This window comes from Hydra vulgaris, chromosome 12 (assembly GCF_038396675.1).
Source record: "Hydra vulgaris chromosome 12, alternate assembly HydraT2T_AEP".
NCBI lineage: Eukaryota > Metazoa > Cnidaria > Hydrozoa > Anthoathecata > Hydridae > Hydra > Hydra vulgaris.
This window is the reverse complement of record NC_088931.1, coordinates 83,576,628-83,720,806: the sequence shown is the minus strand read 5'-3', so window position 1 is coordinate 83,720,806 and position 144,179 is coordinate 83,576,628. Positions and strand designations below refer to the sequence as shown.

General features: G+C 28.5%; 3 protein-coding genes and 1 non-coding gene across 4 annotated transcripts in view; 1 reads left to right on the top strand and 3 right to left on the bottom strand.

The window, feature by feature from the left end:
- Positions 1-298, bottom strand: part of LOC100209731 (DNA primase large subunit) — a 90,354-nt gene extending 90,056 nt beyond the window's left edge. Inside the window, exon 1 of the mRNA XM_065814719.1 lies at positions 1-298. This exon is cut by the window's left edge and continues 148 nt beyond it. The gene's annotated coding sequence lies outside the window, so the exon portion shown is untranslated.
- Positions 299-13,388: 13,090 nt separating this feature from the next.
- On the bottom strand, positions 13,389-15,097 carry LOC124816256 (uncharacterized). Its single transcript, XR_010642772.1, has 2 exons — positions 14,867-15,097; positions 13,389-14,796 (listed from the first exon to the last, which is right to left on the bottom strand). It is a non-coding gene; the product is annotated as an uncharacterized LOC124816256 (transcript).
- Positions 15,098-49,922: 34,825 nt separating this feature from the next.
- Positions 49,923-137,235, bottom strand: LOC100213557 (importin-9). The gene is made up of 30 exons (XM_065814716.1): positions 136,950-137,235; positions 130,810-130,871; positions 126,160-126,249; positions 125,947-126,018; positions 124,042-124,171; positions 114,971-115,059; positions 114,649-114,735; positions 114,437-114,556; positions 111,716-111,875; positions 110,932-111,083; positions 105,399-105,497; positions 105,167-105,270; positions 97,597-97,736; positions 95,065-95,143; positions 94,549-94,629; positions 94,326-94,473; positions 94,061-94,145; positions 87,456-87,523; positions 85,672-85,752; positions 82,223-82,351; positions 81,426-81,484; positions 74,639-74,765; positions 53,068-53,157; positions 52,556-52,722; positions 52,289-52,389; positions 52,165-52,194; positions 51,869-51,987; positions 51,516-51,609; positions 51,291-51,361; positions 49,923-50,175 (listed from the first exon to the last, which is right to left on the bottom strand). Exons 1-30 carry the CDS (start codon positions 137,080-137,082, stop codon positions 50,059-50,061), a joined length of 3,084 nt encoding a protein of 1,027 aa, XP_065670788.1. The 5' UTR covers positions 137,083-137,235; the 3' UTR covers positions 49,923-50,058.
- On the top strand, positions 56,164-58,994 carry LOC100199896 (uncharacterized). The gene is made up of 8 exons (XM_065814717.1): positions 56,164-56,400; positions 56,564-56,623; positions 57,102-57,194; positions 57,410-57,481; positions 57,689-57,781; positions 57,870-58,006; positions 58,273-58,618; positions 58,709-58,994. Exons 1-8 carry the CDS (start codon positions 56,238-56,240, stop codon positions 58,891-58,893), a joined length of 1,149 nt encoding a protein of 382 aa, XP_065670789.1. The 5' UTR covers positions 56,164-56,237; the 3' UTR covers positions 58,894-58,994.
- Positions 137,236-144,179: the final 6,944 nt, after the last annotated feature.

Below are 144,179 nucleotides of genomic sequence, written 5' to 3'. Positions count from 1 at the left end.
GTCGAAGTTTCCAGGTGAAATGCATTTACCTGGAATGAACTTTGCAGGTCCTGGCACTAATTTAGATGAACAATTAAAAACATGCAGTTATAATATTATCTAAATTAGACCGTTTTACACACTCCAAAGACTCCAAAGAACTGTTTTTAAAGGTAAATATAGTCAATGTCTACCAGCTAAACATTTACCATCTTTTAAATTTTATGTTCAAAGTTATTACAAAAATAACACTTTACATTTTTAATTCGTTATTCACAATAATTAAGCACAAATACTTAAACAGATACTCAAACAACACTTATATTCAGCACAAAATTTTTTTTGCCGCAACTGAGTTTTCAATATCTATTAGAGGACCAAAAGTGTGGAATAAAATTCTAATAAACTTAAAACTCAGCAAATGCTCCTGGTTAGTGACGGAGTGCGTGACTCTTCAGAAGTTATCTGAGTGGCACAGATAAGATTCTTGATTTTGTTTTAATGCTTATCTTTGTCAACCTAGTGTCGCTTTGATCAAATCACGCATATATATATTTTTTCACATATATATTTTTTTATATGGAGAGATTTAAGTCCTTATCGATTTTGCTTTTGACTAATAATTTTATTTTTTAATTTAATTTTAATTAATTATCATCATCAAAAGAGTTTAACCGACATTTTATTTTTAATTTTTTTCTATTTTGTAACTTTTTTATTTATTTTTTCAAAAGAAAAGTTATAACGTATTTTATTGCAAGTTATATGTTGTACAAATTTATTTTTATATATTTATTTCCGACAAATTTGTTATTTCACTATTTTAAATCAAATTTAATAAATATTGTTGCTATATTTAAAAATGGGTCAATTAAATAAAAGTGTTTAAAATTATTATATGTATATCGGTAACAATTATAACTAATAATAATAATAATAATAATAGTTAAGTGCTGTACGTTATTATTTATCTTTTACGAAATCCAATGGCGTTAGGACAAATTGTGTCTTCTTCTTGGTCCTGCCATCTGTATTTATAATGAAATATTAATTGGATTTATATATTTATACGGCAAAACATAAAAGCAATATAAAAAAAACACTTCCCACCCACTAGTATATAAAAGTAAAAATTTCATAATTTCACTAACGCAGAAGATTTGTTTTCTAGCCCCCCTAGCAAACAATTTTGTAGTAGATTTGCAGTGAAGCTATATAGGCATTTGTAACGGTTCATTGGAGTTTTGCTAATAGGTTACTTAGTGGAACATAAGCGGCATCTGTTATAAGTGGCCTCCCTATAACTTTCCAACATGTGATATAGTGACTCGTTATCGCCTAGCCACTGTTGACGGCTGCCACTAATGGTCCACTATGTAAACGATGAGCATAACTACAGTGGACCGTTCAAAATGTCTATAAAGGTCCACTGAAATTCCGCTATAAAATATTTACTGGGCCTGCATTAAGTATTTAAAAATTTTAAGTAAAGCAGTTTATTAACTAAAAATTCAAATTTTTTTGTAGCATGTTTCATTCCAGTTTCTGGGCCTCAACTACATTGCTCAACAACAACATTGCTCAACAACAACATTGCTCAACAACAATACCACTCAAATTTTCATTGACTCATCTGAATATTTTCAATCTGCCACACCCAATGCAACTTTATTGACAATATTGCATCGTGATGTGATGTTGTCAAAAGAGTTGCAAAAGACTTAATAATGTATTGCAAAGTGCAGCCAAGTAGTTTAGAAGAAAATATTTTGTAATACATGCAATTGTTCTAAAAACTTATCAGTTCATACATTTAAGATTACATTTTTTTAAATTTCGTAAAAACTCAAGTCCTAAACAATAATTTATTAAATTTTTTCCAAAAAGTTTTTTTTTTTTTAAGTAACACAAAAACATTTGCAAAATAATTTTCCATATTTCGTTTATCAAACTTTGTTTTTTAAACTGTTTTAAACAGCTTAAAATTTTTATTGCTATTATTAATAATTTATTTGTCGTTTGTTAAAATTACAATAAAAAAATTAAAATAATACAAAACCTGGTTGGAGCAAGAAAAAAACAAATTGTTATCACCAAGTCCTGTTACAATCGTGGTTTTTCAAACGTTTCAAAAACTTAAATGTATATGAATAATAAATAAAACAACAAATACACACAAAAACATCAACGAACTATTTCAGCAAATAATACTTCCATGGAATAATTTAAGAGATAAAATAAAAGATTGATAACTCTAAAAATTAAAAATCTTCAAAAAAACTTTTAATAAATAATGTACGAAAAGTTAGTATTAAAAACTTATTTTTCAATTTAAACAATTAATTTTTAGGAATAAGAGTTAATGACAATAATGATTTTAACTGTTATTTACCTTAAAACTTTTTAAATTATTCTCAAAAAAGATAATTACTGCCAATTATAACAAAGTCCATGTTAAGCAAATGCCGTTTTGATTCAGCCTTGAAGTTTTTTCATGTGCAAGAATAAGTCTTATTTTTTGATTAAAGTATGAACAAAATTTTACTAAAATAAAGTCCACGATAGGGAATTCGGTATGAACTTAATTTAAGATGAGTTATGGGAACGACAAAATTGTTTTCTGAAAATCTGTTAGGAAATTTATCAGAAATTTCATTAAAGTAAATTTAAAATACTAATGCTACTAAGTTTACTAATAGAAATAAGATATTAGAGATCTCACAATTTGCTTTAAAACATAATAAAACATAAATAGTATCACTTGGTGGATATTAATTTTTTGATTTAATTTTTTATGTAATTATTACTTAAAAAAAAATATTATAATAAGTGTTTAATAAATTTTAATATATTGTCCCGATCGTTTCACAGTTATATGTTTTAAAAAAACTGAAAAAAAAAATTTGCTATTCTTTCTCTTACAACACAATGAAACAAATGAAAAAGACAAATTTCTAATTTGTTTAAGATACAAGAAAATCTCTCTAATTTGAATTTTATGGGGAAAAAAGTTCGAGCTAGAGAGATTTTTGAATTTTTTGACTTTTTTTCAAATATTCTTGTCAAAGTAACGATTAGAAAATAAACAAACAAACAAATAGTGATTCTTAGGCCAAAATGAAATATACATTATGTGTTTTAAACTTTTACATTAAAAAAAAAAAAGTCAAAAATTGTTCATTGTCTTGTATGAGCTTGTAAATCCTTGTCAATAACACAATTTATGTCTTTAAGAGCCTTTGTCAAATTATCTCATAAATTAGAATAAATACTATAATTTTTGAGTACAGTGATAAGATGCATTGCTTTGTTCAAACTTAGTTTTGTAGCATCGTCAGAAACATCAACGCGCTCATTATTGGATTCCTCTTCAGTTTCAATAGCATCATGTCCAGAAATTTCTGCAGTGATATCCTCAGCTGATGATTTGTTGGCAATGCAAACATTGAAATCTTTATCTACTAACTTGTTGGGCGTGAGTATAAAATCTGCATTAAATTTTGCTTTTAACAATTCAAAATCAAACTTTATGTTTTCCATTACAGCCTCCTCTACATCTAAGCCACAGAAAAGATCGTTATTAACATTTACATGCTTTTCACTACTTCTAATATTATTCCTGATTTCTCAAAATAATATATAAAGGTCTAGTCTGGAATTCCATGCTATTTTTGCATAAACAAAGCAATTAAGGTAGAAAACTTAAATGTCTTGTTCTCTTTTTTAAAGGCAGTAATCTATTTTTTCACTGTAAGTGAGAAATATTTTGCGTTACGATGGGCACAATAATCATCTATAATTAAAGCATTTTTCTTTTCTGAAAACTGAGGTTTTGGTCAACTTTTTTAACCGACTCTTTGAATAATTTTGCCGACATCCAACTTTTTGGCTTGACCCGATAGCGACAAGGTATATTTTTTACAAGTTTGAAACATCTACGAGACCCGCAGTCAACTTGTCTGGCGAACTTTACTATGTTTGCCTCATGTGCCCTTTTCATTTTTTAAATGTCAAATTTTGTTAAGCAAACATTGATAGAAAAGGCCAAATTCATCAGCATTAAAAATATTTTCAACTGGGTATCGAGAGAGAGAGAAAGAGAGAGAGAGAGAGAGAGAGAGAGAGAGAGAGAGAGAGAGAGAGATAGAGAGAGAGAGAGAGAGAGAGAGAGAGAGAGAGAGAGAGAGAGAGAGAGAGAGTTGTAAGCAGTGTGGTTTCGAGCTATGGAGTGATCATTTTTCATTAACCGATTTTGTCTCTCCAAAAATGGTTTTGAAAAATATAACATGTCTACAAAAAAAATTTATAATTGCTTTGACGTAACTTGTACATATGCTTGGATGTAACTTTAACGTCTTTGCAAATTTATAGAATGTCCAATTCTGGAAAATATTTATTTTATTTCCCTATAACAATAAAAGAAAAAAACTGTAAAATAATCATATACTGTAAAGTTGTTTTTACATTTGAGACATTACTTGCTCTCATTTGTTTAAACCATTTAAGTACAGCTCTGTTAACTTAATAATACGTATCAACTTTCACTCGTTTAAAGATTTTATCTTTATTCTTTTTTCAGGTTGAAAGAGTGTTTGGTGAAATATTAAAGACTTTCGAAACCTCTTTGTTTGTTTTTCCTTTCTCCAATTCCAGTAGAACTTTGTATTTCTGCTTAAAATTGTTTTCTTTATGCAGTCTCTTTGACGCCGTGATTTTTTTTAAACAGAAGGAAATAATTTACGCTAATTGTTTTTCAAAAGCTCAAAACATTTAAAATTTGAAAAAAGAGATTGATGGTGTAACGAGCTTTTTACACGTCAGAAATTCAAATTGTTTGATTTACCGAGAGAATCTTACTGACGGGTCTAAAAAATCAATTCGAATTGTGGAGGTTTTTGAGTTATAGAGATTCAATTTATAGAAAGTTAAACGTAGTTATTCGATTTATAATAAGTTAAACGAGTTCCTTAAGCGCATTTCACGGTGACTTTGCATTTAATCGAATTATGGAGGCTTTTGAATTTAGGAGATTTGAATTAGAGAGATTTTACTGTATAGCTGAAGTGTCATGTAAACGAAAACTGTGTAAGTTATACATTTTAACCATTTATTCAAACCACCGATTCAATATAGTAAAATTAAGTTAAAACATATGTTTATAGAATACAGACTTATCCTTATAAAATTCTTTTTAATATAATACAATATTTTTAGGGGTTATATACAGGCCCGTCTTACAGGGTGTGCAGCCCAGTTCTTCGAACAGGACCCCATTTTGAGAGGGTTCCCTAAAGAATATGGAACCCGTTGAGGCTTTGAAAGTTTTGAAGCAATTTGATTATTTACTCAATGCGATGATTGCTTATAGAATATCGTTGACTATTCATGTTACAGTTACATCTGCAGAACGAAGCTTTTCAAAACTGAAGTTGTTGAAGTCGTATTTGCGTTCTTCAATGTCTCAGGAAAGACTTAATGGGTTGACGATGATCGTGATTGAGCATAAGTATTTGGAGAAAATTAGATTCGAAGAGTTGGTTGATGATTTTGTTTCTAGAAGCGCTAGAAGAATTGCACTTTTCAAATGAATATTTTATTTTATGCATTGAATGAAGCTTATAGATATATTTGTGTTGTTATTTATAAAAGAAAAAGTTAATTAAGGAGGCATCATTTTATATTTTGGCACAGAGCCTCTGATATCTATGAGACGACCCTGGTTATATACCCTCGTTATTCAAGTAGTATAAAAAACCATTAAAAACAAACATATAATAATAATTATTTGTTTGTTTTTTAAAGGTTTATTATATTATTGAATAACGAGGGTATATAACCCCTAAAAATAATGTATTATATTAAAAAAAGTTGAAGTTTTAAAATTTCAATGTAATGTGTTCTTGCGTCTTAAATAAGAATTTATATTTCAATCAATTATATTTCCATTCAACTTTTATATTTCCATTCAATCTCATTCAATTTATATTTACATTCAATATATGCTCACAATCCTCATTTCTGTTTGCCCTAAATACTATTTTGATAGCTTTTTTTTGTATATTATAAAATTTTTTTAATGTGATTGTAACTTCCCAGGCAATGTACAGTAAGAAAGTTAGCAGCTGTATAAACGAAGAATAGAGTTTTTTAAATGAGCCACTACTAAGAAAAAGTTTTGCTTAAGACAACATGAAAATAAACTTGCTTTCAATATTTTTAGTATGAAAAATCTCCTTTAAATATTAGTTTATGAACATTAGATCTTTATGAACATTATTATTGGCGATTTTGTCATGTATTATTATTGGCGATTTTTTTTATTATTATTAGTTCTTAAGGTGCTTCAAGAAAACCTGACAACCTTATCACAATGCACCGTGGAACAACATTTAACGAGACAGTTCATGCCTCCTACCCTACCAATGCGTATTTTATTGTTCCATTGTCGTATTTATAGCCTTAAATGGGTAAAATAGAGACTTAATACATAAAAATTTTTCTTCGTGTCTTTACACTATCTATGGATGCATTGAGGGGGAATGCAGATGCAGAGGCACCCTGAAAGCACCAATTGGAGTTTTTTTTAGTTTCAGATATAACAGGCATATTTAGATATTTTGGGCATTGTGTAATCTTCAAAGTATGTTCATTCTTAAGTTAAATAAGAAATTTTTTCAAAAAAAGTTGCTTTGATTAGAGTTTGGAAACAAAGCTACGCTAAATATTTTGCGCCCTTGAAAAATGTGATAAGGAGCCAATATAACTTTTTTCTTTTTATTAACTATTTTATTTTATTTATTATTATTAAATTATTATTTTATTAAATTATTATTTTATTTTATTTATTATTAAATTATTATTTTATTAAATTATTATTTTATTTTATTTATTATTAAATTATTATTTTATTACTATTTTGTATACAAAATAGTAAAAAAATAATAATTTAATGATTCATTCCCATCACATTTGGGGTAGGTGTAGTTTTTTGGAGTATTCTTGTTTCTAATTTTGGTCTCATATATTTTCAAATCAATTGGAATAAGGTTTATATTATACAGGGAAATAACCAAGGCATTAGAGTTGAAAACTGTAAGTCATTTAATGTCAAGTATGCTCTAACAGCTGTAGTATTCTTTACTTGTTTTACAAATTAGACACATATTTTCACTTAAAACATAAAATGCACATTAAAAACAAAGAAAGTTAGAAAGACTATATATGGCAACGATCATTAGTAGAAATAAAAAGAAAGTTAAAACTTATATTTAAGGTTTACATCCTATGGCTGTTCTAGTTAAGGTTAAAAACACTAGATTTTAAGGTGCATATGTTTTAAAACTAAAATACTATCTTTATCGTCAAATTTAATTTTACGAATCATTCAACAAATAACAAGTTAATTTTAAATTAACAAATAAAACGCAATTTTTAACAGAAAAAGAAAAATTTATAAAAATGTTAAGAGTTGATATTGATAAACTATTCAAAGGCTTCTATTATTTATGGTAATATACCGTCAATTTTACAGAGGCTTCTATCATTTATGGTAATATACCGTCAATTTTACAGGATTGATTGCTACAACTGACTTTAAGACATAATTGCAAATAAGGCACTGTTTGTTCCCAAATACACAAAACCTTCCTTTTAATTGACATTGATCTTTGCATTTGAAAAATTATTCCTTTACAATTGCGTGATTTTATTACTCACCTGCTTCTTTTTGTCTTTTTGGTTCTTCTTATTTTCAATTATTGTTTCTAAGACTTTTTCCCCCCTCCATTGATTATGTTGTTGAGTTACTTATATGATTTTTTTGCTTCTTCTCATTTTCAGTTACTGCTTCTATGACCTTTTCCCCTCCATGTTTTTTGGGGCCACCTTTGAATAAGGTAGCAAATTCGGAACATCTTTAATAAGTAATAAATATTTAGTAAGATCACGGATATGCATTTATATGCATTTATGATCTATGTTTTTTTGTAACAATCACGAGAACATGTGAATGAGTGAATGGAATAATTGGGAACGAGTGAATGGAATGAGAATGAACGAGTGAATGAGAACGAGTGAATGGAATAATTGGGACTTTTTTTAAAGAACATCGTCTTAATGAACATTTAATGCATCATTTTGCATCTAGTTAACATTTAGATCTGACTCTGCAAAACCAACCACTTTTTCTGCTTTAATTAAAGACTCTTTATTGTCCATGATGACTATATTTCTTTTAATATTTCCATAAACCCAAAACAATCAATTATCATCATACTAGAGAACATTTTTAATTTATATTGGCAATAATGATGGTGTAAAATATGATTTACTTGATTCAACATTTGTGTTACACCTATTGTGTCTGGCAAACCATTTTTTTGCAATAATAATGAAGGAAATTTACGGCAAACCTTGAAGAGTGACCATCTGTTAGTACCACCACAGGTCTCTCAACATTTTTTCTGTTAACTTGCAATCGAAGAATTTATAGAAATCGAGTAATTTTAGAAAGAATTGTGATCTTTTACTCCATGTTCTGTAATTAATATAAGCAAATTTGGAATCTTTTTAACTGTGGATTTTAGTGCCATTTTTCTGGTTATTCTTTTTTCTGATAATATCATATAACAAATAACTACATCCTCAGCATAAGGCACAAGTGGGTAAATAGTAATACAATCTCTGTTTTTTTTTGTTGTTGTTGTTGTTTTTTTATAGATGCCCCAAGAAGTCCTTACGGTCTTATCATAGAGCACCGCGGAAAAGCATTTATTAGAAAGTTCACGCCTCATTACCAGCCGATATTGTAAAACTTGCCCAGAGGTGGGATTTGAACCACAGATCTTACGTTTCTGAGGCAAGTGCGCTCCCACTGCGCACATTGCCTAAGAAACGTAAATACATTACCAGCAGGACTTCTAGAAGATCAAAGGGTTTTATCATGAAGCCCTTCACAAACTAAATAACAAAAACAAAACAAAAAATACAATTATCTAATATTCTTCACAATCTACATAATAAACAAAATATTAATCAAAAAAACTAAAGTACTACAAATAAATATATTGTGTTGAAAAAATAATTTCTTTTTCTTTCCGTTTAAAAGAAGAATAAGAACAATTAAAAGAAAAATCAAAATTTTAGATAAAATTATTTTATTCCAAAGAGACCACGATAAGAAATACAAAACTGGTCACGTTTAGTTTGTCAAAATGGCTCATTGATACTTTTACTGGCACGAAAATTATGTTTGTTTTTAGGTTTCAAATTGTAAAGATTTATAAATACACTAGGTGATAGGGTAAGGTTGCCGATATTGTACCCTCTAAGAATAAAGTCAAAAATAGAGAAAAAATACAAAGTAGAAACAATGAGACTTTATTGTATTTTATAATTTGGGCATAAACTGTTCTAAAAAAGTTAAAATATGTCAAAATTTAAACGTTGGTATTTGATAGAGAACTAAATATTAAAAAACATGCTATCGGAACAATTAAGGAAACAAGATTCTAAATCGAACTATTATAATCCAATATTGTATCTATTACTTGATTTTACAAATACTATATTAATTTACAGTACATTTTGAATGATTTTTGTAAAGATCTTTTTCTGTGCCAAGCAATGTAAAAAAGTTTTGAATTTAATAAACTATGAAACTGTAAATTTTTCCTGGAATAGTCTGAAAACAAGAATCATCAATAAGGTATAACTTTTATATTAAATGTGTAACTTACTAATGTGGTAGCTAGAATTATGGTAGGAAAATGACGGATATTACTAAAAATTATATTAATAATAGAAAACATAAAATCTTTGTTCTTCGAAAAAGTTACAAATGTTCAAAATGGCAGCCTTGGTACAATTTAAGGCCTTAAGTGAGGTACAAATTACGCGACTAGACTTACTTTGAGTTTATAACGAAATTAGACAACAAATGCTACAGTATTTTAATTTCTTGAAAGTTACTTTGAATTCACATAAATAGCGCTTTCACATAAATAAGACAAAAAAGACATATGTTTAACTTGTTTAAAGTAATACTCTAAACATTTAACCCCAAAGATAAGAAAACTTTGGCATCATATCAACTCGAGGTAACTGTTGCCAGAATCTAGTTTCATTTTTCAACAAAAATTGATTCATTAATTCAACATAACAAAGATAAAATTTTAGTCAAAAGATATTTTTTGGGTTGTAAAAATAACTAGGTACAGCAAAAGTACAATTTAGGCGCCTGTACAATATCGGCAACCTTACCCTATATTTTCTTTATATTCAGACATTAAACATAAAATATTCAAAACATTTAGTTCCTAAATATTCAAAACTTTTATTTCTTTAAGAAGTGGTGTTGAGCTTGAAAAACGATTCGCAAAATTAATTGTGCGAGCTGCGTGATTCTGATGTCGATTTGATGAAAGATTTAAGTTTGGTTTTGTGAGCGCTTCCCCATGTTATATTTGCATAATTTAAATGGCAATGAATAAATGAATAATATAGCTGTGTTAATTGATGTTTATAAAATATATATCTCACTTTATATAGATGTATCCATTTTGTTTTATCGGTATTTAAAGCTAATCTTTTTTTTTTTGAACCAATATGAAATTTTTTTAAGTTTGTCAGTCATATTATTAAAAAGTATTTTAATGCCTTCGTGTGATTGAAATAAACTCGTATTATCAGCAAAAGTTATAGTCGTTAAATTAGAAGCTTTGTAAAGATCATTAATATATATTAAAAATAAGAGTGGCCCAAGTATGGATCCTTGGGGAACCCCACATGTTTATATTCGTTAGTAATTGCGACGAAGATTCCTTGTTATAAACAAATTATTTACAGTTACTGAGATAACTTTTGAACCAATTTAGGGTTTAATCTTTTATATCATAGCTTTCCAGCTTTTTCAATGAAATATGGTGATTAACAGTGTCAAAAGCTTTTAACAAATCAATAAACATGCCTAGCGTAAATTGAGAATTTTTAAGAAGGTCGGCAATGCTACGCGTTACTTTGAGAATAGCGTGTTCAGTAGAACCGTTTCTCTGAAATCAATCAATCAATCAATTTTATTTCTGAATTAAGATTTACATTCAAAGATGTTTATAACATAAAAATAACTTTATAACATAAAAATAACTATGTTAATAATAATAATAATAATAATAATAATAATAATAATAATAATAATAATAATAATAATAATAATAATAATAACAATAATAATGATAATAATAATAATAATAATAATAATAATAATAATAATAATAATAATAACAATAATAACAATAATGATAATAATAACAACATTATTAATATTAGTAATAATATTTAAAAGTAGAAAACCAAACTGATTTTTATAAAGAAGTTTATTTTCAATTATTGTTTATTGTCATCATTGTTTCGCGGATCATTTGATAGCAACTGTCACCCTTTCCAGCAAACACTAACCCACATGCACTCCCTTCAAGTCCAAAGTTTACAAACTTTAAAGTTTCATCATGATTAAACACGCGTTTAGTATCTATTATACCGTACCACACATCTTCTGAAGTTTTTTCACTGCTCTTCATTATACTTCTACTTTTAAGTTTTTAAGCTACTTTATTTAAATGACTTTCGCCATTGCTCTAGCGCAGTTTAAAGTTCATAGAAACTTTTCAGTGTTTTGAGGGTTTTTGCCATAAACCTTGATTAGAAAAAAGTGGTTTTATTTGTGAGTATTGCTTTTACTGTATTAGGTGACAGCTTTCAGTATAAACGATGGTTTTTAAGTTTTTACTATCATGCATGCGATACTTTAGTATATTTAAAGTTTCTAAGACTTAAAAATATTAAAGTAAAAAAAATGGAAAAAGTACAAGCTGAAACAAATTTTTTAATTCATCATCAGAGTTGAAATTTATACTTATGTAATAAATGTTTTACTTTTACATAAAAATTGTTGAACCAACTTTATCTGGAAGTTTTTCATTTTTATTTAGATTGTTAGATGATGTATATATTGCTTACTTTTCAACGATCTATATGTTAAAAAAATAATTATTTATGAATAAAAAAATTCTTTGTGAGGGAAATATTATGTTTAAAGTAAGTCATTTTCTTGATTTGCGAACTTGTGATTTCCCACTGAGCAATGTCTTAGCTGGCATCAAACCTCGAACCTCATGGTTCTGAGTCAAAACTCTTCCCACAGCGCCTCGACTGCACTAGATTTATAGAATAAGATAAGTTTAATTTCCTCTACATTAAATCAAAGTCGGTTGTTTATAAACTTAACTCGTTATTGTCTGTTATTTATAAGACCTAAAAGTCGGTTGTTTATTTTATCTAATTCTTTTTCAAATATTTTAAAAAGAACAATAATATTTTTGTGAAAATAAATGAGGTTAAGCTATTTGCAAATAAGATAAACATTTATATAAAATATTTAAAAAACGATCTTTTTTTTGTATCTCGTTGAAAATTAATAAAACAAAATTTTAAAAAGTACTGGAGTGTTATACAAATCTAAAAGCTATTTTAATATACGGACCTAAACTCAATTTTTCATCGTCAACAGAAACATACGGCGTGTTTTTTTTTTTTGTGATTTATTATTTATTTTTTATTATTATTTTATTATTATTTATTATTTTTTTTGTGATTTATTATTTTTTTTGTGATTATATATTTATTGGAACTTATGTGATTGACTAACTCTTGCAAAGCCACTCTTAAGATAGACAATGATCCGTCTGAATTCTATGCAATAAAATCGGGAAGTCGAAACGTAGGACGAGAAAACTTGGTATTTCTCGCTTATATATTTTCAATTTACCGGAACAAATACATTAATGCGGCTTTTCTATGATCTCAGAAAAGAACAATAAAATATTGCGCAGCATTAGGGGGTTTACATTTATTGCTTAGTTGTTGGAAAAAACTAAACACAGTATAAGTTAAGATTTTAACAGTAACAGGCCCCCCCCTCCCGCCGTTAATTAGAAATTGCACTTCCGATATTTTTCGGCATAAATATTTAATTCAAGTTTTCTCGTCTGACTTCCGAAACTTCGCGCGAAAAAGTCAGACGAAATATTGTCTACTCTTACGGAAAAAGAATATATTAAATATATATCAACATGAAATATTAAAATAATCGTTAAAATAAGCAGGATCGTATTGAAAAATTAATTTTTAGTTTTTTGGTCAATGTTTGCTCTGTTATTATGCGTGAATTTTACGTTTAGAAAAACATTAAATTCGAGCACTTTTTCAATTTTCAATTTAACACTACCTTAATCTAGTTTGTTCAAAAGAAATTTTTCGCCGAACAAAAAATTTGCACCTAATTTGATACAATCATATTCATATTTCTAGCATTGCTAAAATGTACTGGTATTAACATAATTTAAATAAACAGATTTCATTTTATATGTATTTTATTCAATACAACTTTGGATAATCAGAAAACAAATAATGCACAACAAATGAAGATCTAATATATATAAAAACGTATGTATGTATGTATGTATGTATGTATGTATGTATGTATGTATGTATGTATGTATGTATGTATGTATGTATGTATGTATGTATGTATGTATGTATGTATGTATGTATGTATGTATGTATGTATGTATGTATGTATGTATGTATGTATGTATGTATGTATGTATGTATGTATGTATGTATGTATGTATGTATGTATGTATGTATGTATGTATGTATGTATGTATGTATGTATGTATGTATGTATGTATGTATGTATGTATGTATGTATGTATGTATGTATGTATGTATGTATGTATGTATGTATGTATGCATGTATGTATGAACTGGACAAAAGTAAGAGAGAGTAAGCAAATGAGAGAAGAAAAATAAATTATTTAAAAAAAGATAAATATATGATATATATCTCCAGTGTGTTACATTTGAAATGTTAAACCACTGAAAATAAAAGATCATAAAACAAGTTTTATAATACAACAAATTTAAATTAAAAAAGTAAAATTTTTACTATATTTAAATTTTATTTTTTATAAATAAGAATTTCGGTAGTGTGCCGAACTTCTACTTGAGAATCTATTTATACGGGTATGATTTCTTGGATAATCAGTATTGTTGATTATGCCCTGCGTACTTCCTGAAAACGAAAATCTTTTATCAAGCGAATACGAGTTAAATTTTATCCGATTAAAATCCCAGCTAAAACTGCAAATAAATACGTGCAGGAAAAATAACAGAACCCATTGTGTGAGTTTTTTAATTTTATTTCCATAATCATCGACCTTGGATAAAAAAAATGTTGTTCCAAAAATAATAGGAGATATACATCCTATAATTGTGCAGATTAACCTAAAAAAAACAATAGATTTGATGTGATGCATTGGAAGTACTTGTGACATATACGTTTGAGTAATCATGTAAATGCACCCAAAAACAAAATATATGGACCCTGCTGAGTAATGAGAAATTTGCTCGTAATCTTGAGAAAACGCTGCAGCTGTCACTTGTGCACATATCATAACAACACCGCACATAAATGATGTAAAATTGACTCTTTTAGTTTTTCGCGGATAAAGACTATTTATTTGAATGTAGCGAAGTAGTTGAACTGTAAATGTCATAACACTCCCTAATGTCAAAGCAATCGTATATATACCTCGCTCCGGTTGGTTAATTCCTAAATCACTTGGAGATAAAATGTAGTTGTTAGGACGCTTGACAATTACGATAAGAGCATAGCTAACTGCAAGGAAAGTTGTAGGGAAAATAAACGCAAAGAATGGAATATATGAAAAGTAACTTTCTAACCGACCTTCATTCATACTAAAAAAATATAGAACTTATTTAAAGGTATTAAGTTTTTTTATCAAAAAGTGACTAAAACGTTGTTTACCTTTAAACTTTCTAGTTAACAACCAAATTCAGCATTCAGTTATACAGACATTTACGAAACCATTCCGGTGCAAACTTGTCGCTTTGCATTTTAAAGTTTTCTTTTCGACTTTTTATCGATTAAAAATTTAATAAACTAACGTCTATTTATATAAAATTAATATGCGATTTTTAAAAAACTATTATATTCAAAGATTATTATCTCATTTTTCACTTTAAAATGAAATCAAACAAAAAGTATTTACATTTGCGTATAAATATTAATATTTAATATTTGTCGTCGGTTTCTTAATTACGATGAAACAAGTTTTTATAACATAAAAAGTTAAACAACATCGTGTTTTAAAATTAATTATACTTAAAAAAACTAATGGGTGTTTATATCGTATTACTAAACAGAGTGTTTTATTAAACTGAATTTGAACAGAGTGTTTTATTGAAATTGAATTTTGCTTACTTTTCTTTCATTTAAATACTAAGCGTAAATTTTTAACGTGTAAAATTAAGTAAAAATTAAAATCGTTTATTTGTTTGCAATTATATGAACTTTATTTTACTTTTTTTATTTTTATAATAAAAATAACAATAATTAGTATAAATAATAAATAAATTGAAAAAATAATAATAGTAATAATAATGTTAATAAATAAGAAAATAAGTCTTTTACATAGTTACAGTTTTTACATAGTAACAGTTTTTTTATATAGCCACATTATAATGCGACTATATAAAAGTATAAAATACAATGTGACATATATAATATAAAACGTAATGTGACTATTTTAAAATATATTTTTAACTATTTTTTAGAAAGATATTGCAAAAACCTCTGATAAATAACTTATGATTTGTTGTTATTACTCTTCTAGTTCAACCAATAATTATTGGTAATAATAACAGTAGTAATAATAATAACAAATCAAAAGTTATATATTAGAGGTTTTAGCAATAATATCTTTCTAAAATATAGTTAAAAAGACAGTGGCATTTTCTTCAGAAATATTCTTGTGTAAATTGACTACTATACAGAGTTGGACTATTATACTGACTAATGAAATTGACTATTATATGTAATTATACGTATATGAACTTGATTATTGCACTAAAGTACAAAACTTATTAATGAAAATATGCGGACCTATTTTTTTTTTTTTAGACCTATTTAGACCTTTTGAGCTCCCTCCTTGGGGAGAGACAAAACCCGTTCTTGTAAAAAGACAGTGTTTAAAATTAGTAATTGACTCATTTGATTTTAATGGCGAAGAAAGACTATTTTAAGATTTAAGTCCATATTTTGCAAAAGAATGATTTGGTACACGAAGATTTATCCCCCAACCTAGTATGCAAATTTAAGATCTGATCCAAAAATATCATGGTGTATATTGATAAGAGTTTAACATAGTGGAGAAATTTCTATCAAAATAGTTTTATTGCAAAGTCCTTAAGATGGTGTAAAAAAAAACGTTTGAATATATTTTGATTCCAAGATACTTTATGGAGATTACCGAATTGATACTTTAACCACTTAGTCTGAAATTTAGATGTGTATTGATTTTAGTCTTAATTAAAATATAATAATTTTAGTTTTACTAGCCATGGCCGACGACATGGGTTTCAAAGTAGAAGAGCACAATCGCCAATTTCTATTGTTTTATTCAAATTCCTGAATAATAATAAAAAAAGGACCTTTACAAAAAAAGTAGGGGGGACGCCCCTTACCCCCTCCCCCGGTGCCGTCGGCTCTCCTAGTATTTAGTGACAGTTTGTTAGATCAAAGTCATTGAACTAGGTTTGATAAATCAGGATTAATGTTTGTTTATTTTTTTAACGATCTGTTGATTACAAGCAAGGTGTTAATAGCAAAATGGAAGGAATCTGTAAATTTTGACAATAAATTAAAATCATTAATAAAAACAAATAAAGAGCCTTGAGGTACATCTGAAGTTAAAGAAGATATGTTACCATTTATAGAGGCAAACTGAAATCATAAAGATATGAAGTTGACCCTTTTTAGAGAAACTCCTCTTGTACCGTAGTGTTCCAGTTTACTTGAAGGATAGAACGATTAAAAGTGTCAAATACTGTATGTAAGTCAATAAACACACCACAAGCAAAAAGTTCTTGTCGTGACCTTCATGATACTTTCAATATTTTTAAGTTCATCTAGCCCCGTTATATCATTTACATATTATACTAATAATAATCTATGATATAAAACAATTACAATAAAATAATATTTCCCTTTTTTTTCCTTTTGAATACGAAACCACTTGAAATAAAAAATTATTTTAATTATAAAAAATAAGCTTTGATGTAAAAAGTAATATAGTTTTTTAACAAACGGAGGAAGTGTTAAAAAAGAAAATATTTAAAAAATAAAAGAGAATCTGAAATACGTCATTATGAAGTAAATGTTCTTTTTTAAATACTTTTAAATGTTTGAATTAAAGTTATTGTTTTACTATTATTTTACAAAAATGAGTTTCATAAACATGGCCTTTCTTATGGTAATGAAAATTCAGATTGTTTTAACAAAGTTTTTGGAACCTGATAATTATGCGAGGGATGATTTGCATGATGTATATGATCGATAATATAGAAAAGGTCTTGAGAATAATATTAACAGAAATATTTGCAAGTTTAATAATAAATATTTGTAATTATCTAAGACCGTCACTGGGTGTATTTAGTAGCATTTAATATAAGGCGCCTTGTTTTTTTTATTTTTTAAAGTGTGCGTTAGTTTTGACGGAAAAGTGTTTGTCCAGGCAATGGTCAAATTAATAATATAGTGATGAGTAAATGAAAAGTAGATAGAATTTAAAAGCTTTCATATTCTTTAAAATAGAAAGGCTTCAAAATTAAGCATATCACTGCTAATAAAGAAAGTCCAATATGTGCAATAAAAAGTAAATGCAGACAATTTTTTTTTTTTCAAATCTTCCCTTCCATCAAGGCTGCAAGCAACCACTATTAGAATTGGAAGTTACTGAAGGAGATAAGATGAAGTTTGTAGAGCAAGATAACGATTGACAAACGACTTAAAAGATTGCAAACTATATGAATCAGGAAAGCAAAATGACGAAAGCGAATTCGAAAGAGCTGATGTTCGGGAAAAAAAACTAGACGAATAAGAGATTTCGAGGCACTTAAGAACAGTCACAGAAAAAGAATAAGACTTAATTGAATGACGAGACACACGAGAATGAATTTCAGTAGATAGCACAAGAGACACTAGCTCTTTAGAGCAATGCCCATTATAGTATTTGCAAAAAAGAGAAAGAGATGCAACGTTACAACAATGTGATAATAGATGGAGATTGGCTGCATAAGCAGGTCCAACTATGATTACAATGCGTTTTTGTACCTTGTCTAAAAAAGAAAGGGTATCATTAGAAGATCCACCCCAGATATGGCAAAAGTATTCCATACAAGGTCATATTTGAGATTTGTAGAGATAAAGAATAGAATCCGGAGTAAGAAAGTGTCGAGCTCAATAAAGAGATGCAACCTTAGCAGATGCTAATTTTGCAATGGGTTGATATACGGTTTCCAAGAAAGATCAGAAGTCAGATTTAATCCTAGAAGATAAAGAGTAGATGATGTAATATTCTAAGGATGATGCTAGATTAAGAATCAAATACAACATAAAGTTTAAAGCCATATTTATTTTAAGTAATAATAATAACACGAGGCATATGTGTATTATGCCGAACACGGATATTACATCTTCCTTCTAAAAATTTTTTTTTTAAAAGATGCATTATATTATATAGTTAAATAAGTTATTTATAATATACACAGTTAAATGAAGTCCCTCAAGTAGGCAGGTCTGTTTTTAGTCCTTGACGACCTTCGAACGTCAGGCTGCGGTTCAATCGATGGAGTTTCATGAATACTTGTAGCTTCTTCGATTTCATTGTTTGCTCTTTTCTCATTTGATGTTGGAGGTGTGATAGTTGCCGGTAATTCGTATGGTAAATCAAGTGGTTCATGCTGATATGCTAGTGGTTGTTCATTGGTTTTAATCAGATGTTTACGATTGCGCCGATATACTCTTCCGTACTTATCTACCACGTTGTATGATCTGGGTAACGTTAGTTTTTCTTTAACTGTCACTTTCTTCCATGTTCCATATTTTCTCATCCGGGCGGTGTCATTTGCTACGAAATTTGGGAGTTCAGATGCGTTCCGATCATAGTATTGTTTTTGATGATTTTCTGCTGGTATAAGTAAACCATGGTGGACAGGTAGGGTTGTTCGCGTTCGTCTGTTCATAAGAAGTATTTTCTTCATAATTTTTATGCCCATTTCACTGAGACCATTTGATTGGGGGTAATTAGGATGGAGTGAAGTTGAACCCATATTCTTTTGAAAAGTTAAGGAACTCTGCACTGTTGTAGGGGTTGTTATCGGCAATGAGAGTTGAAGGTATTCCGGTACGAGTAAAAATGGTTTTCATGAATTTAATTACAGAGAATGCCGTTTTGTCAGGAATGACACTGTTCTCAATAAATTTAGAAAAGTAGTCTATAACAATTACATATATTTTTCCATGCAACTCATATATTTCTGATCCTACTTTACTCCACGGTAAGTCAGGAATGTCGTGTTGAATGATTTTTTCTTTTTTGTTGTTATTACGGTATTTAAGGCATTTTTGGCAATTAAGTATTAGTTTATCGATGTCGCTTGTAAGTCTTGGCCAGTAGACAGTGTTTCGAGCTCTAGCTTTCGTCTTTTCGGTGCCAAAGTGTGATAAATGAAGCTGTTTTAATATGAGGGATCTCATAGCGTTGGTATGACTATTTTATTTTCTTTGAGAATTATTCCCTCTGCTAGGTGTAAGTTGTTTCTGATGGGCCAATATTTCTTTTCTTCTCTACAAAGTATTTGTCGGTTTCGGGGCCAACCATAAGTTATATAGTTTATTATTTGAGAGAGCACAGGGTCAAGTTTAGTGTCGTGCTGTAATTGCTTTAGTCTATCTGTTGATATTGGCAGATTTTGAACTAAAGTGTGGACCATAATGTTGCAGTCCTCATTTAGTCTATCATCCTCGTCAAAATTGTTGAGGTGGGCACGTGATAAAGAGTCAGCAATGTGTAGATCTTTTCCTGGAACATATTTTACTACTATTTGATATTTTTGGAGTCTTATCAGAAGTCTTTGTATGCGAGGTGGTGCTTCTGACAGCGGCTTGTGTAAAATGTATTCAAGAGGCTTGTGATCACTTTCTATAGAGACCTGTCGCCCATAGGTATATTGGTTGAAATGTTCACAAGCAAAAACGATTGCTAAAAGTTCTTTCTCTATCTGGGCTTATCTCTGTTCTGCTATAGTTAAACTAAGAGATGTATAGCTGATCGGGTGACCTTCTTGCATAATACAGGCTCCTAACCCGTGTGAAGATGCGTCTACCTGAATCTGGACATCTTTTGATGTGTCGAAAAATGAGAGTACAGGAGAAGATGAAAGAACCTGTTTAATTTTTTCCATAGCACTGGTATGTTCATGGTTCCATGACCAGAGTATGTCTTTTTTAAGCAGCTGGCGGAGGGGAGCTGTTAACTCCGACATATTTGGGATGAATTGTCGCAGATAGGTGACCATTCCTAAGAGCCGTTGCAAATCTGCTTGACATGCAGGCAATGGGTATGCAGATATGGCTTTGGTTTTATCAGGATCAATTCTTATTCCTTCATGACTGATTATATTCCCGAGATACTTGACTTCAGGTACTCGAAGTTGTATTTTTTTTAGGTTGAATCTAATGTTTCTCTCACGAGCTCGTTGTAGAATTTGTTTAGAAATTGTATCATGCTCTGCATCTGTTTTAGCTGCAATGATCAAGTCATCGTGGATAGCCAGAACATTAAGAACATCACCAAAGTTAATTTCAATCATCTCTTGTGCAGCATCTGATGCGCATGATATGCCGAATGGCATGCGGTTGAATTTGTATCGACCATAAGGAGTGTTAAATGTGCATTGCTCTGAAGAAGGTTTATCTAGTTTTATATGCCAATAGCAATCAGCCATGTCTATTAAAGTAAAAACTTTGTTGCCACAAAGTTTTCTAGAGATTTCTTCTGTAGATGGAGTGGTTTTGTATTGTCTTAAAACAGACTTGTTTAGTTCTTTCGGATCAATACATAATCTTAAGGATCCATCTTTTTTTTCTACGATGACCATTGAGTGTACCCAAGGTGTAGGTTAAGAAATCTTTGAGATAACTGAGATTTTTACAAGGCGATCAAGTGTGCTTTTAAGTTTAGGTAGGACAGTCATTGGTACTTTCCTTGGTGCATGAATGACTGAGATTGCATTTTTAGCAACTGCGATATGATTGTTTCCTTTAACTACACCAAGGCCGGTAAAAACGTCACCATAATGTTTAAAAATGTTAGCTTTATCAATTTCAACATCGTTAATGTTTAGTATTTCAAGAGATTTGCAGGAACTTAGACCAAGAAGTGGTTTTACATCAGAAAGAGATACAACAAAAAATTGGCACACTAGTGAAATGTTATTCTTTTTAACAGTCAGATTGCAAGTTCCTAGTACAGGAATATTGTTTTCACCATATGATTTTAATATAGTTATTGTTTTTTTGAGAGGAGGCCTTCCAGGAATAGAGTTGTAGACGTTGTATGGAATGACGTTGCATCGGGCTCCAGTATCTAATTTAAATGTTATATTTTTGTTGTTGACTGTAATATTTGTGGTTAAATCGTCAGTGCATTCCATCGATGCTGCAACATGATGAATATATAACTCTGCAACGTTTAGGTTGACTTCCTTTTGATAAACTTGGTCAATACGATTAGAATTAAAGCGATTAGTTTTGGATCGCCACACTCTAGCAAAATGGTTTAGTTTTCCACATGCTGTGCACTTTAGGCCATATGCTAGGCAAGACGAGGTAGTATGTTGTGATCCACAGTAGTAGCAAGATTTTTGTAAAAGTCTATCAATCTTTAAGGAGTTGAATTTAGTTTTGTTTCCATGTTTGTTTATAGAATCTGCCTGGATTGTATTTTCGAGTGCTTTTAGTTGCGTTTTCAATGTTTCATATGCTCTCATAAAATTTATTGTTTTTTCTAGAGTGAGCTCAGTGTCTCGAAGTAGTCGTTCTCTGGCAGCTTTAGAGTCGATACCACAGACTATTCTGTCACGTATTAGACTTTCTTCGAGGGTTCCAAACTCGCATGTTTTAGCTTTCTTTCGTAAATCAATCAAGAAGTCAGTAAATAGTCTGCTGTCTTGCACACAAGTATTGAATAAATAACGTTCATAAGTTATGTTTTTTTTTGGGCTGAAATAACATTCAAACTTTTGAACTAAAGGTGTTAATTTATCATTTTCTTCGATTGTGAAAATGAATGTATCGTATACTCTTAAAGCGTCTTCGCCAATCATATGAAGGAAAATGGCACATTGAATGTCTTCATTTTTATCATTGACTACTGAAGCTATTTTGTAAAGATTCCATCTCTGCTTTCATTTTCACCAGTTTTCTGAAACATTGCCATTTAAATTCATGGCCTCTTATGGTCTAAGTTGTTCCATTTTAAATTAAATACAGGTTTACTTTTAGTACCATGTAATATTCTAAGGATGATGCTAGATTAAGAATCAAATACAACATAAAGTTTAAAGCGTGCATACCGCCATATTTATATTAAGTAATAATAATAACACGAGGCATATGTGTATTATGCCGAACACGGATATTACAGATGACCCATCAAGTACATTACCATTCAAAAATATAGGAAAATCTAAATTATTGCGATAACAATTGGCTAAAAAAATTGAGCTTTATCTGAATTAAAGTTCACCAGCCACTGTGAGCCCCATGCTGTAGCAGAAGTGAGATCCTTTTCAAGCTCAAATGCCCCTTCCAAGCTATCAGACAGGGCTGGCTTCTTATCATGACAAGAATAAATGGTAGTATCATCAGCAAACAATGCCACTTTAGCTGTCAGAATATCTGAAAGATTGTTAATGTAAATTAAAAAGAGTACAGAGCCAAGGATTAAACCATGAGGAACTCCTAAAGTTACAGGATATGAAGAAGAGTGCTGTTCATCGAGGACAAATTTTATACTACGATTGGAAAGGAAGGACTCAATAATCATAAAGATGTTACCAGATACACCGTAGAAGAAAGCTTATGGAGAAGACCAGCATGCCAAACCTTATCAAAAGCTTTATAAATGTCAAGAGCGATAACCTTAACCTCTCCACCTCTATCTAATGCACGATAAAAGCTATAGGTTATTACTGTTAGCATATTAGCTGTAGAATGAGAAGATCAAAATCCATATTGATGATCAGAAAGTAAGTTATTAGATTCAAGATGAGAGATTAAGTGTTTTTTAATAAAAGGTTCAAAAACTTTGCTTATGATAATAAGATAGGATATATATATATATATATATATATATATATATATATATATATATATATATATATATATATATATATATATATATATATATATATATATATATATATATATATGATAGGACGAAGACTAATGGGGAGGTAGTTAGACTAGTCAGATCGCTCTCCAGAATTTTTGAAAATAGGGATAACAAATGCCGCTTTTCAGCGTGCAAGAAAACAAGACTCTGATAAACACTTGTTAAATAATTTTAAAAGTATAGATAACAGCTCTGGACACTTCTGCAAGACTACAACAGGTTGTTGTCTGGACCACAAGCTGTAGAAGAGTCTAAGCAGGAAATCACTTTAGACACTTTAGAAGCTGGAGTGATACGAATGTCAAGCGATGGATCCACCTGTTTGTTGGCTTTATCAGAAAGAACGCAATTAGTGGAATCAAGAGATGATATTGAAGAAAAGTTTTTTGCAAACTATTCAAAACAACAAAGTCTGAACCATACAAGAGAGGTGGAATTACAGATTTGCCCTTATTATAGAGACTATTAAAGATTTTCCAGAAGTCTCTGCAGCCCAACTTTTGAGATGAAATATGAGATTTTGTGACCTGAGAATAGCACGCTTTGGCATTAGATAAAACCTTTTTACAATTGTTTTGGCAATAGATATGGAAACAATAGTTACAATTGGAAATGACAGCAGCACAAGGAGAGGTAATAATAGGAAAAGTGAGGCTTGACTTGGAATTGTCGAGAGGGAATAAAACATTTGATGCCAGACTGAATCCACGAAGTTATTTAAGAAGCAAATTTGTCAGCAGGAAGACGAAAGATTTCTACCCAAGGATCATTACGATGAAAATCATAGAAAGAGTCCCAGTCAGTACCAGTAAGGTAGTTGTAAAAGGTACAATGATAGGGGGATTTTGATGATGAAGAAGAATGAGATAATAGTTTAAGAGAGATCAAACCGTGATTAGAAGCACCAAAGGATGAATGTGAAGAAACTGAGTACTGACTAGGATCAGAAACAAGGCATAGGTTGAGCAAAGAAGGTGAATGATTCGGGTAGTCTGGAAAACGAGTTGGAAAGTTGACTATTTGAGTTAGAGATTGAGAAAGGCAATAGTTGAGGGCCTAAACGCCAGCAGAGTCACTGACACTAGAGCCAAGCCATTCAGTGTGATGAGCATTAAAATCACCAACAACAATGATATTGGCTGATTGATAAAGAGAGAGGGCTTAGTCAATTTGATCAGAAATAATATCAAAAAAAGTGCAGCCTAGAGATGAAGAAGAGCAAATCGAATGTAAATGCCCAGGCCAAGCATGTGACTATTGGAGTCTTTACTAATTAAAGGAAGGTAACCATCAATACCAAGATTACAACATGGGACAACTGAACTCAAATTATTCTCACAAAGAGCAAGTAGGTCTCGTGAACTTTGCTAGAGATAAGACTCAACAGAAAAAAAATTACTTCGAAGACCACAAAATATTAGTGAATGATAGGTTTAGTGAACTTGGTGATGACGATGGGTTTTTGTGTTTTATAGTTTCTAGTACTTTAGTCATTTTTAAATTCATTAAAGAACTTGACTCAAAGCACAGATAGTTCTTAGTACACAATTTAATAGTATAAGCTATTGCCTCAATAATATTAATAAACCCAAAGCCGTAACAAAGGGCTCCAAATGTGGCCTCGACAATGCACACCAAATGTACGAACAGGGACACCATCCACACCCAATATGGCACTGTTAGTAATCTGATATTTTTCAGCTTTTGATGAAATCAGCCTCTCTGAGAGGTACCACAGAGTTTGGGAAACCTGATTACCAGCCTGTCTCAGAACTATAAAACTAAGAGTTAGAGCTGTACCCTCATTAAGATATAATAGTATGAGTTGCCTAGTCATAGAAACAGAGACACAAACAAAACCCATGCATTGAGTCAAGAAGATCCAGCGTTCAACATCCTAAACTCGAAACAATGTATTAAAAATACATCTGCGCCAGTCTAATAGATAGAGAAGGGGTGCGAGGCTGGTCAACAGGTAGAATCTGTTTACCCTTTAAGTCTTTGCCTAGGAGGCCTTCGTCAAGACAGTAGCCGGATGCGTTTAACATCTGCCCAAGATGAGTATTTTTATCGAGGTACAATCTCTAGTTTTTATTTAACCAAGAGCCCCAAGGCAGGGGGTGTTTTAAGTTAGAGTTGGTATCTCCTAGCCTTTGCCTAAAAAAGCGTATCCTACAAGGCAGCAGGACATGAACGCAAAAATTATGAAGAAAATTGTATATACTATTAAAAAAAGATTATAAGAAAAAAAAATGCAAAAGTGGCTATACTTGTATGACACGAATAAGCCACACATATAACCATGTTGCTGCTGCAAAGTTTAGAATTATAGCTTCTATGAACTTATGGGTCTAACAAATACGGCGCATTTGGTTCAAACCAATGGCTTCAAAAACTGACGGCTTCAAAAACTAATGAAAAGAAATCTTTTAACTATGTTGAGAAAAAATCAGTAATGCGAATTAATATTTCATCTGAAAGTTTTTTTTTTCAACGTTTTTTGATGAAACATTTTAAATTATTGTGTTTTATTATTGTAAAAAAAATAATATTTTTAAAAGTAACAAAGTGCATTAAAAGTACCAAATGCATCAGAAAGATTGCGAAAAGCAAAAGATCTTGATATTGCTAATTCGCTTTATTTAAAAGTTTTTATAAATATTCTCAATATTTTTATGCAGTTTTAGCTATAAGTAAAAAGGAATTTACTATCAAAAAAACTAGTGATAAATAAGCCATTTTCAATCTGCTTTACACCGGCATATTGTCAGCAAGCCAGATCAAGGTATAAACATATTTTTGTCATAGGGTTGTATTTTTTAGGCAAATTTTGTGAAGATAAGCTAAACTGGATCTTCCATCAAGTCAATAAAATTTTTTGAACATTCTCTTGTTGTTGTTTTTTTAAGAGTATTTTTTGAGCATTTTCTTGTTGTTGTTTTTTTAAGAGCATTTTTTGAACATTTTCTTGTTGTTGTTTTTTTAAGAGCATTTTTATAATGAAACGCAAATAGTTTTTTAATTTCAGTTGTTATGACACATTTTGTTCTTTTTGTTATTTTTGTTACACTTTATTTATTTTGAGAAGCAAATTGAAGTTGGGGAAGAAAAGAAGTATATATTTATTAAGCATACTTCATAAATATTAAATTTAGGGGCGTCCGTTGCACCCGTTTTTAGTAACCGTTTACATATACAAATTTTAATTATTTTTAGAAGTAAAGTAAAGTTGGAATGATAAAAAATAATCGAACAATTGCATAACACACTGAAAGGGTCCGCTGAATTGATGTATCTAAGAATCTTGAAATCAATGAGCGTTCAAAACATATTAGTTGAATGCAAAAAGCTCATATTGCCTTCTAGAAACCAATCAATACAAAATAATATCACTTATAATATAAAGCTCATCTCAAAACTATTCTAACAAACAATTAAATACTATTCTGGTTCAAAAAAAAATAGCATCAATAGCATCCAGGGCCGTCCCGAAGAGATCTCCCATGAGGGGGGAGGGCATTATGTGCTTTTTGCCAACTAGAGACACCAAAAAAACAAATATAAACAAAACAAAAAAATAAAAAAAGAAGGTCCTCGATATTTGGTATTTGCCAACTATACTTCAAAACTGAAATGCTAAATATACAAATTCGCCAACTCAAATGCTGATATAACAGCTTTAGGGGAGGGGGGACACCCCTCGTTCGGAACAACCCCGATAGCATCTACTGATACTTTCCCATGAGAAGCAGCAAAAAAGTTACAAAATACTTTTAAATTATGCTGTTCTCCCAAACACAGCATTGCCGATGCAATATAACGATTTTTAGATCGGTTACTCAGCCCGTCTGTCCAAACCTGTAGTATTTTAACACTTAACTCAACATGGTTAGATAATAAATTAGGAAAAATACAAGAATAAATTCTTTTGAATGGCTTAAGTCATCTGAAACTGTGACAGCTAATGAGCATTAATTTTGGTATTTTGTCTGGATTACTTTGAAGTTAAATTTTATGGTCACAATATCTCTCTTATTTTTTATGTTTAATAAAATAATGTCAAAGAAATGAATGTAAAGATTTAGAAAAGGTGCAGTAAAGATTATCACCTCTTCCTTTTTTTTTCAACATTTTAAATATATTCTTTTCCATTACCTTTCACAACTTTCTCCTATAGGTACCATGTAACGCATTTATTCTTGTCAATTTTATTCAAAACGTGAAGATTATGGATTTGCAGCATCTTTGAATGTTGTACACATATTATTATAACAAATGTTTTCACTATCACATACAATGTTTAAAAGAAATTCATATGAATACAATGAAAAATTTTAATCAAACTTGTGCAGGGCTTCAAGGATAAGGATTATATTTTGATGTTTTTAACAACAACAAAAGTTTCTTGGGATTGAACTAGACAAAAGCACGTGTGGTGGGCGTAAACTTGCAAGCTTTAATTTTTCAACTGATTCTTCAGGATAATCACCTTTAAAAATAGCATAAGCTTTATTAACATTTATAAACAAATGACGTTTTTGCACAGTTTCTTTCTTGTCCTTTAATCTCACCACAATAATGTCATTTTTACCTGTTGCTTGACAGGATATATCATTACCATGGTAAAAATCAAAAACCAATTGGGCAGTTGAAGCATCTTTTTGTAAATAGACACGCATTAATTCAACTTTATTACTCACTTATTCAATGCCATCTAAATTATTCAAATATCGCATGGGGTAGTGCTAAAAAAAGTCAATTAGATCCTCTTTATCGGCAACAGAAGCATCTAGCACGACTAATAACTTTTAAAGATCGTTTTACTCATGCAAAACCACTTTTATTCAAAATGAGTATTCTTAATATATACCAACTAAATGTTTTTAACACTCTTTGCTTTATATTTAAACGTAAGATAAACTTGGCTCCAATACCTTTTCAAAATTTATATGCAATAAAGCCCAAAAACAAATATGATCTAAGAAATGACAAATTTATTTATCAACATTATTCGCATACAAATTTTGGAAGGTCTCTTATATCTTATCGCGGAGCTTATTTGTGGAACCAAAGAGTTTTAAAAAATTTTGATTTTTCCCAAAGTTGGAATTTTTCTACTTTCTTCAAAAACAAACTGAAAAAAGTTATTTTCTCAATAGAAAATATTTTCGAGTTCTTCTGATCTCGTTTCTCTTTTATAAGAGTTATCTAAATGTAATTTAAAATATTTGTTTTTATTTTTTATTGTTTTGTTAATCGGTATTTTATTTGTATGAAGATTTTCATGAAAACGGTATTTACTAATTTAAAATATTTTATTTTATTTTTTATTGTTTTATACAACATACAAGTAAAATAAGGTACCTCAATTATAAAACGGTGTTTTATAATTGAGGTACCTTATTTTACTTGTATGAAGGTTTTCTTAAACGGTATTTACTTTTCATTTTATATTTTTTTGAAATAATTGGTTTATAATTTTTGTATTGTTAAACGGTTCTCGGTGATAGGATCTTACGATCCTCTTCGAGTTTCCGTGTTCTTTATATATTATGAACCAACGACACTTTTACCAGAAAATATTGTTAAATGAACAAAAAAAAAAAAAATCTAAAGTTGTGGCCAAAAGTCTGTTGTATTCGTGTTTTTTCAATAAATTCAAAGTTTAAATGGACACTTAGTGTCTCTAACACATCTCAGTTTATCAAAACATTGTTTTAAAATTTTAACAGTAATATAGTTCAGTTTTACATACCACTAATATCTTCTGCACTGTCCCTTATTCTTATTTACTTCAGCAATTCTCGCAGGCATAGAATTTACGAGATTTTTACAAACATCAACAGTTATGTTTTTGTACCACACACGTGTAATGATGGCACGAAGATCATTTAAATTTGATGGTTTGTCTTTATCAATCTTTAGTTTCCTTACATGCCACAGGTTTTCGATAGAGTTTAGGTCCGGGCTCTACCCCGGCAAAGGACCTAGAATCTCAACCCCATGATCCTAAAGCCATTTTTCACTGAAGCTGCTTGATGGCAAGGAACACCGTCAAGCATAAACAGTTTGCAGTTGTGAATCTGCATAACAGTCAAAAGCTTTTCATCTAGTATGTCAATATATTTCTGTGCATTCATAGTGGTATTTTGTGGGAGAAAATAGAGGAAGCCTTGACTAGACGCTGAGAAGCAGCCCCATATCATCAAGTATGCTACATGTTTAACAGGTCGTATGCAAAACTTTGAACCAAATTTTTTATTGGCAGGACGGCGAACATATTTTGGTGCTGCAGAAAACAACTTTATGTTACTTTCGTCACTAAACATTACTTCGTTCCACATTTCACTAGTGTAATGTTTGAATTTCCTGCAAAAAAGTAATCTATCCCGAACGTTCTTCGATTTCAGTGGTTTTTATGCAGGTTGGTACGCTTTTAGATTAAAAGTGTCACTTAAACGTCGTTGAACGGTTCTTGCACTAACTCTGGGCGGCAGTTGACTTGCTACGGAAGAGGAAGATATTATTGGATTCTTCAACACGTATTGTTTTATCGCTCAATCTGTAGCAGGAGTTGTAACCTTATGGCGTCCAATTCGACGTTTCGGTTTCACATCACCTGTCTCTCGCCAACGTTTCATTGTTAATGACACAACTAGCTAGGAATCAGATGTTGTGCCGCAGATGTTTGCGATAAACCCGAGTAAACTAATGCAATAATCTGACAACGTTTTTTAGGTGAAAATTCCATTTTTGGTATGAAATTATTGATCTAAAGCAAACAAAAAACACAACATATACAAAAAAAATGAAACTATTTCATTTTTAAAATAAAAGATTATCTCAATTAGTTTAAGCATTAAAAATGACAGCTTTTTGATTAATTTCTAGGCTTTCAACAAGCTTAAAACAGCAAAATGACGCAAAATGCAATTATATTTGAGCATACAACAGACTTTTGAGCACAACTGTAATTTTTCAGCGATATGGATTTCATTTATTTTTGTTAAAAGTTTTTGTACAACTTTAGCCCTGTTTCTCAGTGATTTTGGTATTGTCAACTCGGCTCTCCTAAAAGTTTTTCGAAGAGTGCTTGCAGATTTGTAAGGGGGTGATGTAACAGCTACAGATTTCAATTCTGCTATTTTTTGTCCACTCTTTCTCTTTCGTTGTCTTTCTTTTTCTTGTTCAGCATCCAATCTAATTTAAGTCTTTTTTCTTTTCTCCTTTTTGTGATTCTTTTTCTTTTACTGCCAAATTTATACCAAATTTTTATAGTTGCTTTTTATGATATTTCTTTTGACATTTAGTATAAGTAAGAGGCATGTTAAACCCTTGAAAGTTAAACAAAAACAACACTGTAGTTATGGAGATGCATGTGTTACATCTAGGGCTCAATGGAGTTACAACTATCCCTTAGAGAGATTTTATATACTCCAAAAGAGAGCATTCATTACCTTTATTTTGGGTATTGTGGTTTATCCTCCTTTGGCTAATTGCTATATAGAGGCCACATACCCTGGCCAGCGAAGACAAGTTCAGCTCACTAAAGAGCATCATCGCCCGCTTCGCTGACCAAGAGTAAGTGAGTTTAAGAAGAACAAAGTAAGTTAGAGTGAAAGTTGAGTTAGAAATATAGTATAGAGAAAGCGGACAGATATTAATCTGGATTTTAAAATGTGCAATTCATACTATTAATTAGATTACCTAATTAATGTATTAGTATAAACATAGTCATCATTGCTGATGACGTTTGTTTCTTATTTTATACATCACCTCTACTTTATAGTCTTAGTAGAAAATGTCAAAGAAAGTAAAAGAAAGTTTCAGTTTAGCAGTTTAAATTTTTTTTTAAATTTGTTAAAAAATTCTCACGGCGTGATAAAAAGGTCCTAAAAATAAGTTAAGCTAATGGTAATAAATAATGTTAGTGTTTTTTTAGATCTAATAGATAGAGTTCTTATTACTGTAAAATTTTGGATTTCTAAACTTTGGTGGTTGTCTTAGAAACAAAATTATTGGTATCCTAATTATCACAGTGTGACATTAGTGGTAATAAAACTTGATTAAAATAAAAGGTTTTATGAGTTCAAGCAAAAAGCTGATTGCAATGAGCAAGGCATATTTTGAAATTTTTAAAGGTTCAATTGAACTTTGGCACTTAAAAATGAATTGAAACATCAGAAAAACGCGTACTTTTTCAACGAGGAAAAATAGAGCTTTCTATTGATATATAGTATTATGTATGTTGGCTGATTTAATTTTTTCATTTTTGTGAGACGCTTTTGGAATTGCTGATATGGCGCTGCATCATTATATTAGATTTATATGAGAATAACATTACTGATGTGGGTATATTTCAGAAATGTAGAATTACATTATCTAACAAACTTTCACTTTTGTTCTGTTCCTGGGTTGAAAGTGTGTTTTCCTAACCCGTTAGGTCTAGAACAGTAAGGAAATCGATGTTAAAACTCTGCCTCAGTGACCGGGATAATGAAATTTGGAAAATTGAGTGTTTTCAAGAGAATTCTTGATGTGCTTTCGATGACAAGCTTCCTCCTATAATATTCCTGAACTGTTAGAGTTGTCCAGATGTTTCTACAATTCTCCTTAACACTCTATAACGTTCAAGAAACTACCAGAACTTTCGAGAAACTGTCAGAACTTTCTAGAACGTTCTTGAACGTTCCAAAAGTAGCCAAAAGTAATTCTTGTTATTGCAGACTGAAAGGATAACAATCCGCCGTTAGAGAGAAGTTATTCATTTAATATGGCATCAAGAGGTTGTTTGCATCCAGCTGATTCATTCTGCTTTGTTTGCGGACAATTTATAAAAACAAGACCAAAAAAGTATTTAGTGGAAGCAAGTCGTTTAAAGTGCTAGGCCTATAAGGCATACTTCGGCGTGCTTCGGGGACCAAGACAAATCTTGGGCACTGCATTTCACATGCAAATATTGTAAAAAAACACTTGAAGGTAAACTGAACAGTTACTCTTGCTTAGATGTGTTATAATTTGTTTTCATCATATTTCAATGCTGTAGATCTTGTTCATTTCAAGGTGTTTTATTTTACAAAGTTTTATCATAAGTCGTGTACTGTAGGCAAATACATTCCATCTTGAAATTGCTCCATATTTTAAAATTTCCTGTCCTCAAATTATTATAATTCTTATGTACTATTATGTCCTATGTTACAGATTGGTACAGACGAAAGAAGCAAGCCATGAGGTTTGTTATCCAGCAAATTTGGCGAGAGCCGACGGAACACTCAAGCAACTGCTACTTCTGCATGGTAAACCCAAAAAAAATTGTCGCACCGGCAAAAATGCCCCTCAGATTGTTTACCCAGACATACCTTCTTTCAATTCCATTGTACCTCACAGCCCTAATCTGCCTGTTCCGAATCCTCCTAGGTGGCATCGGTCATCTTCAGGAGACAGCAGCAAGTCAGATAGCGAGGTAGATACTGGAGATATGGACTAAGATTCCACAGATGAAGTTGGGGATAGAAAGCCGTACTTTCCTAACCAGAAAGACGTGAACAATTCAATTAAGGACCTTGGGCTTACGAAATTGAATGCTAAGCTTCTGATATCCTGGCTCACACAGTGGAACTTGGTTGATGATAGCGTACAAGTCAAGGATCAGAAGAAGCGGCATCAAAAAATTCCCAACTTCTTTAGCCAACGTGATGAGCTATGCTTCTGCAACAATGTTTCCGGTCTATTCTAGGGTGTTGGTATTGCATTTAATCCTATTGAATGGCGCCTATTCATAGACAGTTCATTCCGGAACGTCAAAGCCGTGTTGCTTCACAATGAAAACAACTGCCTGACGACTACAGATGGGAGGTCATCGATGACTTCAAAATGGTATTTTCTCATAGGTCTTCAAGGGGGTTTCACAAAATTTCCTTATTTCCTCTGTCTCTAGGACAGCCGTGACACTAAGGTGCATTATCGTACAAAGGACTGGCCCCAACGGACCGAGTTTTCCGATGGAAAAAGCAATGTGAAGTGGGAGCTGCAGATTGAACCTCATAAAGTGCTTATGTCACCGCTGCACATCAAGTTAGGCCTCATTAAGCAATTTGTCACTGCTTTTGACAAGGAGTCAACAGCATTTCAATTCCTCTACAATCTTTTTCCAAAGTTGTCCGAAGCTAAGGTATGATATATTTGTCGGACCACAGATTAAGAAGATCATAGAGTATGAGGACTTTGCAAAGCTGTTGAACCGGACAAAGAGAGCAGCTTGGAGCGGTTTTGTTGCAGTTGTTCAGGGCTTCCTTGGTAATCATAAAGCTGAAAACTATGTGGAGTTGGTGTAGACTCTAAAGAGTTAGGCCAAAATGGGATGCAGAATGTCTCTGAAAGTCCATATCTTTAATTCGCATCTGGACAAGTTCAAGGAGAACATCGGCGCTTACTCGAAGGAGCAAGACAAGCGCTTTCAAAGACATATTGGACTTAAAACGTAGCACAGTGAGTCAGAAAGGTAAAAAAAACAGCAAAAATTATATAACTATCATATATAATTATGTGATACATCAATATTATCGTATTTTGGGTCAAAAAATTTAAATTTTCCATTAAAAATAATTTTTATGCGTACCTATGACGCGTAAGGCGCGCGCATACGCGTGTAACTGTCTTTTACGCGCGTAAAATATAGCCTAAATTAAAAAAAATCGAATTCCTTGATCCAAAATACCATATAAAAGAATACCACATACTTTTTAATCTAAATATTTATTGTGCCTAAGGCTCGTACTACTTACGCGTATACGTGTTAGAGACTTTTACGCGCACAATGACTGACTTAATTAAAAAAAATTAAATTCCTCAAACCAAAACATTTATTAATTAAAAAGAAAAACTGGTTCGAAAAATATTTTAATATTATATAATATTAAAATATATTAAAAACAAAATAAATATTTATCTTATCTAATTTTTCTTTCAAGAAAACAAAAAAAGAAAACCTAATACTAATAAAAAGGCTTTATTTCATTATTACAACATTAACAAAGATAAAACTTCAGGGGTAAGTGTTTTCAATTTTCTTTGTATTTTTCAAAACAAGTGTTTGATATTACAGGATCACTTCTAATCAACAAGTATTGGTACTGGTTTTTCATAACATTCTTTCTAGATATCTTGGCTGTATGGTTTAATCTAGCTTTGCGAATTTCTTTATTTAGAGCCTCTTGTGACTCTTCAGAGAAGTAACCAATTGGCAGTTCTAATGCCTCAGATATCTGCACACCATGTTCCAATAGTTTATGAACAGTTGGGGGAATCACATATCAGCAATAGTTTTTGAGTATAAGAGCTGTAGTTTCATAGCAATACTGGCCAAAACTTTCAGAGTTCAACTCATAACAGGAGCATACTGCTATTAGGATTGTCCTCAATCTAATAATTACATCTACTGCCACTCCTGTTATATCAGCGAAAGTTTCAGCATTTTCAAATGCTCTTCTGGCAGTGCTTCCATCATTAGTGTTGCCAAAACTCTGTTTGGGCATATCAACTATAAGACTTAGCTCTTCTCTAAACCTCAGTTGAATGTTCGTTTTTTTACTTTTTACTAATGCTTTTTCAGCAGGGGATTTGGCAAAGTATTTTTTAATGTCTAATTTATATCCTAAATGTAAAATATATTCAAAACATCTGATCCAGCAATGCAGAGTAGAAAGACCCAAAGATAAAGCTTTTTCGTTGATTGGTTTAGATCTGATCAATGCTGGGTTATTAAGTTCACTGGGCTTAGCTCCGCAAACATTACATGATTGCGAGAGTGTTAGTGAGGGCATTAATCACTTTACCATCAAACATGGCTAAATCTAGTTTGAACTTAAATGTGATAGTCGTATCCGGTTTGCCTTCCTCTACTTCTAACTTTACTTCAAACTTGACTAGTCTATTTATTTCTGTATTTAAAAGTTCATATTCATTTCTTATCAATTCTTCCGTTTCTTTTTGATATTGGAGATGGAGGGGTCTACAGTAATGTGTACTAGAGGGCTTTTTATTTAACCACACATTTTTTTTATGATGGTTAATTTAAGTGGAACAACAGCTGTCTGGAAAAGACTTTGTTCATTAACTTGGGCTTCACCAATATTTGTATCAGTGTATTTTTGTTTATAGACACTTTGACTGGAGACACCGTCAAAACCACCTAAAATAAAGTAGACCTTTAAACCTCCCCCCAATTTCAGCAAACATTCTCATAGAGTCTTGGCATTCCGTAAAAGTTAATATCCTTGTCAGAGTATGATTAAACATATCCTGTGGAGGAGTTGAAGCAGATGTTTCTTTCAAAAATTAACCCTCAGGATAATGTTTGTGTCTCTCATTCTTAATTTCATGAAGTGAAGGATAAATACCTGCATTATGTATTATTGATGAATTTCTAATAATTTGATACTGTTCATCAGAAAGGTCACACTGAATTTTTAAGCTCAATGCATCTTCGGTTTTCATTTTTATCGGAAAATTTATCTTTTTGATTTTATCTTTTTCAGAGTTTGTAGCACTTTTCACAAGATCAAAAAAAAATATCATCTCAGCGCAAGATTTAAATGCATGTACTCCAGGTAAACTAAGATATGGGCACCATAAAAAATGTATATTATGGGATATTCTGTAAAATTAACGATTTTGTCCCCATGTAAATTCCAGCTATAATTGAAGCGTTGTCAAAACCTTGTTGTAACGGCATTTTCTCGTTTTTTTAAATAAAACAGCTGATGCAATCGACTCAAGTGTTCTTCGTCCAGTTTAAACCAGAAACTGATTTGTATCTTTGAAAGTTGTTCAACCTTGCATAAGCATTATTATTCTCTAACTTATTAAAAAAATATTGTATAGCAACACTTTTATGAGATTATGTGCCAAAATGTAATTCGTCGTAATTTATTCAAAAAAATTATAATAATGAAACACCATGTAAAAATCACGAAGTAATAAAGTTTTTTATTTGTGATTCGCAAGTAAAAAATATGATTTTAAAGCAATATTTGTGCAGCACAAATATTGTTTTAACAATCAACAAAAATCGATTTTGGGATTTGCTGCTGTAGTTGTAACCCCTACATATATATAAGATTGTGATTTTATTATTAAATGTGCAGAAATTAAATTTTCATCCATTTTATACCAAAGTTTTAAACTTACTTAATTTTATCTTGTGAACAAGATAGACACAGCTTGTTTTTATGAAAATGATGACTTCTTCCTATAATAGCATACTGATGAGTTGGGTGTGTTGCATTATTAACGAGTTGGGTAAACCTTTTTTTCATAAGAATAACTTATTTGTAAGTAACGTAAAAAGAAAGTGATACTTCAAAAGTCTTATTTTAGTCCAAAAAATACATAAAACGTAATATCTCTCATGTACATGCGCGAAACTTTACAATGCTACTGTGTGTCATGATATGGTAAATTAGGACGATTCCGCGTAATTTCTAGCATTTCTGAGGAAAGACTCTAAATTTAAATAAAATCGTAAAGTTACCCTTGATCCTAGCCAGCCACATCTTCTCCTATGTAATCATAGGAGTAGCGGTTGTCAATGATGACATAGGGAGAGTGTGTATGAAAGAGCCAGGTTTTGAAGGAGCCAATACCATTATTTCTAACTTACTGGCATCTGATCCTTATGTATTTAACTCTTTGTGTGGCAACACTGGATACCTGTAACCCACAAAAAATGTACACTTCTGCTAAAATAAATAGCGTCGTAAAGGAGCACTAAAGATTTTGAAAATGAAAAGTAATTTTTTGGTGGTTTACTTATTTATTTTTAAGATTAAGTGTAATATTTTATTTGATAAAAGAAACATGCTGCATTCTTATATATATATTTGCCATTCATTTACACAAAAAATATTAGATTAAAGCTTTTGTCAAAATTGTTTAATTTAAGGTTATGTATTTAACCAAACAATTTTTTGAAAGAGCCGACTGTTTATGCTGTGAATAAGCCGACTTATTTATTTACCTTTTTTTATACTAAATAATCGTTTTGCGCTTTAACGACTTCATATTTTTCGTAATGCTTCATAGAGCTTATTCTATCGAAATTAGTTGTTTTAATAACTTTTCCTGAAGTTATAAAACATAGCTTTGAAATAATTTGAATTTAAAATAATATTTGATAAAATTTTTTAAAGTCAAAGTTCTGAAAAAGTCATTTTTTTTTTTTTAATGTTTAAATAATTTTTTAAAACTTTTTTTGTATTGTTTGATTTATTTTATTATATTCTATTATGTATTTATTATATTATTATGTATTTTTATTATTATGTTATTTCATTATTCTCATTCTCATTTAATTTTTTGATTTTGAATAACTTGTAAAACTATTATTAAAGCTGTTTTATCATTTGTTATCATAAAGTTCTAAAACTTTAAGTACAATCTGATTTTAGAAGTCTATTTAACAGCTTAACATTTTAAAAAGACTTTTTTTTTTTTTTTTTTTTTTTTAAACATCTTCGTTTCCAACAAGGCTGCAAGCAGCCACTAATTAAAGTTGGAAGTTACTGTAAGAGAAAAGATGAAGGTTGTAGAGCAAGATAACGATTGACGGACGATTTAAAAGATTGCAAATTATATGAATCAGGAAAGCAAGATGAAGGAAGCGAATTCCAAAGAGCTTTTTGGAGCACTTAGGAACAGTCACAGAAAAAGGATGACACTTAATTGAATGACGAGTAACACGAGAATGAATTTTAGTAGATGCCACAAGAGACGCTAGCTCTTTAGAGCAGTGCCCATTATAGTATTTGTAGAAAAGAGAAAGAGAAGCAACATTACGACGATGTGATAATGGTTGGAGGTTGGCTGCAAGAGCAGGTCCAACTATGTTTACAATTCGTTTTTGCACCTTGTCTAAAAGAGAAAGGACATCATTAGAAGATCCGCCCCAGATATGGCAACAGTATTCCATACAAGGCCGGATTTGAGATTTATAGAGATAGAGAATAGAATCCAGAGTAAGAGAGTGGCGAGCTCGTTAAAGAGATGCAACCTTAGCAGATGCTAATTTTGCAACCGATTTGATATATGGTTTCCAAGAAAGATTGGAAGCAAGAGTTAATCCTAGAAGATGAAGAGTAGGTGACTCATCGAGTACATCACCGTTCATAAATATAGGTTTATTCATAAATATAGGATATGTGGCCACTGTGAGCCACATGCTATAGCAGAAGTGAGATCCTTTTCAAGCTCAAATGCCCCCTCCAGGCAATCAGAGGGTGTTGGTTTCTTATCACGACAAGAATAAATGGTAGTATCATCAGCAAACAATGCCACCTTAGATGTGAGAATATTTGGAAGATCGTTAATGTAAATTAAAAAGAGTATAGGGCCAAGGATAGAACCTTGAGGAACCCCTGAAGTTACAGAATAAGAAGAAGAGTGTTGTCCATCGAGGACAACTTTTATGCTACGATTGGAAAGAAAGGATTCAATGATCTTAAAGATGTTGCCGGATACACCATAAGAAGAAAGCTTATGGAGAAGACCAGCATGCCAAACTTTATCAAACGATTTTGAAATGTCAAGAGCGATGGTCTTAAACTCTCCACCTTCATCTAATGCACGATAAAACCTGTCAGTTGTTACTGTTAGCAAATCAGCTGTAGAACGAGAAGATCGAAATCCATATTGATGGTCAGAAAGTAAGTTATTAGATTCAAGATGAGAAATTAAGTGTTTGTTAATTAAAGATTCAAAAACCTTGCTTATGATAGGAAGAAGACTTATGGGACGGTAGTTAGACGAATCAGATCGCTCCCCAGAATTTTTGAAGATAGGGATAATAGATGCGGCTTTCCAGCAGGCTGGAAAACAAGACTCTGATAAGCACTTGTTGAATAGTTTTGAGAGTATAGACGACAGCTCCGGAGAACACTTCTGCAAGACAATAACAGGTATGTTGTCTGGGCCACAAGCTGTAGAAGAGTCTAGGCAGGAGATCACTTTAGATACAGATGCTGGAGTGATATGAATGTCAAGCAATGGATCAACCTGTTTGTTGGCAATATCAGGTAGAACGCAATTAGTGGAATCAAGAGATGATATTGATGAAAAGTTTTTAGCAAACAGTTCGGCTTTATCTTTAGGTGAGGTAACAAAGTCTGAACCATACAAGAGAGGTGGAATTATAGATTTGCCCTTATTATTGATATTATTAAAGATTCTCCAGAAGTCACGAGAGCCTAATTTTTGAGATAAGATACGAGATTTCATGACCTGAGAATAGCGCGTTTTGGTGTTAGACAAAACCTTTTTACAGTTGTTTCTAGCAGTAATAAACAGACGTCTGTTTTCTGGAGAATTGTTTTGCTGATAAATATGGAAGTAACGGTTTCGATTGGCAATCGCAGCAGCACAGTGTGAGGAAAACCATGGAGGAGAGTGAGGCTTGACCTGGAATCGTCGAGAGGGAATAAAAGATTCCATGCCAGCCTGAATCCACGAGGTTATGTAAGAAGCACATTTGTCGACAGGAAGTTGAAAGATTTCTACCCAAGGGCCATCACGAAGAAAATCACGGAAAGAATCCCAGTCAGCTTTACTGTAGTTTTAAGAGGTTCGATAATAGGGGGATTCAGGTGATGAAGAAGAATGAGATATTAGTTTTAAAGAGATCAAACTGTGATCAGAAGCACCTAAGGGTGAATGTGGAGAAACTGAGCACTGACTAGGATCAGAAACAAGACATAAGTCAAGTAGAGAAGGTAAATGATTAGGGTTTTCAGGAAAGCGAGTTGGAAAGTTGACTATTTGAGTTAGGGATTGAGAAAGGCAAAAGTTGTGGGCTTTAATGCCTGCAGAGTCACTGACACTAGAGCCAAGCCATTCGGAGTGGTGAGCATTAAAGTCACCGACAACAACTATATTAGCTGATGGATAAAGAGAGAGGGCTTGGTCAATATGATCAGAAATAACATCAAAAAGAGTGCAGTCTTGAGATGAAGGAGAGCGATATAGAACAAAGAGAAAGGCAATAGAGTGAAGTGGTGCTAAACGAAAGCACATGAAAGAATAGTCTGTGGATTCAAACCTAGTTTCACGACAAACAGGTGAATTCTTACGAATGTAAATGCCCAGGCCAAGCATGTGACTATTGGAGTCTTTACGAATCAGAGGAAGATACCATCAACACTAAGATCACAAGATGAGACAGCTGAACTCAAACTAGCCTCACAAAGAGCAAGTAGGTCTGGTGAACTTTGCAAGAGATAAGACTCAACAGAAGAAAAGTTACTTCGAAGACCACGAATATTAGTGAATGATAGGTTTAGAGAACTTGGTGATGATGATGGTTTTTTGTGTTTTATAGTTTTTGGTACTTTATTCATTTTTAAATTAGTTTGAAGAACTTGACTCAAAGCATAGATAGTACTCAGAACACCGTTTAATAGCCCAAGCAATTGCCTCATTACTACTAATAAACCCTAAGCCGTAACAAAGGGCTCCAAATGTGGCCTCCGCAATGCACACCAAAAGTACAAACAGGGACACCATGCATGCGCAACATGGCACTGTTAATACTTTGATATTTTTCAGCTGTTGATGGAATCAGCCTCTCTGAGAGCTACCACAGAGTTCGGGAAACCTGACTACCAGCCGGCCTCAGAACCATAAAACTGAGTTTTAGAGCTGTACCCTCATAAGGAGATAATAGAATGAGTTGCCTAGTCGTAAAAACAGTGACACAAGCAAACCCATGCATTGAGTCAAGAAGATCCAGCATTCAACATCCTAAACTGGAAACAATGTATTAAAAATACATCTGCGCCAGTCTAATAGATGAAGAAGGGGTGCAAGGCTGGTCAACAGATAGAATCTGTTTACCCCTTAAGTCTTTGCCTAGGAGGCCTTCTACAAGACAGTAGTTGGGTGCATTTAACATCTGCCCAAGATGAGTATTTTTATCGAGACACCATCTCTAGCCTTTACTCAACCAAGAGCCCCAAGGCAGGGGGTGTTTTATATCGGAGTTGGCATTTCCTAGCCTTTGCCTAAAAAGGCGTATCCTACAAGGCAGCAGGACATGAAGCAGATTGTACTGGGTTACATGTTACCAGTAGCAGGATTTGATAGTGTTGATAGAGACTTGATAGTGTTCAAAAAAATGTTACGTTGATAGACTTGATAGTGTTCAAAAAAAAGTTACGGCTTATTCATGGCACAGAGGTGGCTCTTTCATTGAAACAACGTTATGAAAGAGCTGTTTTTTTTTTAAAAAAAAAACAGGTGTATGATAGATTATTAGCATTGTTATCCGATTTATTTTAGTTTTAAAATATTACCCAATAATGTAATTATTGAATTAAAAAAAATTAAAAAATCAAAGTTATTACAATTGAGTTTTTTTGACGCCATATTAAAACTGGCTCTTTCATACACACTCTTCCCTACTTGTGCTTTTTTTAAAAATAGGATTAACTTATAAAAAAAGCAAAACTGTTGAATACTCCGAGTGTTACTATTGTTTCACATGAAACAAGGAATGTATACATATCGAAAATTTTATTATTCAGGAAACTGAATAATGAAGCTTCAAAGTTAAGTATGCCATCGTGGGCACCTTTTCCCTACTTTGTTGTCGTCTGGCAACAAGTTTTAGTAAAGAGTTAAACATTGTATAGAAACTTAAAAAAATTGTCGTCTTTTGGCGTCCCTATTATCTTTGCGCCCGGGGCATGTATGTCCTTTTGCCCCCTCTCTTGGCGGGCCTATATATATATGTATGTATATATATATATATATATATATATATATATATATATATATATATATATATATATATATATATATATATATATATATATATATATATATATATATATATAGTAAAAAAGTATATACCAAGGGTATACTGCCAGAACGCAGTAATTTCATTGTTTTGATAAAAAAAAATTTATTTTTTTATTTACACTTTGCCGATAAAAAAAAATTTACAGTCGTAACTTATAAAAAAATAATTACATGACCGGGGCTAGAAGAAGACAAATTTAGTCTTATCATTAAGCCCCAAAAAATGCGTCATTACTAGACAAAATATAGTTTGACAATAAAATATAATTTCAATGTATATATCTCTGATATATATTATAAAAGAAAATTTAAATATATCGCATATCGTTTAAAATTTATAGTTTTAAAAAAAATAAGATATAACAATTGCTTTGTAAAATAAAAGAAACAAAATTTATTAAAATATTAAATGACAAAAATAACATTTAAGAATTGGTTTGAAAAATAAGAAGATATGATTTTATATAAAAACATTTTATTGGTAGAGTATTTTATAGTTTAACTTATTTAATTATATTTATAATACTTTTCATTGCCAATTAAGAAAAAGCAAATAAACAGTATAAAATAAAAGTAAAAGATTAATAAATAACGCAAAAATAAAAAATAAATTTCTCAAAAAGAAGATTATCATTTAAAATGATAAAAATATATGTACAATTACTGATTAATTATGTATTAATAATCTAAAGTAATTAATTAATTAACTATTAATTATTGATTTCTAATATAAAGAAGTTTTATTAGAAAAAATTTAATTCATTTTCAGTTAACAAAAGTAATTGCTTAAGTTTTGTTTTGAATTGATTTAGAGAATAATTAGTTTTCATTTCATTATTTAATATTATGTTCCACAACTTTGGTCCTCGGTTTACAATAGAGAATTTAGTAGCGGAATAATAAGTTTTGGATTGAATGTAGTTGTATTTTGAAAATCTAGTAGGGTATATGTGATTTATTTTTTCAAAAATTGAATAAAATAAGAATGGTAATATATTTTTATCAAGTTTGAACATGAAAATAAGAACTTGATAGAGGTTTAGTTTATATACATTTAGGATATTGAGCTCATTAAATAGTGTTTGTGTGTGTGAGAAGCGATCTACGTTTGAAATTATCCTTATAGCCTGTTTTTGTTTGCTAAGCAATTTTTTTATTTTCGTCGCGTTAGTGCTACACCAAGCAATGTTCGCATAACTTAAGTAGCAATGAATAAAAGAAAAGTAAATGTTTTTTAAACAAGATCGATGTAATAACTGCTTTGCTTTGTGCATTATACCTAAATTTTTTGATATTTTATCTTCAACTACACCTATATGTTCCCTCCAGGTTACATTTTTGTCTAGAAACACGCCTAAAAACTTTATTGATTGGTCTCTCTTTATTAATTGATTGTCAATGAAAAGGTCCGGAAGTTCTAAGGAAATATCTGATTTTTTATGTAGGCGATGGAATAAAGTTTATTTTGTTTTAGTAATATTTAAAGATAACTTGTTTGATTTAAACCATTGGGTTAGTTTGTCTAGTTCTTTGTTTAATGTTTGGAATAATATAATGATATCTTTATTGGAATAAAACAAGCTGGTATCATCTGCAAATAAAATTGTATTTAAAATGTTAGAAAATTTATTTAAATCGTTTATATAAACAAGAAATAGAAGTGGCCCTAAAATAGATCCGTGAGGAACACCACATGTAATTGTTTCATAATTAGTTTTTCCTTCATCATAAACTATATACTGCTTCCTATTAGTCAAATAACTCTCGAACCAGGACAAGTTCGTATTTTATATACCATAACTTTCGATAGAAGGATTTGATGATTGACTGTATCGAAAGCTTTACTTAAATCGATAAAAAGACCAAGGGTATACTCATCAAACGATTTAAATATGTCCTGAACAAGGTGAATGATTGCATGATCGGTGGAATGGCCAGATTTGAATCCAAATTGTTTATGGTAAAGAATATTATTTACATTTAAAAAAGAATAAAGCCTATTATACATAACTCGTTCTAATATTTTAGAAAAACAATTAAGAATTGAGATTGGACGATAATTTGCAACATCAGAAGGATCGCCTGATTTTAAAATTGGAATGATTTTTGCAATTTTTAGGTTTTCTGGAAAAACACCATGTTTTAAAGATAAATTAAAAATATGTAATAATGGAATTGTGATGTATTTTATCAATTTAATAACGACATTACTACTTATAGAATCGAAACCTACACTTTTTTTGGGCTTTAACAAAGAGGCTGCGTCAAATAATTCATTTTCCGTAAGTTTAGGATTAGACATAACACTAATATTGTTTGAGGTTACATAAGACTTAAAGTGTATGTTAGAAGTTGCTATATTTGATGATAAAATAGGACCTATATTTACAAAAAACTGATTAAGTGTTTCGGCCACTAAGGATTTATTTACAATACAATTGTTATTAACTTTAAGATTTTTCGGAAGTAAATTACCGTATAAACGTTTTTTACCGATTACCTCCTTTATAATTTGCCATGTTTTTTTCGAATCATTTTTGTGTTTAAATAATTGTTCCGAATAGTAATGTTTCTTTGAGCGTTTTAAAACTGATTCATATAGCCGTTTATAGGTTTTGTAATTAGTTTCATTTTTAAGAGTTTTTTTTTTAAGAAACTTGTTATATAAATGTTTTTTTTTTTTGAGGATTTAAGAATGCCCCTCGTGATCCAGGGGTTTAAAAGTGTTTTTGTTTTGATAACTTTAGTAACTTCCGGGAATGCTTTATTATAAAGATTAAGAAATTCAGTTAAAAAGATATCATATGCTTTATCGGCATTTAGATTTAGTTGTAGGGTGTCCCAGTTGACACCAGTAAGAAGTTTATGAAAATTTTTGATGGAAGCGTCGTTTACTAACCGTGTTGTAATTAATTTTTTTCTATCACTAAGAACATCATAGTCGATGCATTTTTGCGATAGAATAAAAATAGGGAAGTGATCAGAAATGTCAGATTTAAATATACCTGTCTTTATTTTAATATTTACGAAATCATTTGTAATAATTTGATCTAAAGATGTTGCACTTTCTCTAGTTACTCGCGTTGGTTTATTGATTAGGAGAATATAACTATTTTGAAAAATTGTGTTAAAGAAGTTCTTAATGTTTTTATTTTTGTCGTATTCTAATATATTAAGATTAATGTCACCAACAATATAAACCGATTTATTTAAAGATGATTTTTTTTTAGTTATACTTTTAATGTGATTTTCAAATGCCTTAATACTTCCTGAGGGCGGTCTATATAAAGCATGGATGACGATATTTCTTGAAGTTTTATTAATAATTTCAACACATAAAGATTCATAATCATTAGTGGTTGAACTTAACTGTGGTTTCCTTTTGAATAAAATTGAATTTTTTATGTATATACACAAACCTCCACCTTCCTTATTAGATGCTCTAACTTGATGAATTACTTTATAATTAGGTAATTGAAAATTGGAATTGTTTTCAATGCTTACATCGTTACACCATGTCTCGCTGAGACAAATTACCTGAAATCTAATGTCAATTTTATGTAAAAATTGTTTCAATGACTCAAAAAACGAATTATCTTCCATTCCTTTATCAATAATTTTTGAATGTGGGTTATAGTATATCGGGCTTGTATTTTTAATTACTTGACTATCGTTAAAAAAATTATAATCGGGATCCGAATAGTTGTTTAAAATTATTGGCTTTTTCTGTGAATTAAAATTTATGTTTGATAAAACAATATTATCAGCCATTTTAAATAAAAAAATAAATCAATATAAATTTAACTAAAAAAAAAATAATCATTTAACATGATTTTTTTTTTCTAAATTCTTTAACAATGAGCTTATCATATATAACAACAGAATATTTACCGTTTATCCTATGCGTTTTGCTTTCTTCAAGAAGTTTCTAGCGAAAAATCCTCGTTAATATAAATTCCAGAACCTTTTAGTTTGTTGGCGTTTTTTAAAATCTTTACTTTGTCTTTATAATTTAGTAACTTAATTACAATTTTTCTAGGCTTTTTAACATCGATAATACCAGTTCTGTGCGCTCTTTTACATTGAGGTTATTTTCAAGAAGGTTTATTATTTTTACTTCCGTATCATCCCAGTTTTCGTTATTATTTTCTTTGACTCCTTCGATTCGAAGATTGTTTCTCCTTTGACGATCTTCTAGTTGTCTAAATCTATTTTTTTCATTCTCCCCTATGGTTGCATTCGACCATATTTTTTTTTCCACATCACTGACTTTTTTATCATTTATCAATTTTTTTTCCAAATTGCTGACTTTTTTATCATGGCAATCCTGATAGAACGTTAGACTTTCTTCAATGTCTTTTTGTATTTTTTCATACTTTATCATCTGCTTGTTTGTTTTTTTAAGATCGGTATTTCGGTTTTCGTTTTCCTTTTTTAAAACTTCACAAGAATTCTTTAATGTATTAATTTGTTTTAGCAATCCATCAATTCGATCGTTAGCCAGTTTTAAATTTGCACTTATTAACGCTAAAATATCTTTTTGTTGTTTTTGGAACATTTCTTGAAATATTTCACGAACTAATTTTATTGAGACTTCAGTGTTAAGTTTTGAACTCATTATTGACAAGATTTGAAAAATAAATAAATAATGGCAATTTAGTGCAAAAATTTTTTATGCAATGGCGTATATTCCCATTGTATATTTGAGAATGATCAATAACTTGGTATTATATAGAATATAAGGTCTGGTACGTTTTAAAAGTGATAAAGCATATGATAATGAGTGTTTATGTTGACTTAACTCAAAACCAACAAAAAATAATTTAGTGCATTCTGGCAGTATACCCCTGATACAGTATATACAATAAAAAAAAGTACCGGACCGTTCCGGCTCTATGACATCGCTGATATATTAGATATAAGAAATTGAAATGTAACACTTAGAAGCCAGGAAAAAATATTGTGTTACATAGTGTTATGGAACATATTAATTTTTAAGATTTAATTTTAAGATAAAAACTTGCTTTTATAGAAACAAGCAACTAATTTGATTCCGCAATTTTCGGGTATGGGTGAAAAATGTACTATATAAGAAGTTATCGAATTATAAAGAAGTGCAAAATCACAAGTTCATAGTTAATGACTTAATGAAAGTTTCTTAAAGTTTAGATTTCTTGATAAAGTAATGTCTCTTTTTTTAGCACAAATATTATCTTAGTTAAATTACAAGAAACGTGCTAAATAGAGGTTTACACGAGGTCGCCGTATAAACGTCAATTTAGTTGAGAGCTGAGGCCGAATTTGATGCATCTTGTTTTGTAATCAAAGCGCTTTATTTCTTGCGGTACTTTGGTTGCCCGATGCTGGATGCGTTCTATGACATTTATATCTTTTTCAAGATGCGGGCACCAGGCAGCGACTGCAAACTCAAGATGTGGGCGTATAGAGGTGGTGAAAGTTTTTTTTCCATATTTTGGTGTCTCTGCTGAAAAAATAAGTTTTTCAAGATTCCAAGGACTTTGTTGGACTTAGCCTTTGAATCCCTAGGTCTTTTTCGGATGTTGACGACTCGAGTAATGTTCTAGTGACGCTCTTCATTAGTCTTTGTTGTCTTATGGTTAATAAAATTTCAACTATGTGTGCTTGAGTATTTTTGTAAAAATGTACTTTTTTTATTTTTAAAATAATTAATAAATAGGTTTTTTTTCTCCAAATTTCTTGTAAATCTTAGAGTAAAGCTTAAAGTTTTACTAAATGTTAAAAAACTCAACCGTAAAGAAGTTTGTTCAAAATAGTTATCAATTTTTTTTTACTTTTATTTAAAGATTCATTTGTTTAATCTTTATAGAAATACTAATACGATAAAAGTTAATAAAACTATTTTGAACAAACTTTTTATTACACAAACTGTTGTACTCAATGAGAAAAGTTTTGTTACATCGTGTCGTGTTTTCAGAAGTAAACAAAACGTTCTAGTCAACTTTTTTTTATATCAAAATTCAGGTTTTTGAAATCTGCTAATCTGTTGTTTAAACTCGCACAAAAAAAGGTATTGGTTGGTGGTATTGCAAAGTAGAGGAAAAAGTTCAATACTGTATATCCGGTTAGGTGATTCAGTCAGTATTAAGTATAAAAAACGTTTGGAAACGATGGAAAGTTAACCGCTTAAAAAATAAAATGATCTTCAAGAGTGTGCACAAATTGACGATCTGCTAAAGTGGTGTCTACCTATGTGTATGCTGCTCCTTCATTCCATGTTAACTTTTTAAAATTGAAATCTCCGGTTAAACACATTTTACTGTTTAACATATTGTTCTGGACTACATCCGAAACAAAAACTAATGATGGAAACATTGCCTTTTCAAAATGTGAGCGTTTAGTAGAGTCATTGCGTTTAGCAGGAGGTCTGCGAATACACCCAAACAAAATGTTTTCTTCTTTCTTTGTTAGAGTACACCCTAAGTATTTAGTAACATTTTTACGTATCGTTACGTATCAAATGTTTGTTAATGTTACGTAACAAAAAGTAACACTTTTAACGTTACGAGACACAACATTGTAAACGTTCCTTAATATTTTATAACTTTTTGTTTTTTATATATATTAATATCTTCATATATAAGTATATGAAAATATATATAAGCATATGTAAATATAAATATATATTTGAAGTAGATTGTTATATTTACAATCGAGATTAGTACTCTTCGTTAAATTGCGGTTACGAAGTTTAACGAATATTCGCTATTCGACTTCGCTTAACTTTGAAAGACATTTTTAAATAAATATTCGTTGGTGCTTATTCGGATCATAACATTTTTTTGAATTGAAAGCAAAATAACCTAATTTTTTGGGGAAATTTTACCACAATTACTGTCGCAATTTGCATTTAGAACTCGTGTTGATTTTAAGTATTAAAATCAAACTTAAAATTTTTGACAATAACTTAGCCAAAACTTTACAGAATATTTGGAAATAAAATAAGTTTGTCTCTAATTTTTGATTTTACCAGCACAATGAAAAAATCTATTAAAAGAACAGCATAACTAAGAGGCTACTTTTTATTTTTTTGTAGTTACTTAACTTTATATCTTAACTCTATACCTATAAAAGATAATACATGACCAACAAGGCCGCCGCACGCAAAAAAAGGTTGAGGAGACACTACGTCTCCTCAACTTTTTTTGTGCGCGAAGAAAGCGCTTTATAACTATCTTATTACATAAATCAGCTTCAAAGCCTATGCACTAACATTTCAGTTATATAAAGTTAAATAAACTTATGATAAAAATTCTTAAGAAGGACTACTGTCAATCACTGATATCACATAAACACTATCGTCAATTACTGATATTACCATATCATTATTTAAAATGACACGCACCAAAGTTTTTGAAAAAAAATTCTGGCATTATAAAAAACATTCTCCTCCCCCATAAAATTAACAAATTAAATAAAAAACGTTTTAAATGGTAATTCACCTCCTTAATGCCATGAAGGCAACTACATTCGAGGAGGCTACTTAAATTGTGGTTACAATTTACATAGCCTCACCTTGCGAGGGACGTGGTGGGGATCTTAGATCGAACTCAGAATTTCTCGCTTATGAGGCGAACGCTCTGCCACTACACCACTACCACATTTGTCCATTATATGTCTTTAATTTGTTTATAAAACATTAATAAATTTTATACTGCAATAATAGAAAAATACTAATTCTGCCTTATTAAAGTCTTTTTACTTGAATTAAAAACAATAGTGAAAGTTTTATTAAAATCTAATTACAAATTATGGTTCGTTCTTTTATTGAAAATGAAAAAATGAATAAACACGCCTAAATTATAAAAATCTTCTAATTAAAATAACCCAACTTTTTAAGACATAGCTTTTCTGTGTCATTAAGCGTTTGAGCGAAGTTTGAAAAATACGGCAACTGACAAAACTCTTCGAGAAAATGTGTAAGGATAGTCTAAAGAAAGTTTTTAAATTAAAAACTACGCGATGTTCTCTCTCTATCTCTTTTTATATGTATGTATGTATGTATGTATGTATGTATGTATGTATGTATGTATGTATGTATGTATATATATATATTATGAATGATAACAGTTGTTGCTTAGTTATTTGTAAGTATAATATTATTACAATAGTCTAATAAAATAAAATATACTATCATTAGCTGATGAGTTATCTTTAATTAATATATTCATTTTAATTTTGTATGAGTGTCGAAATTTTACTCTTTCTCATAATCTTGAAATTTGTTCGAAACTTAAAAAGAAAATTCTAAATAATTTTGGCAACTATATAACGCACAAAGAGATTTATTTAAAAAAAAACAAAAAAAAAACGTTTTTTTTAAAAATAAATCTCTTTTTTAAAAAAACGATTTAAAAAAAAAAGTTGAAACAAAATTAACGACTAAACACTCAATATATTCAAATTTACATCTAAAAATCCAATAAATACTTTTTAAATGTACCGATCCAGTATTTAATTTTTCAAAGATAAACAACGCTCCTTGTTTTAGATTATATATATATTTTTTCAATGCACCAATCCATTATAAAATTTTTAAATAAGCTTTTTTAAACAACGCTCCTTTACTATATTACATATAATTTATCAATTAAATAGAAGAATTGTATATGTGAAAGCTTTTTATTTGATTAAAGTTTGAGTTAAAAAACTAAACTGCTTTTAAACTTGCTTTTAAATCTAAAACTTATTTTTCTCAGACATGCAATTTTTTGATTTTTTTTTCACTGTATTGTATCTGAAACATCTCAATTCTTAAAAACAAATTCTAGATTCAAATACAGAACTTTAAATTTATCTGATTAAGTATAAGCAGTTGCTTATAAGTTACCTAATGTAAATGTTTCTAAACAAGAGTGACCAAATATTTCTATACCAAAGTATGTATGATATCCTGAAATGAGTAGAGCGCTCATACTGAGATGACAACCTTTATTTATTTAAAGATTGTGGAATCTATTTCTTTCACAAATATAAAACTTATGTTATATAGTTATATTATATTGATAAAAAGAAATATATTTTTGACAAAAACGAAAAAATAACCTTTAGATCTGTGTTGTTTAAAGGATCTTCCTTTGTGTCAGGATCATCTTCAAAATCTTCCTCTTCATAATCTAAAACATGAAACGTATATATATATATAATGAAACAATTTCAAAAAAATATATATTATAAAAAATGAATGCAAAAATACATAAAAGTATAAAAATATTTTATTAGATTTAATAGCCATTTAAAGAAGAAAAATATTCATTGAGTTTATCTGACCTTCAAACTTATTTCCTTGGCTAAGTATTGCCTCAATCGCCTGCTGAACAGTTATTTCATTTGAGTTATCTCTAATGTCTTCCCAATCATCTTCCTAAAGTTAAATTAATGTTTTTTTTTAAAAAAAAAACCAGTAAGAAATTAAAAAAAGTAAAGAAATTAAAAAAAGTAAAGGAAAAGCAAGTAATAAAATCAATTACTTGCTCAAAAACTCCTAAACTGTGTGAGAACTAAAAAATTTTTTTTTGTCAGGTTGGGTTAAAAGTATTTTTTTTTTAAATTTGCTTAGCAGATCTAAAAAAATATATTTATAAGCAAATTGCTTGGCTAAAATATTTATCTAGCTACTATACCTCTTCACTGTCTTCTTCCTCATCACCTTCTGCATTTTCAGAAAGCTCTACTTGCACCAATTCAGCAACAACCAATTTAAACAATTTAAAAGCCACTGGTATCTTAGAGAACTCTGCCTCTAGAAAAAAATATTGTAAGCTAATACATGTAAAAAAAGATGACATTCTTAGAAAAAAAAAGAATTAGAAATGATGATTCTTTGAAAAGATGATTCTTTGAAAACTCAACCTCTACAAAGCTTGTATAATTCATAAAAAAAAAAAAAAAGTAAAAAGTTAACCAAAAAAACAAATACCTTTTTTTGAATGAGATCGTAGCACTCTTCCTTAAAAGAAAAATTTTTTTTATTAAACTTATAAAAAATAGAATATAAAAAATTATAAAATATAAATTTTTTTTTTATTTTTCAACTCTACTACCTTCTCCATTAATTATTTCATCACCATTAACATGAATAGTCTCAAATCGAACATCATTAGTTGCCATGATATACATAAGTAACTTACAAATTGCATCAATACTAGAACCATAAAACATATTTTACAAAAAAAAAGTGTATGAATTAATTTAATAATGTAACAATAAATTATTGTTACATTATTAAATTATAATTATATTATAAAATACAATATGATAGTTATATTACAATATTACAATTATAATACAATAAAAATGCAAACAATAACCTCGATATAATCTCATATCCTCCGATAAAGCTAGAATGTTTTGCGCACCACTCACTTAAAATATAATCTAATGCAGAATTTCCAGTAGGTCCAGGAACCATGCTTAAAAAATCCAAGGTTGCCTCTAATTGATTTCGTAACAATTGAATAAATACCATAAGTAGCGACTAAGTAAAAAAAAAGTCAAGATTGGATATTTTAAGTTGTAGTAGTTGTAAAGTTTTAGTAGTTGTAAAATTGAATTAGTTCTAGTAATTGTAGAAGGGTTAAAGTTGTAATAGTTGTAAAGTTGTAGATGTTGTAAAATTGTAAAAGTTGTAAAGTTGTAGATGCTGTAAAATTGTAAAAGTTGTAAAGTTGTAGATGTTGTAAAATTGTAAAAGTTGTAAAGTTGTAGATGTTGTAAAATTGTAGTAGTTGTAAAGTTGTAGATGTTGTAAATTTGTAATAGTTGTAAAGTTAAAGTAGTTTTAGTAATTACAGTAGTTGTGAAATTGTAGTAAAAGAATTACCTGAGTAATAGTAAAATATTGACATTGCTGCAATTTGCTGAGAACTGATCTTAATATAATTGACAAATTGTCTCCTAACATTGATCCTGCCTGTAAAAATAATAATAAAAAAAATTGATGTTAAGCAAAGAGCTGATTTTTATTTTCAAAAGCCCTTTTTCATAAAAAACAAATTTAATTAGAATGGGGAACAAATGATTAACCATGATTTGTAAATTTTAAGGTTAATACTTACGAAAATTCTACAAAAAAATATTTAAATCATTTTTATATTCAACTGATAAAATAAATAAGCAGGTAATTTAATTTTAAACCTATTATAGGGGATTTTTATTTTAACAGACTAGTCTGTATTTTAAACATTTAAACAAAAATATTTTGTTTAATAGGCAAAATGGAATATGCATACATTAATGAATAGAACAATAGACACAATAGATTCTAAATACATCCACTGATAATTTAAAATTCAAAATGATTCAATTTATAACTAATCATATCAGTCAAAAGGATCATCTTAGGCAAATATTAATTAACCAAAACAATGGATAATGTTTAATATTAGCTTTTCTAACACCAAAATGAAAAAAATTGGGATCTACCTCAAACAAGACAAAAGAGTTCATGCTGTTTGAGCAGGATTTAGAATAGAAACTCTGAATTCTTCACAAAATTTACCGTTTTGAAAGATCATGACACAGCAACAAAAAACGCATTAAAAAAAAAATTAAAAATTAACCAATAATATTTTGCTTGAATTGATCATTCTTAACAATGAGTTTTGGTCATTAGCACATCAAAGAAAACTGAGGAAACATTTAGTCCATGACAAAAGTTCCTAAATTACTAACGAATTCAACAGCACAAGGCATTAAAGTGAAGCAATTAATTAATCAACGTTATATCAGAAAAAGTTCTAGAAACCTACAAAAACATTAAAGCATTGCTGGATTTTACACAAACAATCTTTAAAATATCATGCAATCTAAAACACCCTTGCAGTTAGTGTGACATTAACTCAAAAATTCTTTTTAATAGAGGAGCCTAAAGATACATTTGCAACTTGAAGATTACAGGGCTGACGACACGGATTTCAAAGTGAGGGGAGAGGGGCACAAACGTCAATTTAAAAAAAAAGTCTTTTATATCTAGAATTTTCTTTAAAAAACTAAAAAAAAAAGAAGGTCCTTTAGAAAAAAGTGTGTGCCAACTCCCCCCCCCCCTGCCGTTGGCTCTAAATTACTGCAAAAGATTCCCCTGTAAAGCTAAGCATTCAAATACGATTTCAGAAAGATTTATTTAATTTATTCGTGAATGAGTGCAGTGACTTGTTAAAGAGTGTTGACATCAAAAAAATATTATTTTTTTTGAATTTATTTCATGTTTTAATAAAAATTATTTAATTTAAAAAAAAAATGCTGATCCCAACTTCTAAAATGTTTACTTATAAAAAAAAATTGCCGATTTTCTACAATTAAAAAAATGACCACATTTAAATAAAAAATTCTGTAATTTTTTTGCTAATAAAAAAGATAACAAGTAATATTAAAAACGAATTTTTAAAACCCAATGCTTTTATATGTTATTAAAACACAAATTTGCAATCAATATTTTCTGATACTATTATTTTATTTTATTAACATTCGGCTGTATGCGTATGTAAAAAAACTATGTAATATATAAATGTAATGTAAAAAATAATTCAGGGAGAGGCGGGTCTCCAACCTCAGACATTCCATTTACGAAGTCAACGCTTTATCCAATTAAGCTAAACACGCGTATGAGTAGAAAACAAATAAGGTACTTATTTTAAAAAAATCTTCTTCTTTTTATATCAAAAATAAACTTAACTAAAATTAACTAAATTAACTGACTTATTACAAAACTAATTATTGAATATTTTATTGTCATCAAGCAAGAGTATGTATGCAAAATTTGAAGAAAATCTATCATCAGAAAGTGACTCAAAAATTGATTGCAACATTTGATGATCACAGACAAACAGAGACGAGGAGTTAATAAAAGCATTGGGAAAAAAAAGGGGGAGAAGAGGGTTGTTTAAAAGTTTTTATACATAAAAGAAATTCAAAAAAGTTTTTAAAGAAAACAAACTCAAATATCATATTTTACACACATAAAACAAACAAACCAAATACCCTGCTCACGCGTTTAAACAAAATGCGTAATTAAAATATTCTTTAGTTGTTTTATTTAAAAATATTCTCAAGTTGTTATATTTAGACGATTTTTTAAATTCTGCGGTTCAATTAAAACTTTTATATGTTGAAAAAAAGCTTTTTAAGATATTATTAAAATTTTTTTTAAATATACAGATATGAAATTTACACCCAAAATTGCATTAGCAAAATCACATTACGTCCAAAATTACATTTTCGGGTTTATTAAAATCTCATAATTTAATTTTTTTGATAGCATTTTTTAGCTTAAGAAAAGGCGTGTAATTATAAAAAATCGTCTTTTGTTTAAATAGAAAAAAAAAAGTAAACATTTTGCAATTTTTGTCGCGTCCTTATCGCGTCAGAGAAAAAGCTTTCTTTTAGATTTAACTTGTGGTAACTAAGTTGTTGTAATTCAACTTTTTTTGGACCTTTACCATATATTAATTTGTTGTAATTTATCTATTCAACAAATTGTTAAAAATAAAAAGCGGTAATTGGTAAATGTAAGCGATAACCACTTTTTATATTTTAATTTAATGTAGTAAAATATATTAAATAAATTTCTTAGTTTAAAAATTATCGCAACATCAAAAATTAATATTAAAATTTTAATTAATATCTATACTAAAGTAGCATGTCTTCATTAAAGAAGACATCAAACGATTTACATTTATTAGCAATAATTATTCAAACTAATGTACTTTATTTAATAAAAATTCAAACCTCTTTTTTTTTTTAATATAAATTTTCTACTTTTTCTATTAAAGAAAAAAATTTTTTTTTTCCCCCCCATAAATTGATTTAATTGTATTCATAAAATCAAACAATTTTTAATTTCGTAAAATAATTAAATAAAATGTATAAAGATTCCAATACAAAGCTAAAAGTAACTGACGTTCGAATATCTAACCGTTGATGTTTAAACTGTTAACTAATCAAAAGAAATCAACAGACAAGAGCATCAGCCAATATATCCGGTATTTTTAAAAAATGTCGTCTTTGTATATTTTTCTTTTAACTATGGTAATTTCGATCCAATGCCAAACGACAAGCATAGAACCTTCTTTATCAACAGAATCATCTGTAACAGATTCTTCAATCTTAATACTTTCTGACACTCCGCAAATTTCTGTTAATCCGTCAAGTACAACTGGTATGAATAACAATTTAGTTTCAGAATTATATTTTATTTTGTATCGCTTAGATCAGTAAAAATAATTACATGTCCAAAACTTTATTTAATAAATTAAATTCAAATAATAAATAACTTTTCATTAATGATAGATTTATGATACTTGAATCTTTCTTTAATTTAGCAGACCAAATTTCAAGTATTATGGTGTCAACTTCATATGGCTCAATTTACCAGGCTACAGGTTCAAACAATAATTAAGTTGAATGCGTTAATACTGTGTTATATTAACTTCCTGGGGTGGATATAGATTTTTTTATAAGAAAAAAATAAATAAATAGAGTTTGTTGTCACAATACTGAGAGATTACAAATTAAAAAAAATAATTTGCTTTACTTATTCATGGTGTCAAGGTAGGATAAAATCTTTTGTTAAAAGCCTGATTAACACGCCTCTGAATTTTTATTAATTGGGAATTAGGCGGGACCTTTAGTAATTTTAGGCGCCTGTTGCAAATTGAAGGTTTTATTTTTTTCAATTTAAACTTAGTGGAAAATCTTTTTAAGATTTATTCTGGGGGGAGGGCCACTTGCCACGACAGTTTATAACATTAATTTGAAATTTATATAATTTTACATTTTACAAATTTATACATTTTTAACTTAAATGTGTATTATCTTTTTTGTATTTGCATCAATATATATATATTTTTTTAATTTTAGAAACTTTAGATGCAACGTTAACACCATCCACTTCGTTGCTTGATGCAACTATGTTAAGCTCGGATGCAACTATGTTAAGCTCGCAAAACACAGGTGTTATTTTACTGCTATTAAAATTAAAGGCTTAACTAAATGTCGAGGCTTAGCAGTCGAACAATAACCATGATAACTAAAACATTTATTTATTTCAGAAACTGTTAATCATTTTTTGTATTTATTACATTAACTTAAAAAATAAAACAAAATTTTTAATTTGCATCTGTGTTATCTTCTTTAGTATTGATATCATTATTTTATTTTTATTTTAGAGAATTTAGATGCAACGTTAACACCGTCAACTTCATTGCTTGATGCAACTATGTTAAGCTCGCAAAACACAGGTGCCATTTTACCGCTATTAAAGTTAAAGGCTTAACTAAATGTCAAGGCTTAGCAGTCGAACAATAATCATGATTACTTAAACATTTATATTTCAGAAAATTTTTTTATATTTATTACATTAACTTAAAAATGAGACAAAATTTTCAATTTGTATCTGTGTTATCTTCTTTAGTATTTATATCGATAATTATTTTTTTAAATTCTAGATAATTCAGATGCAACGTCAACACCGTCCACTTCATTGCTTGATGCAACTATGTTAAGCTCGGATGCAACTATGTTAAGCTCGGAAAGCACAAGTGCTATTTTATTGCTATTAAAATCAAAGATGTCAAGGGTTAGCAGTCAAAAAATAATTATGATTATTTAAACATTTATTTATTTCAGAAATCGACTCAAATAGTATTATGGCAACACCAACCGTATCTGATACCGCATCTGTGGATATTGAAGCATTACTAATAGCAACAACAGCTAACTCATTAACATACGAGAATCTTATTCAACAACCAGTGATGATAAAGGTCTGATTTATTAGGTTTTTTATTGATTCGGTGAATCTAGACCATCTAGTAAAATAAGGGGGAAGGGGAAAGGAGTTGATTTTCAGGTTTAATGATTTGTGAGCAGACAAGCCCAGAAAATCATAAAACTTTATTACTTAATTTATTTAGAATACAAAAGTCTTACACTGTCTTACTATGAATTAAGACAATAAAATTACATTACATATTCCGACCTTTTTTTATCTCTCAAATTTATCGGCATTCGGTATTTTTCTCATTTATAGACATCTTTTGCGCTAACAAACACATGGAATGCATCATTAAATAACACTTCTAGTCAAGAATACATTGCATTAAAAACAAAAGTGATTAACGGGTTTAACGATCTTTATGCAAGTGATCCAGACTACATAAATACCACGCTAACAAATTTTGCTCCAGGAAGTATCATTGTCAATGTTATTATAAACTTCGCTCCACAAACAACTACCGCATCTGCAGAAACAAAAAAAACCGCGTTGATCCAAGCATTCAGTCAAAACACTTTTGCAAGTTTTGCAATAGTTGCTAACTCTATGAATATTACTCTTGTAACAAACGGAGAGTGGTCAGCTTGGGAGGATGTAACAGGTAAATTTTATTTGAAATATGTTTTTATTGCCGGGAAAATATACTACTTTATTAAAACAAGATCATGAGTATATGCATTTTATTTTAAAGGAAATTGCGTAAACTCGCTAAAAAGCCAAATTCGCGTATGCATATCAACAGGAGAAGGTTCACCGTGTGTTGGTTCTAACAGCCAAACAATTCCATGCACGTCTTCATCGAGTGTATCAACGACTTTAACACCATATTCTTTGTTGTCTTTGTTAATTGTAACAACCACTATTATTTTGTCATAATTTTTTATACTTTTTTAAAATTTATAATTTAAATAATTTATTTAATTTATATGCGTAAATAGCTGGATAAATGAATGTATAAATAAAAACAATAATAAAAATGATGTCTTGCTATTATAATATATACGTGTGTGTAAATATACATACATATATACATACATGTAATATTCATACATATATTTATACATACATATGTATGCACATTTACACACACATATATACGCACACACATCTACACTAATTTATTTCCAACAAAGCTGCAAGCAACCACTACACGTTTTTTTTTAGAAGAAATTTATAAAAAACTAATACTAGAAACCCCAAAATCTTAAGAAACTTTTAACACTTAGTTACTGTTCAATAAGAGTTCGAGGAATCTTTAAAAGTCATTTCTTGTTATACGATATGTTTATACATATATAATATATATATATATATATTTATATATATAAATATATATATATATATATATATATATATATATATAAATATTTCTAAATTATTTACCTGATGACGCTGACCACAATAGGTCAGCGAAATATCGTTAATATATTATTATATCAAAATATATTTAAAAAATAGTTATTCGTTGCCTTTTTGTATATATATATATATATATATATATATATATATATATATATATATATATATATATATATATATATATATATGTATATATATATATGAATATATATATATATATATATATATGTATATGTATATATATATATATATATATATATATATATATATATATATATATATATATATATATATATATATACATATACAAAAGATAGATAATGTATTATGAAAAGATAGATAATGTATTATGGTATAATAATAATAATAATACAAATACTCTTGTGCGTTTAAGAGTGCTCAATATTATTAAATAATATTAGAGCAATTTCGCCGAACAACATGTTATTATAAATGACGACGATAAAAAATTAATATATGCAAGAAAATATTTAATTTTAAAAAACGATGAAGCTTGGATAAAGAAAAGAGACGGATTATTTGATGTCACAATGGGAGCATTTGATGAAGCTGAAGTGTGCGAACTAGTTGGTATTTTTATAGTTTTAGCTCTCTCAACATTACGATAAAAATAATTTTGGCTTGTATCGTGACGACGGACTTGCTACTTTTGAAAACAGAAACGGACAACAAATGGAAAAAATCAAAAAGCATTTTACACATATTCTTAAAAGTAACAACCTACTTATCTCCATCCAATGTAACATTAAAATTGTCAATTACCTTGATGTAACATTGAACCTGATTGAAAGTTCTTATCAACCATATTGTAAACCTAATAACCAACTTTTGTATGTTCATTCTGACTCAAACCATCCACCTAATATAATAAAAGAGATCCCTCGCACTATTAAGTTAAGATTATCAACTATGGCAGTAAATGAAACTGTTTTCAATAGTTCCATTCTTCCGTATGAAGAGGCTTTACGTAAATCAGGATACAATTCAGAACTCACTTACCAACCGCATCTAAAGTTTGCAACCTTTGTCTCCGCGAGAAATTTCATATATTGTCATATAAAGGAGAAAACTTACTAAATAAAAGATATGAAATAGTATCAAAGTGCCGGCATTCAAAGAAATTTTTACTATCCTTATTCGACACAGGGACTAAAAACCTTTGACGTCTTGTTGTTTTTGTAACGTCAGAACTCGTTCCACTGTAATTTTAATTTGTAATTTTTAAACGGTTTTTAAGTGACGAAATACACAATGGCTGATGATTGCCGAAAGGCATGAAACTCAGAGTTCCATCAAAAGTTGTTTTTATTCATTTTATACAAATATATATATATATATATATATATATATATATATATATATATATATATATATATATATATATATATGAACAAACTTAAAAAATTCTAATGAAATTTTGGGACAAAAATAGGAAAATAAAACCTTTTAAATAAGAATCTTTCTAGTACTAACCCAGTCAAGAGTTACTTGAAAGTAGAGAGTTAAAGAATAAGAAAATGGTTGAGTCAGAAAAACTTAACGTCAAGGGAACTCTCAAGCATTCCGGTTCGAGGAAAAAACTTAATAAACGTTTTTTGAACACGAATAAGTTGACTAAACGTACGCGTTTGGCGCGTACAGTAAGCGTTTTAGGGTAGTTTTGCGCGTTTGGGATTTGCACGCGTTTGTGTACGCGTATCTAGAAAGTTGAAGCGAATAAATTTTTTTTAAAGAATTTTTTTTTAAAAAAGAAATTTAAATAAAGTTATTTTATGAATAAGTTTACTTAACTGCAATTAGTAAACTAAATGATCTAAATTTCTATAAAAATAACTAACCTTTTTACAAACATAACTATAACATACAAAACTATATGAATTAAGTTATTTTATTTCCATTAGAGAAGAAAAAAAAGTAGGCGAGTGTGGGGCATCACGACACACTTTTGGTTTTCGCTTCGTAACAATTTTTTTAATAAGCCTTTTTTTAAGCGATTGGTTTAATTTGTAGAATAAATTAATACCTACAGAATAAATTCTATAAATTATCAAAATATAACAGGGTAAACTTTTGACATTATACACCACAATATAGCAGGATAAACTTTTTTTAAACATGTAATATTTATGGACGTGTTGAAACAAAAGGATACTTAATCGATAAACGTTGCAGGTCCAAAGCGGGTAATAAGGCCCACTAAAACAGCGGTAATAATAAAAGAAATACGCTGAAATTTAATTTAGCGCATATAAAAGAAATCGTTAAGAAAAGTAATTAAAACAAACAAACAATAAACATTAGTTTAGTGTAAATAAATAAAATCGTATATATATAAAATAACAAAAAAGTTGTTGACCTGAAATTGATAGATTTTATACTTTAAAAAAGTAATGATTAAATACTTTACTTATAAATAGTAATTAAAAAAAAAGTAAAAGCAAATGTAAAGAAAAGTCTGTAAGTGTAATGTAAAGAAAAGTAAGTCTGCAAGTGTGGGTGTGAATGATTAGTTTTGTTCGTTGTGCCAGCTAAAGTCTGTGGAAAGTGTGCGACAATGTTGTAAATGTAAAGTATGGTACCATGAGGCGCGCATGGGGTATGATTCTGAAGACGAGGAAGAGTTAGTATGTCCATTCTGTGAAGATTAATGATTTTCTTTGTAACATTTTTTTATTGAACTTTTTTAATTTTTTGTTGTTATTAACTGTTGTATAAAAATCGGTTCTTTTGAAGTATATAATTTTGAAGTATATATGCAAAATTACTTACTATTTTATAAATGTAAATGAGATAAATGCATTAAAAAAATGTTTCCTAACTTTTTTTCTGTTTTTTCTTTCTTTATATTTTGTATTTTTTACATGGGCCTTATCACCCCCCTAGGGAGGTAATAAGACCCATGTAAAGGCATTTTACCCACTTAAGGCATGTTAAAAAAACATGAATAACTTTTGTTATAATTAATTTCTTATTATACAGATATCATTTCTACATCAAGGAATGATTAATCTTGAGCAATCAAAAATATATTTTTAAACTTAATTTTTAAGGCCTCGATGACCAAAAGTCTGTTAGGTGGGCCTTTATACCCACACCTACCTTATAAAACATAAAGAAAAGGCAGATTTTTATTTGAAATATAAACAAATTAATATTTATAACCCAAATAATGCATCCAATGGTTCAAATCACATTTCAGAAGACCAGATAATATCGTTTTAAGTCATTCTTAAGCGTTAATAAATAATTTCTTTGTATCGGAATGAGATCTCCTAGTATTATGCTTACATAAATCTTTTTAAAATTGACTGTAAATATTAAAAGAAATGATTTTTAGAATTGTTTATGACTCAATGGAGTACTATTCTACAGTTTTAGGGCCCCACATATGCTGTATCAAGTTAACCCATACTTGGTATTAGTAAAAAATCGCTTTATTTTTAGTATCAACTTGTTTCTTCAATGATTTTGTCCATTGAAGTAAAAAGCTTATGGATTGTAGTTTACAAAATAATGTCACTTACCGAAAGACACATTGAATAAGATACCTTAAAACTTATGAGCTTTAAAAACTAATAAATTACTTTGTTATTAAAAAAACACAAATTTCGACCCCTCGCAGGCCTATGATGTCACTTGTGCATTTTTATTGTTGAAATTTTCAACTTCAACAATAAAAATGCACAAGCTTTACGCAAATTTTGTTAGCTTTGTAATATCTTTTTTAACCTGGTTAAATTATAAATGGACGCTTCGCAGTTTATTTTAATAAAATATTGTTAAGAGAAGGTTAAACAAATTCAACGATAATTTAAAGAAAATGTTTCTTTTTATAACGCAGCTCAAATGCACTATTTGTAAATTCCAATTTGACATCAGTTGTCGTGAACGATCTGCAATTGAAGATTATTTTAAGTATATCAAATACAAAATGGCTTTGGATGCTTCTATATTGTCAAACAAAATCACAAAATTGATGAGTCAGAACTTTGGTAAAAAAAAGAGAATATTTCAAAAAATTAAAGTTATTTTTTGACAGATTAAATTTTTTATTTATAAATTTGTATAATTTTTAATGTATAAATATAATTTATTTTAAATAAATAATTTTTTAATTATTTTATTGGTTTATGATCTATATTTTATGTCCCTTAATATTTCTCTGTAAAGTCTTTTGTTTTTTAATATTTATTCCAGAGTATCTTATTGTAAAAATGATTTTTTGAAAATGTAATGCGAAATTACTAAACATGTTCTAGATTTTAAAATATCGTGTTATTTTTAACCCTTTAACAGTCCGCGCGTTTTCTTAAAAACGGTCGCTATAAGTTTTGCGTTTTTTCTTGAAGTGGTCTCTAAATGTCCCGGCTTTTTAAAAACTTCGTTTTTTTACTTTTAAATTAAAAAAAAAGTTTTTACTATTTTAACACTATTAAACACTAAAAAACACTAATATTCATGTATAAGAATTTATAACCATACTATAATAATAGAAAATTTTTACAAAAAATAAGTTCTAATATTCAGTCTTTGTAAAAAGTCATAAAACATGGAGCAGCACTAAGTCCTACATCACATTCTACGCATTCATATCTAGAATCTTTTCTTATTTTTTGTTTGTGACATATTACACACCTTCTCTGAGCATTAAAATTTTTTTCAGATACTGGGACATATGATGGAAAATGTCGGTCAATCAAGCGTAAGGGGTTGTTTGCTACCAATCTAGAGTGAGATTTTTTTGGCTGTTGGCTGTATTGTTGAATCATTGATGTGATTAACATTGTTCTAAAGTTTAAAGGTGTCATAATACGACCCATTTTTTTACAAATTATTTGTGCATTAAATGCTGCTAGATTAATTAAATGAGTAAACACTTTCTTGTACCACTTTTTTACCCATTTTCTTTCAACTTCGTGTGATGTCATCATTTGGTCACTTCTATCTACGCCTCCCATATTTTGATTATAATCATCAATAACTAAAGGAACTAACTTTTCTTTCCCAGCTCTTAAAACATTTTTAGTTCCATCAAGTTGAAATGGTATAAACATCCATCTTTCCAATGTGTTATCATGATATTTGTTTTTTCTTCGTAAAGAACTTTGCGTTCATTTTTTTTTAACTTTTCATGGATAGAAATAGGTAAACATTTTCTGTTTTTTCGAAGTGTTCATATGGTATCTGTAGATCTTAGCAATAATACTGATGAAAGCTCGTAGGAAGAATACCAGTTGTCAATGAAAAGTTTGTAACCCTGATCAAGTAAGCCATCCATAAGAAACATAACGATTTTTGTTGCAACGTAGCGATAATCTGAACTTAGAGTATTAGTCGCTCAGATCCTATATATAAAATGGATTTCCATACATATCCTGAATCTGACTAACATAATAAAAAAGTTTTTATACCAAATCTGGCACTTTTGCTGCGAATACACTGTTTCCAAGAAAGTCTACCTTTCCACAACAAAAGTGACTCATCAATTGATATATTTTGTGTAGGTGTATACACCTCTTGGAATTTTTTTATCAAATAATCCCATACTGTGTTTATTTTGGATAAAACAGGATATTTATTTGGTAATGTGCTAGAATCAACAAAATGAATAAACTTATTGATTAACTTGAACTTGCTATAGGATAACAACCACTTAATACCAGCACTTGCAAACAATGGATTTGTGGTGTAATACATTTCATACGTGGGCTTCCAAAGTACTCCTTGATATAAAAAAATTGCAATACCTCTGAAACTGTCACAGACAACCAACGCCTCATTCTGGATTTAACTGATAATTCTTTTTTATTTATAGTTTGGAAAGCATATCGATTAGTTTCATTAACAATAAACTCACAAATATCATCTGTAAAGTAAAGCTCAAACAAATAAAGAGGATCATTTTTGACTATATCTTGATTGCACCCAGAAATACCGGTAAATTCAAAGGGGTGAACTCTATTATTTGAAGGTTCAGATTTCCAAATCGGTGTGTATGAGCCAGGAAATACATTTTCTAAGGAATTGTCACTAGAACTAAGAGCATCGACAAATGCAGGCATTTCTTCTTCTAAACTTAACTCTAATATCTCTGGTTCGGAATTTTCTTCATCAGAAACATCAGATAAACTATGCTCTTCCTCTGAAACCTCACTCAACTCCTCGTTTTTATCGAATATATAATTTTTTATTTCCTCGTGAGTAAATATTCACTTTTTCGTTAATGATTTTTGCACTGAAAAAAATTGCTTGTCTGCCATATTTAAAATAAAAGTAAACACGTGCTAAAGTAAAAAATTGAATAAAAAGCTTATTAATTATGCAGTAATAAATTTTTTGACGATTAGAAGTATAATTACTCATAAAAAGAAAGAAATTATGAGGAGATAAAACACTAAAACGTAATATTACGGCATGGACATTCAGGAACCACTTTTAGTTTGCGTAATATTACGGCATGGACATTTAGAAACCACTTTGGATTTGCGTATTATTACGGCATGGACTGTTAAAGGGTTAAAAAGACTTACATATTTTTTAATATAACAAATTTTCACTACTGACACAATGTGTATTGAGTTAGGGATCGTCCATAAATTACACAACGCGAAATTTATTTTTAAAAAAGTATGAGATCATTTACCCTTTTGCGCAGCGATTTTCATTGAACTTAAATAATTATTTTGAGTTAAAGTTTAATTAAATACTTTGCGAGGGAAAATTTTCGATTTCAATTGTTTTGTTGATTAGTAAAATTTAGCGCTCGTAATTTATGGACGATCCCTTATCTAAATATAATTAGGCCAGTTAACATTGAGACCAAATTACTATTTTTCTGAAAAAATAAAACTTTTCTGAACAGAGGCGCGTTATGAACTTTCTTCAATGAACAAGTTGTTTATTATGAAAATTTATATTATTATAGTAGTATATTTATATAAGTAAAGTATTCACACTAATCTATTAAATTTAAGTAGATTAATATTAGTAAAATATTAACACTAATCTATTAAATTTAAGTAGATTAATATAAGTAAAGTATTAACACTAATCTATTCAATTTAAGTAGATAATTAGATAAGTAAATCCAATTACTTTAAGGAGATAAATAAAGATTTTGATTTTTCTGTTTAGATGATGACAAAATAATGAAGAACTGCCAAGTGAAATATTTACACACGTATTATATAATCAAGATATAATTAATTTTTACCTTCAGTATTATTAACACATTTTTCAATTTTTATTCACTTACCTTAACACAATTCTTCAATTTGTAAAGTCATTTTAACAAAACTTTTTTGGAAATTCAAGAAAAAAGTTAATTTAAAATATCATATTAAAGTTTTTTAAAAAAGGAAGTTTTTTAAGAAAGGTTTAATTCATTTTACTTAAATTTAAACACGCGCTTTTCTTATTGTATTATTTGTTTTTATAGCTTTACCCTCAGCATCAGAAATTGATAGTGGTATTCCTAAATATGTTATTCATGTGACGCAAATCTGATTGTCTTCTTTTAGAAACGAATATGAACATTTTGTTATTCCAGTTACATTCTGCATTCATTTAGTATTTTATTATTTAGTATATTATTAGATTAAGTATTTACTGAATGTTTATTTGCTTGTTATGTTTTTAATTTACTTAAAATTATTTTTCTGTTTAGATTTAAAAAAGTTCCATTAAATATTAACTGGTTAAATAGTTTAATCAGTACAAAAGTATCAGTTCAGTACTTCAGTACTGCATTAAAAAATGTCTTACCAGTGGTCATTTAGTTCCTATTATGGGATATTGTAAAAAGGCATAGTATTTTGCTTGTTTAACTCTGTGTATAATTTCATCAATAACTGTTTCAGACATCAATGTAATTAATTCATTTTAAGTGTTGTGGTTCAGATCATTTTGAGCAATTTGCTTTTCATTGATTCGTTGCAAGTGCTCCTTTAGCATCAGATCATATCTGGATAACAACTTAAATAAGTCTATAAAGTTACCACTGTTTCTGCCATTGTCCAGGTTTAGTGATTCGCGATGACCTCCAAATGCCAGATTATGTGAGGATAAAAAGTTTATTATATCAATCAATCTTTCAAACAAATTATACCAATATTTTTGAGATTTTCTAATCAATCCCTCATTTTCCTCATCTACTGTTTTTCCATTTTTAATTCTTTTATAAAATTCCATCATTTAAACTGCAACATCTGCAACATGCAACATCCGACTCAGATCTTTCCGGTCACAACATTTTTCTTTCACCATCCAAGTCTGTGTATGCAAAAAAAGTCTACAAGGAAAGTAATAAACTTTATCTTTTGACAAGGAGTAAACTAACCATCTGCGGTGTTGAGCTTTGCCAATAGTCAGTTTTCGCGTAAAATGAAACTTAGACAAATGTCTGTTATTTGCATCTTTGGGGTAACTTTTATCAGATTTCTCTATATTTTGATGGGGACCGTTTTTGAATTAAGACATAACGCTGAGAGTCGGTTATTGGAATTGTCCATTTTCCTGCATTTAAGTTTATAAATGAATCGCTCAAATGAATTGCTTGCTCTTGATTTACTGAGTCACAAATTTTATCACTTGCCAAATCTTTATTGTGTTCAAACTCTTGGGTCACAGCTGATACATTCGACTCTGAAGCTGGTTTAGTTTCAGAAACCAAAGAAACTTGGCAAAGAGATTCATCAGAGGACTCAAGAGTAGTAAAAGTTGAAAGGGGTTTTCTGGATGCACCAGATTCCCATGTTCTTCCTATATCTCTGTGTCTCGTTGGTTTTGAAAAAAATTATAGTTAGGTACTTGCATGAATTTTAAATTTTATTTTTAATTATTTTTTTATGGTATTAACTTTAGGTCAAGATAGTCATAAAAGAAGCAGAACATTTTAAATTAACTTTTTAAATTTATGTGTAATTAATTAAATAAAGAGTTGATTTTTATTTATAACAGTTTGCAATATTCACTTTGTTATTGTTTTTATAACAGATAGTAGTTCTAAGCAATAGCTGCACTAAATGATTAAATAATTGCACTATATTTAATATTTAAATTATAACTTAAAAAACTAAGTTAGATTGGTGATAATTAAAAAAACTTAAATTTGAAATTGAATTCATTTTCATTTCTCAGACTTTATAACTTTACTAATAATTTGATGTGTGTCACGTGCTGTAATCGAATAAAAATGAAAAAAAATGAGACAATTGAATTTTTTATAGATCTAGAATCAAACATTAACATTACTTGTTAATTATATAGTTAACGATACGTTATGCCTCAGAGATGGTAAACAATAAACAATATTTTAAAATGTTTTTATGTTATCAGAAACAGTTAGAATAAGATTAATACTTAAAAAATAATTTTTATTTAAAGTTGAAGTAATATAATACCGACAAATAAACATATTTTCGTTCAGCAAAATAAGATATATATAAATATCATCAATTATAATTAAGATACAATATTAAACTTTTAAAGTATATTATTATTATTATAAGGCTGCTTCAAGCGCGTGGCTGTCAGCAGTCGCCGACGCCTTAAGTTGCCACTGTTCGTTAGTGTCTCTGTGAAATTTTATAAAATAATAGTTCCCCAAATTTGATTTATTGAATATTTTGAAACAAGACTGGCGAAAAATCAAAATTGTTGTGATTATGAAGCTGGTGGACTCAATTCCTTGTCACTGTCAAGCAGTAATTAATGCTGAGGGCTTCCCAACAAAGTACTAAAGCAATTTAATTTAAAATAGAATATTTTCAATTTAAAAAATGTTTAAAAAAAAATCTAATTCAAGTTTTTTTTTTCTGTACGGATACTTTTGCATGCAGAAATTTTAATTAAATGAACTTTTAAGATTAGATTGCTTAGATTTAGTAAAAATTCATATAATATATATATATATATATATATATATATATATATATATATATATATATATATATATATAATAATAATAATATATTATTATATATATAATACAGCATTATTATATATATAACAATACTGTAATTGAAGTATTATATATACAGTATTATATATATATATATATATATATATATATATATATATATATATATATATATTTGAATATAAAGCATAAAAAACAACTGCGTACAAACTAAATTTATTCTTCGTAATATTTCAATCTGCTTTTGCATAGATCGTCATCAGACGTAAAATATAATACAAAAAAACCGTTACAAATATTACATAAAAACGTCAAAGAAACATTAAAAAGAAGCCATAAATGATTACATAATAACGTAAATATGAAACAAATATTATTTCACTCCTTTTTTTGGATAATTTTTTTAAACAGAGGTCTCCAACTGTTTGTAGAAATTTTAATGCCATTGTCACAGTTGAGAAGTATTGGAGCATGTTTTATTTCTTGGTATGTTGAGGCGTAATTAATTTCAAGTGATTCTCTAACTTTACGTTCATCGTACTCTGATTTTATTGCTAGAGTTTTCGGATTTGACCAATCAAACATACCATTACATTCTCGACCATGTTCCGTTGCACCAGATGCATCCCATTTACCTTTTAAATAGTTTTTTTGATGTTCAATGCATCTCGTTAAAATCTTCTTTTTTGTTTCACCAATGTATATACTGCCACAAGAGCATGTGAGTTTATAGACACCGGGATTGCTATTTGGAATTAACTTAAACTTGTTGTTGCATAAGATGTTTTTTAACGTAGGTGGTGTAGTAAATATTATTCTGATGTTGTAAGGTTCAAGTTCTTTTCTTATTTTGGACCTATTCTTGGGAGCCATGGAAGTTTAACTATATATTTAAATGTTTCTGTTTTGTTATAATTTATTTTAGAAAGGTTGATTCTTTTCTGAAAATAGTTCTTAGCAGTTGTTTCAAGCTTTAATCTATTGTTTCCATTTTCTGCAAACATATTTACTAAAAACTGTATTTCATCATTAAGATATTTTTTGGAACAAATTTTAACGGCACGAGATACAAAACCTTTAAAAACACCCATAACTATTTTTGGATTAATGATGTAGGTTTTATTTGTATATTAGTGATAGCCGATTTTCAATGGATTTTGAAGTTATAGTATGAGTTATTAGTATTGGTTACAGTTATATCCAAGAAGTTTAATTCTTTTTTATTGTTTTCTTTTTCCAAAGTATATTTTATTGCTGGATCTTGTTTATTTAACAACTCCAGAAACTTATCATGATTTTGTATTGAGTTGAATTTTGCATGACTGTCATCTACATACCTTCTGTAAGTCTTTGGCGAAAAATGACCAACCTCAGCAATAAAAAGAGCTTTTGTTTCCAAATGCTTTAAAAACGCTTCGGCAACTATGACCATTAAGGACAGACCTATAGGTCCTGAATTCGGTAATGATCTTATCTCATTTTTGTATAAAAATAACATTGGTTAAGGCAGAGTTTGATCAACTGTAGGATTGTTTATGTTGTTTGTTGATTTGGACTTGCATTATTTACAGACGAACCTTTAACGAAATTTGTTACTAAATGAGCTTAAAACTAACAGGTTACAATAATTATTTTGAGTTTTAAACCATTCGAGCTCGAGCAACATGTAAAACGAGCTGAGCTCAAACAATACTAGTCCTTAACGAGCTGAGCTCGAACAAAGAATCTCATGTTCGAAACGAGCTCGAGCTGAGCTTGAACACTCTTAATATGTAAACGAGCCAAGCGGAGCCCTGGCAAGCTTTGCATGTTTGGCTCGATTTACAGGCCTATATATATATATATATTCGCGTACAACAAGATATGACATTGAAACATTTTATATATATATATATATATATATATATATATATATATATATATATATATATATATATATATACATATATACACATATATATATATACACACACACACACATATATATATATATATATATATATATATATCAGGCCTTGTTACGAGATTTCGCTGCGTAGCGAAAACGCGTAACGCATTTTTAAGTAACTCAACTCAGCAAATATATTTTGCATCGTTAGAAGTTATATTGCATCACTAGCGTCTTTACAAGTACCGCATTGTAATTAAAGTTATTTTATCAACGCGTTAAAAATCATACAAACAGTTTTTTTTTCTCACTATAACAAAAGTTACAAATAAAATCTAAGTTCTTATTAAAAAAATCATTTTTATTATTTTTTTCAAATATAAACTAAATTTTATTTTGAGAAAAATATTTTTTTCATGAAACGTAAAATATTTGTTTATTTTCTTGTGATTTTACATTTGGTTTTTGGTTATTTTATTAACTGTTAATAAATTTTTTCTTATTTAATTTGTGAACTCTTTTTAATAATGTTTTTAAACAATAGAGTTTTTTTTTGTTATTTATCAGTTACCGATAACATATTCGTAATTTATTTTCATAAATTAAACGAACGTCATTAAAACTTTACATTATTGAATTAACAATAAACAATATATCTTATTAATAAAATATTTACATCAAAATAAATCGTGCATTTTTTAAACTATTATGACTAAAAATAATTTTTATATTAAAAGGGAATTTATATATTTAATTCCTTAAGATAAAACTTAAAACACTTTATTTTTTTAATAACAAAAAAAAAATTATGAAAAAACTGCTTCTTTAACAAAAAAATTTATTAGTTTACAATTGCGGTTAAATGCTTACGACTTTATTTCTTCTGAATAAACGTCACGTTAACGATAATCAAAAGATAATTTAAATATTCTAAAAGATATAAGTTTTTGCGTAGCGCAAAACTGCTGAACGCGTAGGCAAATCGCCTTTTCGCAAGCAAAATGCGAGCTGCGTAACGCTTCTTAACAAGGCCTGATATATATAATAATAATAATACTGTAACTGAATTGGAGGTTAGTGAATTATTTGGAATAGCCTATGGGAAAGCTGCAACTGTTCAAAAATGTAATTTAGGGTTTAAAAAATGTGGAATATATCCATTTGATAGAAATGTTTTTATTGAAGAAGACTTTGCCGCAGCTAAGGCTACTGATCACTTGCATGTTATATCAAAAATTTCGAAACCAAATATTACCTCTCAAATGCACCTTACTCTAAACAATGGGTTAGACTCTGCTAAACAATTAGATCGTATTGATTTTGTCACAAATTGTGTTTTTGCTACTCAAAAAGGTAAATCATTTTAAAAGATGTATTATTTTTACCATCTTCCACAATTTATTTAAAACACAAATATGATTTTTTTTAAATCAAGCAAAATAATAACTTATCTGTTGTTTTAATAACCTAAAAAAAGGTTTCTTAACAAAATAAATCAAATTTTCTTAAAACATTTAAACTATTTTTTTATAATTTATGTTGTCTAATTTTATTCACCCTCTTAAGTTAAATAATTTTTATTTAGAATCCGCTTCACCTAATTCATCATTTACACTTAAGAAATCATTAGAATTAGCCACCTCTGATGAAACCTCACAACCTCATGGTGTTACATTTAGATCAGCTGGACTTGACATTAAAAATACAAAACGAACAGGTATAAAAAGGAGGGTAAATCATGCTGAAAAAATAACTGGATCACCATATAAATCTCAGCTAAAGGAATCTTTAACTTTGAAATGTAAGAACATGCAGCCACGTAAAAAGTGCGTTAAAAAAAAAATATATCTACACATCAAACCACCTGTTTGAATAACTTTGGTGCTAAAGATGTGATTAAAAAACAACCTTAAGCAATGTGTCAATACATATATGGTAATCCTGATGATACTTATTTAAAGGATAATTAGGATAAATGCTGTAGATAGTGGCATGAAACATGTGTTGCTATATGTGGAATTTATGTTAAAAAAGTATTTACTTGTGATTTCTGTATGAAACACCGATGCTTTAAAAAAAATTATATTTCATATATTGATAAACTGTTTTTGAACTTTCTCAAATAAATCTTTTGTTTTAAAGTTTTCTTTGATTTTTGTATTTTATTTTTTTATTTTTAACTTTTGATGTTACATAAAATAATATTTTATGAATTACTTATGAGTTTATAAACATGAATTCTTATTTAAAGGAATTTGTTAATAATAATTATCGAAATTAGTCATCATTTCATTTACAATTTTACTTTAGAAGCACATTTTTCTAATAAGGTTTCTGCTTTGGGTAATATACTCATACTTTACTAAAATAGGTGGTTTATAAATCATTAATCTAGGTGATTACAAAGCTCTTAATTAAATCACAACTAGGTGTAACAAGTTCCATTTAAGAGACAATTACTTTATATGATGTAGATTTATAGTTGTTTATGATATTTTAACTATAATAATGCGTTTTCAATGAACTTCTTAACTTCCTAAAGTTTGCCGAATTTACAGCATCATTGTGTCGAAAATACTGTCCTAGGTCACTAATTTTGTAAAACAAATTTTATATAAACCTTATATAAACAATTTTTTAACTGCTATTTTATAGATATATCTGCAAGACATTGATATGGATGATTTTTTAATGTTATCAAAGCAACCATTGTCAATAAACAACAAAATAGCTTAATACGCCAAAATTACCCTACCTTACCCTATAAACATAAAAATAAAATTGTTATCCATAATGATTAGTAGTAATTATTTTTAGGTTATACAACTTTAACACTGTTATCTAATATTTATTGTTTTCAATTTAGTAGCAATATCCTAAATTTTAGTAATCTAAGATCCAAATTGTTAAACTAATCCAAGACACAAAATCTTTAAAAATGATCTAGAATCTAGAATCAAAAAATATGATCTAAAATCTAGATTCAAGATCTACACAATATATTACTATATTAATATACCCACACAAATATGTTAGATCTAAAATCACTAAATAGATCAAAAAATTAGTTCTAAAAAGATCTAAAAATGAGCTTTAAAATCTTTAAGGTCAGTAAGAAACTATCTATAATAAAAATTTAACATTTTATCCAATTTTTTACAATAAATCTACTCAATAATAAAAAGATTTAATGCAATTAATCAAAATATGAATAGTGTGGCATTTGCTTTCCTTTTTGCAACACTTTCCTCAAATTAATATTTGCGTTTTGTAGTTAGACAAAAATTATCATTATAGCATCATACAGTATAACCATTTATTTAAAGAACAATAAAATTATAAATATAAACACAAAGCCCATAACCTTTATTATTATATAAGCTGCAAATTTTAATAAAGTTAGATCATTAAAATTTAGCTTAATATTTATATACCTTCAAAACGAGTGTATTAACAAGTTTGCCAACCAACATGGCACTACTTTCATTACAACGAGGATCAAGAAGTTTACAAGTTGCAGTCACAATATATGACAAACCATTTTGGCCAGAACAATCTTGCCTCAAATATAAATAAATAATAATTAATCAGAATCAAAAATGATTATTTTTGAAATAATTAACTAAATGCTAATAATTTCTTTAAATTCAATTCTTTTAAATACTAAAAAAAAAAATTTTTCATTCTAAAAGTTTTTTATTTCAAATAAATTTACTTTTTTCTAAATGCTTTGTCATAATGCCTGAGCTTAAAAAATTACCTAACATAAATTTTTCTAAAATCTATATTTTGTAAACACAAGTGTACAATGATATAAAAAACATCATGTAATATCTATATATATATATATATATATATATATACAGTCGTCCCCCGGTTAACGAACCCCCCTGTTAGCGAACTTTTCGGATAACGAACTAGTTCGTACTCCGAATTAAGTTCGTTAACCGGGGGACGACTGTATATATATATATATATATATATATATATATATATATATATATATATATATATATATATATATATATATATATATATATATATATACTTTCCTTAAATAATAATAAAAATTATAAATGTAATAATAACAACAATAATAACAATAATTCAATAAAAAAAGTTTATATTAGTTATAAGAATAATATTTTACGTTAATGATAAGGATCAAAAACCTTGTTGATTTAGTGATGGATGTACCAAAACTCTTTACAAAAATTTAAAAGTATTTTAAAAATAACTTTGGTTAATATTTTAATACACCTGCACTATTAAAAAATAAAATAAACTTCGGAAAAAACAAAAGAGAATGGAAAAAAAAGAAAAAAAGATTGATGTTAAATGTTAAAAAGCAACTCATGTAAGGTTCGGATTACGAAGTTTACTGAAAGGTGAAGTTGATTTTCACTTGAGTGCTGAATTTGAAATAAAAATTCGGCTTTCAATTAAATTCAGTAACAATTGCAAAATTTCATTTAACTTTCAGTTAAATTCTAAATTCATTTTTTAATTGTTATTAAAAAATAAGTTTTTCGAATTTTAATAATAGTCCCCCCCCCCCCCCCCAGAATAATAATACTTATAGTGTAATAATTATAAATCATAAATTATAGAATTATAAATGTATAGTGATAATTGTTTTTAGAAAAACAATTATCACTATACATCACTTAATAAACCTTACTTATCACTTTCAAAAAATCCTAAAAGGAAATATTTAACATAATATTCTTCACGATCTTTTTCGTTAACAAAATTGACTTTTGAAAATTGTTAATGAACGTCATTAATGTTCTATTGTTAATTTTTGTTTAGAAACATTAAGAGTTGTAAAGATTGCATAACTTAAGTTCTCATCATTGCAGTATGTTTAGATAATAGATTATTTTTTTCGACGCAAATTGTTGTTTTTTGTAAACATTTGTTTTAACAAATAAAAAATTACTTTGTTTCACTCGTGTTTCGTCATGTTTTGAAAAATGGTTAATACGAGCTAATAATAATTTTGGTTTACAAAAAATGATTATTCGAAAACTTTAATTGTTTTTATAAAAATAATTTGTTTTAATTTGCAATAAAGCTCGTAGCCCATGTTGTTTTTTGTGTCTTTTTTTAATTTTTGTTAATTTATGAAAATTTTAATTGATATTATTGCAAACTTAACTAATGCTTATATTATGTGTCCAGGCCTGCTGTATACATAACTGTTGTTTATATTATGTGCATATTATCAATCAAAATTTTAATAATTTAACAAAAATTACCTTTGATTAGATTTCATTTTAAATAATATTTTCTAAAACTGTTTTTTATTAAATTATGTGTTAAATACCCAATGAAAATAAGTGATCAAAAGGAACAATAATTAAATTTTTATTTAGTTGATTGTTTACTGCTGTTTCATTTTCCATCTCGAAAAAGTAACATTTGTGATTAACTTTATATTTCAGTTAACTTTGATAAAAAAACTAAATTTAAAAAATGGAAATCATATCTCCAGTATGTTTAATCTGGGAGCATTTCCTCAAGAATACACCAGTAAACTTTAAATCAATTTGTAAGATTTGCAGAGACTTGTCACACCTCAACACTCAATATTTACTCTCCACATTCACATCAAAAGTAAGCACAAAGACATTAACAAACAGATTGAGAAAAAAAAAAGAGTTGCTGCAGAAGAGCTTGCTAGTACAACAAAAAGATCCAAAAGTGGTGTTGGTCTTTCCATTCAACCAACAATTACAAAATTCGTAATACAAAATAAAGCTCATGCGGACAATGATACACAACAAATCAAATTTGACTACAGTCTGACAGGTTTGCTTTGCAGAACCAACATTCCATTTGATATTGTCTCCCCTACAAGTTTTGTGGATTTTATCAAGTCGATTGCCTCTAGGTTTACCAATAAAGACGCTTAAACTTTATGAAAAAGTTAAGAAATGTGTCCTTGCTGACTTTGCTAAAGATATTCCAACACTAACTGGTAGAGCATTCACACCTAATATGTGGACAAACAATGATGCTTTCAGTGCATTAACTTGCCATAACATTTCACAAGAATTTGAACTTAAATCATTCTTTGCTAGAATGGCCTGATTGACACTCTCAATCTGTTTCCAAAGGAACAAACACACAGGTAATTGCTTCAAATTCAACTATCGCATTCTGTTTAACTTCGTATTTACTTTTTCATGAACCTAATGCTTTTGTGTAAGTTCGCATTTTACATTTTGCTACCAAACAATTAAAAAAAAAAGAAAATTTAATTTATGTTTAATTTTTTTATGAACCGACATATTTTGGTTATGGTAATTTAATTTAAAACTAAACATTTTTATTATCATTTTGGTTAGTTTTATAATAATAATAACAAGTAATAATAATAATTATATTTTTTGTTCCTAATTTTTCAGATGATGTATTAATGACAGAGACGCAAATGTCATGTTGACAGTTGAAAAAAGCTTGCAGTTGCAAACAAAAATTGTATGTGCTGATCACACTTTGATAGTGACAAAAATCATTGCTATTGTGAAACTGATCAAAGAGTCTGTCAAAAAATGTGGTGAGTTGACTGCTCATCTGCAAAGAAGCACATTGTCATGTACCAAACTCAAAAAAGTTTGTGGCGACTTAAAAATCACCTACAAAAAGGTTATTTTACTTTGCAAGACTAGATGGAACAGTCAGTTTTTGAGTGTAAAGTCAGTCCTTGACATCTGGAAGGGTCTTGAAATGTTAGTTCGAGAAGGACACCCATTTGAGGACAAAGTTCACACTCAGTTTCAGATCTTAAAAAAGATTTTGCTTGTTCTTCAAAAGTTCTATGATTTTTCAGTCAAAATTTCTGCTAACATAACACCTATATTCCATCAAATGATCCCAGGCATCTTCAATTTGCACAGGTAATTTTGGATCTTACATTTTAAATTAACTGGTTTGTTTTATATTTACATGAACCTGAAATTATATGTGTTTTATATTTTAAACTAAATCAACTTTTCATTCACATTTATTTTGCTATTTTTTATTTTCGTGAAATTTGCTACATATGGTCTACTTACTATTCTTTGTGCTTATCGCTATGTCAATATCAGACTTGCTGACTAAAAGAATGACTCTATTATACTATAAAAGAAGATGGCATGGAGAACAACTCCTATGCGATTGCTTACATACTAGACCCAGTCTTTTAAGGCAAACTCCATAAATTAAAATCACAGATATGAAATGACATGCATCCAAATTAAACATCATCTAGACTTATCTGCTAAGGATATTGACTCACCAATATTTCTGGAGCAAGCATCTACTAATACTATAGATATACTCTACTAATATTCTGACGAGATTGACCTCTCCTACCAAACTCTGGCTACACTAACTCAGGATGATCAAACCGAAATCCAACACTTCTGACATTCAAGCAGAACTAGAAAAATATCTTTCATCACCATTAGTAGCAAAAGAAACTGTTTTAAAGTGGTGAAAGAGCATGACACCACAATATTCAAAGCTGGCATCTGGGCAAGTCTTCACTTGGACCTTAACCAATCTTAACAGCAACAATGAAGAAAAGCCTCTCTACATTACACAGAACTATCCTAAAGTGCAAAAAAAAATTAAATTATAAGATAAGGTTTAAGGCTTTAACTTGTAACATTTTCTGCAATTTGCTAAAAATCAGTCTACTTGCATTCTTTAAGTATTATTAAATGCATGGTAATTTGGCTAATACATGATAAGTTAAGCTAATGTATGCACAATAGTTAGAATTCTGGCTCAGATCCCAGAGGTCTGATCCAATAAGTGACACTGATAAGAAAGGAGGCGTGAAGTTTCTAGTTGCTAATGCTCCTCGGTGGTACTCTGTGGTAAAACTGTATGGACTTCTGGAAGCACCTTAAGAAAGAAATTAAAATTCAACGTTAAAGGGATCTCAAATCTCCAAGACATGTTATGTTCATATTAAAGAGAATGATAAAAAAAATGTTTGGGCTAAGTTTTTTTGATTAAAACAAAAGAATAAATGAATACCAAGAAAAACCAATGAATGCCAAAACAATACTAATGAAGGTCAAAAAGTCAGCATAATATATGCCGCAATCTACAGACTTGATAATTTATTCAAGAGGATTTTATTTTGAAGAGTTTTAGTACATGACGTCATTGACTTTTTTGTTTGTTTACATAATCAATCCCTTACGCAAACAAAAAAAATCAAAGACGTCATGTACTGAAATAAAACATGAAATAAAACGAATAAAACATGCTTGAATAAATTATCAAGCCTGTAGATTGCGGCGTATATTATGCTGACTTTTTAGCCTACAACAAAACTGAGAAGACGAGCTTCGACTATAATAAAAAAGTTAGTTTTCTTGGTATTCATTTATTCTTTTGTTTTAATCAAAAAAATTTAGCCTAAACATTTTTTTTATCATTCTCTTTAATGAACACAAAATGTCTCGGAGGAATTTTTTTTCCAATTAAATGTGTTTTTAAAATCAAAATTTGGCTCAGTTAAATTTAGTTAAAAGGTCCAAGTTCATCTTTTAGTTATATTTGGAGTACAAATATAGCTTAAATTCCTCTTCCAGTTAAATTCGGTGTACACATATGGTCTAAATTGATTTTTCAGTTAAATTCAGGTCTTAAAAAGTCAACATTGCCGGTCCTTAAACTCTTGTAACTCTTTTAAAAACAACACTTTGTTGTTGTTTTTTTCATGTGAATAAAATTTCAAAATTTATCTGTTTTTTGTTATATATTATTAAACATTTTTTTCTTTGTATTATTAAACAGAAAAATAGAGAAGAAAAGAAATTAAACATAAATCATAATAATAAAACAAAATAATAAATTAAATTTGACAATTCTTTTGATGGTAGTAAGGAACAGTGCAGCTATTAAGACTGATTTATAAACTTTTTTTTTGTAGTTGTTAAGGTGCTCTCAGAAGTCCTTACCGTCTTATCACAGAGCATCCCGGAAGAGAACTTAACTAGGTTAACGCCTCCTGACTTACCGATGTTGCTTATTAGGCTAGAACCGGTGTCGAACCACAAACCTCTTTGTTCTGAGCCAGAACTCTAACCACTGCATCACAGCTGCGACAATTTTTATTAATCTATTTTAAGTAAAAACAAGATACGAGGCAATGTTTCATATATAAATAAGTTATAAATATGATATAAATATTTATAAACAGTTATAAATCTTCTATATATATAAAGGGCAATGTGTGTGTGTGTTTGTTTGTTTGTTCTCTATAGAAATCCAAACCGCCGGACCGATCTCAATGAAATTTGGCATGGGGGTAGTCCTCGAGGGGGAGAAGGTTCTTAGCTGGGTTTTGACTCCGTACCCCGACCCCCGGGGTCAAGGGGGCCCAAAAATGGGCCCCCCTGACCCCGGAGTCAGAGGGGACCATTTTTTGGGCTGATTTTTTAGGCCCATTTTTGTGTACAGATATCATGTAAGCCAGTTTAAATATTGGCCCAGGCAACGCCGGGTAACTCCAGCTATATATATAAAGGGCAATGTGTGTTTGTGTGTGTTTGTTTGTTTGTCTTTCTTCTATATATATAAAGGGCAATGTGTGTGTGTGTGTTTGTTTGTTTGTTCTGTATAGAAATCCAAACCGCCCGACCGATCTCGATGAAATTTGGCATGGGGGTAGTCCTCGAGGAGGAGAAGGTTCTTAGCTGGGTTTTGACCCCGTACCCCAACCCCCGGGGTCAAGGGGGCCCAAAAATGGCCCCCCTGACCCCGGGATCAGAGGGGACCATTTTTTGGGCCCATTTTTGTGTACAGATATCAGGTAAGCCAGTTTAAATATTGGCCCGGGCAACGCCGGGTAACTCATGCTAGTATGGTATAAACAAAAAGTTTTTGTTTTTGTGAAACCGTGTTATAAAAACACATTCAAAAAAAAAAAGAAAAATTTTTAAATGTTTAATTTTAATTTTACTAAACACACTTCAGGTATCCATAACAACCGAATATAACAAAAAGCATCATTAGATTTTATAATTACTTTTGAATATTTTAAAAACAGTATTATTTAACAAAAATGTAATAAAAAACTATGGTTTCATAGGCTCTTCAACATAAATCATTTATTTTCATTGTAACAATTGTAACAATAAATGATTCATGCTAATAATAATAAAAAAATAAAAAATAAAGAAAAAGATTAAGCAATAGTAAAAAATATACCACATAACAACATCATGGGTAGCACATGCTATGTAAGCTCGTAAAGTTTCTCCGCCACTCTGAAAAAATGATTGAACAACATTACACCAAATATTTATAGTAAAAATTTAATTAGCTTATTTAAAGAAATATTCGTATTGATCGTATTTAAATTATTAAAAGAAGTATAAAACAAACAAAAACTATATTACCACATATATTGAAACTACATTATTGTGTAGATATGTGTATTCTTACTTATCAATAGTTTTTTTTGGCATATTATTAAACATTATTAGTGCAGAAAACTTATGAAAAATAATTCAAATTTCATTATATTATAATAATTTCGTGTATTTTCATACTGTCTCTGGTAAAGCCACTTTAGATACAGTCAAAAAAAATGCAAATTTGCTGAATGAAAGTCAAATGAGAGTGAGTTTTGGTTGATGGAACTACTGAACTTAACTATAAATTAACAAAATAAGTTATAAAAAGTTACAATAAGTTATAATAATATAGTGATAAGTTAGCAAAATAACTTATTAGGCCAAAAAATTTTAATATTCTAAACATAAAAACACAATTAAAAAAATTTAAAACTAAAAAAAGACATGCTTAAAAATTATCATAGATTGCAAGCATTGTTCACTTGATTTTTAGTGGGATATATTTTCTAGTTTAAGATCATTTATTATAAACTGTAACTAAATATATATATTTTAACAAAATATATTATATCTAATGAAATACATTATATAATATTAAATACAAAAAATATTGTTTACAATGATCTTAAAAAAAAAGTTTTTTAGTACCTGTAATATAGCTGCATCATCAGAATCCATAATCATTTTAATGACATGCGGAAACGATCGTTTGAAAAATACTTCATTCAATGGTTTAGGCCCATTGCGAACAATCTTTGTAATAATGTCTAATGTAGGCTAAAAAAAATTAATTAAATTACATAGGTCAGGGAAAAAAACTTTTGTTGCATGAGATACTTGAACTGATTTTTATGGATTTTTAAAAGCTTGTAACTATCTAAATTTTAAATACAAAAATAAAAAAAAATAAAATAAAAAATTGTAACTTGTCATAAAAATTTAATGTCAGATATGAATTTAAAGCATCAAATTTATGTAAAAACAAGCATTATAATTCGAAAAGTTTTTTGTTAACTTTAACTTGTAATAAAATGTCAGAAAAAAAATTGTTCATTCAGAAAAAATTTATGATAATGACCATTTTCATTAAATGAATCTTTTTCTTTAAGTGAATTTACAATGAGCTAATGAAGTTTTGTATATTTAAAAACACTTTCAGCAGGAGCAGTATGATGAAGTAATTCAACATCAACAACTTACACTTCATTTAATATTCAGTAAAAAACCAGTAAAAAGTAGAGATGTGCTGGGTACCCCTGTTTGGTTCTGGTTTTCTGGCTCTTTTTCCTGTATCCAAGCCACACACCTATATATTCCAAGTAATTAGAAAAACCTCTGAGCAATCTCCTAAGCTTTTAAAAACACAGATGTCATTTACCAGCAAGCAGGAAATCAAGATTTAACCAGTTATTAACAGTTTAAAAAGAAATAAAGAGAGTTCTAAAGAAAACTTTAAAAACTTTTGTAAGACTGTAACAGTTGTTCGAAAACAGTTGTAAAAAGTGAGAAATAACATAAGCAATGGAGGCAGTTAAAATATAGGCTACAAAAGATAAAAAATTTAAACATTTGTTTGCAAAATTTCTTAGATTTAAAACTTTGAGAATTATTATATACATGCCTAATATATTACAGTTATGAGGGTTAGTCAAAAAAGGGTTAACCCAAGCTTTTATTATCTCATACTGTTTCATTTGGTCCCTTGAAACTGTCTAACTGATTACTATTAAAAATCTCCACTTAAGTTAAACCTCTGATAACTTGAACTTCCTTATTTTAAACCATTTTTTTGTCCCCTCTTAACAAACTTCTTTGGATAACTCAAACTAGAAATTAAAGATATCAACATTAGTTTAAGTTTTTTTTTAAAAAGAAGTCATTCCATATAAAATATAAACAACTGGAGCCAAATATTTTCTTTATTTTTTCCTTGTATTTAGATCTGAATAAAATAGATCATTATCAGACATAAAATAATGCTATAATAAAACTGTTAAAAAATAAATCATGATAATACTAAAATTCTATTAAAAGATAAATCATGATAATATAAAAAAACAATTTTTTATAGTTTAATGAATTTTTAAATAAAAGGTTGCTACCTTTTTGATGCAATTTTATTACCAAATAATATATCATTGTATTGCTAAACTTCCTTGAATATTACCTTTCGATTGTACTGCGTGAATCTGTAACTTCTTTCATTGAAACAGTATAATAGTGTAAATTTAATGTATACACTTTAGCATTTTTTTTATAAACATAAAGTCATCAATTGTTTTCCTTTAAATTATATTTCCCAAACATAAAATGTTATATTTTATGTTTGGGAAATATAATTTATATCATTATATATATATATATATTATTATAATATATACATTGGATTAAATGAGGTTTTGCACAGAATGTAAGTTTTACAGGTCAGGTTTTCATGTCATGTTTTTAATAAATTGTGATGGATTTGGGTTGGTTAAATGGCTGTTGTGTAACTGTAATGGGGAATGATATAATGGTAGAGTGCTTGCTTAGTAATTAATAAGTTTTAAGTAAACATATAGCCTATAGTGGTATTTATTTTTCTCTTTCCTATAGTTATATATATATACACACATTTTTTTTTTTTATATAGTTGGAGGTGTCTTAGTTACTGTTAGCTCACCAGTAATTTATTATATATGTATGTTTGCATTCTGTCCATAAAAATCTAGCACAGTGTTCATTTACCTGTAGGTTCCTATATGTATGTTTAGGTTCTCTCTGAACCTCTGAGGCGGTGTTTGCTTATCTGTACATTCCGATATGCATGTTTCTGTTATGTCTGCAGCTCTGGCACGGTGTTAATTTAACCATAAGTTACTATATGTATGTTTGAATTCTATATAAACCTCTGCAGTATTTACTTACCTGTATGCTATAGATGTATATGTGTGTTTTGCTTAAATTTCTAATAAATCTCTCAAACTATAAAATTTACGCTCTTTTTAATTTCTAGTATTCTGTTAGATGTTTTTGATGCACTTCCAAAATATCTTGTTTTTGTTTTTGCACTTCCAAAATATCCTGTTCAATGTTTTAAAGTTTTGCTTACAGAAAGTAACTTCTTTTAACTGATCCAGGTCAGGTTTAGGATCATCGTGACCTTGATACTGGTATCATGTAACCCAATACTACCTGCCCCATGTCCTGTTGCCTGCAATTGAACAAAACTACATGTAGTGGTTTTGTGCAGCCACACAAAAGCTCACACTGTTTAATTTGTAACTTTTTAAAGTAAAAGTATCTTTAAATATCGTAAATTAACAACTTTTAATTAGAGCAAAATTGATTGGTTTAAACCTGTATGGATTTATTTATGATTGAATTTATCATGAAAATAAAAATATTAAAAACTTTAATAAAATCCTCCTAAAATCTTTTCTTAATTTTATTTCATGCAAATTTTGACATTATCAAACTTTCACTAATGTTTAAAATGTATAAACTCATAAAAACATCAAACAAACCACATGGCCTTACATAGATAAAGTAAATTTGTAGCCACCATAGTCGAGGAGACATCTTTATTGTGGTTATAACCCTCAACTCTTAAACTCTAAAACACAAACCATGACCAATATTACCACTGCATGGACCAACTAGTTGAATTATTGTCATGGTTTAGAATTATCGGTTTTGAGTAACAATATTAATCATATGACATAATGAATAAAATTATTAAATCTAACTTTTATTAGGTTGTAAAAAAAACAACTTTTCATAAGTAAATAAAAACCACTATAAACATCAACAACATAAAATGAATTATCAAGTGCAAATATAAATCACACATTTATTATTTAACACAAATATTTAAATCTTCAAGATAATTTTTATTGATTTTTCCATAATTTTGCAGTTAGAAAAATTTAAGTAAATTCAACTCTTGTCAACTCAACGCTGAATTCATAAAGCTAAATAAATTTAGCTTTATGAATTTAGCATGTTTAAAAGGCCAATTTATTGTTTTCAAACTTTTTGCCTATGTGTTTGTTTTATCAATCATAACGGAGCTCATGCACATTTTAACTAACTCTGAAAATAATTTAAAAAATTACCGGAATTATAGCTGATGGTATCTTTTCATGAGAAGCTTCAAGTACGCTTAATAAAGTTGGAACTGTTTTCTCCAATACATGCTAAATTTATACAAATATATATATATATATATATATATATATATATATATATATATATATATATATATATATATATATATATATATATATATATATATATATTATATATATATAGTAAAACAAGACACTTTTAATAGACATTGTTTAAAATCAAATAAAAAATTGACTATAATAGTTATAAAGATTAAACAATGGATAATTATAATTTCTTGTTTAAAAATAAGAAAATATTATTTTGATAACAAAAATAGCACTAGTGATGATTGTTTGAAAGGCCTCTAGTGCTAAAAAGTATTAAACTTAAACTTAGTGTAGCTTCATTTAAATTACTTAATAGTAACAATAAAACAAATAAATGTTTAATATGCAGTGTTAATTTGTTTGACTACTACTTTATTTATATCGGTTATTAACACATTTCAAATTATATATCTTTGTCTCTCTCTCTCTCTCTCTCTCTCTCTCTCTCTCTCTCTCTCTCTCTCTCTCTCTCTCTCATTATTGAATAATTTGCTAACATAAACTTGAGCATGAGTTATGATCCTTCCTCACCCGCTGAACAGTGAAATTTTATTCCTGCTATTAAATAGTCATAACACATACTGTTGATTCTTACCCAATAACATTATCTACAACCTATTTTTATAATCACATCCCCCAGGTCTATATAAATGAACGGTTCCATTGGTCACATATATGTGATCTTAGTGTTTCAAAACAAATTAAAAGTATATTCATTGTGGCTGGTGAGCTCTGCCTTCTTCAAATGTAAACCACAACTATAAATGTATGTATTCAACCAATTGAAATCCATTCTAAAGGTCTTACGTCTGGCCCTGATGTGCTGGCCTGTAAACGCAAGAATTGAGTATGTTTCCACACTTATGATTTGAAAATGGACAAAACCAGACCAATAACACCATTTACAACCTGTTTTTATGACCACATTTTCAAGGTCAACATAAATGGATGGCTCTGTTAATCACCTGCATTTAATCATTGTGTCGCATAAACATTATTAAGTATAAAAAAAAAGTATTAAAAAAAAAGTACAAAATAAAGATATATATGCAAATAAGAGTAAAACAAGGTTGGTCTGTAAGCAAGTCACTTAAAGTATATTGACTGAGAGTTTGAGGAGGCAGTTTATACTTTTTTAAGACAAATTTTTATTTTGAGTTTTTTAATTTTCTATCAAATGCTATTCTGTGATGTAAAAGATGTGCTGTTTTTTAATAATAGGAATCATGGTTAATTTTTAATAAGATTTTTTAACCACAAAAAACAAATCAAATGCAAGATTTCAATTATTTGACAAAATGTTTGATAATCTGTAAGTTTTTAAGGTAATCTAAAGTAAATACCATAATTTTAAAATTTATGTTAAACTTATAGTATAAACTATGATACAATTATTAACAAACTTACATTAGTAATTTAATTAAATGTAATTAATATGACTGTTTAAATGATTTATTAATATAATTTAAATTTATTAATATAATTTAAATTCAATAAATAACAATTACAACCAATCCAATATAATATTTCACAAAATTTGTGAAGTATGGTGAGCTTGATAATTCTATAATATTTTTCAATTCACTGAAAAATATTACAAATTCTTAAAAGTGCTTGCAATATATATTTTTTAATATTTAAAAATATTTATAAACATTTTTATTTTAAAATAAAATAGAAACCTGCGAACATAATGGAATAGATACGAGTTCATTTATTAATTCTTCAATAATTGGACTTAAATGGTGATCTAAAAAAAAAAATATCTGATAAAAATTTTAAAAGCTAAAAATCTCAGTCTTAAAATTAACTTCAAAGTATTTTATAGTTGTTATATATTTTCAATTATAATTTAAATATATATATATATATATATATATATATATATATATATATATATATATATATATATATATATATATATATATATATATATATATATATATATATATATATTATAAACCTAACATCTTGGTTTTTAAAAATTCCTTTTTTTGCAATTTACAAAAATATTTAAAAAGAATTAACTTTTTGATTTTAACTCACTGTATATAGGGTTTGGGAAAACCCAGCATTTTTAGACCCGACATTTTAGAGTCCAAGTCGAGTCTAAGAATATTTATCGGTTCCGGGTCCAAAACGTCTTTTTAACTTGCAATTTTAACAACAGCATGAAAGGATTTTTTGTTCTCACGCTGATTTTTAAAAATGGATTTGGTATACGTTAAGGTAAATAAAACAACTTTTAGCCAGTTCAACGTCTAACTTAAATATATTATTCTATACTTTTATTATAATTGTACCTAATAACTACCAAATAAATTTGACATTACTTTTTTTAAAATATCGCATTTTATAAAATGCATGTAAATATACTAGCAAAAATAAACTCAACTCAATTAAAATACTTGCAAGTGTTTAATACAAAACAGAGCAATTATTTTAACTTAAAAAAGAAAACTCTAAAAAATCTAAAGCACCTAATGAATTGTCCGATAATCTAGAACGAATTCTTGTACAGAAGTTGGATGCTACAGAAAATGTTCATTCGGAATTTGTTGATGTTGGTTTTATTGTCATTAACGCTTGATACAATTTTTCTAAACATACAGATCTTTTTTTAGTTTTTTGAAAATAATAAAAATTCTTTTATAATATCAGCTAATTTATCTCCGCAACTTGGCAAAATTGGACATTTCGCACTTTCTAATATTTTATGTAGTTCTTCCTCCAGCGTTAGTAGTAGTGTGTTTCCTGTAGTATTTTTGTTATTTTCAGTTGAATGCCCCTGTTCATGTGTGTTTTGCTGTTCTTCATCCTCACCAAATAATCTCTTCAGTAAATCTGTTGTATATAACTGTATTTTCTTTGAAAGCATAGACCATTTACAAGAGAATCTAATCACTCTTCTATTTCTTGGTTTTTACGGCTATTTATTCGAGTTTTCATCGTCATTGGTAGCTCTCTACTTAAATTACCATTGGATTCTTTTAATATTCTTAACATAAAACCAGTTGCTAATTGGGCTGTTTCAAAATTAGCATCGTCTCTGCTTAGAGCTTCAATGGTTAATTTAATAGGCTTTAGAGTATTTTCCAATTCATTTAATAATTCAATATTAATATTTTCTAATAAATGTACACTTCCAATATCTTGCAGAGCTTCTTTAATGATGTAAAATATTTTTAAAAATCTAGATATCATTTCGATCATTGAGTTCCAACAAGTTCTTACGTCAAACACTACCTGAAGTTTCCTAAAACTATTTTGATCTTTTCTTGCGAAATATTATTTCTCACAGAAGAGCTTTTAAAAAATTTAACAATTATATGAACACTTTTTATATTTTCTTCTACATTGCCTAAATTTGTTAATTCAACTTATCCATACATTTCGACGTCACCGTCGCTCTCATCAGAATAATAATTTTCATTTTGATCATTATTAATATCATCTTGACCATGGTCATTTCTCCATCAACATCATCTTCATCTTGCAATACCTTTCTTTTTATATAGTACATCACAAACAGCTAAGTGTATAGTGTGATTCAAATTATAGAGACTAGGAGATTCTCGTCCAAATTTTATCATTACACTTGCACTGTTGCCGGTTGAACCAGCTCTATGTTTTTTAAAATTAATATTATATGTGTTTAAATGTTGTTCTACTTTTTCAACTAACTGTACAGCTGAACACAAGTTAAAAATTCTCACTAAACCCAGATTATAAACTTCAGAGTCAATTCCATGCAAATTGATATTGAGATATTTCCGTACTTTTCATACTCGTCCATTCATCAAGTGTAATGCTAAATTGTCGGCCTTCTTTATTTTTTTCTTGTAACAATTCTAATATTTCCAACTTTTTATTTTCATAAAACTTATGAAATAAATTCATAACATCTCTTTCGGCTTTAGGAAGATTATAACTTAATTTTACTAAACTTTCACGAATGAAACTAGACATTGAAATCGCCCTAACTGATATGCCATCAAGAGCGGCCATTTTAGAGAAAATTTCTTCTAAAGGCTTTCTTGTGACGGAAACGAAAGTGTCGAGAGTTTTAAATTGTTTAGTGCCAGACTTTTCTCCTATTTCTTTCCGTGTTAGTAAAGAAATTCCATGTTTAACTTTTAAATGTTTAATCATTGATGAAGTATTTCCATCTTTGTTTGATATTATCGTTGAACACTTATTGCATTTTCTACTTTTCAAATCGGTACATTGAGTGAAATACTCCCACACTTTGGAGTGCTTCGGCATAATGGGGTTGTAAAAAAATGTTCTAGTAAATTTATGATATTTCACTTTTTTCCTAAAATAGAGAATTAATTAATAAATAAAAAGTGTTTTTTTTTAGTTATTTAAATACGCGCTAAAAGAATTAACTTATTAAATTCAATCTTTCTAAACAAAAGTTTTTATATTAGCAAATGCTTTTAAAACATTTGCTAATATAGAAACATTATATTAGCAAATCCTTTGGAGCATACGCTTATATATAAAAACATTCAATTAGAAAAAAATTGAGTTAAAAAGTTGATTCTTTTGGTGTGTATTCGGACATACATGGAAACATACATAAACTTGAATGTTCTCAAAACATCTAAAAAGCCGTGGCCAAGTTCAACTTTAATATTCACAAACCCTACTACTATGTTTTTCTAGAAAGGTAGGGATCCAGCTCGACGACGCACCGCTGCCTACAAGGCAAAACATTCAAACCACGAGACTCGCCGAGCTTTAAACAGGGTATCAGATCCGGGTATTTACCCACAGACTCGCCGAGTCCGAGTACCCAGAACCGAAAAACCCTAACCGTATACCTTAATGCAAAATCCAACCACCCATTATTTGGTTAACAATGAACAAAGACTTATTAAATCATATATTTATTCATAATGTGAATCTCCATTGCAACAATAGTATATTTTTAAACTTAAATTTTCTATATTTACATTTTATAATTTGCTATGTTAATTTTTTATCATGCTTTGTAATTTATACTATTAAATTTATAAACCTCTTTGTAAACTATTTTTTGTTTAAATTGAATCAAAAAACTATTTTGCACTGAAATTTTATTAATTTATAACTTTTCCTGATCCCACAACAAAACAAAAAATTTCAACTGGTCCCACAACTAGACAACATCTACACAGGTAACACAATAATACATAACATTTCCACTGGTACCACAATTCGTATTTTTATAGTTTCTTAATTATTGTTTATTTTTACAACAAAAGAGAGAGAAAATAATTATATTTTTCAGTTAAATAAACCAAGTACTTTGTTTTATTTCTTCTTTTTTTTAAAAAACAAATTATTCTTTTTTATTTTAAACACTAAAATAATAAAGACTAAAATAACTCATACTATTTTAAATATTTAACATGTATATAATAAACATGCCAATGTATATTGACAATTGCATATTTTTTTTATTATGTGACATACATGTATATACAGGGTGGCCAGCAACCTGAAAAACCTGGAAAAGTAAGGGAAATTCTAAACTATGTTAAAAAGTCAGGGAACAAATCAAACTTTGCAAAAATCATGGAAAACTCAGGGAACTTTAATGGATTCAGTAACAAAGTATATATTTTTTTGCTCATTGGAGACAAAAATTAATTGAAATCAATTAATTTTTTTAATTCATACTATATTTTTTTCTTTAAAAATGTTTATTAATGTAAAGGAATTAGTTTTTAATAATTCATTTTAGTCAAAGAAATTTCATTTTAGTCAAAGAAAATGAAATCAAAAATTCTCTGGCCACCCTGATATAATAAATAAACATGAAGCTGTACATAATTGTAAAAAAAAAGTAATATTGTATAAAATATGTATATTTACACATTGTATGTTTTTATACTTTATACAATATTATTGTTAATGATTTATCTATAAAAGATTAGCTTAAATAGCAGATTACATAAACTGGAATGTAAAAGATATTTGCGCATACTTAAAATTAAAAGGGCTACCAAAACTAAGAAAATTATTGGTAGATTAGAGTTTTAGTTTATTTTATAGTTAAAAGTTCTATTATTACTTTATAGTCATTATGGTGTACACTTAAAATAAATAATTGTGTATGTTTTAAAACATTGATTTAAAAAATATCAATAATAAATAGATAACAGATGGCATGGAATACATTTTTAAAATTTTCTTTCTCTTTCTCTCGAAATTTTATATATATATATATATATATATATATATATATATATATATATATATATATATATATATATATATATATATATATAAATATATATAGTAAATTTATGATAAGCATGTATTCCATAACATCTGTTATCTATTTAATATATTTTTTTTTAATCAATGTTTTAAAGTTAAAAAACATTTTATCATGTAGGAAGAAATGTTACAACAAATTATTATATATTTGTATATGTAATAGTTGATATCACATGAGTTACTTAATTATTGGGTCAATATTTTTACCTAACTTTTGAAATGGTATTTTCATTGTTTTATTTCTACATGTTGTAAACCTAACAGTAGCTTAATAGGTCGATGAGGCCATGCCAAAACTTGCTCGGGTCACATTGAGGCTTTCCTTAGCACTGGGTATATATCTATATAATCATTCACTTATTCAATTTTAGATAATCATTCTATTAAATGCAACTTCTAAAATGTGACTTCTGGAATATGACTTATGTTTATTTCCATTGCTTATTAATGCAAAAAAAAAAAAAAGAAAACAAACTTGGAAAATAAAATTTTATATATGAAACGTTAGATTTGGCACATGGAAACAATTCAGTTTTGTTTTTATAATTGAAGATGAAGACATAGTACTGAATTGTAAAATAAAATTTCTTAATGTTAATTATTTGAAAATAGTTTTTTCTTTATTGCCTTCAAAATATATGTTGATTGTTTAAAAAGATTGTTGATTACATTTTCATTTGTGCAAGAATTCAAAAAAAGACATGCAAATTAAGAAATTTTTTTAAGTAAAATTTCGATTGTTTAACAAATAAGAATATAGTCTCTACTTCTTTTACAAAGGTTCTTTGAAGAACCTCTATGGGTTTCCCATCAGTGCCAACCTAAAGAACCTTTAAAGGTTCGTTGAAGAACCATTCAGCTTAAGAGTGCATATATTTATAACAAATAATAAACTTTTTGTTTAGTATATCTTTCTTATTTTTCAAAAAAGATAATAAATTAAACAAAATAATTAAAAAATCATTGCAATCTTTTTAAATATTGTTTAGACGGAGCCAGAGTTGCAGTAACTTACTAATTAAAAAACTAGTCATTACAAAAGAAAAACAGCAACATATATAAATTAAGATTCAACAAACAGGTCAATTTCAATTCTTCATAGAAAAAAAAAAAATTCTTAAAAATAAATTCTTCATAAAAAAAAAAAGCACTAACTAAAATAAGTTTACAAGTTCAACAATGTTGTCACTGAAAGTTGTCACCCACCTTTTACAGAAACATGACACTTGTTTAATGTTTAAATGTTTAAAAACAAAACAAACAACATTTGTTTCAAATGATGTTTTGTTTTTAAACATTTAAAACAGTTCATTAACTCAATTGATAAAAAAAGTCAGTAATTTGAAGTTAATATATCTGTACATAGGCAGTTTAGTCACTCCTTCACACACATACAAAATAAATTGTCACAAATAAACAAAAGATACATACGAATGTTTTAAGAAATAAATATAATTAAAAAAAAGGTATTAATAAAATATTAAACTTAAATTTAAATTGTAATTTTTATTAAATTATAAAAGACAGTAATGCTAATGTTCACTTGTTCATTTTTCGATGCGGAGCTTTTTAAACAAATATCAAAAAAAAAAAAAAATTTAAGAAAACAAGATGTCATTATGTGGATTAGATGTGCAAGATGACAACATACATAAAAATTTTTTTTTTGTTAATATTAAACTTTGTTTTTGTTATATATCTTCAACATGATTTGTTTAATAAAAGCCAACACAAAATAGTATTTTGATTGGGACCATTTACTAAAAGCAAATATAGTTGTTCAAATATTGAATAAAGAGGTAAATACATAGAGGTGATGCAGTGCAGTGATTTTTACATAGATCTCTTGTATGTGCAAGCACTTTTGTGTGAGCTAACTCTTCTGCGTGAGAGGTCTTAATAGTAAATCTCATCAAGGTGCCATCTTCTGTGTGAGAAAGCACTTTTGCATGAGAAGAATCTCCTGTGTGGGATGCCTAAATATTAAACCTCAAATGCAATATAGAAAACTTACCAGTTCCATATTTGATAAACAGTGCATTAATTAACGGTAGCAAATTTCCTGATTCAACAATTCTTAATGTAAAATCTTCATTGACCTATAAAATACATTATTATAGTAATACATAAAAAATAATAAATAACAACACTCTAATTTTTATCACTTTTAATTATTATTCAACAAATAGATATTGCCATTAGATGCTAAAACTAAAAAAAGTAAAACTACATTATCACAATATGTAATTTAAAAAAATGGTTTACAAATTGAAACTTACTTTTATTACAATCACTAAAGTTTCAAGAGTTATAGCTAACACACTGTCACTATAATGTGTAGCAAGTGAGATTAATCCAGACATAATACTTTCAAGTTTATCTATAATAACACCATGCCTTTCATTCTTTTGAAGAAATTCACAAAACCTGTTAAATAAATAGAACATATAAATGTAATTTTAAAAATAAATAAAAAATACTTTAAAATAAAACCAAACATACCCAAACAAAGACTTAACAGCGAATACTCTTAGCACAGGACATTGGTCATCTTGTAGTGCTCGAACTGTTGCTTGAATAGTTCTTAAGACGCAAAAATGAAATATTTTTTTACAAATATATAAATATGAAAAATGCTTGTCTACAACCAATTAAAACATTTAAGATTTTATTAACATTTTTAAGGTAAGCCTTTCAAGTATAAATTTGTTATAAAAATTACAAATTATTAAATTTATATAAATTCAGACAAATTATTAAAGCACAAAATTCCATTACTCCGACAAATTAAATAGATAAAATTTATTTTATGCACAAAGCATAAAATAAATTTTATCTATTTAATTTTTTGGAGCACAAAATTGTTTGACAAATGAAATTTTTATAATATATAAAGAAAACAAATTTATAATAAAAAATATACATAATAAAAGATAACTTATAAAATATATAAAAAAAAACAAGATCTAACAATCAAATCTTTAAAAAGTTTAAAAAACAAATAAAAGAGCAACTTACTGATGTAAAACATTATGATCTAATAATGCAACATATCGACTAGCACACCAGAATGATTGACCAAGCAAAAAAGGTGTGCCTAACACAAAAATTTAAGTACAAGTTTTATGTTAGATATCTAAAAATTCAATTACATTATGTGCTATTGAGACTTTTAAAATTGATTCAAGTTTTGCATTTTGAGCTTATTTTAATTAGACAAAAGATTACTGTAAGTATGAAGAGCCCCGTATTCTTTTTGATTACTCCTCTTCTTCTCCCCTAGTTTATTATTGCTTATTGAACCAATAGTCAAAAAACAGGTCACTTCATACATATAACAATTTATGGCTAATATAATAATATAACTTAACATACAGCGTTATAATTAACATTAGTTTAAATCTATATAGCATATATAGACCAGCAATTGTTTACTAAACTATTGCACATTTTATATCTTTTGTTTACTAAAACTATTTTAAAAACTTTAAATGTTAATTAGTTAATAATAATGTTATTAACATTTGCCAGAGTTGCTATTTAAATTGAATGTTTAATACACAGAAGACGATTGTTTTATGAAACACTACTATAAAAATATATTTAAGAATCCTATTATAGTAAGAAAAAGTGCAAACACACTTAGATTTATTTTTGTTTAAGTCTTTTTATTTATTTGAAAATAAATAGATTTAAAGAAAAATAAAACAAAGTGACCAAGTACAGTTGAAAGTATAAATGTTCTTAGTTAAATACAAGTATTATTATATATTACAATATTATTATTGAAATAATATATTGAATTTTTTTATTAAAATAATAAAATAAGAACTCAAGTCACTTATAAAAAAAGGATTTTAATGTTTTAATTACCCATTTTAATTATTCATTTATGATTTTGATAACCCCCTCCTTTCTCCCCTAGTTAAAACCGGTGCCGCGACAATGATTTTTTCAACCATCATTTTAATCATTTGTGTTTATCTTGTTTAGTTTTATCCTAAGATAAGGAGTTGATTTAAAGACATTTTTTAAATATATGAATTTACCGGTGGACAAATGTTACTTTAGTTACGATAGGAAAACTATTTTACTAATGACTTTAATAAACACTTTTGTTACAAATAACATGCTATTAATAAATAATTATTGAAAGTTGTTCAAAGTATTTTAAACATTTATTAACTTTATTTTAACTATATTTTAGTAAATTCAACTTTAGTAGTTGATGATGTTTTATTAATAACTAAATGTTTAAATACTTTAATTAATTATTAATCAATATTTACATTGCATATTAAATCGTGCAATATTTGTAAAATTAACAAAGTAGTTTTACGCCTTGTATTCGAATAACTATTTGAATAAAAAACATAAGCATTTAATATACGTATTTACTGTTATTTTAATTTTGAAAATTTGATTTAAATATTAGCAAATCTGTTCATTTAACTTTTACTAAAGGTTAATAATTTTTAAAGTGATTTTAAAGTGCCTTTTAAATTAAAGATATTTAAAAAGAGATAATTACGGTAAACATAATTTTAAAAATGTTACTTTCTTTTTTATTTAAAACATACTATATATTAAAAAACATTATATTCTTAAAATATATTATATTTTTTAATCAATAAGTATAATTAAAAAAAAAACTTTAATAAATAAGTTACATTACAATTTACTATGGGTTATTTTAAACAGATCTTAATAAAACTTTCATTAAGTTATTTTAATGTTATTTCTATTATTTTAAAAGTCAAAAAGAATATGGAAAAAAAACAAAACTTTCTGAAATAGTTTACGCTTTGTTTTTTTGTTTTTATTGCATTAACTAAAATAGCAAGCTAAAGATCAAAAGTTCATTCATTCAAAAATTAAATTTGCGTGATAGTAACTAAGACTGAAATTCTTTACTTTTGTTCATTTTTTTTAACTGGTCAACCATGACTGGCAAGAGTTCATTTTGGGCTGTCACAATAGCAATTTTAGCCATTTTGGGCGGTCGTTGACTGACCATTATTTTTCACATATATATATATATATATATATATATATATATATATATATATATATATATATATATATATATATATATATATATATATATATATATATATATATATATATATATATATATATGAAGACCTCAGTGGAAAAACCGGCGTTGTCACATTTAAAAAGTATTGAGAAAGTATTTGTTGATTATTAATAAATGTCTTTATTTAAAGCAAAGAAAAAAAAATTTTTGTATAAAAAATTACAAAATGTTTTGTTTTTGAATAAATTTTAAATAAAATAATTATAATATAAATTTTTTTAAATTGCTTAGTTTCATTTGCTTTAAATAAAGACATTTATTAATAATCAACAAATACTTTCTCAATACTTTTTAAATGTGACAACGCCGGTTTTTCCACTGAGGTCTTCATATATATATATATATATATAAACACACTCACACACATATCAAAAAAAATTATCAAAAATTGTTATTATATCAAAGGTATGTTTTTTTTAAAAAAATCTTTTACATCATTAAACAGAACTTACCTTGTGAACTCAATGATGACGACAACATTTCAAAAAGAAAGTTTCTAAAATCAGGGGGTATTTCACCAGATTCTAGTTTTTCTTCTACACTTGGTTGAACATAGCCAAGAGAAATTAAACAAACTTCATTGTACTTCCACCTTAAAATATTAATTATCAAATAAACTATTAACCGTAAGATAAATGTGGGAGAAAAAAGAAACAAATTCCTAGAAGAATGAATTTAAGAATCAAATAATAAATGACCAAATAGACAAAATTTCTAGCTTTTTAAAATCAAAACCTTCAATGTATGTACAAAAACCTTTTTAAAAAACCAAAACCTTTTTAAAAAGCAAAAACTCAGAAATAAAAGTATTTTTTACTGATTGATTTTTTAGAAGATTTCAGATCTGGCATTCATATCTTAGAAGAGAACAAAATATGGCCCGATAAATGCTAGTTGAAGTTTCCAAGTTAAGAAACTTTAACAAGCATTTATCAGAAACTCTGTTACCAATAGATTATTTTGTCTGTAATGAGTTATAAGGTTGAAAAACTTTTCTTGATGTTTTGATGTTATGATGATTTTTGTTATCAATGTAATGGCTCTCATAAACTGGCCTTCATAAACTGAAGTCATTCATGACATGTCTTCAAAAGAGTTAATAAATTTTCTGTTGTAACACAAAATTATAATTTCTTTTTTTAAAACTGTTACTCATAGGTGCTTAAATTTATTAATTTTTACTTGTTATAAACGAAGAAACTGTATCTCAAAACTCACTTAAAATAATTAATATTCCAACACACCAATTTATTAGCCCCCCCTCTCCCCTCCTTTTTCCTGTTTTCTTAAATCAGGACAAAAAAAACTTTTTTTGACCTCACTTTCTTGAAATTCAAAAATATGATGATCAAGGTATTTAAAGGTTCTTATATTTCCTGTATTTACAGACTTTTTACAGACTTTTTTTGTTACAGTTTCACATGCATGAATGTGTTTCACATATCATGAAAATCTTGAGTATCTAACAGAATATTTTGATAAGTTTCAAAAACACCTTCAGTTTCCTGTAATAGTAAGAAATTGTATAGGTTGCACAGGAGACCCATGATAATTTCATGATTTTTTGCATTTATATTTGTTCACTTTAATTATCCTGTTAGCTTTAGACTTATATAGATCAAATATATTAACACATATTTTTAAAACTATTCTATACATCCATAGAAACATAAACCTTATCTTTTTTATCTTCTGTGTCCGTATGTACATTAATTTTACATATTAAAATATAGTTTTGGTGAATTCCTTATACATATACTATACATATGCATGCTATACATAAGTGTGCATCAGCATGGTGAATATACATATGCGTACTATACATATGCATGCATCAACATGGTGAATTCCAATAAAATTTTTGAACTGCAATCAAATTCTTTTTGGTCCAGCTAAAGTAACACTAATATAATTTTGTGCACTAATTTTGATAAAATATTAATATCATATTATGAGTATCAGACAGGTAGATTTTGGTAGTGCGCTAAGGTGGTTTATACTTTTCAAAATTTTGGATATAGGAGCGCGCGCAATATTTTTCTTATGTATTTGGATATTAGAAGAAACGTGAATAATCTTTTTTCTTAAAAAGTTTATCTAGCGGGAGCGCAGGGCGTTTGAGAAATTTAAGTTTTACTAAAAAATCATCAAAATGGCACTTTTCTGTCTTTTTTTAAAAAGCTTATGGGAATGCAATCATTAAAAAACAATATATTTATAAATATTAGAAATGGTAAAGCGTGTAATAATTTAATTATGTAATAGTATATTAAAAGAATCTTTAAACGTTTTGTCATGTGTGGGCCCAGGGTGTTTCTCTAAAAAAACTCTAAAAAAAATTTGTATAAGAATCTTATTTGTTATTTTCAATGTACATAATGCAACTAATAAATATAAAATGAGGTAAATTATAAAACATGGTCACCAAATTTTGTGGGCTAGGGGTTATACCCCCCTCTCCATTATTATTAAAAATCATAAAAATTGGTCAATGGCAGGAAATGGTGTGTGACTTTTTATATGCTATAAAGTTGGTCTTATAATTAATTTGTAATTAAATAATTAATTAAGTAATTTGTAATTAAGTAATTAATAATTTGTAGGATTATGACTAAGATAATAGTTTCCTATTTATTTATTTATATATCCTATCTATTCTATTTATATATGTTTTACTTTTTGCATCCTAAATTGTATCCATTGTAATAAAAAAAAAAGAAATGATGTAATTAACAAATTTATAATATATATATGAAGATAGTCTTTACTACAAAAAGCTTCGAATCTTTTTAAACAAACATAATATTAACTTTATTGCGATAAATTTCGAGTCTACTCGACCACAAATTACAATTGCCCTAAATTGCATGAGCTATTGGGTAATGGCATCGAACTTTATTTATTAGAGCTGCCTACCCTGAGAAATTTACGATATGGAATTTTATTGGATGAAAGATCAGTAACACATACAAGATGTATGTGTATACAAATATCTATTAAAATAAAAAGTATTTGGTCAACAAATTCTACATTGCTGTTGGTCTCTGCAATCGATAAATATGCAGTCGATAAACTTGTCCTTGAATGGAACATTGCTAAAGACATTGGAAAATTGAGAACTACGTTAAAAAAAGAAATATGTATACAGACAAACTTGACAAAAGTTATTTGACTTGACAAAATGCAAATTCTTAAGCTGTAATGAAAGTGGATGTGACGGTTGTCTTTTTAAACCATATGTAACTTGTATATGTCCAAAAGTAGCAAAGATACCTTTGCAAGAACTATTTTTCTTACAACCTCAAAGAAATAAAATTGGCAACAAAAGTGCTTTACAAATAGGATTAGTTGATGTATCAGAGACATATCGGTTAGCAAGATATTTGGATAGAAAAGAATCAGACTCTAAAATACCTGGAACTAATAGTGAGGATATAGGTAAATGCTAAAATATCACAAATATTTTTGTCAATTTTTGTTGCAACTTATAACTATTTTATTAAAATTAAATAACATCATTTAAGCACTTATTTTCTCATTTAACAATAGAATTTCAAACAACAATACACAATTTGGACATTTTGGCAACGAAAGTGCAAATAGTTCAGAAAAAGATAACTTCAGTTTAAAAAAAAATTACTTAGATATTACCACGGTTTCTCAAGCAGCTATTAGGTATGGAGTATCTAACAGAGCTGCAGCAGCTATAGTTACTGCTGCTTTAGCTTCTGCAAGAGATGCAAATTTTTAAAGAAAAATATTATTTTATTGATTACAACAAAATAAAACGAAGTAAGACTAAGTTAATGAAAGAAATCCAGGGCTGAAAAAGCAACAATGAATAATAATATTTTCAATATATTTTTTTTGATGGATGAAAAGATTTAACTAAGTAAATGAAAAAAGAAGATGGAAAATTACATCCATCGGAAAAAAAAAGAACATTATTCAGTTTGTTTTGAACCTAGATCAATTTCATTTCACTAACAATTGAAGGAAGAGTAGAAACTGCAGCTGAGCAAACAGCTGATAAGCTTTATAAATGGATTGTGGATCATGATGTTGGAGACTCTTTAGTTGCTATTTGTGCGGACTCAGCAAAACACTGGTTGGAAAGGAGGTGTTATCCACTACCTTGAACATAAATTGAATAAAAATCTAATATGGATAATTTGTACTCTACATAAAAATGAACTACCTAGCCGACATCTCATGATTCAGCTTGGCGGAAAAACTGCATTGAAAAAAAAATTTTCTGGTTATATTGGAAAACTTATAGGTAAGGTTACTAGCTTCAAAGTCAAAGATAGCATAATAAAATAATTTAATTTCCTAATGCAATGATAGAATTCGACTCTGAAGTTGTCAAATGGATTTCGGATGATCAAAAGTATAAAACTACGTAGGAGTTTTTTGAAGGGAAAGAAATTGGGCCACATTTGCATGCAAGATGATTGAGTTTCGCAAATAGAACATGTTTACTTTGGTGCTCAGAAATTTTACTTACAGTTGAAGAAACAGTTCATTGCTGGAGTTTATGCACCACTTGGGTTTGAAATTAAAGTAAAGTGGAAGTAGACTGAAGGGCCTAACCATATATTCAAAGATATTAAAACTTTTTTGTCATCAAAGACTTAAAGTTAAAGATATTGCAATGTCCTATGTTTTATCATCTTTATGGAATGCTCATAGTGAAAATGTTCTTCAAGCATTGTAGTCTAAAAAAAAACAGAAAGAAAATTTGCATTTAAAACAACTTTAAAATTAGGAGGAGATTCAGAATACGGAAACACTAATGTAAGAAGTAGAAAACATCATATACATAATGAAAATGCTGATTCACTTTATGATCTAATTAATTGGAGATTGGACATTGACAGGAACCTTCACTTACATGTTTATTGACAAAGAGTGAACTTTTAAAATACAATGATACCCCAATGAACATACATTGTTTTCCTGTTCATGGGCAAGCTATTGAAAGATTTGTCAAAGAAATCACAAGAGCTTCTCAATCAGCATTCGGAAAAGATAGAAGAGATCGGTTCATCAGAGCAACATTAGCACATCAAGAAATCATTAATGTCTATATTATGTCTAATTGTTTTTTGACGATTGCATCCCCATAGGCCTAAAAAAAAAAGAAAAAAGGTGTCAGATTGACATTTTTTTAAATGCCCTGCGCCCACACAAGACAAACATTTTAAGAGAAAAAAAATTATTCACGCTTCTTCCAATATTTTATTACATAATTAAATTATGTGTGCAAAAGTATAAAAACATAGATCTTTTTTCTAGAGACGATAATTTTTTTACTATTAGTTTTCAAAGATAAGTCTAAATTTGGTTTTTCTAGTATGGTTTCTCCCAAGTCTCTTATGTTTGCTTTTGCAATAAATTATTTTTTGTGCACCTTAAAAAGCCACATGGATATAATTGGCCATATTAAATGACATGGCTCATATAACCCAAGTGCATGGATCAATAACAGCAAATAATGTACTAACTGTAGTTTAAAGTATAAAAAGAAAAAGAAAATAGAAAAGGAAAGAGAAAAGAAAGAAAAAAAGAAAGAAAAATGAAAGCAAAAGAAAATGCAGCAAATTAAATTTGTTAATAATTTTACATGATCATAAATGGTGGTTATAAATTTTGAAAGTTGCCAAAATCATATTAAATGTAACTAAACTGGTCCTTTTCTTTGAGTAGAACTTGTTTACTCAAACTTACGTAACTCAATATTTTTTTTCAAGATACAACAAATGATTTTAAATTGGATGCATTTAAATGTCACATCGCTGTAAGATGTCATTCATGAAGATGTCATGAATGACATCTTACAACTATGTGACAATGGTTGAAGGTTGGCTGCAAGAGCAGGTATAATTACATTTAAAATGTATTTTTGCACCTTGCCTAGAAGTGAAAGGGGATCATTCGAAGATCTGTTCCAGATATGGCAACAGTATTCCATACAAGGACTGATTTGAGATTTATATGAATTTGATATATAATTTCCAAGAAAGATTAAAATTGTTAATTCTAGAAGATGAGGGGTTAACTCTAGAAGATAACTCATTGAGTACATTACCATCCATAAATATAGAAAGACCTAGATTATTGCAATAACGATTAGATGAAAAAAATTGAGTTTTATCTGAGTTCAAGTTCACCAGCCACTGAGAGCCCCATGCTGTAGCAGAAGTGAGATCCTTTTCAAGCTCAATGCTCATTCCAAGCATTCAGAGAGTGTTGGCTTCTTATCTAGACAAAAATAAATGGTAGCATCATCAGCAAACAATGCCATCTTAGTGAGAATTTTTGGGAGATCATTAATGTAAATTGAACAAAGTATAGGGCCAAGGATAGAACCTTGAGAAACCCCGGAAGTTACAGGAAATGAAGAAGAATGCTATCCATCGAGCACAACTTATATACTACGATTGGTAAGAAAGGATTCAATAATTGTATAAATGTTACCTGATACACCGCAAGAAGAAAGCTTATGGAGAAGACCAGCATGCCAAACTTTAAAGCTTTAGAAATAACAAGAGTGATAGTCCTAACCTCTCTTAAATGCAATTAGATTCAAGATGAGAGATTAAGTGTTTATTAATGAAAGACTCAAAAACCTTGCTTATGATTGGAAGACAAATGAATCAGATTTTTGGAAAAGCATTTTTGTTGATAGATATGGAAGTAATGGTTACAATTGGAAATTGCAGCAGCACAATGAGAGAAAAACGATGGAGAAGAGCAAGACGACTTGGAATCGTCAAGAGGTAATAAAAAATTCCATGTAAGCCTGAATCCAAGAAGTTACATAAGAAGCATATTTGTCAGCAGAAAGACAAAAGATTTCTACCCAAGGGCCATCACAAAGAAAATCACGAAAAGAATACCAGTCAGGTAGTTGTAAGAAGTACAATGATAGGGGATTCTTATAATGAAGAAAAATGAAGCACCTTAGGGTGAATGTGAAGAAATTGAGCACTGACTAGGATCAGAACAAGACTTAGTAGAGTAGAGAAGGTAAATGATTAGGATTGTCTGAAAAACAAGTTGGAAAGTTGACTTTTTGAGTTAGAGATTAAGAAAGACAAAAGTTGTGAGCTTTAATGCCTGCAGAGTCACTGACACTTGAACCAAGCCATTTAGTGTGATGAGCAATAGACATCAACAACAACAATATTGGCTGAAGGATAAAGAGAAAGGGCTCGGCCAATTTGATCAGAAATAACATTAAAAAATATGCAGTTTAGAGATGAAGGAGGGCGATATATAACAAAGAGAAAAATAGTGAAGTGGTGCTAAGCGAAAGCACATGAAAAATTATTTGTGGATTCTTAGTTCTTTAAAACTTAGTTTCTAAATAATACTTTCTTTAAAACTTAGTTTCCTGACAAATAGCTAAAACGAATTTAAATGCCCAGGCCAAATCAAAAGAAGATAACCATTAACAATAAGATCACAAGATGAGACAAACCATTGGAGTCTTTACGAATTAAAGGAAGACAATCAACACTAAGATCGCAAGATGAGACAGCCGAACTCAAATTAGTCTCACAAAGAGCATGTAGGTCTGGTGAACTTTGCAAAAGATAAGATTCAACAGAAGTAAAGTTACTTTGAAGACCACAAATATTAGTGAATGATAGATTTTGAGAACTTGATGATGACGATGTTTTTTTTGATACTTTATTTATTTACGTCATTTTTTAAATTGGTTAAAGAGCTTGACTTGAAGCACATGTAGTACTCAGTACACTATTTAATAGATCAAGAGTTAGAACGTAATAGATGAAGAAGGGGTGCGAGGCTGGTCAACAGATAGAATTTGTTTACCCCTTAAGTTTTTATCTAGGAAGCCTTCTACAAGCCTCCTAGACAAAGACTTAAAGGGTAGCAGGATGCATTTAATGTCTCCCCAAGATCAATACTTTTATTGAAACACCATCTCTGCATGTCAATGTAAAGACGATCTTAGTACCTAATTTTTATTTTAATAAAATGTTAAAATACCAGCCCATGTTGTTTTGAGCTCTCAGTTCATCAGACTTGCGTTTTAATCTTGCAACAGCATTGCATAACTTTTTTATAGCACTTTTAAAATTTTCTGATAGACTCTGAAAATAAAATAAATTTAACAAAAATAAAATCACTAAAAATAAACAATAAAAAATACAGTAATTACAAAAACAATATTTATATAAAAATATTATAAAAAGATAAACAAATATAAAAATGTTCATACTAGTAACAGATATTGGGCTGAAATGCGAACTGAATATGAAAATGTCTCTTCGTCTTCATCTTCAACAAATTGATTTGGATCATTTGACCATAAATTTATCTAAAACATTATAGTTATAACTTATCATAAACTAATTCAATTTCCCAAAAACTAAACATAGAAAATAAATCAATCCAAACAATCATGAATCTTGTGAAAAAAAAAATGAAAAAAAAGAAGTTCCATATACAGAACAAATTTGAATTTGATCTGTATATGGAACTTCTGAGATTATAAAATAATATTTTAACTTTTATTTAACATTATTTTTATGAATTATTTTTGAAATAATGAAGTATCATTATTGTGAAATAAACCTTTATGTTATAAAAATGTTTTTAATCAAAATATTCTGAAATTTTTAAACTTAAAATGATGGTATTTATAAAAGCTATTTAGAGTTGGTTTCAAACATAGAACAATTTTGCATTTTGAATGAATAATTCTATAAATTAAAACACTAATGAACTAAATAATTTAAATATAATTCAAAAGTGAATTTTGATAGCAGGGTGAAAGTTGTTCATGATTATCTTAACCAGTAGGAGTTTTTATCTTGTTCAAATAAAAAAAATGTCATCAATTAAACTTTTGTAAAGTGTAATGGTTGGAACTGTTTGGTAATAGTAGTATCAAGACAACCCATAAAAAAATTAGTATAAGGGCTACCATGCTAGTACCATAATAGTAAATGCTACCATGCTAGTACCATAGATTTGTTGATAAAGTGGTCATTGAATTTCAAAATAGTGTTGGTAAGTATGGTATCAAGTATAATAGATATGACGTTGGAAGATGGACATTTATGAGGAAGTTTGTAATTAGGTGTCCTGGCCATGTGAAATTTCACTGCTTCAATACATTCATTACGTGGAATATTAGTATAAAGTACAATGACATCTGCAGTGGTGAACATGACTTGTGTGTTATACAATCACTTGACAAGTGATTGTATAAGTTTGGTAATAAAATGCAATAAAAAGTAACAAGCTGAAATAAGTAGACACAATGGGATATGAAATAAATAGGCATAATGGTCTAAATAGGTTTAATTAGGTATATTGGTCCAGCCAAGCTGTAATCAAGCCCCAAGGCCATTGTGTTTCAGATTCCATGGATAAATGGTTGGAAAGGTTTGTTATGATTATATTGTTAAGATTGTTAAGATTTCCTATTTGATACATTTATTATCGACCCATTGTGAGATGCTCATGTTAATTACCTGGTAAAATATCTGGTTTGGATGTTTGATGTAAAAAGTAGAATAGTGGATAGTGTTAGAATATGGCATACACAACTTACAGTAAATAAGGGTAATAATGAAAACAAGGTACAATACAGATCTCAGCAACATTGAATAAAGAATATGCCCTCAAAACAGATGGTCATAGCAACCTGGACCGTAAGACAATAGCCCCTTTAAGAATTTAATGACTCACAAGTTTAAAACCTGATGAATGGCAACAGCAATAATAGAAGTAGCCTGGACTTCTAGTACATAAACAAGACATCTGCCTTGTGCGCAATGTAAACTGATAGTTTGATATGTGTAAGTCCTTGCTGTGTCCTTATTATTTGTTTGTATGTAATTAGTTACCTAAGGTGGGTGGGTCATGTATGCTTATAGACACAAAGGAAAAATAAAGATCTGGGTAGTACACAAGAAGAAAGTCTAAACACAAAAAATCAGATATAGGTTGTATGCATACATTTCATAAAATTTAACAAGAAACCATAATTAAACTATTCACTTTTAAAAATGACCACAACAACCAAATGATCTGTATACAGAACACTTATAAAAACGGTCTGAATGTATTAGGAAAAAACCATAAAATTTTTTTTTTTAATAATTGGAGTTATTGTACCTAATTGCATTATTAAAAAAAAGTAAGCCAATAAATTATGAGTGAAATCTTAGGTAAAAATTTTAAAATCAATTGCAAATTTCATGAGTTTAAAACAATATATACATTTATATTTTGATACAAACATATTCGAAATAATGCCATTTTCTATATATTTTTGCAAAATAAAAAAAAGATTAAAAAAAAATATCAATAATTAATAGCATCTCAATAATTAATAACAATAATAAAAAAAAAAAAAGAAAAAAAAAAGAAGCACCAAACCATTAAAAATTTGAGAGAAAATAAATTGTACTTATATCAATAGAGTGACCCCAAGATAATTATAATATAATAATAAATACACTAGCACAATGGTAGAGGAAAAGAGAAGATAATTTAAAGTTATTTAAAAACAATGATCAGAATTAAAATAAGTGAATCACATACCACACTTTAAAAATAATAACAAATTTAACAGATGTGTAAAAAAATGCAAAAGAATTAAAACATAAGAATCTTTCAAAAAATGTTTTCAAAAAAAAAATCATTTTGACATTATTAAAAACATTAAAAACTTTGACAGTAAAAGATAAATATTTAGTAATAATATATTAGACCAAAAAATTTTGTTTTTGTTTTTTGCAGTGCATAAGCATTCATTATTTTAATCATTTTTTAATTTTTATTTTGGCATGTTTGAGAAAATATTACATAAATAGCTGGTTATTTTGCATAAAACTTCCCACAAAAGAAAAAAATTTATTTATGGTTTTTTCAACTTTTGAACAGTTGAATTTATACTTCAATTCTTTTATGATATTAAGTATACTACAGATCAAAACCTAATTCAAAAATCAAGTTAAAAAAAATTTGGTCTGGGTCAATTTGATGACTTCAAACTTTTTAATAAAGTTCTTTAATCAACTGGATCTTTCTAAAATGTTTATTTGCCATGAGTAGATCAACATCTAATTTGATATCCAAAAATACTTACACTAATAAGATCATGCTCTTTAAAATCACAATGTATTTCAACTTGATAACAAAAATATAAACTTTAGCCTACAATTATGAAAGAAAATAGGTCAGGTTTTTAACTTTTTGTTTTATAAAATCAACTTGTTTAAGTTATTAACTTGTTTCATAAAATCAACTTGTTTAAAAATTATTAACTTGTTTTATAAAAATCAACTTGTTTAAGAGTTATCAACTTTTAAACAAGTTTTCTCAAGAACTTCAGTGGACCTTGATCTGAGATTTTTGCACATATCTATGTTATTACTAATAAATTTTACCAATTTTGAAAGCTTTTTATTTTGAATCATTTATAAGTACTTTAACCAAAATGTAAGAGGATTAAATTTTTTTTTTTTTTAACTTGCTTTCTTAAGAATTTTATAACCATATTATTCTTTGATATTGGTAAACCTGTATAATAAAACAAAGAACAATGAATACAAAAAATTAAAATAAAATTAACATATTCAATTCATAATTAAAATCCACATAAATTAAATTGTAACTAAACATTCTGATCTTTAAAGTACATTTAAATGATTAACATCAAAGCTGATTTCAAATAATAAAATCAGTTTGCACTCATAATTTCAAAATAGACTGTAACAATAAACAGTTTTATAGATAAAAGATACATAGGTATAAGGATACAAAGCAGCAAAACAAAATGAAAAACAAATACATTTTTTCGATAATATTTGTTATTTTAACAAAACTTTTAGGGATTGTAAAATATATTGAATTAATAATTTTCAGGAATTGAATTGGTGAGAAGAACAGTCCATTTTTTTGTTATTTGCACTTTTTTTCATAATTTCATTTAACTTATGTTGATTTCTCTATGTTCTTCAAAAATAATACTATTCCATCTTTCTTTCATTATTTTTTATAATGAAAGAAAGATGGACTAGTATTATTTTACTATAACTGTTTAAAACTTAAACATTGATTATCTCGAAATGAAATATTGGACTAGTACTCAGGGTTCATGGCAGTTTTAGAAATTCATTTTCCGTGTTTTCCCTGAGTATTCCCTGATTTTCACCCGATTTCAAGTACTTTTTCCTTGAGTTTGAATGGTGAAAAGTATATAATTTTCCTTGTTAATGTTGAAGGATATAATACTTTTTCAACTGAATCCATGTTCCCCTAATATTTTTTAAGAAATTAAATACTTCTAAAAACTTTACTTGCCTTGATAATGTTTAACTCATAACTCTATCTCTATCGACGAATGAATTGAACTTTTGAAGAATAAAAAAAGATACAGCACAGAGGATGAAAATGAAATTTGTGACCAGTGATCTTGTTCCTAAGTTTTATAAGGTTCTGGTTCGAAAAATGTTATAACTTTTAAAAGATCTTGAAAATAGATACCTAAAACTTTTATTCTGAAAATGAATTGAGTGAGTGAACGAAATGAATTAGGACAAGACCTGTTACTAATTTTATATTTAAACCTTTTGAAATTCAATACTAGTCATGATTCAAAGATTTATTTAATCTTAAAAATGGTAGATCTTTGGTTTTAGAAAAAATTTCAACTGATGATGAAGAAAAGTAGATAAAATTTTAGCAACAAACCTGGAACCAAGTATCTTGTTTGATTTATAGTAAGGGAAGCAATATCATTAAAAGATTAGATTAAAACTTTTGGCTAAAGATGTTCTTTATATTCAAGATTACTATTAAGCGAAGTATCTTAAGAATGATCTAAGTGAAAGAATATGTCAAAAAAAACCCTTGAAATTAATTGCAATAAATCAACTATGCATTACTAATTCAATTTGTTTAAAATTATTTACAAAAAAATTCCATAATTTATATATGCTTTACAATGGTTTTTTAACTATTTGTCTAGTGTAGAGAGTGAGAGTTTGTTTAATTATACAAAGTTAAGATTCTAAGTAGTCACTTCAAACTAAAAAATAGTTTAAAAAAATAAAGAGAAATGAATAGAAAGTCTGTATTATAATTATTTGTATTTTCTTTAAAAAATATTTTTAGTAAAAAAAAACAAAAGCAAGAAATATAAAATGAGCAATGCAAAATCGTACCGTATATCGTAGCAATGCAAAATAAACTTTATTTATGTGATATAAAAATTTAAAACCTAAAAATGTGATACAATATTAACTTAATAAAGAGTACCTATAATGACCAATACATAATGACCAAAAAGTTTAATATAAAGGTAAAATGAATTTGAGTATATAAAAAACTTACTAGCAAAAATAGTTGAACATTAAAAAAAAAAAATTAATAATTAAATAAAAAAAAAATTTTTTTTGTGTTAAAAAAAAATTATTTAACAAAAAAATTTAACAAAATGGTAATTTAATTTAAAAAAAGGGTTTATAAACAAATTTGTTCGCCAGCAATTACTCATATGAAAACTTGTTTGTAAGTAATTTGCATATAAATTAAATGTTTATATGCAAACTAGAATAAAAAACAATATTGCCAGTATTTTGCATATAAATTATTTTATAGAATAAAATTAAAAAAATATATACTTGTTCGTCAGAAATTTACATATAAGCTATTGTATAAAATCAAAATAAATACTTGTTTATCAGTAATATGCATTTAAACCATTGTATAGAGAAATTTTAAAAAATATATACTTGTTCATCAGTAATTTGCATATAAACCATTGTGTAGAATAAAATATCCTCAAGGTATTGTTCAACAGTTTCTTTAAACTTTGGTTTTTCAACTAATGCTGAGATGAATTCAAATATACTAAACACTAAATTCTCAAAGCTGAGTATTTCGCCTGAAATAAAAAATGACAACAAAAAATAAGATCAAAAATCTTTTTATGATCAGCACTGATAACACCCACACCAATCACCATAACGAATACCTCTCTTCCCCCCCCCCCCCCACACACACTATCATTAATATCTATCACTGTCAATATCACTTATCTCTAGTTGCCTATAATTAATATCAACTGTACACAATACCAATTATTATAATATTTATTATCTTATTTTTATAAATATTTTAATTTAAAAACACCAATAATTTTAGAAAGAAAAAAAACAAGAAATCTCATACAATTAAAAAAAAATGTATTTTTTGAGAAATATAATTATAATAATTTAGTTAGTTAAAAAAAAAATTTTTTTTTTAAATCTCTAACTATATTTTATTTTATTTTGCTTATTTATTATTAGATTATTATTTTATTTTATTTTACTTAAATTTTTAGATTTTATTTTACTTATATGAGCTTTTCAAAAACTACTTTTTCAAAAATTTATTTTTTCAAAAAATTTTTAAAAAGCCTGAATAAACTTGTGACTCACGATGAAATAAAATTAAGTTACACAAAATAAGCAAAAAAATTATATTAAACCTACAAGCAAAATTTCATCACTTAAACAAACATCAAAGATTTACCATCTTCATCAACCGGATCTTCTGATAAATCAACACAATTAACTGTAGTTTTTATGTATATATCAACACTCTGAGTAAATGTCTGCCATACAGGTGGTAAAATACTACTAATAAAGTGAGATATTGTTCTTGGAAAGTTTTTGACAACTACTTCTAAAGCCTAAAAAATTAAACTTTTGATGTTTGATTATAAAAAAATTTTTTAAATTTTCAAAAAGTTAAATTTTAAAGTTAGATCTTGGGGCGCCTAAAATGAAAATTTGAAAAAAACAAACAAAAAAAACTTGTTAATTTGCAATTGCTGACAACAAAGCTACACAAGCTGCTAAAAAAAAGAAAACCAGAGTTCAATCCCCACCACATCCCTGGTGGTATTGCGCTTAACTTGTTTCTCCACGCAGCGGCCTTGTTATTCAAGGTTCGTGTTACAGAATTATAGAGTTGAGAGAGGGTTGTTACCATAACTAAAAGTAGTCTCCTTGACTGTAGTGGCTTTCAGTGGCCTTGAAGAGGTGAATCAAAATAAAAAGATGAAAAAGCAGCCAAAAAATAATAAATAAATAAAAAATAATTAAAGAAAAAATAATTAGAGAAAAAAAAATCGCAGCAATTCTAAAAGAATAAAAGTTTAGAAAAAAAGAAGTGAAAAAAACTTTTAAAATTCTTTATAAAAATATAAAGAAACAACAACAAAATCTACTAGTCAAATTATTGAGTGTCTTCCTGTGATTGAGTGTTGTCCTGCTGTGAGCTGTAATCCTTATCATACTAATTGATTGACAGCGGAGCATTTGCTAAGCTGCAACTTGCCTGATACTAATAATTGGAATTACCACCAAATAACAGTGGTAACAGTGAAGGTGAATATTTTTTTATTATGACAAAAACAGATAATATAACACAGGAACTAAAAACACATAATTTCTCATCTTGTATCTAATAACTTACTTTCTGACTATCAATATGGATTTAGATCTTCTCATTCTACAGCTGATTTGCTAACAGTAATAACCGATAGGTTTTATCGTGCATTAGATAAAGGTGGAGAGGTTAAGGCTATTGCACTTGGCTATTGCTCTTGACACAAATCTTGACAAAAGATTTGATAAAGTTTGGCATGTTGGTCTTCTCCATAAGCTTTCTTCTTATGGTGTATCTAGCAATATCTTTAAGATTATCTGAATTATCTTCCTTCGTAGTATAAAAGTTGTTCTCTTCTTCTTATTTCTGTAACTTCAGGGGTTCCACAAGGTCTAGCCTTGGCCCTATACTGTTTTTAATTTACATTATGATCTTCCAGATATTCTCACATCTAAGGTGGCATTGTTTGTTGATGATACTACCATTTATTCTTGTCATGATAAGAAGCCAACACTGTCTGATAGCTTGGAGCAGGCATTTAAGCTTGAAAAGGATCTCACTTCTGCTACAGCATGGGACTCACAGTGGCTGGTGAACTTTAGTTCAGATAAAGCTCAATTTTTTTTAGCCAATCGTTATTGCAATAATTTAGATCTTCATATATTTATGAATGCTAATATACTTGAAGGTCATCTTCTCTTCATCTTCTAGGATTAACTCTTACTTCCAATCTTTCTTGGAAACCATATATCAAATCAGTTGCAAAGTTAGCATCTGCTAAGGTTGCATCTCTTTATCAAGCTCGACACGTTTTTACTTCGGATTGTATTCTATATCTCTATAAATCTCAAAACAGACCTTGTATGGAATACTGTTGCCATATCTGGGGCAAATCTTCTAATGATGCCGTTTCTCTTTTAGACAAGGTGCAAACATAATTGGACCTGCTCTTGCAGCCAACCTCCAACCGTCCACACCGTCGTAATGTTGCTTCTCTTTCTCTTTTCTACAACAATGTAGAAAAGAGAAAGAAAAGCAACGTAATGTTGCTTCTCTTTCTCTTTTCTATCACACCGTCGTAATGTTGCTTCTCTTTCTCTTTTCTACAAATACTATAATGGGCACTGCTTGAACGAGCTTGCGTCTCTTGTTCCATCTACTAAAATTTATTCTCGTGTTACTTGTCATTCAATCGAGTCTCATCCTTTTTCATTGACTGTTCCTAAGTGCTTCAAAAACTCTTATTTGTCTAGTTTTTTTCCTCGAACATCAGTTCTTTGGAATTCGCTTCCTTCATCTTGCTTTCCTGATTCATATAATTTGCAATCTTTTAATTCGTTCGCCAATCGTTATCTTGCTCGCCAATCTTCATCTTTTTTTTTTCCAGTAACTTCCAACTTTATTTAGTGGTTGCTTACAGCCTTGTTGGAAGTGAAAATGTTTAAAGAAAAAGGTTTAAAAAAAAAAATTGGTCATTTTTGTATTTAATTAAACTTAAGTTAAAATTTATAAACCAATTGGAATTAAACAATAAAATTTTGGGAATGATCATAGTTTGGATGTAAAAATCAGCAAATTCCGAGACTTACATGACCTGGATATTTTTACAAGGAATTATCTGTGATTTATCTGTCATTAAAATCATATTAAACTTGTTTTTTTTTTTTTAATGTTTTTTTTAAAGTGTAGCAACTTTTAGAGTAAGGTCAGCAACTTTCAGAGTAAGGGCAACTTTCAGAGAAAAAGTTTTAATGAAGAAAATTTCCCTGCATAATGTACTGAACAATAGAAGTTACTTATATTAAACATGTAAACTCTTTATTAAAAAATATTTAATGATATGTTAAAAAATTTAGTCACCTTTAAAACTTCCATTTTTAATCCACAATCAGATGTTTCACCCTCAGGAACAGTGAGCTGATGACTGCAAACCTCTAAGAACTGAGGCAAATAAGGCATCAGCAAATGCTTGTCCACTCCCTAAAAAATTTAAAAATTCAACTCTCATTTCAAAATGAACAAGATTGAAAATAAACTGCAACATGATTACAATCAAAACCTAAATCAAAGACCTTATTCACTTCTTTCATTAATCCAATAAGTCCCATAATTGTAGAAAAAATTGAAGCAGCTCTGGAGCTTGTTCGAATACCATATATCTAAAAGTATAGAATAAGTAAAAAAAAGCAAATTTAAAGTGTAAAATAAAAAAATGTATAAAAATATAAAAAACCTCAAAAACCTTAAAAAATATAAGAAAACCGCAGGATGTGAAAAATAAAACCTCATGATGTGAAAAATAAATCTTTGTATGTGAAAAATAAAACCTTGCGAGGTAAAAAATAAAACCTCATGATGTGAAAAAGAAAATCTCAGGATGTGAAAAAAAAACACCTCAGGATGTGAAAATATTTTCAACATTTCAGGTAAAATAACAGGAGCAATATGTGGAATTTGCAAATCACTGACTTCACCTGCAAATTCTGGAAGAAGAAAAATCAAACATTATGTTAAAAACCATTGAAAATTTAAATAACCTTAAAACAAGAAAATATATATACATCAAAAGCAAAATGTAAAAAAAAAGTATGCCATTTAGAAATGTTGAACAATTTAATTATAATGCAAGCATTACTATTAAAAAGGTTTTAAAAAAATCAAAAGTGTGAATTATTATTATATTTGTATTATTATAAATTTGTATTATTTAGTTGTATTATTTAGCCGTTTTTATAAATACTAACATCAGGGTGTTAATATTATATTTAATATAATAAATAATATGATTTAAAAAACGAGGGTAAAGAAAATTATTTTGTATTTAAAATCATGTTTTATTTTGCTTCTTTTTTATTACTTTTTAAAATAAAAGATTTAACAATATTCCATTTAAACACAAATAAATAGTAAATATTATATATGTAAAATGTGTTGGTGCTATTATAATAGATGGCTTGCATAAATTTACATAAAAACATAAATTTACTATTAATTTAATTTTTATTTATAATTTTACTAGCATAATAATACAAGCTATTATATACCTATTAACAACCTTTGGAATTGTAAAAAAATGAGGTCAAACTGTTAGAGGCCAGTAAAATAAATTTAACACAAAGGGGTTACCATAAAACATAGAAACGAGGTGGGCAATTTTTGGCAACTTTAAATACTTTTAGGTCGGCATTTAGGGCGGCATTTAGGTCGGCATTGCCGAATGCTGACCTGAATTCTGAGGGCTGTCTATCAATTTAAACTATTTACGGGGGATCTCTAAAAAACGAAAATTTTTATATTGGGCTATAATAAAAACACATGTTTAAAAAATGAAAATTATTTTTATTTTAATCTAAGGTACATCACTTATATTTAGAAAAAATTAATGAACATTTGAATATGGTCCACCATGAGTAGCTCGGCGTAGTTTTGTCATGATGTTGGAACGGGAGCATTATACAGCATTTATATTAATTTGATGAATGCATCTATTAATTCGGGTAACTATTTGCTTGCAGTTCTTGGACTCCAGTTGTTTTTGTATACTAATGAACTCAAATATCCAAAAGAATTTTCAATTTAGTGACATTGAGGAAAGTTTGTTGGATTGCAGTTTTTTGGTACATGGAATGTTTTAGCGTTCCAAGAAGACTTTTTTTTTTTTAATTAAATAATAAATAATAATTTAATTTAAATAACTACTTTTTATGGAGACATTAAAAACAACTATATCATTTATTACTATAATTTTTTTTCAACATCACTTTCCAACAAAGCTGCAAGCAACCACTATTTGAGATGGAAGTTACTGGAAGAGAAAAGATGAAATTTATAGTGCAAGATAACGAATAACAGACGACTTAAAATATTGCAAATTATATGAATCAGGAAAACAAGATGAAGGAAGCGAATTCCAAAGGACTGATGTTCAAGGAAAAAAACTTGATGATTAAGAATTTTAGGAGCACTTAGGATCAACTACAGTATAAGGATAAGACTTAATTGAATGACGAGTAACACAAGAATGAATTTTAGTAGATGGCACAAGAGACACTTGCTCTTTAGAGCAGTGCCCATAATAATATTTTTATAATATAATAGACATTGAGAAAAGAGAAAGAGAAGCAATATTATGACGATGTGATTATGGTTGAAGGTTGGCTACAAGAGCAGGTCCAACTATGTTTACAATGCATTTTTACACCTTCTCTAAAAGAGAAAGGGCATCATTCGAAGATCCGCCCAAGATATGGCAACAGAATTCCATACAAGGATGGATTTGAAATTTATAGATAAAGAATAGAATTCTGATTAAGAATGTGGCGAGCCTGATAAAGAGATGCAACCTTAGCAGATGCTAATTTTGCAATGAATTTGATATATGGTTTCCAAGTAAGATTAGAAGTAAGTGTTAATCCTAGAAGATGAAAGGTAGATGACTCATTCAGTAGATTGCCATTCATAAATATAGGAAGATTTAGATTATTGCGATAATGATTAGCTGGAAAAAATGGAGTTTTATCTAAGTTAAAGTTCACCAGCCACTGGGAGCCCCATGCTGTAGCAAAAATGAAATCTTTTTCAAATGCCCCCTCCATGCAATTAGAGAGTGTTGGCTTCTTATCAAGACAAAAATAAATGGTAGTATCATCAGCAAACAATGTCAATTATGTGGGAATTTCTGGGAGATTGTTAATGTAAATTAAAGATTTATTAATGATATTTTGAGACCAATACACAGTCTCATCATCCGACGATAAAAGTAAATATTTTTACAAAAAAGTTTAAAAAACTTGTTAAAAAAAACATACATGTCAATTTTTGATCAGAATAAAAACGCATTATCGATTTCTAAAAACCTGTTTAAATATCAATCAACATCCAAATTCATTCCCATTGGGTCGCATGGGCCTGTTTGTTGGTACTGCATTTCCAAAGCCTCCCTAAATTTTCTTTTAAACCAAAAGCGTGACATTATGTATATATTTTTACTTGGTAATATAGTTTTTCAAATTAGAACTACATTTAAAGACAGCTTCAAACCAAAATTCCAAATGCTTTTTCAAGATTTGGACATTTTCCAGGTACTCATGATAGCAAAACCATTTTTAGATCATAAAAGGAGGTAGGGTTTTTTTGTGTCAAATAAAGATTTTAATGTTTAAGTTTCATATTTTTGAACAATTTGTTCAAATTTATATTTTTTGTAACCATTTTCAGTAAACACTTGTATTAAAAAATTGACTTCTTGTTGTAAATATTGCTTATTGCAAACCTCATAAGCTCTATGAATGAAACCAGTAAAGTTACTTTCAAGAACTTTTGGATCATGACCTGAATTTGGTTTAATTTGGATGTTGGTAATTGCATCTTTCTGGTGAATCTTGAACTTTAACTGGCAATTTTTGTTATTGGTAATATTAATAACTAAAAAATTGAGTGATTTACCTTTATCTTCAAGTTCCTTTTTATATCTAAGGCTGGTATTTTGTCGATAGAGAATATTAAGTAACTTGATAGCTTGTTCAATTGATTCAATTTGTAAGGGACTGTCATCTACATATCGTAAAAAAGATTTCATTTTAATACATGTTTTTATAGTCTTTGCGGCAATAAACGTGAACATCGATTAACATACATTTTTTTTTTTAAACATCTTTGCTTCCAACAAGGCTGCAAGCAACCACTAATTAAAGTTGGAATTTACTGGAAGAGAAAAGATGAAGATTGTAGAGTAAGATAACAATTGACAGACGACTTAAAGGATTGCAAATTATATGAATCAGGAAAGCAAGATGAAGGAAGCGAATTCTAAAGAACTGGAATTCGAGGAAAAAAACTAGAAGAGTTTTTGGAGCTCCTAGGAACAGTCACAGAAAAAGAATGAGACTTGATTGAATGATGAGTAACACGAGAATGAATTTTAGTAGATGGAACAAAAGACGCAAGCTCTTTAGAGTAGTGCCCATTATAGTATTTGTGGAAAAGAGAAAGAGAAACAACATTACAACGATGTGATAATGGTTGGAGGTTGGCTACAAGAGCAGGTCCAATTATGTTTACAATGCGTTTTTGCACTTGTGTTAGATATGGCAGCAGTATTCCATACAAGGCTGGATTTGAGATTTATATAGATAGAGAATAGAATCCGAAGTAAGAAAGTGTCGAGCTCGATAAAGAGAGGCAACCTTAGCAGATGCTAATTTTGCAACAGATTTGATATATGGTTTCCATCCTCTCATTATCTCAAACATTTGCCATCATTTTGTAGTTTATTACAACTTTCTAATCTTACAAATAATAAATTTTTCCAATCTTACAAATTTTCCAATCTTACTTCTAATTTCCAATCTTACAAATTTTCCAATCTTACAAATTTTCCAATCTTACAAATTTTCCAATCTTACAAATTTTCCAATCTTACAAATTTTCCAATCTTACAAATTTTCCAATCTTACAAGTTTTCCAATCTTACAAATAATAAATTTTTGGCCAGACCAGGGATGTGAAGTCCAAAAAGGACTTTTTTTCATGGTCTCTGGTGTCCAGAAGCTCTAAACATGTTGGTTGATTTATAATACGCAATAAGAAAAAAATTTATGATATTTAATGACTTGTAACTAATTGTTTTTAAGCCCGAAGTCCTGGAGTCCTTACCGCTATTGTACCTAAGGACTTCAGGTTCAAAAATTGTTCCTTTAACATAAAAGTCTTGATTTTTTCCCTAATAGCAGTCCATAAGTTTTTTTATATTTTTAAAGCTCCTGGATACCAAAAACTAGGAAGAAGTAATCTTTTTGTGACCTTCAAATCAAAAAAGGCGTTCTTTTTGGGACTCCACATCCCTGACCCAAACGTATTTTTTGGTTTGTATATTTATATATGGCATACAAAAGCACAACAAAATGACAAATTGAAGACCTAATATTATAAATGTGTTTGTAAAAAAGTGCAGAAGGCTTATGTACCTCTTTGAAAAAGTACTACTTCATTACAAAAAAGAGATTCACCACACAATAAGCATAATTTGTCTGCTATGTCCATTATGATTAAATTAAATTTCTTGTTAGTGAACTAAAACTTTTTTGAACAAAACTTTTAGGGTCAACTAGATTCAATTATTATTTTTATATGGATTGGCAACAGTTATATTGTGCTGTAAACCTTGTCTAAATAATCACAAGAGACTAATTTGCAATTTATGTAGCAACAATGATTTTATATACGTGCGTTTAAAGCCTCAAAGGAATTTGAGGCTTTAAACGCACTTATACAAAATCATTGTTGAGACGCACATTGAGAAACAAGTTAAACCAAAAGTGATTTCTAAAGTGTCACAAGGAAGCAAGAATTAATTCTGCACAATTGTAATTAATATGATTACTTATAAATTAACTTATTTTAGATTTCAGTTGAGAAAAGTAGAAATCATCTAAAAACAGGCTTAACTCATGCAACAGTTAAAAATTGCTACATTAAATCTTCAACATTACCTTCGATATATAAAACAAATATAATATAATAATATAACAAATAATTTCTTATCTCAAATGGATATGAGCAGACACTCACAACATTATAAATGGTTTTGACACACCTTTGAATTTGTCAAAACTATTTATGATGAAAAGTGGTATAGCCTTTAAAAAGAAAAAATGCTCAAAAATTGTATGTATGCGCCTAGTAATATTTAATAGGCGCATACATTATATTGAAGCAATCAAGTATTATTTTAGATTTTAGATTACTAATGCATTTCCGAAATATATTATTCAAGGTTTTAAGGTGTTGCTTATGGAAATTACTTCTTTTAACCACTTCAGGTCAGGTCAGGTTCAACCTGAATTAAGGATCATCTTGCTGTTGGTACCATGCAGCCCAGTATTACCTGCCCCATGTGCTGCTGCTTTAAAGGCTTTGGTTTTTAGACAAAGGCAAGGAGAAATAAACTAAGACTTAAAACTCCCTTGCTTTGAGGCTCTTCGTTGAGTAAAGGCTAGAGATTGTGATGAATCTTTATGACTCTACTCGTAGATTTCTGTATGTGCCTCCTTGATAGTGGCAACCCAACTCTAAAACTTAATTTAATGGTTTTGAGGCTGGCTGGTAGTAACGTTTCTTAAACTGTTTTAGTTCCCAGTTAGGGTGATTCATCAACACCTATTAAATATCTGTAAATAAATAGAGTATTAATAGTGTGATGTTGTGCAAAGTGTAAATATAGCTAATGATAGTTTTAAAGCTAATGATTGATTAGTGTTACTTGTAAATAATTGTATATGTATATACAAGACATAAGACATATTTGTATATAATATAAAGACATAATTGTAAATATCAAGAGAATTAGTTTGTATATAAATTATGTTAAATTGCATCAAGATAGATGAAGCTTAACTTATAAAGTTCTTTTTAATATGAAACAAGTTATTTCGACGAAAATGTCAACTAAAATTGTTTTAAAGTTATTTCCAGAGTTTAGTGGAAACAATCAATAATTAGTTGCAGAATGGCTGGAAAAAGTTGAACTGGTATGCAAACTAATTGATGTAACCAATCTAGTGAGTGTTGTTCTCTTCCATCTCATAAATAGTGCATTTGCAGTATATCAACAGCAGAAACTGATAAAGAAGATTTTGACCGGATAAAAGATGCGTTGCTAAAAGCATTTGCAGTTGACGCATTTACAGCTAACAAAATGTTCATTACATGAAAGGTAAAGCATGGAGAGGCAGTGGATGTTTATTTGGCGGAAATGCAAAGATTATCTATGCTAATTGGTGGGCTACCAGACAGAGCATGTGCCTTTATTTCTGGGCTCCCTGAGGAAGTTCAATAGATGCTGAGATCAAAATTTTGTATGGATGATCTTACTACTATACAAACACTTGCGCAAGCAAGAGCACTCATGATTAAAGAACGAAACAATAGAATGAACAAAAATTTTGCTGCTGCTGCAACAAGACGTGCTGAGCTGAGGTTGCTTGAAGATCAAACACAATCAGTTTGCTATGAGAAACTCCCCAATCATTTTGCAAGAGATTTCAGCTACCAAGAAATAGTAATCGAAATAAGTCAGGTTGAAGATGAGAGACAAGCTATGCTTTGTCTAACTCTTGTCAAGAGTATGGACACATATCAAGAATGTGTCCAAAAAATGTGCAGAGGGAGATGTTTGCGCCAGCTCTTTCCCTAAACAATCAATAATGGCGTTACCTACTATACGTTTGGACATTAATAATTTTCTTTGGGATTTGTTAATTGACTCAAAATGTACCTGCTGCATCATTTATAAAAAATGGGCGACAAAAATTACAAAGAAAGAAGTTAGTGTGGCAACTGTAAACGGACAACAATTCAGACTAAATGTTCTCCAGTCAAAATGAAAGCTATGTTGGACAATATAATGTATAATATAATGTTGAACTATCTCAAGACAAAACGATCTGGAAAGGAACATCATCATACTTTAATGATGTTTCTGTGAATGAAGACATAATACCTGTTTGTTGCATACTTGATAATTTGGAAATGTATGGGTTACAGAGTAAGCTCGTGGTTGGTGTATTCGAAGGAGCAAGAGTTCTCGGTTTACAGGTTGGAAGTTGTGCTGAAGAAGAGAAAATGATTTAAGTGAAATTCCAAATTCACTAACAAGACGTAACATCTTTTCTTTGTGCAAAAAAATGACAGGAATTCTTCCAGTTTGTGTTTGGTTGCTTCGTCATACATAAATATCAAGCTTCGTCATACATAAATATCAAGAGAATTAGTTTGTACATAAATTATGTTGTATTGCATTAGGAAAGATGAAGCATTTTATGCTTAACTTATAAAGTTCTTTTTAATGGGAAACAACATGTTGCACAACACAACTACAACATGTTGCACAACACAATTACAACATGTTGCACATGGATGGTGTCCTGTTAATGCTTTTGGTGTGCATTATTAAATTCCAACCTTTTTTTAATGTCTACTTTCACCCTCTAAAATGTGTTTTAGATAATAAAATAATTCTGGAATTAAAAAATTCCAAAAAAAATATACATTTCTAGGGGTAGATCAAGTCCTTTAAATATCAGACAGGTCCCTAATACTATAAAAAAAAAGTTCTTTAAAAGTATATCATGTTGGGTCTGAAAAGAAGGGAAATTATAAAAATTTTAAAAATAATTATTATTTTATAATACACTAGAAAAAAAAATTTAATAAGATTTTTTTGTAAAAATGCTTATCAATTAATGCAACCCATTGTTCGATATTCAAAGCTTCTGTTGCGAGAGTAATATCTCAATTAAAGGTTTCATTCCTCTTGCTGTTTGGTTAACTTAATAATTTTAATTATTTATTTTCTAAATAAACTAATTAAAATGAAAACAGCAAAAACAAAAACTAATTTATATTTTATTTTAAACAAACATCTTTTAATATAATACTTTAAAAAAAAAAAAGCCAAAGTTTTATTTAAATTTTAAATAAAATAAATACAGCAAAACTAATATTAATTTAAATTCTAAACAAATTAATTAAAATAAAAACAGCAATGTTTTATTTATACTCAAGATAAAATATTTAAATAGAAATATTGCAAAATGAATATTTATTTAAATCTTAAATAAACAAATTTTAAAAAAAAACCCGGCAAAACAAAGGATTTATTTAAAAATTAAATAAATATTTTAAAGTTAAAATGGCAAAAGCAATTTGATTATGTAGGTAAAAAAAAATGCATTTTAAATTTTAGTAAAATTTAATAAAAAACTGATTATCTAAAATTTGAATGGCTGGTTTTTAATTTTTTTTATTTCAGCCGATCAATGTTGATCAGCAACCATTAAATAATTATTTTGAGGGCTGTTACTGTAAATTGAATAAACATAAGAAATGAATTTTCAGAAGCCTTTTTATGCTTTTAAATAGGTGCATTCACATTTAGAATCTACATGAAAGATTTAGTTCTATTTGTAAACATAACCCTGCTTTACTTTCCTGCTGTAAAGTTGTTTAAAATGTATTAATTTGGTTTAAATTTATATTTTTTTCAAATGGTTTTAACCATTTGGTTTAAATATATCAACCCTGCTCCTGTCTTGACAAAAACCCAAGTCTTTAAAACAATTAAAAACAAAACAAAAAACTATTAGTTATCATCTGATATTTCCAATTAAAATTATACAGGATAGAATTAGACAACCTTTAAATCTTCGAATGTGTTCTTTAAGTAAATTACTTTATCACAAAACAATAACTTTTTATATTTACAGTCCCTTAGTGAATATATAACTAATATTACTACTTTTATTCACATAAGTCATTTGTAAATTTAATGTTCAAGGTAGATAATAAAATATCAAATGCATAATGATAATTGTTTGTAATAAATATTCAATTATGCAAATCATATGCATATATAATCATATATTAAACATACTATACATTTACTATACAAGCATAAAAATAAGTACCTGAAAACACACGCATTGCTCCATGAATTACATTTTGATTCATACTATGTAAGGCTTGCATAAGCAACATAAATAAATCAGGCCAATCATTTGGCCAATCAAATGATGCAATTTTTGACATGGCATAGGCCTATAAAAAATACAATTCATAACAATAAAAATACAAATATAAACTAGATATTGCTCCATCATGAAATTATATCTGTTAAAAATAACAGATTTTTTAAATGGTTTTCATTGAGAAAAAGTCAAAAAAATTTGATCATTGATAACCATATTCAAGCATTTTTGAAATTTTTGAAAAAATTTTTTGTACAAAAATGATATTCTAGTTTAATATAAATGTGTAACTTTATAAAACAAGTTGTATCAAACCCAGCTAACACACATTGGACCAACATATGTAAAACCATAGCAAATGTCGGCTGTTTTATCTGATGCAAATCCAACATTGATCCAATGTTATATTTTTAGTAATGATTACAATAAAAGGATAAACACTGACGCAACTAAACAGCTTGCATGGGTACATTGATCAAATGTAAGTAAAACCATTGCAAAACTTTATTATTTTAACTCATCTAAAATATAACATTGATCCGATGTAAATAACCCAACATTAATTCAATGTATATGAATTAAGGTTGATACAATGTATATAACCTAACATTGCAAGTACTCTTTTTTCGTTTTAATACTCTTTTTAATTTACATTAATGATCTTCCAGATATTCTTACATCTAAGGTGGCATTGTTTGCTGATGATACTATCATTTATTCTTGTCTTGATAAGAAGCTAACACTCTTTGATTGCTTGGAGGGGACACTTGAGCTTGAAAAGGATCTCACTTCTGCTACAGCATGGGGCTCACAGTGGCTGGTGAACTTTAATTCAAATAAAACCCAATTTTTTTCAGCCAATCGTTACCGCAATAATTTAGATCTTCCTATATTTATGAACGGTGATGTACTCAACAAGTTATCTCCACTGCATCTTCTAGGATTAATCTCTTTCTCTTTTCTACAAGTTTTATAATGGACACTGCTCTAAAGAGCTAGTATCTCTTGTGATATCTACTAAAATTCATTCTCATGTTACTCATCATTCAATTAAGTCTCATCCTTTTTCTGTGGCTGTTCCTAACTGCTTCAAAAACTATTAATCGTCTAGTTTTATTCCTCGAACATCAGTTATTTGGAATTTGCTTCTTTCATTTTGCTTTCCTGATTCATACAACTTGCAATCTTTTAAGTCGTCTGTCAATCATTATCTTGCTCTACAAACTTCTCTTTTCTCTTCCAATAACTTTTAACTCTAATTAGTGGTTGCTTGCAGCCTTGTTGGAAGCAAATATGTTGCCAATTCTTGCAACATTCTAACATTTTATTAACATATGTGTGCTAGCTGGGAAGTAATAATTGAAAATCATTGATTTGAAATTAAAAGAGTATCTAATATAAACAATCTAATTATTTGATTTCATTATGAAGACTTATTTCTTATATTTTATAATTTGTAAAAATTTTCTAGCATATTAAATTAAAATTAACTTCATTTCTTTGTTCATAGATACAAATGATTAGTTACAAACTTTTAAAATAAAAACAAACTTATCATAGGTGTAACAAAACAACACAGTAAAAAACTGTGTAACTCTGTGTAACAACACAGTAAAAAACTGTGTAACTCTGTGTAACAACACAGTAAAAAACTGTGTAACTCTGTGTAACAACACAGTAAAAAACTGTGTAACTCTGTGTAACAACACAGAAAAAAACTCATCATAGGTGTTAATAAACAAATAAAATAATATTCAAAAAGAGATTTTAAAAAAAATTAAAAAAGTGAAAAGTTAAATTAAAAACCTTTTTTCTAATTTCTTAAATATTATATATTTTACTAACCACACTAGAACGAATTTTGCTATTTTCATCTTGCAAACCATTAGGTAAGTTCTGGCGGATCAAAGATTTTACCTAAAAAAAAAGTTTTTAAAATGAAAACTTTAATTTCATTAATGCTTTTTTTTCTATTGTAAATATAAAACTGAATATTGTAAAGATAAAAAATAAATTTTTAAAATGTTTGAAAATTGTGATAACTGTTAAATGTTATACATCAGGGCTAACTTCTGGTGGACGAAACTTTTCTTCAGATAATGAAGACCAATGACAGTCTATGTATTGTTTTAAAAGAACTGAAGCTAGCTAAAAAAAAAAAATCTTTAAGCATGAGTAAAAAATTACAATATAAACATAATAATAATATATACCAACTAATGACAACTGCATCATCCTTGCTTAAAATGGCGATTAAAATAAAACAAAAATGCTTGTTTATACTTATTATAAATCAATTCTTAAAAAAATTTAACATAAAAATAGATTTGGTGTAAATAAGTTAAAAATACAAATTGTTTAGATGACCTTTGGTTGCTTTTTTATAAAAAGGCCACACATATTTATTAGACTGAACAATAATAAACACAGTTATATTTCTTCTGCAATAAAAGACAAATAAAAAATTCAATTTTAAAAACAAATTTCTAGTTTCACATTAAAAGATGGTTTTTAATTGTGCATAAATGATGATGTCTCATCCCAAAATAAACATATATATATATATATATATAAAATAAAATTCTTTTTAAAAAAAACAAATTTACTCCTAACAAGGCTGCAACCAACCACTAAATAAGTTAGAACAGAAAATGTAAAGATTATTAAAGAGCATGAAAGTGAATTATAAAAAACTTAAAATACTTAAGATCTATGTATAAATCATGAAGACAGGAGAGAATTTCAACACACTAATGTTTGCAACAACAACAAAAAACAACTAGAAAAACAAACTTCTTTGAGCATAAAGAAACAATTACAGCAGAAACATGCAATTTAGCTGAATGACAAGTCATGCCAGATTGAGTTTTGGTTGATGGAAAAAGTGATGACAGTTTGCATAAGCACCAAACATGGTAGTACAAAAGAAAAAGATATACTACCATACAAGAATAGGACAGGTATTAAAACTTTGCAACTAAAACAGTTCTAGCAACATTTAGAATGCATTTTCGGATCTTGTCTAAAAGAGAAGGCCTTATTAGGTGAACCAATCGAAATATGAAAATAATATTTCTAAAAAAGATAAATAGGAGATTTAAAAAGTTAGAAAATGGAATTAGCTGTAAGAATACGATAATGAAAGACAAGATAAAGAAAGAACACGATAATGAAAGACATAAACAAAAAAATAAAAGATGAACAACATGGTTAAAAAGCCTCTTTTCCATCTGCTAAAAGATAGAAAAGAGGCTTTTTATTGCCATCAATTTTAGCAGATGCTAACTTTGAAATATTTTTTTTATATGGTTTCCATGAGAGGTAAGTAATGAATGATAATCCAAGAAGACATAAAGTAGAGAAATCAGTAAGAATTTTGTCATAGATCAAAATAGGAATATATAAGGGATCGTTCACAAATTACATCATACAATTTTTAACCCCCCCCCCTTTCCCCTCTTTGCAACATTTTGTAACAAAATCAATATTCATTTTCCCACCCCCTCCCACCTTGAGTATGATGTAATTTATGGACAACCCTAAAAGTATTGCAATAATTGTTTGAGTGTAAAATTTGAGTCTTATCTTTTGCAAAGTAAACCAGACCTATTTACTCTTTGTGAGACTAATTTGAGTTAAGCTGTCTCATCCTGTGATTATAGTGTTGATAGATCTTTCTTTAATTTGAAACACTCCAATAGTCAAAATTCATCCATTTGTCAGGACACTACGTTTGAATCCACAGACTATTCTTTTATGTACTTTCATTTAACAACACTTCACTTTATTACCTCCCTCTTGGCTCTATATTGATCTCCTTTATCACAAGAATACATTTTTTTCAATGATATTTCTGGTCAAAGGACCAAGCCCTTTTTCTTCATCCTTTAGCTATTATTGTTGATGTTGGTGACTTTGTGATTCTGCAGGCGTTAAAGCCCACAACTTTTGCCTTTCTCAATCTCTAATACAAATAATCAACTTTCTAACTTGCTTTCCAGACAATCCCAATCATTTACCTTCCCTACTCCACTTATGTCTTGTTTCTGATCTTAGTCAGTGATCAGTTTCCCCACCTTCATCCTTAGGCGCTACTGATCACAGTTTGACCTCTTTAAAACTGTTATCTCATTCTTATTTATCGCCAGAATCCACCTATCATTGTACCTCTTACAACTACCTTTAAGCTGACTGGGACTCTTTCCATGATTATCTTTGTGATGGCCCTTAGGTAGAAATTTTTTTGTCTTCATGCTGACAAATATGCGTATGTAACAGTTTGGATTCAGGCTGGAATCAAATGTTTTATTCCCATTTGACAATTCCAAGTCAAGCCTCACTTTTCTCTATGAATACCTCTCCTTGTGCTCCTGTCATTTCCAATTGTAACCATTATTTCCATATCTATGTTCCATATGTCTGTTTATTATTGCTAGAAACCATTGTAAAAAGGTTTTATCTAATGCCAAAGCCTGCTATTCTCAGGTCACAAAATCTCATATATATATAGATATATATATATATATATATAAAAATATATATATATATATATATATATATATATATATATATATATATATATATATATATATATATATATATATATATATATATATATATATATATATATATATATATATATATATATATATATATACTTTCAAAAGTAATGTAGACAAATTTATCTACAAATTGTGTAGACACGGATAAATATACAGTTTTGTAGCATTTAGTTGTAGTTTTTAACGCATTATAACGCAAGTATTCACTTTCGTATCACTCCAGCTTCTGTATCTAAAGTGATTTCCTGTCTGGAATCTTCTACAGTTTGTGGACCAGAGCTATCATCTATACTTTCATAATCATTTAACAAGTGCTTATCAGAGTCTTCTTTTCCAGCCTGCTGGAATGCAGCATCTGTTATCCTTATTTTCAAAAATTCTGGAGAGCAATTTGACTCATTTAACTGCCGTTGGTCTTCTTCCAATCATAAGCAAGGTTTTTTGAATCTTTAATTAACAAACACTTAATCTCTCATCTTGAATCTAATACATTACTTTCTGATCCTCAATATGCATTTCATTGCCCTCATTGGACAGCACTTTTCTTTGTTTCCTGTAACTTTAGGGGTTTCTAAAGGTTCTATCTTTGATTCTATACTTTTCTAAATTTACATTAACAATCTCCAAGAAATTCTCACATCTAAAGTGGCATTGCTCGCTGATGATACTACTATTTATTCTTATCTTGATAAGAAGGCAACACTCTCTGATTGCTTGGAAGAGACATTTGAGCTTGAAAAGGATCTCACTTCTGCTAAAGCATGGGGCTCTCAGTGGCTAGTGAACTTTAACTTAGATAACTCAATTTTTTTCAGCTAATCGTTATTTATGAACAGTAATGTACCCGAGTAATCTACTTTCATCATCTAGGATAAACTTTTAAATCTTTTGCGGAAACCACATCAAATCCATTGAAAATTTAGCACCTGCTCAGGTTGCATCTTTTTATTGTGCTTGTCACTTTCTTACTCCAGATTCTATATCTCTATAAACCTCAAATCCGTCCTAATATGGAATATGGTAGCCATATCAAGGTGCAAAAACACATTGTAAACATAGTTGGACCTGCACTTGCAGCTAACTTTCAACCATTGTCACATCTTTTCTATAAATACTGTAATGAGACCTGCTCTAAAGAGATAGTGTCTCTTGTGCCATCTACTAAAATCCTTTTTCCATCAACTAAATTTCAAAGCTTTTGAGCTTTGAAGTTAGCAATGTCAGTGGTACTAAAGCCAAGCCATCAGTGCGATCAGTGCGATGTCATCAGTGTTATCAGTGCAATGTGCATTGTTGTTAGTGGTAAGCAACTCACCATTAACAACAATATTGGCAAAGGGATTTAGAGGAAGGGTTGGTTAATTTAATCAGAAACAACATCAAAAAGAGTCTGGGGAAGGAGAACAATAAAGAAAAGAAAGGCGATACACTACTAAGAAAGGTAAACACTACTAAAAAAGCACATGCAACGACAATACTCAATATGGCTGGTATTTATAAGGGACTATTTAGAGATCGATCAGTTGTATGGAGTTTGCAGCAACCAAAATTTACTAATGCTAAAAATATTTCAACCAATCCTATTTACAATGTTTCCATTTAGCCTACACTGTAAAAAAAGATTTTATCAAACTCTTTCTATTGTCAAGTTATGGAAAATTATCCAGTATTTACGAAAATATTACTAAATAAATAAATAGAGTATTTACAGTATTTAAGGTCTTTTAGCATAATTTTACAACAATTGTAGTAAAAGAAATGTTTAGCTAAACATTTTGGGTAACTGTTGAGTTGGTGTTCTGTTTGAATGATGTTCAAATTTGTTTAAGTGCAGTTTTTACTACATTTGTCTTTTTTTTCAGTTTTAGGCCTAATAGTTTGATAGATTTTGATAACACTACTTGATACCACTACTGAGAAAGCACATGAAAAAATCAACAAGTGACTCAAGAAGTTCCAGTTTTCATTGATCATTACATTCCATCATAAAAATTTTCTTCAAAAGTTGTTTACAACACAACAATAGTATCTGCAGAATTATTTAAAAAACTCATAAAATATTTCAAAGACAACATATTTATGCAAAATTTTTATGAACAAAAAGATGTCAAAACTTAACAAAATTTTTTATGAAGAAATAACTCACCTGCCTAAGATCTACTGGAAATGATATTTCTATTGTAATTTCAGTAAGAATTAGGCCAAAATCTAAAAAAGCCTGTTAAGTGTTGATAATCATAAAATTATATTATCATGTTATGTCAATTTAAATCATTAAATGATAAAATTTAACAAAAACAAAAGAAAAAACTTCAAGGTAAGCTACTTAATAAGTAAAATATTAATTAATGACAAAGTTAGCAGTTTATTGGAAACTCCAGTAAAAAAAGATTTAGTACAGACAAAGCAAAAGAAATTTTTTTATCTTCTTATCACATACAAAAATTTACTAAAATAAAAATAATAACTTATAGGATAGCTATTTTTAAAATAAAATAAAAGTAGAATTCAGACAAATTATTAGACAATATTAATCTTGTTAACAATTTTGAATAAATTAATAAAACCATTAGAGTAAATTTAGTATTGTGGATTTAGATGTAAAAGGTACTAATATATTATGTTTACAATAATATTTAAATCCAAAGTTAATGCTGACTTTTTTTAGTCCTACACAATACAGAAGGAAACTACAATTTGAGAATAATCATAAAATGATTTATGATTATTCAAAATGTAGGAATACTACAATTTGAGAATAATCATAAAATAGAGAATTGTGAAGAAAGAGAATAACCCAAGTTATGCAAAAAAAACTTATTAGAATCCAATATCAATCAAAAAATTTCTGAAAGTTATGGATTAGCCAACCCAGTTTTCAGACATAAACCCTATCAAACTTCTATAGGATAGACAAGAAAGAAAAGTGTGCCCAACATTTATAGAACATTCTAAAAGTAAAATGCTTTTAAACTTCTTTTTAAAAAGGACAAGACAAATAGTATAAAATTAATTCAAAGCAGAGTTAAAAAAATAAAACAACAATATTAAACAATGTATAATGTAATAACAATAAGAATGTAAATAACAAACAATGAAATATTAAAAAACAATAATAAAATAATAATAAAAATGTAAATAAAATAAAAAAAAGTTTAATAGCATTAATAAAAATGGTAAGATAGGTAAAGGTTTTAGAAGTATTATTAATGAACAAAGACAAAAATTATTGAATAGAGTAATATAATAGAATATAAGAAAAATAAGAGTAGCAATTTATTTAGTATAGACAGAGATGATGATTTATGAGACACCTTTTGTTTGCTGTCAAAGTAGTTTTGTTTAATTGTATTCAAATAGGCAGATCTTGAATTTTAATTTTCTGTTTGCATGGATTGGGGGAGATTTTATTTATTGGTGCATCATGGCCTACTTAAAGTATACGGCTTAATATTCCCCATTTTTGCCAAAAAAATAGAAGGGCATTAAAAAAATAAAAAAACCCTTTAAAATCAAAACAAACAAACCATTAAAAAACATTTTCATTCTTGCAACTTTTTTTTCAGCAAGAAATAAATTATTTTCTAACAGAAATTACTTTTTTTTTCAATAGAAACAAATTTTTATTTAATTAAAGTTGACTTTGCCCAAAGAATGTATTATTGTTTATATATTTTGTTATTCCACATTAATCAAAAACATCTTAGGCTAACTTTACATTTATACTCTAAAAAAAGAAAACACTATAAAATAACTATAATATCCATACAATTTTTATCAGTAATTACTTTTAATTATAAAAAATATATTAGTTATATATAAAATATATTATTGTAATATATTAATGGTTTGTTAGAGATTTATTTTCAGTATCAGATGCTCAGAAAAAAGTAAGTTTTTATAAAGCAAAAAAAATTTAAAACAAACTGAGCAGTTGTTCAGAATGACAAATCAACATTGATAATAACATTAAAAGTAAAATATGAAATTGAAAATGATTCACAAACATAAATTGTCAATATATTGTTTATCTGTTAACATTTACTAAACCATTTTTAAACGTTTTTGCTATATAACCTGCGATATGGATATGGAAGATGTCTTCTCTACTACTTCTGACAGAGATATCTTCAAACAGGATGACTGGAGTAAAATATTTGTTGAAAAAATATTTTTAATTATTAATTTATTTGATATCATCATTCTTTAAAAAAACTTTTAATTTTAGTAACTCATTCAAAGCACAAAATTTTCAGAAACCAAAAGTTAATGCAACTCACCCACTGATGCTGTCCAAACTTGCTGAAAACAATTATAATTGTAACTTAAAAGATCTTTAATTAAAAAGAACTATTGCAACTGAGTAGAAAGATCCACAATGCTATAGCTAATTAAAGTTTAGGTTTTTATCATTTTGTTTAAATTTTCTTGGATTCAACACTTTATTTGTAAGTTTTGAGGTTTTATATAAATCTGCTGTTAAAATAATTTCCTGTTTAACTGTAACATCATCTTTGAACTTGGTATACTCAAATGGCGGAAGTCTGGATAGTTTATCACATTTTAAAGTAAATCCACAACTGCATAAAACAAACTTTTTTAGAGCTATTTTTAACTTCTGATAGCAAGATATTAAATCTTTAAAAATTACTTGCATAATTATTTCACGCTAAGCTTGCACACCAAAAGCACTGTTAAAAAAATAGTCAAAGTTTCAATGGTCAAATGCTTTTTTCAATCAATTACTATAAATTTTTATAATTGAGACATTTTTTATTATGTACAGAATGTTCTTAAAAATTATATAATGAATGTTCTTAAAAATTTTCTATCGTATACCATTTTTGAAAAGTTCAGACCTGTTTCACCAGAGTATTCTTTATATTTCTGTATATACATTTCTTCAAATATTAAGCAGACATTTCCTGCAACATTTGAGCCAATTTTGAGTAATAATTTTGCATATTGTATTGCGCTAATATTACCAAAATAAATTTTCAATAAAGAAAGCAATTGAAAATCTTTCAAATAAATTTTTGATGGTGATATAATGTATGTTTTATTTCTTTTTTTTTTTTAAGTTCTTCAAAAACCAAAACAAAAAAAAAACAAAAAAAATTCTGCATGACTTTGTAGGTAGGTAGTAAAGTGTTTAAACATACATATGCAGGGCATTTTTATGCCTATAAAATAACACTGTGCTAAGATAACAGACAACTCTTGTAAAATTATTTCATATACGCTCTCAGCAACTTGTATAATAACCTCAATAACTTATGGTATGTAAGCAATAACTTGTGGTATTAAATAACTCAATATGTAGTTTTAAGAATCTCAATTGAGCAATAACTTGTAAAATACAACATTATAATTAGGTTTTAACATTTGGTAGCTACACACCATACCAGCAATGTATTTAGAATTGTATGCTCAATATTTTTTTATTTATTTACAATTTTAAACATTCTGGAACAGAAATGACCAGATGACTAATTACAGGAATCTCATTAATACATAATTATTTGCAACAGTTATTTGTCCATGACACTTGGATGGAGAGTGGGTATTGTTTATAATCTTTTGTTAAACAGGATCTTTTAGCATGCTATCTTTGTTTTATTAGGCAGGATCTCTTAGCCAGTTCTCATTATTTTATTAAGAAAGATCTTTTAGGCTGCTCTCCTTGCTTTAAATTTTTTTTTCCTAAAAATGTTTTGCACATATAACAGATGAGTTAGTTGGCATACAGTTTAGCATATGTACAAATAACTTTATTATTTAAACTTTTTATGGTTCATAAATAATCATTGATATTAACAACACTATTTGTAACTCTTTAACGTTTGTAATTCTTCATCGACATTAAGTGAAAATACTGTCACTACATCTTGTTTTAAATCGTTTAATAAATACCCAACAAGACAACTTTCAATATTTTTTGTTCTACCAACAGAACTTTTAGTTTACATCGTATAACACTTTCTTTCAAAACTGCAAAAAAACTGGCCATCTATTTTTTTAGCAAAAATGCAGAATATTAGGCCGTATACTTAAAGTAGGCCATGAGTGCATTGATGTTTTATGGAGTTTTTGAAATATCTTATTGTTCAACTGTGTTCAACAAATAGACTTTAGGGTAATGAGGTAGGAGTGTTTGCAACTGGTTTGGGAGAAAAAAGACAATGATAACATTTAGGAGTCTTACATGCAAATAACCCTATATATATATATATATATATATATATATATATATATATATATATATATATATATATATATATATATATATATATATATATATATATATATATATATATATATATATATATATATATATATATATATATATATTAAATATCAAATAGTAGTTAGATTTTGTCATGTAGCTTTAAGATCTGTGATCAATCAGTCTGTAAACAAAAACATAACTTCTTAACACCTTACTGATTTTAGGGAAATAATTATCTCCATTTATATAAAAATTTACTTTCTCATTAATTTTTTAATTATTTGTTTTAAAGACTGCTGTTTAGACTTTTTTTAACATTAAGTAAGGCCTTATTAGATTTTTTAAGATGCAAGTTAGTGTCATCATTGAAACGATATGTTGATACATTATCATTGCATGTGTTTGATTCATTAATGCATATCAAAGAAAGAAGCAGCTTAAAGATTTATAAATTGAAAGGTCTTAATCTTCACTGTTGTTACTGTGAAAGAAATAAAAAATGGAAGTTTTTATCTCCATTTTTAGAGGATACTTGACTTTCTCTCTCCCCCCTCCTCCCCTGTTTTAATAATTGATTATGATAGGATACATTATACTGATTCAGAATCATATAAAAACATAGGTCTGAAAACTTTAGAAAAGTATTCTAATTTGATGTTAAAGTCACATTAAAACGCTAATATTCACCATCTTTTTCATACTTGGCTATGATTAAATTCCTTTCCAATAATAACATTAAAAAAGCCTGGTTTCTATCGACACTTTAAAACAAAACTGTTTGAAAATACAAAATGCATTCTGATGGATCTTTGACCAAAACCATGTACATTTAATTGCACGAATCCCTATTTAGCAGCCGATATATGCACATTTATTCATGCCATTTCCTATTTGTCAGTTGATGTATGTATGTCTTAAAATGTTAAGTTTAAATATGTTAAAATTTTTACAGCAATAAAAATTGGGTCGCGTAATTAAAAAAACTCTTTAATTTTTGAAAACAGTGTTAAAATGTTTTCTAAAAAGATGGTGAAATATTAGCATTTTCAGTGCAATTTTTTAATCTTTAACATCAAATTAGAGTACTTTCCTCGAGTTTTCAGACTTATGTTTTTATATGATTATGAATCAGTATAATGTATTCTATCATTATCAATCATAAAAACAAGGGAAGGGGAGGGGGAGAGAAAGTTGAGTAGCGCCCGTTTTTATTACTGGTAAACAAATAATAACATTGTGTTAAAATTGATGAATTAAAAGATTTTTTATATTTTATAAAATTTAGACTACTTTTATACTGTAACTATTTTCTTTTAAAGTTTTAAGGGTACGCTTACATGGGTAAGAGTTCATGCAAAACTATCAAGATTATTATGAATTAATATTAGAAATTATTATTGAAAATTATTAAGAAGTTATTGTTGTTGAAACATTTGTAGCATCTTATATATATTTTTTTTCTGTTTATATGTGTAATAGTTTTCCAAGCTCTAGCACAAATGGATTCAATTGTTGTATGTTCAATTAAATACTCTTTTATATCTATGCTGTTGAGAAGAATGTCAGTAACAATATATCAATTTCAGTAAAACCTTCAAATTCAAATTTAAAGCAGTTTCTATTTAGCTTGCTGTAATACAAATTTGTATGAATGCTTGTTAAAACTTTATAAAAGTATTATAGGGCATATTCAACATGCAACATAAAGCATATCTGACAGTATATAAAAATATTTTAAACCTAGCATGATATCATTATAAATTATAAGTTTTTAAATGATACATAACGAATATAGTAATTGAAAGCTTGATATTATCGTAAAATTCAAAAAAAGCATCTTAGGATTAGGTGATAATTAGGTGACACATTATGTGATAAGCTTGTATGTTTTAAATGGCAGATGTAAATGTAGATGCATATCTAGATAAGTCAAAGCTGTCACAAAAATATTAGTTATGAAAAACCAAATTATTCTAGTAATTCTTAAAACTAATAATACTTTTTCTTAACTGCTTTGTTAGTTTTTGAACAAAAATTAGATGTTATTAATTAAATACCATCCATAGTCTCAAGTATTTTTATTTGGTCTTCAGCTTTAATTCTTTCTTCGTGGTTAAATGAAAAACTACCCAATAAAGATTCCACAGTAAGTTTTTTCAGAGCACATTTATCATTAATTTCAGTCGCCATTCTTATTTTTATGTTTCTATGCACACTTAATAACTATTATAAAATGCAGACCGATATTAGTAAAATTTAATTGACCGATATTAGTGAAATTTAACAGAAAAAACTAAATAAATAAAAAATTATTTATACATTCCAGGAACTTAATTAAACCGCATTTTGTATTTAAAAACACGCGGTAAAAATTTAACTAATACCCTATTTACACCGACAAGTTTTTATGCACTTCAATCATGGCGATTCTTACTATAAGTAGTAAGTATCGCCATGACTTAAGTTTATTATTTTATTATCTTATAATCTTCCTCTACGGCTTAAGTTTTAATAGTCTTTTGAAAAATATCCTAAGGCAATTTGTAGCAAGGTAAATGTGTGGGCATGAGATAACATATTCATAAAATAAAAATGTATAATTTTAGAACCACCTTAATTCAGAGCAGAGCCGCCGAGAGCCGTCACGCTGCCTGGGACTCTGATTGGCGCCCTTATTTATCAAAATTTCCCTATATTATAGATAAAGGACATTTTCCTTTTAGGTACCTTCTTTTTATTTGGCGCCCCTTGGATATCTACCACCCGGGACAAACTATACCCATCGTCCCCCTCCCCTCTCGGCGGCCCAGATTCAGAGCTGTTTTCAAGTCACTTTTGAGAAACTTTTAAGTCAAGTCTCAGATCACTGAGATAGATACATGAGCACCCGCAGGATTTTTTGATGTTTCAGATAGGACACTTTTACACATTGTGCAAACTCTAAACTTAAGAATGTTCATACCTATGCCAAATGAGGAGGCTTGCCCCCTGCTCAATTGTGAGGACACTATTGTAGTAACATTTTTAACTTTACTATCTTAAACTAAATTTAAATTTATTGACAGATTTTAAATTTCGAAAAAAAATATTGTAAGTTACAATAGTTATAACCATGCAAATTTTCCGACCTACCCCCCCCCCCAAAAAAAAAAAAAAGAGGGGCTGTAAATTTTAAATAGTCATAACTTTTGTAATTTACAATATTTTTACACGAAATTTAAAATTTGTTGATAAATTTAAATTTAGTTTAAGATAGCAAAGTTGAAAATTTTACTACATTAGTGCCCTCACGGTTGGGCAGGGGGGCAAACGTTTTAGGGCTTTTTTGTTCCCAGACCTCTGCCATCCCAAATATTTGAAAAACCTTCTCATTTGACATAGGTGTGAGCATACTTAAGTTTGGAGTTTGTACAATGTGTGAAGGTGTCCTATCTGAAACATCAAAAAATCCTGCAGGCGCCCATGGAAAGATAAATCTTAAGTCGACTTAAGTTACGACCAAAAATTTCAGCGCCGGTGGTGGCTACATTCTAGGAGTCAAAGTGCAATAATAAAATATAGCATAGGTATTTTATAATTGCAATATGACTCCTAGAATGTAGCCACCATAGGCGCTAAAATCTTTGGTCGTAATATAAGTCGACTTAAGATTTATGATTATGTTTTTTTTTATTATTATTAGTCTTTAAAACTGTTCAAGTAAAATAAACTTTCTGCAATATAGCACATAAAAATTTATAATACACAATACAGTGAAATAAAACTTTATAAGCTATTTAGCCTATTTACTGAAATTTTCATTCTTTCGTTCTTTTTAAACAAAGATTACAAATGTTGATTTTCAGAAACTTAAATATATTTCATCTGCGATACATTTTAAAAAGACTAAATGACAGTGTCAGAATGTAAACTTGCATATAATGGGAAAGATCATTTTGCCGAATAGCATATTTTCAGTCAAATCGCGAGTCTCAGGGCGAAAATCCCAGTAGTGACTCAAGTTCGAATCGATCAACTCGAGTCCTCATTTTGGAAACATAAATTAAGAGTGATTTTATCCAATTTAAATTTATTAGAAAAGTAACATGTAAGATATTTTTCAAAACTGATGGAATTTTTATTTTAAATCTTTTGATATTATTTCCATATACACGGTAATTTATTTCAAATATTAACAACTCTGAGAAAGAAAGCATATTTACGAACATCATGTTGATTTTTTAATTTCCGTAACTTAAATTTATGCCTCGAATATTCTCGACTTCATGTTACTAAATTTTAAATAATTTAGTTTGTTTTCACGTATCGAGTTTTTTTTATTTTTTAGCAATAGTATTGAGAGCCATTTTCTGAGAAAACCAGGGAAAAGTGCTGTTGGCTTAAAAGTGATATCCTTTAATCGCACTCAATTTTTATATAGTAATGCTTATAGTTTAAGAAAGAAACTTGTAAACTTTTTTTTTCTTTCTAAATTTGACCTTTTAACATTCGGAACAATGAAAAAACTGCATTCTAAGTTTCTATTTGTATTAGGAAGTATCGGTTGAACTTTCAAAAAAAAAAGTTAAAAAACTAAGAAAAGCTCATTTTCAGTCTAAAAGTCATAAACTGAAATCACATATTTTCGAATTTGAGGCTTAATTTAAATACATTTATCTCAAAACATAAGAGTTTCCTGCAAGATAACCTATCGCTTTTGGAAAAGGTATCCCATTGTAATTTTAATGGTTTAAAATAATTAAGGGGGTAATGCTTGCAAAAATACTTATGAGTAATCAAACTATAAAAAATGTTTTTACTAGCGTTCAAAAATCAGCCATAATGAAAAATGGGAAGGGTCTCACGATTGAATGTACAGATTTTCTATTATTCCATAATGCCGTTATTTTAATGCAAAAAAAAAAAGCTTGGATACTGGTTTTGTATTGTTGAAATAACACCATTACAAAAAGTTAAACATTTTGTAAATTTAAAAAAAAATACAGCAGAATTACTCAATACACTATTTTTCTTTATCTTAATATGTCATTGTTTGAGTCAGTAACGTTGATAAGATTTTTGATGCTTTAGAAATGACACTCCAAACGTAAGTATTTATCTAAATGGCTGGAGTAAGAAAAAGACATAAATTAGCCTTATTTCCAAGCCCATTAGAAACGCTTCTTAGAGAATGGAAACAAAAGTTGCTCAAAAAGAACACCCCAGCTACCCCAAATATGAAGGCAATTAGTTAACAAGATATATATTTTTAATATCTTATACTTGATTTAAGTTCATAAACAGGATTTAAATTTCATCTAATAATCTTTCTGTATTTAAAAGTTATAATTATGTAACGTTTCCATCCTACCCAAAATGAGGGGGTTTTAAGTTTTAAAAGATCATAACTTTCAAACACTAAACGTTTGTTAACTGAAAATTATAACCTGTCAATGGATTTAAATTTAGAATAAAAAGTAAAAAAAATATTTAATTATCGTTCTCCCATTTAGGGTGTGTGTGTGTGTTGGGGGGGGGGTGATCTTTTGGGGATTTTTTACAGTCGCCGCTACTTTTTGAAAAACATTCTTATTTGACATGAGCATAAACGTACTAAAGTTTGGAGTTTGAACAAGGCTTAAAAGTTTCATTTTTCAAGTATCAAAAAGTTCTATATAAGCTATTGGTTTGAGTATTAAACTGGTTTATATATCCTTTTATTTTAATGCATTGTTTCTTAAAATCCATTTTGGGTTTTTTCAATCTCTTATTTCTACAAGCTTATCATCTCCGAGCTGTTTTATAGGAAACGCTTGTACAATTTCACAAATGAGTTCGCTTTCTTTGTACTTAATAATGTAACGAAAAGCTAACCACTTAAAATAATTCTTGACTCTAGAACTATACTCCACATAGCTTACTGTGTAACCATCGTAACCATCACTAACAACCTAATAAGAGTAATGATTTTTCTAAAGATTATTCATTTTGTCAAAGAAAAATATCTGAAAAATTGGATTCTTGTTTGACTAAAGTAAACTTTATTTGAATATTAGTTACACAATCAAAATGATCAATTAATGTTCGAAAGATACTTATTTTCAAACAAAATGAAAATGAAGTACCTTACTTAGAATCCCGGGACAGTAGAACCTTTTGGAAATGGGCTTTCAACCAAAATCCAGATTCTTCATCAAGGCTTTTTAAGCAGAAAACTTTTGACTTTTTTTGTACACGATCAAGCATAAAATGTTTTTTTTTTAATCAATGATATCTTCTTCAGCAACTTCAATATCATAAAATGTATCCACGTCAGCTAATCTGATGCTAATCTTTTTAACTCAAACTATATCGGGTAGCAGTTTTATATATCGGATAGCAGTTTTATATATCGGATAGCAGTTTTATATATCGGATAGCAGTTTTATATATCGGATAGCAGTTTTATATATCGGATAGCAGTTTGCGGCAAATACTGGCTTAAAAGAATAATAGAGAGTTAGTCTCGCATCTGTAAACTTCATTATAAAATGCAATTGTATGACACATTTCCGCAGTCAAAACTGGACAACATATTTTCACCATTTGAAAAACTACACGAGATGATTCCATCATACACCATTTGAGTCAAATTTTCGTGACTCATTATGCATAATTTTGAAAAAGCTGCTGTTTAATATAAAATTAAGGGTATATTGTCTTTTCTAATCTAGTTTATTTTGTGTTTTACATTTCGTTTTTTTTGACAGAAATAATTACACCTTTAATGTTTGTACCCGATCTTGTATTTGGTGCATCCGAAAATTTTTATAATCATGTTCAACCAAACAAAAAACAATATGCTTACCCGTTTACTTTCTTCCTGAATTTCAAACAATTTTTTTAGGTACCATGTAATTGTCTGAAGTTTCAAAAGATTTATTTAAGACATTTGCAATAAAATCTTTAGTCTGATCTAGGGAAATGGCTTCAGGGAACCTTTTTATAAGCTGTACTTTGGATTATTTAAGTATTCTTCTAAATTTTTATTTTTCATTTCTGAGATCAGATATCTTTTTATTCTAAAAAAAGCTGATGCGGAGTGCTTCTCAAATGCTTTTAAGATGCTATTTTAAGTGTAAAACATTTGCTGCTGGCAACTTTTAACAGCCATTTTTCTGACAAGATTATAAACTTTACTCATTTCTACAACCTAGCTAATGCTAGGTTGTGGCAACGAGTAAAGTTTATAAATTGTTGCCACAACCTAGCATTAACTAGGATGTGGCAACAATTTAACGAGTAACGAGTAATTTAGGATCGTGTCAGAAAAATGGTAGTTTAAAGTTGCGAGCAGCAAGCGTTTTACACTTATAATAGCATCTGTTTCATTTTGTAAATATATAAATTTAAATTAAATATTTGAATTCCATAATTTAACCTGATCAAAAAATTTAAAAGATTTCAGAGTAACTTTAGAATTTTTTTAACTCGTTTCTCCGCGCAGCGGTCTTATTCGTCAAGGTTTGTGTTTTGGAGTTGATAAAAGGTTGTTAACACAACTAAAATAGTAGCCTTCTTGACTGTAGTTTCCTTCCTGGCCTTGGGGAGAAAATTGAATTGAAATGAAATTAAAAAATAAAAAAGTTATATTGTAAATATTGTCATTGCAAATATCCCAGCACATAAAAGCTTGCACTACCTACAAATGATCTAATTTAGAATATTGTGTTTAGTTCTGGTGAGTCGAAAAATTAAAAACACGTTTCATTAAGAAAATAGCCAACATAAATAATTTTGTGTACTTTAACAGACTTATACTACTCGATTTGTAACTACTCGAAATTTGTTGTCTAAACCAAGGCTCAATTTTTTTAGTTCTTGAGTTATGGTCGGTCATTATTGTGATTTTTAACTAAATTTAAAGGTAAGAAAACAACTGCATCCTAAGTTTCTTTTTTTTTTAAAGAAGTATAGGTAAAATTTTCAAAAAAAAAAAAAAATTTAATTGAGGAAAACCCTTCCTTAGTCTAAAAATCATAATTTGAAATCAAGCATTTTTGAATTTGGGGCTTACTTTAAATGCATTTATCTCAAAACATAAAAAGTTCCCGTAAGATATCTTATTGTTTTTGGAAAGGGTATCCCATTGTAACTTTAATGGTTTAAAAAAATTGAGGGGTAATGCTTATGAAAATACTTTTGAGTCATCAAACTTTCAAAAAATATTTTTATTAGCGTTTAAAAATCAGCGATTACGAGAATTGGGAGAAGTCTTAATGAATGTATAGATTTTCTATTACTTCACAATACCTTTCTTTAATTGCAAAAAAAACTTGGGGGGGGGGGGGTAGAGGTAATATCGCATTATTGAAATAACGTTACGTCAAAATGATGCTAAATCTGAATTTCTTTTTTTAATTTATACAATTATAGACATGTAAACACTTTTTTGAGTAATAGTTAAGTTGATATAGGTCCGACGCAATTTTGTACGGGCAAAAATGATAGCGGTCCGGCCTAAGGATCCGCATCCCTAAATGAGCTATGTTCAACTTCTAGTTTGGCATCGTTAGCATATAGCCTTTGGGAACAATTAAAATGTTTGATCATAGAGGGTAAATTGTTGACATATTATAAAAATAATGTGGGATTTAAAACGCTACCCTAAGAACTCCACTAAAATTGCTAAATGGTTTGGACAGTGAATTTCTGTCCAAACCTCGTTGGTATCTATTCGAGAGAAATGATGAGATCCAATTAAGGGAGTTATTTCTTTTTCCATACATTTCAAGTTTTTTTAACAGTTTTGGATGAGGTAATGAGTCAACTGTCTTTAAAAACTCCATAGTAACTAAATGGTTGTCTAGAGCTTTGTTCTAATCATTTTTTATATACCATCATATCCAAATGATGTGCTTGATTTTCCTTTTTTAGTTTTTGATAGACTATCTCTGCCTAAAAGTCTACAACATCGATGTTATTAGAATCATTAACGAAGCTGTTTGTTTTAAAATACCCGTTCATTGCTGTAAAAACACTTCTAAAAAGATTGTAAAACATCTCAGCAATATTGATATTGTTTGTAGTTTAGTTGTTGTTAGTTATGAGAGGATGTATATTTTTTAACTTTTAAGTTTTTACTCGTAAGATAAAACCTACAAGTTTTATTTTTTTACAAGTTTGAGTTCCATATTCTTGTGGCGTGTAAATACGACTTTTTTACATTTAGATTCGTATTTGATTAGATCTGATTTTTCTGTTGCATAAAAAAAATTTTTCCGTAAAAGTTTTTTAAAAGATAAGACAAAAAAAAAAGACAAAAATTG

What these genes read in the sequence shown, in the direction of transcription:
- LOC100199896 (XM_065814717.1), top strand. Translation starts at nt 56,238, where the DNA reads ATGTCGTCTTTGTATATTTTTCTTTTAACTATGGTAATTTCGATCCAA. An exon ending in GTTAAGCTCGCAAAACACAG is followed by an intron (nt 57,195 to 57,409) that starts GTGTTATTTTAC and finishes TTTTTATTTTAG; the next exon opens with AGAATTTAGATGCAACGTTA. An exon ending in AACAACCAGTGATGATAAAG is followed by an intron (nt 58,007 to 58,272) that starts GTCTGATTTATT and finishes TCTCATTTATAG; the next exon opens with ACATCTTTTGCGCTAACAAA.
- LOC100213557 (XM_065814716.1), bottom strand. Translation starts at nt 137,082, where the DNA reads ATGGCGACTGAAATTAATGATAAATGTGCTCTGAAAAAACTTACTGTG. An exon ending in GTTTATCAAATATGGAACTG is followed by an intron (nt 87,524 to 94,060) that starts GTAAGTTTTCTA and finishes TTTTTTTTTTAG; the next exon opens with ATCACCATTTAAGTCCAATT. An exon ending in TAAACAACACAGATCTAAAG is followed by an intron (nt 50,176 to 51,290) that starts GTTATTTTTTCG and finishes AACTTTCTTTAG; the next exon opens with ACTATCCTTACACATTTTCT.